Source organism: Falco peregrinus, chromosome 7 (genome assembly GCF_023634155.1).
Source record: "Falco peregrinus isolate bFalPer1 chromosome 7, bFalPer1.pri, whole genome shotgun sequence".
NCBI classification, from domain to species: Eukaryota; Metazoa; Chordata; class Aves; order Falconiformes; family Falconidae; genus Falco; species Falco peregrinus.
In genome coordinates this window covers 90,285,903-90,430,081 of record NC_073727.1, presented here as the reverse complement: position 1 = coordinate 90,430,081, position 144,179 = coordinate 90,285,903, and the positions used below count along the sequence as shown (strand labels likewise).

General features: G+C 37.8%; 1 protein-coding gene across 3 annotated transcripts; it reads left to right on the top strand.

The window, feature by feature from the left end:
- The first annotated feature begins 50,514 nt into the window (after nt 1–50,514).
- MMS22L (MMS22 like, DNA repair protein) lies at nt 50,515–143,822 on the top strand. Of its 3 annotated transcripts, XM_055810669.1 has the most exons (25): nt 50,515–50,587; nt 52,295–52,482; nt 54,660–54,785; nt 57,964–58,016; nt 60,986–61,073; nt 61,170–61,347; nt 62,394–62,487; nt 64,417–64,547; nt 67,821–67,934; nt 69,695–69,874; nt 74,697–74,759; nt 80,241–80,360; nt 80,788–81,011; nt 83,273–83,782; nt 115,681–115,871; nt 118,369–118,519; nt 124,124–124,266; nt 125,013–125,155; nt 125,320–125,479; nt 127,725–127,894; nt 135,460–135,671; nt 137,921–138,087; nt 139,522–139,618; nt 140,786–140,953; nt 143,140–143,822. In XM_055810669.1, exons 2-25 carry the CDS (start codon nt 52,304–52,306, stop codon nt 143,219–143,221), a joined length of 3,744 nt encoding a protein of 1,247 aa, XP_055666644.1. In that variant the 5' UTR covers nt 50,515–50,587; nt 52,295–52,303; the 3' UTR covers nt 143,222–143,822. The 3 variants fall into 3 exon arrangements, with proteins under 3 accessions (XP_055666644.1, XP_055666646.1, XP_055666645.1); XM_055810671.1 differs by lacking the exons at nt 135,460–135,671; nt 139,522–139,618; nt 140,786–140,953; nt 143,140–143,822 and having other exon boundaries at nt 137,921–138,091; XM_055810670.1 differs by lacking the exons at nt 135,460–135,671; nt 137,921–138,087; nt 139,522–139,618; nt 140,786–140,953; nt 143,140–143,822 and adding an exon at nt 131,990–132,221.
- Nucleotides 143,823–144,179: the final 357 nt, after the last annotated feature.

Sequence of the window (144,179 nt, the reverse complement as noted above, 5' to 3'; positions counted from 1 at the left end):
ATGAAAATTTCATCAAGTATTGTCCAGGACAATGCATCAGGCTATTTGGCTTGGTGTCGCTTCTGCTAATGCAGCTCTACTTTGTATGGGCTATTTACTTACTTGGTGATTTGAGTCAGAAAAAAAGTGATATCACAGCTCAGTCTACTCTAAACATGATTCAGAATGGATTTCAACCAACTCTTTTTATCAGTTCTAATGCAGTCTAGAGCCATTTTGATCTCCAGAGCCAGCTCAGGGCAATGTAGTTGGCCGATATAGAGAGTAAGTCGAAGGCTAAGGAGTGTACAGAGGAATTAGGGCTGCAGAGACAATTAAAGAAAAAAAAACCAACAAATTGATAATGTAGACCCACCCGGTATAATTAATGCAAAATAAAATATTTCCAGAACAAAAGATCAAAATCAGTCCCCCTAGAATGCCCTAAATCATAAAAGCACTATTTTAGGAAAAGAAAAATACAGAGAGAGATGTAAGGGTAGAGCACCATATTTTTCAGTAAGGGACTGATACCATTGCAGTACTGGTAAAAGTCTTACGGAGACACTCCCTCCCTCTGATACTGTTCTCCTTACCATTCACTTTACTGCTTTTCAAATCAAACTATTTTGATAGTTCTAAAGTAGAGATTTACCAAAGTTACTCATTTTTTTCAAGATGATAGGTTTAGCCAATTTGACCTGACCTGAATGGAGCCACTCTGCAGACTAATTTTTTGACTAGCAGTCAATTTTCCAGGGAAAAAAAGGAAATAAAATACAGAAAAAAAATCTACAGACAACACAATGCAAACATGTCCGAGAGGCATTTCTTATATACTAGTGGCTTATGCTGTTGCTAGAACTGGGAAACAGAATGCTGGGAGATTAAATGGGAAACAATATAAAAAGCAATAATCACCAAAAGCCTCTGCTATTCATATATACATTAGGAAGCTTCAACCACCAATATAAAATTAGCCATATGCAACATTAAGATGATACTTAGAAAAACACTTGATTGACAAACTGGAGAAGAAAGCCTCTAAATTCGTAAAATTTTAGATGTCTGTTTCTGAAAACAGACAGTAATCCTGCAAATGTATATTTTCACAGAAGAGTTATACATTTAATAAATTTCCATTCCACAAAAATACCAATTGACTGGATTCTTGCTCTCCCAGAAATGCAAACCCATCCTAGAAAGTGGACTTGGTAAACCCAAACACACCATCAAAACAAAGTCAACAATTTAAAGAATATTTCATAGGTACATTTCACAACCTTGATGCTGAAGCAAACCCAAACCAATGTAGTTTCATCTCAATTATTAGCTCCTGAAAATAAAGTGGCTGGGCAAAATACATCATTTTACCTCTACAAAAATTCCACTTCTTGGTGGAAACCTTTAGGTCTCACCCATAACATGGACTAGGGACTTAAATTCAGAAGAGATGAAAATTTACCTAAACTTGGACAAGGCTTTGAAAACTGCAGTCACAAGGTCAGGAGAGGCATGTAACAGTTAAAAATTGAAAGCATGACAGATTCCACCTGCACAAAGTTAATTCCCATCTCAAGACTGATCCTATATTTCTCCCATAATGCAGTTTTTCCCTATGTTCCAATCCATATATTGAGAGAACAGAGACTGTCTCGCCCGTACTCTCCAAATACAGTACTGATGGAGGGTAAATTGGACAGAGGAGGATCTGTGGCAGCTGGATGGGAGAACGGACAGCGAGGGTCTGCTGTTGGGCGTGAGTGAAACTGGTGATTTATGTTAGAGGCCTTTGACTGATTAAGGTGACCAGGACTGAGAACTGAGTGCCAGGGCAGTGGGACTATTGCTTGAAAGCAAAAGAAGGTACAAAAGAACCACAATACCTGGGACTGAGTGAGAGACTGAAATACATTATTTGCATACCTGGACTCCCTGGGACCTCAGCTGATAGGAACTTAGTTGCTTCAAGTGACTTAAGTACAATTGGTTAAACAGAACTAGAAAAAAAGAGTCAGGAACGACAGTAAGTCTGGAAAGGTCCAACATTAGATGAAGAGATCTGAGTGACTTAGGGAGGGACAGAATAGAGAAGGGGAGAACTGAAAGAAATACAGAGCGCTGAGGAACAGCTGACTGCAGAAAAACAAATGCAGCAAGGAATCACCAGTGTGCAACTGAGATCACCTGGGCAGAGAGACCTGGGGCAAGGGTATTAGCTCTGAAAGAGGAGAGGAGAAAGAACAAGTAATTAGGAAAAGGTAACCAGCCTGTAAAGAACAAACCAGAAGACTCTATAACATTCAGACTTGCTCTTCTCCACAGCCTGGAACCAAATCCTAACTTCCAAATCTTGCTGGTCCACTGAAACTGGAAAACACAAAGGATCCAAGTATCTCAAGCCCACTTACTGAGCCACAGGAATAGTCAGAGCTTGGTACTTCAAAGAGTGTGTGTTCCTTCAAACAGCAACATTCTCTGCTGTGGGTGTAAGGATTCCAACCCCATTTATGCCTCCATGAGGATATTAGCAAGTTGCCAAAGGATGACATTTCTACTATAATCACCCTGCTAAGAAAACCCCAAGCATGAGCTCATCATACACACAACATATTACATTAGTAAAATTTTGTTAAATCCGAAATTAAAAATATCAAATTAAGACTACTGGTGTAAATAGAGGGTGAAAGGTATTTTCAGAGGCTAGGAAGAAGGGCAGTTAAAGGCCCAAAAGCAGTCAGGACTCACAACATAATAATAAACTCATATATGGTTCACTGCATACAACACATCTTCAGTATCTGCCTTTACTCAATTTTCAGAGTAAATATGATAGATCCTAAAGCAGGCTCTTGAGATCTAGTGACTAGTGACATCCATGATTAATGTTATATGAGGGGACAGATCCTGTACAGGTCAGTGCTTCAACATGTCCTAATCTTCTGTTTCTTCAACAATGAGTTTAGAAGAAAATGCTTTGAATTCAACAGGTGAGTAAAGATTAAACTTCACTTACATACACTGGAAAGCAATTTAATTTCAGAACACAGGGTTTCACCTAACCTACCAGGAAAAAACATTCACAATTTTATTAAATTCTACCTGGGGGAGGGAAAGGATGGATTTAAGTTTTTCCTTTTGATGTGACAAATACAGCAGCATTGTGCAACTGAAATTCCACAAAATTAATGAAAACCTTAAAATTTTCTAAACTACGCATATGCAAAACCAGAATAGTCTTATTTTTAATAACACATGATATAATTAAGATAAAAATATAAATTAAATACACAATATAAATTAAATGCACAATTTATTGTAGCCACCACTTGCTAGGTAGTCAGTAGCTACTACAAAACAAAATGTTGTCAGGTTTTGTTTCTTTCTAAAATACAGCTAAAGTTATCCCACAGTGTACGGCAAACTGCGTACTTGTTCCACTAACTGAATCTAATCATAAAAACAAACAAACAACCCAAAAAAACCTCTACCATTATTTTGGTTTCAGGTTAGCAGTGTGAGATACTATCATGTAAGAAAAAAAATGTACACAGTTTCTGTATTAATCAAAAGGGTGGAGGAATGATACTGGATTTGTAACAGGACTTTACTCAGTAGACTAGCTAGGACCAATGCCATGGCAGTTGTGTTTCTATCATTAAGTGGTTGTCACAACAAAAAGTATTTTGAAATAACGCTGTATTTTTCTACAGGGTCAGTAGCAGATGAACATCATGTTCTACAATTACTAGTCCTGAGAGAATGTTCTGGGTTTGTTACATGAGAGATTTCAACTTAAATTCTAAATTAGTAGCTTCCTGAAGTCATTACACAACACACGCTTATGTTTCTGAATTGTAATTTTGCTAGGGAGGCCTGTACAGACCAAAAATCAGACCGTATTGATGTTAACAGTCACACACAGAAAAATAGCCAGATGTGAACCTAAATTTCTTAAGGTTATTGAAGCCAAATATGGTTCAATCATATTTAATGGTAAAAAACAGTGATTAGCACCAGAAATATTTGCAAAAATGCTAAAAACCCCACAGTTACATGTGAAGCAATGGTAAATAGCCATTTTTCATCAGATGTGTCTGTTGTTTTATAAAATAATAAAATCGATTTAGAAAATAAAAAAAAAAAAAGAGAAGAAATACTGAGGGTGTTTTTTGTTGGCTTTTTTTTTTTAATGAAAAGAATTTGCTTTCTTCTTGTATCATCTTCCAGTGAGAAAAAATGATCCATACATACAATTGTAGTAAGACATTCTTTAATTTTTGAGGCAATGCTGCAAACCAGCTGAACTACATGCGCTGCTTTCTGAATTATGAACACTTTTATTACAGGCTTTGTATCATATACTGACCAAGCCCAGTTTTGCTCCGGTTTATGAAATGTGACAAGACCACAGTTAAAGCTGATCTATGCTGCAGGCATAGTTGTTGTCTACTCAGATGGTATGTCATAATGCCACAAGTCCGGATACCATACCTTCTTTGTTTTCTTTCATTTATTATACTGAAGTTTTATAAAATCAGAGACAAACGCAAGATCTGAATTTATGGCATTGTTTCTCCCAGCTAAAGAGAACCACCAAAACATGAGGTTGTATTCAGAGCATCTTCTGTGATGTCTTAGACCTGCAGAGACGGCGTGTGCTGTTGATCTTGGGGTTTTTTTTACTGAAGAATCAATAAAGTGAAGAGTATGTAATAATGCACACAACATTTTATTACATTTTTTCTGAGCAATATGTTTTTGGTTTTAAAATGCATTGGTACTGGCAATCGCTGTTTATAAGATTATCTTAGAAACTGTCAGCATTTCAGCATTTTCCAGCTTTACCAAAGCACTGTACTAGAAACTGAATAGAGTTCAGTTACTGATAAAGCTTGGGGTTTACAACATTTTCAGAGGACATCAGTGAGTGCCAAGAAACTTCAAAACTTAGCACCTTCTTTAGATAATGTCTAATCTTGAAAACAGGCACATTTATGTTTGAGTGTGTTTTGTTCCTTTAGGTGCTACCATTTTTGTTGGAAAATAAGAAACAGCACAACTACACGCCACTCCTCAGCCAGACTGATCTCAAAATGTTTGTTACAAACCACATGCATAACAATATGAGAATAATAAATAGGAAATACTAAAAATACAAACCCACACCTAGCTAGGAGTTTGGACTTGCCAAACTGTTTATTAAAAGACTGAACTGCTATAAAACTTCTGGAACCAGAAGGGAAGAATTGGTTGTGTCTAACCATCATGTCACCATGAATTCAGCGGTACTAGTCTAGCCATGTGTCTAAGAGTTTAAATGTGTACAGTTTATAGTAAGTGTTACTAGCTTCTATTAGGCTGAATTAAATATTTGAGAGGAAAATGACAAGCAAGACTTTCCTCCAGCTTGAAGCAGAAATAGCAATCTTCCAAACTAAATAAAAGTTCATAACAATTGCCCTGATTTTAATTTAATCAAACTTGCCAATTCAATTAACTGAAAGATAAGATGGTTCATAAACATGGGGTGAAGAAATATTTGAAAGGGAAAGACAATATATTTGTTTGCTCCTGTGGGATGGGGGTAGGGGGTTGAGGAAAGAGAGAGAAAGAAGTAATTTATTGTCTGTGCAGCGTGGGAAGGTTATCCCGGGCTGGCAAAAAATATAACGTGCCATAAAACCAATGTCTCTGTTGAGTCCATGGGTTTTAGTGCCCAGTAGAGTTATGAATTTTAGTTCCAGGATTATCTTTTGGAGGTATTTGGTATGTTCCCCTTGAGTAGCAGGGCTGAGAGGTCAGAGATGAACTGACTGTTCTGAATTAAGGCAAATGTGACATAGATATACAAGCTGGAATTCAAAATTCAATAAGGCTCATATAGCTATCCTACTTCAAGGTTCTCTTTAATTTCCAAGAGTGTTCACTCTCAGAAACAAAACTAATGCAAAGCCCTCACTTAAGTGATTTTCAGCTGTTAGAATAGTGTGAAATAACCTTAAACCAGTCTTAAATGATAGCTGACAATTATTTAACTATGATAGTAATAGGACCATTATAGAAAATGGAAAACTTACACCTGGTATTAAGCACTTGCTTCTTTCTGCTCTGACAAAATTGAGAAAATCCAGAAAAAGTCTTGAGGCAATATTTTACCCAGCATAACTTCAATGAACCCCTGAGCTCGTTCTAAAGGACTTCCAGAATCCATATTAACCGCAAGGTCAGGAAAGATAAGGAGAGAACAGCTTCTCCCCTGACTACGCTCCTTCAAGGAATGAGAAGAAGAAACAAAACTGAAAAATAGGGGGTCCAGACAAATTAATATTACACATTTAATATATATAAAATATATCTGAAAGTTTACATATGTATGAAAGAAGAAATAAAATAAACAGGAGACATAGTGGAACTGTACAAAAAGGATTATATTAACAATGAGAAAACAAGCACTTAAATAACTGAGTCATGGTTTAAGTCTTTTAGGGGACTAGAATGAAACTTCACAAGACTTAATGATCATATCCAAAAAGTATATTTTTATGAATCCCAGCAGTCCTAATACCCAGTCTAATATGAACAACTTAAGCACTCAGAGCAAAATCCTTTTGCTATTAGATCAATAAACTCCTACCCAGCCCTCTAAACCGTGTGAACTGTTCCAAACTTCTTTCAAGGTTTTGGCTTAAATTTCAAATGTCTTCCTAGACTATCTTTCCCTTACCTTAGAGTCAAAAGAGTTTTGGTCTTCTCTGTAGCAAGACTCAATCAGCTCAGAGCCAGCTTAACTAATTACAGTTGCAAATGACTACTTTTGGGTTTTTTTTACAGTAACTCAGAAATACTTCTTTCATGTTAATGCTCATGGTATTACAATACATAAGAGCAACAAATTATTTCTTCATTTGATCTTTAGGCATTCATTGCCATTAAGTTTTATTAAAAGATAGTCCATCTACAAATTCTCTTCCCTTCTGTGAAAAACAACAGATACTTCAATTAACACCAAAACAGAACTTCAAGAAGACTAACACAACAAAATATTCCTTCCCCCCCATCTAGTTACCAAACAGCAAAAAAAAAACTGTAGCAGCTCTTAACACACTTGTTTCTCTTACTTTATTCTACCACAAAGTTGACAAGAATCAATCATTCCATACCGTTCTGTGTAGATGTCCCACCCCTGGAAACACTCAAGGTGAGGTTGGATGGAGCTCTGAGGAGCCTGTTCTAGTTGAAGGTGTCCCTGCTCATTGCAGAGCAGGTTGGATGAGACAATCTTTACAGGTCCCTTTAACCCAAACTATTCTACAATTCTACAGCTTCCAGAAAACAGAGGCTGTCTGATATTGTAAAAACTGTTTTAAGCTTCTCAATCTGTTAGAAGCCTCTGCAGCATACAAAAAGAATCAGTTGTCATTTTGAGAACTTCTGAATTTATATAAACCAGAAAGCATTAATTGTTACTTCAAAAAAGGAAAGAAAAAAAGAGCAAATTTATGTTACCATCAGTATGAGGAATGCCATCTCATTGGACATTCAATGGAAGACCCTTTTTTACATCTAATGAGCAAGGCAATTATGTCATATCTTAAAGCCAATAAAGAACTTGTTCTAACTAGTTTCTCAAAACCAAAGACATTTAAACATGTTGCACTAGAAGCATAACTTGCATCTGATCTGATCAATAAACAAGGACTCCACATACAGAATACTTGAAAATGTGATTGTAAAAAATCAGAAAGGTGAGGATCACCCTGAAACTTCTGCAGGATATTAGGTGATTACTTAATGCATGAACTATATAATCTGTCTATAACTTAGAAAATGAACTATATAATATATTTTTTAAAAAAGCCAACATAATGTGAATAATAAAACATGGATGTAAACTCATTCTTTCTATACAAAATGCAAAGGAAAGAAGCGTGTTAAAACTGCTTCTTTTTTGGAAAATATTGTGAAACAGAAATTTTAGCTCAGAGTGTTAGGCTGTCTGATACTCAATAGCAACTTGTTTGCCAAGCCCTTCTTTCCCTAATAGCTTTACCATTATTATGAAGATAAGGGCCTAAGATTGCCAAAAATGAAAACTACCTGATATGTAACTTTAGAACACCTATTCAATTTATTGGAACAAAGAATTTTTTTCTACAAACTTTACTATCATTAGTAATAAAAATCCAACCAGAGAAGTACTGCTCTTTTGCAATAATAAAAACAAAGGAGAAATATTTTCATTTTATTTAATAGATTTAATACCTACAGATCATTCCTCTGAGAAGTATTTTATACAATCACAAAGGATACCAAAATCTGAATCTTGCCTAAGAGTCAAGAAGAGTTGGCAGTAATTCAGAATCACCTTTAGCTCAACAGTGATTTCTACAGCCAATTAAACAGTGGAATTGATAGACTCTGAGAATGCCATATGCTGCCCTCTGCTGAAAAGATGATCATTATGACTTGAGGTCTTAAGGCTAGAAGGTCTGACAGAAGGGGAAAATAAGTGGAGGATCCTCTGATTTCAGGGATGTGGATAATTCCTTTAGGGAGAAAGGAAGATTAAATGCTCACCTGGGCAAAGAAAAAATTCACAGAACATATGGTGTATATGTATAAATTATCTTGACAAGAACATGAAGTCAGCAAATTGGGTATTAGAAATATCACTATTGAGAATTACATTGATTATATTCATAAATGTCTTTAAAATGGCTTCCTGTCAAGTAGTTTAGATCTAACATGTGACATACTTTAAAGACATCATAATATAATGAGGAGAGTCTTTCGGAGTGAAAATATATATTTTTTTACTGTGTCCATATTGTGTTTATTGATTGATGCTTATAAATCTAGATGTATATATTTCAAAGGCATTATGAGAAGGTAGCAATAATGCTGCTGTTAAATAAATAATAAAATGTTTACACTCTCTTTGGAATAGTTTTCACTTTCACAGACTCATATATTAAAAAAGAAAAGAAACAAAAAGAACAGCAACCAAGAAAAGGAGATATACTGGCCATTTTTCTAATGCTTACTGTATCGTAGCCCAAACAACAGATGCACAAAAAAGGAACAAGCATTTAAGAAACAGACAGACTGTACATTACATCAAATAAAACTATGTTTCATGGAGCAGCAGTCTGAGGATGGTATCATTGACCTTGTCAACTAATAGTCTAAGTGTAGGATTTTAACTGAAAAGAAAGGTGCTTAAATATAATTACTTTAGCAATATTTTCTTCTAAGAAGTAACATAGTCACCCTTCCTTCGATGGTAACACAGTATGCCTGTACTACAGTACCACATAGCAATAGAAAAAAAAAAAAAAAGATATCTCAGTGATAGTACAATCATATTTCTCCTTTCAGCTACAAAACAACATGTACCACTTAGAATAATGTATAAAATGAAGACTGAAGTACTGTCACAGACCATGTTTCACAGGAATTTATAAGAACAGTTGCCCATTCAGCCTAGATTTCCCCTACTAGACCGCTTTGTTATTATGACTGCATACATGAACTTCTCTTCTGAATATTGTCATCTTGCTGGCACCACACATACTCCATTATATGGCACTGGAGAAGTAACATACACCAGAAATTCACATGCCTGTTGTTGTTCCCTGGGATGATTGCCATAGAAGAATCAGTGCAGTGCATTTTGAAGTAAAGTAATAGAGCGTACAATGGCAAAATTTCCTTTTAAGTTATACACTTGATGCCTATTTCCCATAGATGACAGGTATTAACTGGTGTTCACTATCAGCATCATATTATGTGATTTATCTTCACCCTATTCCTACCTTCATATATCTAACAGTATAGAAAGTGTTAGATTTCTATGAATGCTTTTTGTTAAAATGTCATTTTCTGTAATTTTTACACAATTGTGAGTATTGTTTAATTTTCATGCATAATACTTTAAGAGGATTCTACTAACATGATAATCAAGGGAAGAAATGCTGATGGATTACCAGCAGCCATGTTTGGAATACTGTCATTTTTGATCATCCTCAGTGATACAGATCTGGTCAGACAAAATGTTAATACGTATAATTAGGAGCTTTTACTTACAGTATCAAGGGGTGATACTTTCATATTAACCTAGAAACCAGGCTGTTGTTGTTAAACAAGTTAATTGTAAAGAACAGTGCATATAAATGTGAGCTTGATGGGGATGGATGTAATCGTAAATCACGCAACAGCAGGAACTGCATAAAATATTCTGGATATTGCTGTGTTACATATTACTATAAATATTTCAGTAGAGAGACAGAAATTAAAATAGGAGAAAGAAGATGGGTTTAAACCATTTTTGTGTCCTACATCTGATGGCTCCTACAAAATTTCCAGTATTCATTAGAATAGCTGCATGACTGCCTTCATTTATATACTGCTTCTCAGAAGCTAGGTGAAGCAGAGAATAACGATGGAGCCCAAATCTGTTTCAGCTTTGCAAAGGTATAGGAACCTGAGGAATGGGTACTCTTTGATTCCAGAAAACTATATACTAGGTGAGATTTTTTTTTTAATCAAAGAATTAGAATGGGATTATCTATCCAAGATTTTATATAGTTAAATTCATCACAGTTTGGGAACTTAATTGGAACAGCATTTGCTAAAAAAACAATTTTTACCATAGTTCAAATAACAACACTTATTGACAATCATCTACATTTTTGTACACATACATATATATAGATAACTGACCTCTCCATCTTGAAAATATGCTGTCATATAACTAGTGAGGTGCAGAAATAAAGACTGTAAGGTAAAAAGCAGGCTTCCCAAACTGAAATCTGAAGGCAGATTTTTTTGTTTGTTTGTTTGTTTGTTTGTTTGATTAGGGTTTTTTTAGTGGAAGGAATGGCATGTTACAGTCAGGTTAAAACCAGCATGCGGTTTCCTAATAAGCCTGTGACATTCAAAGGCGCCACTTGATGGCCTGGCTCTCAGGGGCAGGGGGCTGACTGGTGAGGGGCAAGGCTAGGAAGGAGTCTGTGCTGGCAGGCTAAGAGACCCTCAGAGACTCAAAGAAGAGCAGAACAGTCCTAAAGAGAAAAAGCCTGCAGCTCTGGGGGAAACACCACCAGAAGCTTCACGGCAGCATTCTCTGAGATGTTCTCAGTACCAGCTATTGGCTCACAGTGGAAATCTCCACACATGTCTGAATAAATGACATCAGGAAGAAGGATGTATTAAGAACGGATGGCAGACAGAACCTGTACAAGAGAACTTTTTCTAAAGTCAAAACAGAATGAGGCTGCTTGTATTTTAAAAACCTACTAACTCCAGGAAAGTCAACAAGGGTTGCATCCCTTGCAAGGGAAACATCCAGGATAACAGATCTTTTTAAGAGTTTTTTTCATAAAAATTCTGCGTAAACCCCTGCTTCTTCATAAAACCTCAAAATCTGAGATAGAAGAGTAAAATTCAAATTTAAAAGTAAAGAACAATCACAATAGGGTACAGAAGAACATAAAAATGAAACAATGTCTATGTTTCCATAGAAATGCTAGAAAAGAAAGACTAAGGGATTTTAAATACTTTGATTCAAATAAGAAATTGAGTTTAGCGCTATATCAGAAACTTGATGGAAGATGATAAATCAGTGAACACTGCTGCTAAAGTACATAGGAAAGACTGGTTGTGTTGGTGGAGTTTCATTGTTAGAAGTTACAGAGGTTTTAGAGCTAAATCAGATAAACGGGTTATGTCAATCTGGAATCCACACAAGAACTGTGAATGCAAAAGCAGAAAATAATAATGGGAACACCTCATCTAATCTCCAGCAGATAACTGGCTGTCACATTAGTGCATGATCATAACAACTTTTAGTTCCTCTTAATGATTAGAGCATCTAGTGGCAAAACCTCCAAAAGGAGGAGTAATTCTTGTCCTGAGTGTGAAATCACAAAGGATGTAGTTCACAGCATTACTTTCCAGGAGCTATGCTATGACAGCAACCATCATAAATTTAGTTTCAACAGCTCTGCAGAAATAAGCAAACAAAAAGTTACTAATTTCAAAATGGGAAATTATATCAAAAATGAGGTTTATGGAAAACAAACAAAAGGAGACATCAAAAAGGGTAGAATACTTGCAGTCATTAAGGAAACCAAAGAGCTTGTATTAATGTGTCAGAGCAAATGAATACCAGTAGCAAAAGGACCAAGAAAAAGTTATGACTACTACAGCATAGACAGGAAGACCAACTGAACAATACAGGAAGTTATCTTTCAGAAAAGGAAGATGTATTCAAATGAGTAAAATAGAAAAAAAATCATAAACTCTGATTGTTTCTACAAAAATATAGTGAGGAAGACCAAATGTTTGAAGAATAGCATGCAAAAGGCAGAATATCCAACAACAAATGCCTTTTTGACTAGGTGAGGAGCAGGGAGCATGACATGCAGCTTGTAGGAATTAAGGAACGTGCAAAGAAGACAGAAAAAAACCCTAAATTACTTTTTAGATCTACAATCACTGTTGAAGAGCTTGAAGAGGTTTCCAGAATTTTTCTTTACATTCAACATTTTAAAGGGTCAATCTCAACCTCAAAATTGCTAAAACTCTTCAAAGTTCTGGAAGAGGTTCTAGAGCAAAAAAAACCACAAACAATGAAGCCAAAAACTAACAAACTACTTTTCTACTAATTTATTTTTGCCAAAAGTTTCCAAATTTTTCAAGAATAACACAACTAAGCATGTTATGAAACCTCACTCAGAATTGCTTTGGCACTCAAGAACTGAAAAACAGCTAACACGACACAGATTTTTGAAAGGGGATTCCACAGCAGTCCAGCAAGAGAAGCAGATAAGTAAGAACAATCCCCACACTAAATAAAGTGCTAATATTTTAAAAAATTGAACCAGTGGACAAATTAATAACTATGACATAATAAAGAAAAACTTTTTTTTTTTTTTAACAGAAACTTCCGTCCCACAAATCTATCAACTTTTACTAAAGGAGTAAATGTGTATATAGACCAAATAGTTGGTTGGGCTTTTTTAATTTTATTTTCCAGTCTGCATTCAACAAGGTTGCTCATCAGAACTGCTTTTCAGAAAAAGAATTAATTTGCCTGGCAATTCCATTCAGAAAAATGCCTGTATATATTAATAATGAGTAATAAGCAGAAAGCAAAGGTAGTAAGGTAGCTTAACCTTGGCTATCAGCTGAAATCCCATGCAGGCAGTCGCTCCCTCTCCTCCGCAGGACTGGGGTGCAAAGAGCAAGATAACTCAGGAATGATAAAGCATGTGGGTTGAGATCAAGACAGACAGACTGATTACTAATGAATGTCGCAGACAAAACAGACTCAACTTGGGGGGAAATTAATTTAATTTATTGTGCATTGAAATAAAAATATAATTACTATTTTGGGTAGCGGGAAATAAAAGACAACCATTAAAAAACCCCATCTTTCCTCCCCACATTCTCAGACTCAACTTCGCTCCTGCCCTCCAGACTTCTCTTCACCCCTGAGCAGTGAAGAGGGGGATGGCAGGTTACAGTCAGTACACAGCAGTTCCTCTGTAACACCACTTGTTACACTTTTTCTCTGCTCCGATGTGGGCTCTCCACAAGCTGCAGTTCCTGTCAGGAAAATAATCTCTGCTGTAGGTCCTCCATGGGCTGCAGGGAGTATCTGCTCCAGCACCTGGAACACCTCCTCCTCCTCTGACCTTGATGTTTCCTCTGCTGTTTCTCTCATGCTTTTTGCTCCCTCTTCCTCTCTGTGTCTAATATTTTCTGCCCTTTCTTAAAGACATTATCACAGAGGTGCTGCCAGCTTGTCTGAGGAACTCAGCTATGGCCGGCTGTGGGTCCATTGCAGAGCCCACTGGAACCAGCTGTGTAGGTATACATTGTCAGTTTTCACCGTGAAAACTGCAGTCACAGTGGGATCTGTATTGTGACCTGTGCTGTTCAATGGATTAAAGAATGACCTGAAAGGAGGATGAAAGATTACAAAGTTTGCTCACTTCAGTAGCAAAAGTAATGGTTGTTTCAGATATCATAATACTGTCTAACTAGGCAATTAAGAGGCAGACAAAAATTCAGCATAGACAGATATAAACTGATAGACCAAAGAATAATTCTGGCTTTACATACACAGTGATAGGCTCTGAAATATTATAACTCAGTAGTAAGACCCTGGAGTTATAACAGATCACTTTTTGGAAATATCAGGAATATGTTTAATAACCGTCAAAAAAAGCAAAGACAAAAATGCAAATTACTATGAAAGAATACAAAAACATAATGTCACAGAATAAATTAATAGCACAGCTCCAGTCTGAATGCTGTGTATAATTCTGGTGGTCCTTCTTACCTCAAAAAGAATACAATACGATTGGAAAAGGTGCAGAAAAGGAATGGATCAAATTTAGCACTATCCGTGTACAAAGAATGACCAGGATTCGTTCGTCTAGAAAAGAGATGGGGACATACCAAAGTTGATACATTAGAAGTGGCATTAAGAAGGTGAACAAGAAAGTATTTTTTAGTGTCTCTTTTCATAGAAGCAATAGGAAAGAATAAAGGAAAATAGCTAACAGAAAATTTGAAACAAACAGAAAGCAGATAATCCATCAAATGTCATTAATTTATACGTCTGGCTACAGAATCATGGATGCTAAATTTCACTGAAAAAATGATCAAAATATTCATGGGTGAACAAAAATCTACCAGGAACTACTAAAAATAAAAATCACTAATAAAAAACTCTCCCTAATTCAGGAGATCTCTAAGCTCCAAATCATTTAAGCTTCGAAGTATATTCTGGGCAAGGATCACTCTCAGACCAATATCTGTACAAATCAGACCAAAAATGTATCTTGAATACAGAACTATGACTCACTCAGTGCTCAAAACTAGCCAGAGACATTTCAGACACCTAGGGTATCTGAGATCTGGGGCTAACAGACATGAGACTAGAGGAAATCTGAGTCCTTGGGAGCAACAGCTGGAGGCTAACTGTGGTAGGGCATTTCAAATAGCACCAGACACCTATATTTTGGTTATTAAATACTGTCTTTTATGTTGAAAGAGGTACCTTAGGTCTATAGAGGCCCAAATATCAGCTATACCCATTTCCCTTCATAAGAGTTTGGTAGCCTGTAAACACATTTACTTTGTATGTTGTAGCATGCTTCTTGGTGCATATTGCCAAAGAACCCCAAATAATTAATGTTTATTGTCAAAGTCCTGCAGCAAATTAGAGCAGCTGATTTTTTATAATGATTACATCCAAATTATATCCACAGTGAACCATCCACCTCTGCTGTGTACCACTTACTGTATTTATTTTCTTAAGTCCTCTTAGCTTCTAATACTTTCCCAAAGTTTATGTTTAAAACAGAGTAATAGTTATTTGCCACAGATGAATATTTCAACTTCAGATACCACAGTTACCTTGATAAATTAATAGAATGCTAGTGGGATTGCATATCAAACACTCAAAGACACTCAAAGTAGATTTATATCCACCAATCCAGAAGTAATTCTGCCTCCTTGTACCTTTGAATAACACCACTGTGGTACTTCCTGAACATCCAAATATTCTTTCTTAGGAAGCTCCAGATTCATTCAATGCTCAGGATGAATCTGCTCTGATAGGAAACCATGTGTAAGTAGATTTTTTTTTGTTTTTTCATTCACTGCAGCACCTGGAAATTGTGTAATAAACAACTACACAATTGAAAAGAAGGCATGATCAGAAAGTGATGGCTTCCCTGGAAAACTTGGATTGTGTCCTCCTGCTGCATACTTAATAACATTGATATGGCACTTAAACCAAGCTCTTCTGAGGCATCATTAATTGTGCCCCCACATATACTGTCCCAACTTAAATATCTTTTGCAGAAATGCTGATAACATAGCTGCAAATCTAATCCATATGAGTTCTGCTATCAACATTCAGAAGTTAATACACAGCATATAATGTTAAGTACTCTGAAAAGCTAGTAAGTTTTTTCCTGAATCATTTTATATGGATAACACCACTTTCTTTCCACCGCCATTTCTCTAGAATATTGTAAAAAATGAAATAATTAAGATTATTAAGACTCAGATAGCGAGTGGCATGAAAATTCAGTAATTCAGTCTTCAGAGCAACAACAAGCCACACAGAAAGCAGAAAGCTACATCATAAACAACAGGCCAACAAAACTGAAATACAATTGTAACTGAGACCTGTATTTAATATGTACCTTTTTAATCTGAATTGCACAGATTGCGGTCTGGGAATAAGCCCTGGAATTTGCTTAAATGTCACGGAGTGAAGACTTCAAGACTGCCTGATCAAGAAAAAATGTAGTGGATGAACAGGAAAGGAGTTTGGAAAGAGCATTCTGACAAAGAGGCAAAGGATGTGGAGAAACCTAAGACTAGCTGGGCAAACAGTGAAAAAAAGGAGGACTGAGATAAACACTCATCTTATTTTAGTACCCATACTAGTTGAGAAAACCTCTGCCACATGGAGGGCAGAAAGGGAAATTTGCTGAGAGGTCAGAAAAAGGTGAGACTGGACATGATTATTAATGAGACTGGGAACTGGGAGAGGTCTTTGGAGTAAGAACTGGAGTGGCTACACAGGAAATCTGGAACTGTGTATGCAGAACAAAAAGGAGATTTGACTGAGACAGGATGCTTTTAAGCATGAAGAGATCAGGTTTGTGGGTCATGACGAGAAATAGGCCATAATGGGAAGCCACAGGAGTGAGTGAGGGATATAAAAGGTTTGGACATCACTGGGACAAGGAACCATGGCCAAGGTCATATGGGTGGGACAAGAGATGCCAGGATAACTGAGACAGACTGGGCAGAAAAGTCCATGCCACACTGATAGACTTGCCTCTAAAACCTGGAAGTGAAAAAAGGTTCTAGATGTTTTGCCCTCTGCTGTCCATAACTATCTGTGAAACCGCGCTGGACAGCGTGTTCTTCTCCCACATTCATCTGCACAGTGGATGCATAGGCAAATGAAACTCTTACCCCCTCTCATCTCTCAGTCCCAGCTTCTCAACCTAAAACCAACTTCCATAAATAGTCTTTTCCCCAGTTACTTTCATGTTCATCCTCCAGTTTCCAGTCAGTTTCTCTCTCTCTCTCTCTCTCTCTTTTCTCAGTCTCAGCAGACGCTTTGTTTTCAACCACGGACCTACCCAAGCACCAGCAGCTGCTGGGGCTAGTGACGGCCCGACTGAAAGGAACTGCATTGCAACTCACAGTTCCGATGTCCATTGTTATTCTGGCTCTGAACTGCACTAAGAAGGAAATTTAATCTCAGTCTGGAGCATGTTCAGTAGCTCAGTAGGAATGGCACAGGTGCTAGCAGCGATGAGAGAACTCGCTGTCTAGGGCTGACGCACAAGCTTGTTACCTGTGGAGCATGCAGAGGGAGGAAGTATATTCAGTTGCCATCTGCTACAATTATGAACTATGAGAGGATCAAGCATGCTTAGTGATGACAGAGTATTAGAAATTAAGTTCCAGGAAGTCACTCCTGACTATACATACACTGAGCATGCAAACCACATTTTTTCAAACTATAATAAATGTCGAAGGAGGGGAATGGGGAAGGAAGAACCAAGTGTGAAAGCTTTCCGTAGAGACCTTTTCACCTGGGAAACCAAGTCATATTCCTGATGTAGAAGCTAGTCCCATGTCAAAGCACAAGGGCAACTAAGTATTTAAATGGATTTTTTTTTCTTACTTTTGAATTTATTTTCCTCCATTCTCTGAAATGGCTAGGCCTTTTTAGCTGTAACAAGCTACCTGAGACAGACACCAGCATGTAAAGTTTTGCTTCAAATTCTCAAACCTGATGAAGTTGTAACCACCTTAAAATAGACCCATAATCCTCCTAGTTCTATATCCATACCTGTCACATTTTTCCTTGGGAAATACTGTTCCTTTGGAAATACCAAACTATTTGTAATTGGCCTATGGCTCAGTCTTTTAGAAAGGTAACATTTTGCCACAACATACATAACAACTTTATCTTAAACACCATCCGTTTTCTAACTTCACTTCAATGTCTGTCTGTTCTATTGGCATACGTTACAAGGGAAGTTCTCAGAGACAGCATGTTTGTACTTTAAAATATATTTAAAAGTCACTAAATCATATTCTAAAAATTATTTAAGGTCTGCCTTTTAAAAAATGTTTACATATTCACTACTGACCAAGAGGAGGAACACAAATGTGAGAATATTTTTTCAAGTAGGAAATTCTAATTTTTTAACTAGTAACCGGGAAAAGAAAAAAAACCACATTGCATCATAACTGTCTCAGTGGCCAAGATACTCCAAAGAGAGGTTAGACCTCCAAGGTCAAAGTGATTCTTTGCCCTAGTTAAGATAAGGAATAAAAGGAGATCATAGAATCATAGAATCACTTAAGTCAGAAAAGATAAGATCATCAAGTCCAACCTGCTAAGCCAAGACTGCTAAGTTCACCACTAAACCATGTCCCTAAGCACTACATCTACACTTTTTTAAACACCTCCAGGGATGGTGACTCCACCACTTCCCTGGGCAGCCTGTTCCAGTGCTCAACAACCCTTTTGGGGAAGAATATTTTTTTCTAACATCCAATCTAAACCTTCCCTGGCACAATTTGAGGCCATTTCCTCTGGTCCTGTCACTTGTTACTTGGGAGAAGAGACCAGCACCCACCTGCCTACAGCCTCCTTTCAGTAGCTGTAGAGAGCAGTAAGGTCTCCCCTCAGCCTCCTTTCCTACAGACTAAACAACCCCAGTTCCCTCAGCTGCTCCTCATAACACTTGTGCTCCAGACCCTCCACCAGCTCCGTTGCCCTTCTCTGGACACGCTCCAGCACCTCAATGTCTGTCCGGTAGTGAGGGGGCCAAACCTGCACCCAGGCTTCAAGGTGCAGCCTCACCAGTGCCATGCACAGGGGACAATCACTGCCCTGGTCCTGCTGGCCACAGGCCAGGATGCTGTCGGCCCCCTTGGCCACCTGGGCACGCTGCTGGCTCGTGTTCAGCTGGGTGTCAATCAGCACCCCCAGGTCCTTCTCTGCCAGGCAACTTTCCAGCCACCCTTCCCCAAGCCTGTAGTGTTACATGGGGTTGTTGTGACCCAAGGGCAGGACCCGGTGCTTCTCCTTGTTGAATTTCATACAACTGGCCTTGGCCCATCGGTCCAGCCTGTCCAGATCCCCCTGCAGAGCCTTCCTGCCCTCCAGCAGATCAGCACTCCCCCCGCAGCTTGGTGTCGTCTGCAAACTCACTGAGGATGATCCCCTCATCCAGATCATTGACAAGGACATTAAACCGAAGTGGCCCCCAAGGGAACACCCCTTGTAGCTGGCTGCCAACTGGATGTATTTCCATTCCCCACTACTCTTCGGGCTCAGCCATCCCGCCAACTTTCTACCCAGCAACAGTCTGAGGCACACTGCTGAACTCATGCATCAACTCAGTTTTACATGAAACACTTAAAATATTAATGCTGGCAGATAACAAAATCACCTTCTGTCCATGTGGTAAAACTATTAGCATGGAGAGTAGGAAATATAAGTTTGTCTTTCCTGAGACAAATTAAGAAAGTGAGCCAATATCTCTCATATCTGGGCTGAATGCTCTAACCACTGAGCTCTCACACTGAACGGATATAGCAACACAACTATTGTTTACATCGGACTAGTCCTTCCCCTTCTTCCTCATTTCTTCTATTTTTCCTGCAGGCTGCTGTTTGGATAAGCCAATCCAAAACTGTGATTTGCTTTAAGTAAAGCAAAAGCAAAGACCCAAGACTGCATTTAAGTAAACCCAAAATGCAGTCTTAGCTCTCTGCTTTTTAAAAACTTCTCCCAGAATTAGTGGCCTAAAAAGGACTTGGCATCAAGGAAGAATACGACGTCTGATTTAGTGCCACCACAGTGACAATAGAGCTGTAAACTACAAACACCTAAAAGCTTACAATACAAGCTGTCAGGCAGAGAACTCCCTGCAGTTTCAGGTCATCTGGATAGCTCCAAACTTTTATTAATCTTAGTCAAAAAAGAACATGAACCTGGATGTATGAACAGTGGAATCTCAAGCAAGAACAGAGACACTACTTAGCATCAGCTGCTTCTGTATTCAAATAATGCATCCAATTTCTGCATTCACAAGTCAAAAATAACGTTGGTAAGTAGCTAAGTATACACAATATAACCATCAAAGTACTCAAAACCATGACCTAAAGTGAGAGAATCAAGAAATTTCACCTCCTTAGTATAATGGATAACTAGATTAAAGTCTATAAATATATACATAGGAAGATAAATTTCATTTTAGTCTCGCAGACAGAGGCGTAACAAGACCCAGGGGCTAGACACTGAAGACGGACAAACTTAGAATTAACAGCGTAATTAATAATGAGGAGTACCTCATTGAAAAATGTGGTAGATACTCTCATTCTTGAAGTATGCTTTTTAAAAAGCAAGGTAGAGGATTTTTTTTATCTTTAGAAAGACATGACCTAGTTCAAATGGGAAGAAACTAAGACAGCCATGAGGTCTCTGTTGTACAGTATGCCAGGCTAGATGATCACAGTACTCCCTTCTGGCTTTTTAATCCATGAAACTGTGTACATTTCCATTTCAATGAAACTGAATCTTTCAATGAGCGTTTTTTAAAGGAACAGCTTTCCAGTGAGCTGTAGTTATGCCTTGCAGGCATAGCACTGGTTTTGGGGAGGCTTGTGAAAAACTTCTGGATAGCACAATACAGTGTTATTCTGAATGGGGAAAGCACTCAGTCCTTTCTGAGCCAAAGCTGGGACCAAGTACAGTATACAGTAGAATCTGCTTTGTTTAACATATTAATTTGAAAATTAACTCTTTGGAGCATCACACTGAATCAGTTTATGTACTCAGTTCCATCATCAGTTCATGAATTTGACACTGGCTTAGCATAACATAGTTTTAACTTGGTTTTACCAGATACCTTCTCTTAAGTCACCACAGGAAAGGGAGTTTAATGGAAAAGTGTTAGCACTGGAACACATCTGGATCAGAATTTATGATTTACTTTCCTCAAAAAATAATTTTATTTTTGTGCATCAAACTACTTGGAGACCTGAACAACCATAAGACAAATGGATACCATTGGGCAATTCACATAAAATACTTTTTATTGCACCAAGACAAATCACTAGGGTAGACACAGCCTTCAGAGACCTTCTGGCTATGGCAGTCTAACCACTCCACTATTTTCCATGTGTTAAACCATCACTCCATAATATCAGCGAGATAATAAAATATTTTTTCAAAAATTCCACCTTTCTATAGGATTTTGAAGTTTTGAAGTCACTGCTTTTGACAGTTACCAGTAAATTCAAACTAATGTGTTTTCAGTATGGAGCACAGAATGCTACTTATGCATATCTATTTAATTTTCTTACAGGAGTTTCCATTTCATTAATATCTTCCTGTGATTGGTTTATTTCTTTTCAGACATATAAAAAGTCAGTAAAAAAAAAAAAAAGAAGATAATTCTGACTGCTGACACACAGAAGTATAACTATAGATACTTTACATGAAATTAATTTTTCTGCAGGCAATACAATAAAATGGACAGACCTTCAGGTTCAATGACATAATATCAGCTCAAATGCAGTTTCACAATAAACATAGTGTATAAAGACTTAAAACACAAGCATACCTTAAAGGTAGAGAGGATAATCAGAGTAGCATAGTACCTTTTGAAAAGATCTCATTATTCTGTGATTTAATCTCTGTCTGCAATTTGTATGTCTGTGTGTGCTATAATCACATTTAACCTTGAGAAAATCCTGCATCTGGTACATGCTTTCAGCAGGGAGTCCTTATACTAGTAAATTTGAAAAACAGATCTGACTTTATACTTGCTGTGATGCCAACAACGGCTTATGCAATTGTTTTTCTGCTTTTAGTTTCGTGTTTTGTGAATAACTTCTTATACCACCTATCATTTGTTATCTTTTTGTTAGTATTTTTCGTCATCATGTCTGTAGAGGTCACTGTGATAGAAAGGGCAAATCATATAGAAAATATCTGTAGTCATGAATAAAGAGTTGGAAAATAATGCTATTTCTTTTTCATTGTTTCATCCACAATGTTACCTTTCACAGTCTGACCTCAAATGTGTAACAATACCTGATGAGAGCATAAGAATAGCAACAACCACATGTTTCTCCATAATTGCTGTTTGTCAGTCATTTCTTCAGCATTAACAACATTCCAGGCAACTCAAGGTCAACTATGTCTTATGCTAAGGGACAAAGCGCTTCTTATCAAAAGAAACGGGTAAGCCAAAAAAATCTATTGCCAGCTTCCAGATGAGTGCTTGATTCTGGCTCAGTTTTGTGCCCATGACCAAGGAAAGCAAAGCCACTGAGAATATTCTGGCAGTATAAACTGGCAACCAAAGCAACTGAAAATATTGCTAGTAGTATTTTCCCCTTTGTACACGCACAATCAACTCCGTGTCTTTGCACAGAATGTTAATACAGAGAGTTAAACGACTGCCCTGAGATGACCTTCCCTATAAACCTGACCTTAATAGTGTTCTAGAGGATGTTTGTATGAAGACAATTCTCTACCAGTTTTTAGAGTGTATTAGAATGTATAAAATTACATTTGTATATAATCAGTTTTCCACCTTTAATCTTAAGAAATTCACCATTGAAACTAGTAAGAAATACTATGCTAAAAATAGATTATATAAGGTGGTATTACAGATTTGGTTAAAACCCTTACTAGGCACACAAAGACTGAAGAATTTAGGTAGGTATTGTCTTAGTAGAGGGGCATGTGAAAGAAACAGAATCATGAGGAAACCCATTTAGAGACAGTTTCGCAATGAAAGTAACCAGATATTACCAACCACAAAGAGAGCAATAACATTTTTTAGGGATGTAAACAGGAATCACAGTTTGCCATTTTCACTAAGTGCTATATAAAACTGTGGGAAAGAAAGCATTCTACAGTTTGTTTCCTGTTATACTAAAGGCAATGGGGTTTTAGTTTTCTTCATAATTAGGTGTGTTCTAACAGAAAATAACTAATTCTCTATTTTTTATGGGGAAAATTAAAACAAACCCGTGAAATAACTATCAGCTCAGGTTAGAAGGGCATAAAAGTAGAATAAAGCTTTGTCCAAAGGCAAAAATGCCATTTTCTCATTTTCATGAGAAAAATAGTTTCAAATTTAATATTGATCTACTTATCTTTTCTGTTGAGTAGTAAAGGACAAGATTAATATATTCCAATCTTTTGATGGAAGATTTTTCAAGAAAGATTTAGAAGGCTCTAATGCCATGAAGCAATTGGCAAGAACATCAATTGACCTTATGCACCAATTGTTTCATCTCTTTTGGCACCAAAATTGTTTTTCTTCAGATCCACAATATGACCCCTGTCTTTCTGCCAAAGTAGTCTCTGACATTAAGAAAAAAAATTCTGGTGGCAGCAGATTTTAGGGCACCAAAATGGCAGTTTCAATGCCATCAGTCTCATGAGAACAGTGGATTATGCTGATGAAATTTTCCCCAAAAAATTGTTCAATGTCAACCTACTGTTACTCATAAAAATTGAGCAATATCTCTTTTCTGCTGCTAAATGCCATGCAAACTGATTAATTCTAAAACTTGTAAAAATATATCTGGTTTTGGTGGTACTGATGGTAACAAAGATGCATTTCTCAACAGGAAGATATCAACTAAGGAACCTGACACCATGCTAAACACACTTATGAATATCCTATGAAGCTTTACAGAGATTGTTTAAGTGTTAAGAAATACAAGCTCTGCTCAGTCCAGTTTTCAGGTTCAGAACTATGATGTGCATGAACCAATATTGTTTGGACTCCATACAATAGGTATTAAGTCTTGTCATGATAATAATTCAGTCTGCAATTAACAGCTGGATTAACTCGTAGCTCCCAGTCTCTTCCATGTATATTTTAAAAAAGACATTCTGATGGGGGAACACCTTGATGTCAAGGTATGATTATAACTTAATAACCATAGAATCATAGAATGGTTTGGGTTGGAAAGAACCTTAGAGATCATCTAGTTCCAACCCCCTGCCACGGGCAGGGACACCTCCCACTAGACCAGGTTGCTCAAAGCCCCATCCAGCCTGGCCTTGAACATTCCAGGGATGGGGCATCCACAGCTTCTCTGGGCAACCTGTGCCTGTGCCTCACCACCCTCACAGTAAAGAATTTCTTCCTAATATCTAATCTAAACCTATCCTTTTTCAGCTTAAAGCCATTCCCCCTTGTCCTCTCACTCCATGCCCTTGTAAAAAGTCCCTCTCCAGCTTTCTTGTAGCCCCCCTTTAGGTATTGGAAGGCAGTGACTATGAATAATGTATCACAATAAAAGTGTAACATATAAAATATGTTTCTTATACCTACATACTGCTTCATTTATTTTGAAGTGACAGTCTGCCTAACCGAATCCCATTGTCCAGAGATATTTGACCACTTACTCACTAAAGGTCTTAGTGCTGCGTCTTTTATTGCGTTGTGATTTAGGTAATCACAAAATAGAAAGGATCAAAAGGATGACAAGACAAACAAGAGAGATAAAAGATTTAGACAGAACAAAGACTGAAACAACGTTATCTCTAAAATGTCTTACTTGTATTAAATTGAATTCTTGGAAGTTTTGCTTATACATAGTACTCAAGGATATACATGCCCATAACACTACATAGTTCGACTGTATCTCATCTTTCTGTTACTTTTCTGCTTGAGTCCCCAGTTCACTGCAAACACATGCTTAATTTTAATTGTGTATGCAGTTCCAATGAAGTCGTAATGAGGTGTCTGGTATATAGATGTTTTTATATTTAGTCTCTCTGAAGAAATCATTTCATATCTTTACACAAATACCTCCTACAGTAAAATAGTGATTTAGTGTTGGACATTCAGGCATTTATATGCACATAATCAATAACTGAATAAATTAAACAACATGAGTAATATGTTCATATTGCACTGTTAATCAGGTATAAAAGTAGAAAGTTTTCTCTAAAGGATAATTATTATGGTTTTTAACACTTTCTTTCTATAGTGGAAATAAAAAGATTTTCCAAGAGACTTGTTGGTTATATTTCTGTTGAAACTTCTATTAGAAAATTCCTTCAGAAATGGTTAATGTAATGCTGCTGTCCTAGAGTAAGAGATACTTGCTCAGCAGGGTGCCACTACTGCAAAGGGACTATAGATTCTCTACACTGCTTTTTTCACCATTCTTCAGAAGTACGTAATACAACTACCTGGAAGCATACACAGTCCATTCAATATTTTGAATGGGAGGAACAGAAAGGCTATGTGGCCCCAAAAGTGTGACTGAGTCATGTGATGCAGGGGGGTGTATTGCACTGGTAAGTGCTAATAAGAAAGTTTAAAAGTCCTCTCTAGTCTCCCTTGTAATTTGTTAGACACAGTAAGGATGCACCAGAGTTCTTTCCTTAACTGTTCATTCACAGTTAGAGCATTAATCACAGTGCACCTAAAACTATAGGATTAGATCTTTCATCTCCAAATGTTTTGCATTTACAATTTTATTCTACAGCTAGGCTAAGAGGGCATGTGAAAGATGTGTAAATCATCACTAAAAACATCTTAGTGCTCTTATTATCTTGTATATCAGTTGGGCACTGACAAAGAAGCCAACAATGAATTAAGTACTCATGCTTTTATTCATGATAGAATATCTGATTATGGTGTGCTTAAATATGTAGAGCTGTATACCTCATTATTTAAATAGATTGCTTTTTCATATGTGTCAGTGGTTTATTTAAACACTGAATATAAAGAAAACAATACAAAATTTGGGGTTCCCAAGTATGTATTCTTTTTATCACATTAAAACATTAGAGAATTGTTAATCTGTTTTTAAGATGTGTGAATGCTACAGAGATAACAATGAATTTAACCCAATCATGTGATGACATCATAAATAAAGCTACACTGACTTATAGCAGTGATTAAATATTCTTCATTTTATGGAAAAAATGCATGGAAAAAAACCTGCACACTAATTTTTTTCTAAAATAAATCTGACCAGAAGTATGAAGCAGATTTACTGTGCCTACAAGAGTCTTTTCAAAGTGGATGTGAAGAACTCAATTCTCCTCTCAGCAATGCTCAGCTAAGATGGTAGGCAGAGAACAAACATATCTTGGAATACATTGCATCAAACTTCTGGTATGCATGACACTTGAGCTAATTTTCCTCTGCTTATTTACTCCAAAGGAAACTGTTAAAAGATATTTCTTCTATAACCTAAATAACATTACTTCACTAGAAAAAACAAGTTACAATGCCCTTTATTACCTTGCTTCTTGTTCAAAATTATTTAGAAATATATGATCATAAATAGTGAGTTTAATGGAACATGTACTGATTTCAGCTAAATTTACAGTATTACAGAATGCTTGAGGTTGGAAGGGACTTCTGGCGGTCATCTGGTCCAACCTCGCTACTCAAGTAGGACCACATAAAGCCAGTTGCCCAGGACCATGTTCAGACAGCTTTTGAGTGTCTCCAAGGATGGAGACTCCACAACCTCTCTGTGTGACCTGTACCAGTGCTCAGTCACCCCCACAGTGAAGAGAGTGTTTCCTGATGTTCAGAGGGACCCTCCTGTGTTTCAGTTTGTGCCCATCACCTCTGGTCCTGTCACCAGGTACCCCTGGGAAGAGCCTGTCTCCCTCTTTTTCATTCCCTCACTTTAGATAATTGTACACATTGATAAGATTCTCCCCTGAGCCTTCTCCAGGCTAAACAGTTCCAGCGCTCTCAGCCTTTCCTCATGGGAGAAATGCTCCAGTCCCTTCATCATTAGTGGCCCTTCACTGGACTTTCTCCAGTGGCTCCACATCTCTTGTACTGGGGAGTCCAGACCTGGACACATCAATCTAGGTGTGGCCTCACCAGTGCTGAGTAGAGGGGAAAGATCACCTCATTTCACCTGCTGGCAACACTCTCCTAATCCAGTCCGGGATACCACTAGATCTCTTTGTGGCAAGGCACATTGCTAGCTCACATTTAACTTGACTGCAGCCAGGATCCCCAGTTAACTTTCTGCAGTCCTACTTTCAAGCCAGTTGGCCCCCAGTATGTATTGGTGCATAGGGTTATTCATCCCCAGATGCAGGACACTTGTCCTTGTTGAACTGCATGAGGTTGTCAGCCCACTGTTGAAGTCCCTCAGGATGGCAGCACAACCCCGTGACTTTATCAGCTGCTCCTCCCATTGTTGTACCACCAGTAAACTTGCTAAGGCTACCTCTGCCCCATCATCCAGATCATTAATGAAGATGTTAAACAGGACTGGATCCAGCATTGACCCATGGGTACACCAATAGTTACTTTCCTCCAGCTAGACTTCATACTACTTCAACGGCTTCTCTATGAGGATCTTACAGGAGACAGTGTCAAAAGCCTTACTGAAGTCGACTGAAGGTAGACAAATGTCCACTGCTCTCTCCTCATCTACCAAGCCAGTAATTTCATCATAGATATTTATCAAGTTGGTCAAGTATGCCTTCCCCTTGGTGAAGCCATGCTGACTACTCCTGATCACCTTGTCCTTCATGTGCCTGGAAATGATTTCCAGGATAAGCTATTCCATCAGTTTCCCAGGGACTGAGGTGAGCCTGACTGGTCTGTAGTCCCCTTGGCCCTCCTTCTTGCTCTTCCTGAAGACAGAAGTGGTGTTTCCTTTCCTCCAGTCTTTGGATAATTCTCCCAGTCACCATGATTGTTCAAAGACCATTGAGACTTCATAATGACATCTGCCAGCTCCCTCAGTACTTGTGAATGCATCCCATCAGGGTCCACGGACTTCTGTATGTCCAGTTTGCTTACATATTCCCTGACCTGACCCTCTTCCACCAAGGACATGTCTTCCTTGCTCCAGACATTCCCCCTGTTCTCCAGGGTCTGTCATTTCTGAAGGCCAGCCTTGCTAGTAAAAGACTGAGGTAAAGATGGCATTGAGTACCTGCGCCTTTTCCATGTCCTGGGTCACCAGGGCCCCTGCCCCATTCAGCAGCAGGTCCACGTTTTCCCTAGTCTTCCTTTTGCCACTTAAGTACTTAGAGAATCCCTTCTTGCTCCCTTTGGTATCCCTTGTCAGCTTCCGTTCCACGTGGGATTTGGCTTTCCTAACGGTGTCTCTGCATGATCAGTGCCTCTCTGTTCCCCCCAGGTTACCTGTCCCTGCTTTCACCTTCTGCATGCTTCCTTTATAAGTCTGAGTTTTGCCAGGAGCTTTTTGCTGATGCATGCAGGCCTCCTGGAATTTTTGCCCAACTTCCTGCTCATTAGGATGGTCTGCTCTTGAGCTTGGAGGATGTGGTCCTTGAATATTAACTAGTTTTCTTGGGCTCCTCTTCCCTTCAGAGCCTTATTCCACAGGCCTCTTCCAAGCAGATCCATAAGGAAGCTAGAGTCAGCTCTCCTTAAGTGCAAGGCTGTGACCTAGCTTTCTGCCCTGCTTCCTCCTGTCAGGATCCTGAACTCCATCTCATGGTCACTGCAGCCAAGGCTGCCCTCAGCCTTCACATCCCCAGTAAGCCCTTCCTTTCCTGTAAGTATGAGGGTCAGCACAGCACCTCTCCTCACTGGTTCCTCTATCACTTCGGTGAGGAAGTTGTCACTGACGCTCTTCAGGAACTTCCTGGAGGGTAGTTGAAGTACCCCATGAGGACCAGGGCATGCAAATGTGAGGCTATTTCTAGCCATCTGTAGAAGGCCTCATCCACTTGTTCTTTCTGGTCAGGCAGCCTATAGCAGACACCCACTACAGTGTCACCCATACTGGTCTGCTCTTCAATGCTTACTGCTAAGCTCTCAGTTGGCTCATCATTCAACTCTAGAAGAGCTTCATGCACTCCAGCTTTTTTCTCACATAAAAGTGCAAGTCCACCTCCTTTTCTTTCCAGCCTGTCTTTCCTAAAAAGCCTGTATCTTTCCACTGCAGTCATGCAAGCCATCTCATCACATCTCAGTGATCCCAACAAGATCATAGCCCTGCAACTGCACAGAGATCTCTTAACTTATGCTTACTCTCCACAACAGTGTACAGGCACATCAGAGAGGCATCCCAGCACGATGATTTCTCAGAAAGGGTCTGGGTTTGGGTTTTTTTTTCCATAATGGTGCCTTGTAAGCACTTCCTCACACACAAATATTTGAGATGTCTGCACTTAACCCTTGTTTTGTTGATTTTGTGCTCCCTTTCATTCACATCACCCCAGGCTTTTTGCTGTCAGCCCTGACCATCACTCTCTTAGTGGGCTGCCAGTAACTCTCAACCTCCCCAGCATGGCTAGTTGAAAGTCCTCCTTAACAGTTCTAGACAACCTGCTGGCAAAGATACTGTTGCCCTCTTTATGGGGAGTGGATCCCTCTCTCTTCCAAGCAGATGTTGGTCCTCAAGCAGGATCCCATGGTCACAGAAACCAAATCCCTGTTGCCACCAACAGCTCCGCAACCAGGTGTTAATATGCAATATCTTCAGACCCCTTCCTGTTCCCCACAAGACTGACACCTGGGCCCCCATATCCCTAACTTTCGCTTCCAGAGCTCTGTAGTCAGTTTTGATACTCTCCAGGTTGCCCCTGGCAGTATCAGTGGTGCCCACATGGAAGAACAGCAGGAGGTCCAGAGAAGCTTTGGCGGTCTCTCCACGACCCATATCCAGATCCCAGGCAAGCAGAAAACTTCTCCAGAGGACAGGTCAGGTTGGCAGATGGTTGCCTCCAACCCCTGCTGCATGGAGTCACCTGCTACCATCACTCACCTTTTCCTCCTGGTGGTCTTGCATAACTTGGGGTCAGTTGGCCCAGGTGCTTTGCTTGAAAGCACATCTGGCTCCTCCTCAGCTTTGAGGAATTTCTTTTTTTCTCCTGCCAGCATCTGAGTGTTTTCTATTGCTGGGTATTCAGTGTGCATCCACATCCTTAACTTAAGAATTAATACATTTAACTTTCCAGATGTTGATTAGTTAATCTATAGCAGGTACAAAACTCAGCATTTCTCTTTCACAGAAACTACATCACAGATTATGCACATGGACTATATCTAATTTTTGAACATTATTGATGAACAAGGAGATATTAGGATACTTCCTGTATTATACTGACACTTTGAGTTACATTCATTATAATTTATGATTTTTATGAAAGAGCTCAATTACCAGACAGGCATTCATTATAAGGGTGTGAAAGTAACAGAAATAAACAAAATACTTTTTGTATATTCAATATCACAAACTTTGTTGTGTATATTGAGTATTCTAAAGAATTAATGCTTGATATATGACCCAATTAGACAAAAAGAACCATCCAATTCACTTTTTAATAAATATATTTTACTCAAAGTGCCCCTGAAAGCAACTATACACATCCTGAGTGTTCCTTCCTATGTACTCTCTAATCCTTGCCAATGAAATTAGTCTTTATTGATTTTCTAGCTCACTAACAAAAATGTCAAAATAGAAGAGATAAATGAAAATACTACTGACCTCAGTTTTGTACTTTCTGTTCTTCTTTACATATATGACAATTTTATTCATAAGGTAGTTTTTGTGCTTGCCTTTTTTTTTTTTTTTTTCCCTTTTAGATGTTCCAGTCTGTCTAACACAGTATTTAGAGCACATCAGGATCTCACTACAGTCTCTCACTAAAGTCTTTACTTTACCTGCTGATGTTTGTGTTTTGTTAGTTTAAAGCAAAGATAGGTCACACAAAACTTTATTATACCCCACAGACCAGTATGGAACCATCCTCCAAATGTTAGGTTTCTTCATCACATGTGCATTCCACATCTCAGCAGGCAATAGCAAGTGTAATCTGTATGGCAGTGATCTTCCCTAAAGCCATACAGAAAAATGAGTAACAGTTTCTAGAAGTAGTATTGTTATAGGAATATTGAACTTTTTCTGACTTCCCTAGATGTGGGATATCAAAGACAGTTTTAACTATAGGAATTTCTAATATTGATTAAAATAATAAAGCTATAAGCAATAGAATCAGACTGAATTCATTGCTCTTATGTGCAAAAAGCTCTGTATTTTGTGATCGCCCAGTTTTGGGACTTGAATTCTTTCACTCGGTGCCAACTCCATTTTTTAATTTCACAGTTGAAGGAAAAAAAACCCAACAAACAAAAATGAACAAACTCATCTTCGTATTCTTACTTAGCTTAAGTTCTAAGAAAATATGTCCTTTGGTCCAATTGCAGTGTTTTGTTTACAAACAATATCGTGAATTTTAGAGATATACTTATAAATAAAATAGCGAAGGAACTCTTGCAAATGTTTCAATATAGCCCCTTTGTAATACTCTTTTTTTTTTTTTGTAACTTTTTAGCAAAAAGTAACAGAATTTGTTCTACACTTGTAGATTGGCTCTCTGATTTTTCTTTAAAAAAATCTGCATTAGTCAAGAGTTATTGAAATTATTTTAGATTTTATTTGTAGGGGTCATATGTGCTATTAAATATATGAAAAGAGGAATATCTACAAAAAAATTATTGAATTACTTCTTTTTTATTAGAATTAATTCATGCTACAATTAGCTTAGAACACCTAACTTAAAACTTCCAAGCATTTGAGAATGTAGAAAGATGTGCAGATAACAATATGAAAAATAAGTGCCATTATAATATGAATTATAATCCTATCTTTGAAAATTCTTCTGATTTTTGGTCACCTGAACTCAAAAATAACAGAGTAAAGGTAGAAGCATAGCAATTAACTGACTGGACATATGTGAAAAAAGTTCTAGCTATTCATCTATTGTGAAACTGAAAACAACAGCATTACTTAGAATGAAATACCAGACACAAAAATAGGTAAAACAGTTACATGCAATAATAGAATGAAAATTTAAATACTAAAAGGGACCTCGAAAGATCTAGTTAAAAAAAAAAACAAAAAACAAAAACCAAAAACCCCTGTATTTTTCCCAGATTAAACCAAGGCAAACTTTTAAGAAGTAAATCCAGACTACAAACCATCACACTTAATTATTCACTGTTAACTGGATTCATATATTTATTATGATACCATTCTATTAAATATCTCCCTATGATTTAAAGAAGAATTATAAATAAACTTTTATAAATGTACATGGAAACTGTACTTCAGATCACATTGAGACACCTGTTGCATTATTCCCAAGGATACAGGATGAAATCTACCATTGCACAGGGAGATAGTACTCTTCTGTAAATACATTTTTTGGTTACTAAAAGAAGTAAGCCTGACTGGTTAGTTGCAACAATGGACATACAAGGAGGGAATTTCTAGCAGAACAAACTAATTAAAAACAAACAAACAAAAACTTTGGAAAAGTATGGAGCTATGCCAGCCACTCAGTGTGTGTATATATATATATATATATACACACCAACAACTTCCAGTCTAAATTTAAAAATAAACTGTTTGCCAAAGAAAGTTTTCAGTTCTCATCTTTCAATTCCAGAACACCTATGGCACAGAGTACTCAGGAAAGATGATGCAATGTCACCGGCACCAAACCTGAAACTTAAAGACACTATTGTAACAGATGTGAAAAAATGTGCAAAGACACAGAGTATGAACACCTACAAAACAGCTTCTGGTGGGGGTGAAACCCTCCTGTATATGTAAAGCCAGTCAGTGTATTTAAAATGGAAAGACAAAAATGATCAAACATCTTGCAAATATTAAAATAAATGACAGTACCAAAACCTCCTAATGATATGCTAAAGAAAGGCACCTAATGGATAAGGAAAAACCAGCCAAACTCCTCAGCCTGCTGGGAATTTTGACAAACCATTTAATATCAGAAAATGGCATATCAGATATGATATATTTCTCAGCCCCTTAGAATATCTGATCTGGAAAAGGAAAGCCCAAAAACAACGACCAATGCAGTTAATAAAAAAATCTGCAATACTCAGATTTAATACAGTAATTGCCTTGGGCACTACCCATCTTCCCTCCATGGATATGCATAGCATTTTTACTTCTTAGTATTTGCACAGAATACTGCATTTCTCATTCATGATCAGATAACAGACTACTACATTTTACATACACAGCAAGCAATATACCTGAGAAATATTAGTATCTAACTCATTTCTCCTAAAAGCTGAGGGGTTGAGAATGAACAGCAACATACAATCAACAAGTTCTTCCTGGCTCACAAGATCATAATCTGAGAATTTTATACAGCATTAAAAACAATATAATCAAAAGGAAAAAACACAAACTTAAGGGAAGCACATACACAAAAAAAAATCAAGTAAAGCACAGAAAAAACATAAAGTGTATAAAAACCCTCTGCCTTTCCCTTTTGAAATAAAGAACTGAAGACTATCTTACTCATGGAATAACGTTATCATTCAGCCAAATGAATCAAGCAGAGGATGATATGGAAAGCAGTCAGAGAAAACAACAATGTAACCAACTGTACACAAATATATACACACACCTACAAATATGTACAATTACCATATACTCCCGCATATATATACACTTGTAAAAACTGAGCTCTTGGTACTGGTTTTCCAAGAACGTAACAGTGAGTCTGGGTCAGTCCCCAGAACTGCTACAACAAGCAACTTGCAAGTTACTCTTGAAACAGTTTCTTCTCTGTGCTCCAGTACAGACTTTCTGCCAACTCTCTATGAAATACAGAAACTTCGATCTTAAGGTACCCATGTAAATTTCCCAGAAAATAGCAAAGCACCATAAAGAAGCAGTCCCAGGAAACTCCTACATCAGGTCTCAAGTCTGTTCCAGCTGTTACAGTATTAAGGCAACTAGGAATGTAATAAGCTATACTTCAATCGGAACTGTTTTCTATTCTGCAAAAGATTTCATCGCCTACGTTTACAGAAACATGTCACACATATGGGCTACTGACATTCAAGAATGAAAGCTCAAACTGGATTTAAATATTTCCTGTTAGAACAAACTTTGCAAACTTTCCCCCCCCACACACTGTTCCTTTGCATTGAAAAAAATACAGACTTCAACAGACTGAAGTGGCTTTTTGTTCCTAAGTGTTGAAGCATCTGAAACAGGTGCAAAACCCCAATACAGACTAAAAGATTTATGGCTATCATCTACCAATATATCTGATCTTCAAGCCCACAGCAAGAAGCCAGGCTGGGAAAGCTAGGGGGAAAAAAAAAAAAAATTCCAAGAGCAAGAAAAGTAGAACCTTAAGATTTCTTCAGTCTTAAGGTCAAAAATTTTTCTAATAAATAACTAGAAAAGTTAAAAGGCATAATACGAAAAATAACAGAAAATTTAATTTCATTAAGTAAAACAGAATCTCCAATAAAGTCTAAATTACACTTAGTTTTAAAAAAGCAGTGAAAACTGTAAGTCCATTCAATGATTTCCAAAGAAAACATTTATTAGTCAATCACTTTCACCAAGAGAAGAGATAAGAAAACTACCATTTTTCAAATGCACATTGGCCAGGAGCTTAAACTTAAATTATTTTGTTCTTTAACTAGAAATATGATAGCCTTTTCTTTCTAGAATAAACCAAATTAGGGTAAAGGCTTCAGTCAAACACAACTGACAACAATAAGAAGAAAAGATATGGCAAGAATAATCACAGAAAATGCACAAGTATGTGATACTGCTATTTGTTGCTTGAAAAATTAATCTCAGCATACAGCATATAAAACACTTCCCCAAAACAACTTGTAACTGCCTGTGATACTGTAAAAGGAACATTTGTTTAAGTGTTTAGGTGAAGAATACTAGAAAATGTGAAGAAACTGAAATATGAACAGGTCTTCCCTGTAGTTTTATTACTCACTACAAAATCTACACATGCATGGATCAGTGAATCCAATTTTAAATAAAAAAAACCAAATCTGCCTGTTTTTCTAGGAATACATTGTAGGTAGTGCCTGCATATTTGCCTGTATAATGACAGCACTCTTTAACTCTGAACCATTAACTTCTTTGTAAAACATAACAACACAAAATAACTCATAATATTATACACTTAAAAATAACACTTAAAATTTGGTTCTGCCTTTGGATCTACTGACATGTATTTCCAGATGTCTGGAGTCTTATTCTTTTTGATGGATCCAGACTGGTACATGAATTTCAATTCTAGGTGACTGGCACATTTCTCTACAAGGTTATCAGATTGGGGTATTTAAATTCAGCCAAAGCAGCAGATGTTTTGTGTTAATACAGTGGCTACCCATGGCCACATATAACACGTACCAGAGGAGTTCTTATGAAAGGCGATTCTAATAGAATACTACTACCAACTGTCAACTTTCTACTATTTATCACTTCATATTCCTAGGAATATTCCGGTTTCTTTTCTCTTCCTAGATTAAGAAAACTGGTGACACAGTGATAACGTGAAATTACAAAATTTTAACTGAAAATTCTAAAGATTTCTAAAGCAATAAGAAAAAAGAGGATGCTTTTGAAAAGCACACAAAACATCTACCTGGCAATAATTTCTGGGATTTTTGGCCATTGATTATGAAGTATTGAGGGGAAGGAATGCATTATTTGGAGCTAGGAAAGCGAACAATCCAATGTAAAATAATTGTTGGAGAAAAGGATAAAACAGTGAATACTATAAACCATAAAATGATAGACATATGAAGAGCAAAGAAGAGTAAGAAAATAGGCATACTGGGTGAGTGGTGCGGTTTTCTAGGGTAAGAGTAGGGAGAAGCAGCAGTAATAGCCTTCCATCAGAAACTGTTAACTCCTAGAAGCCTGGCACCTGACCTGATTTTTCAGGATATGGATCACATTTCTGTGAATAAGAAATAACAAGTATATTTAAATGAAAGAAACATCACATCTTTACTAAGACACCAAGCTTAGCAGCATTTTTTGTAGACTTTGAAAGAACAAAAAGCTCCTTGGACCAAAGACTATTGTTCCTTTTTACATGGTTTCCTGAAAAATCAGTAATGTTGCTTTGCTCACCTCCCCTTGATCACTTCCAGTAACCAATTCCCCCTAAGTCAAATACATGTTAAAAGGTCTCAAAGACTTAACATTCCTACAAACTTTGTGAAAGCAGGCAGCTGGAGAGGGAGTCTGCTAGCTAAAAGAAATTAAGTGAATGCAGCTTTTTACTTCTCAGGCAAGTCCTCTCTTCCAAACTGATTCTCTTTTGTCTAATAGCAGGCGGGTTTATACCACAGCCTGAGTATTACTCAATTTAAATAGCAATTCACAAATACAAACCTATAGGAAATAAGGATGGATTTAGTCTTTCAGAACTATTTCTCAAAGCAAACCCCTCTAATTCAAAGTATACAGAGCAGTATACTGCTCCTTCCCCTCCCTCTGTCTCTCCCGCATGCAGCCTGCAACTTTTTCTTATTCTCCCTTCCCTATGAATCTGGCATTCCTGTCTACATAATGGCTCGGTACCAAAAAGCCCAATACCCACCGGCTCCCCTTTGCCAATCATCTCTTTCAGACTGCTGAACAACCTGGTAATTAAAACCAGATACAGGAAAACAGAGAAGTGACCACACTTAGGGATTTAAGTAGAACCTTAGTGCTGCCCATCTGCACTGGGAACATACTGAGTACCTCTCCCAAAATATATCAGGCACCTCCAAAAATGAAGGCATTTCAGTGCCACCCTTTTTTATCTGTAGATTTTAACAGATATTAAGGAGAAGCAAGGAAGCAGTGGTCACACTGGGTAACTACATGCAGGAACCCAACTTTAAGCATCTATGGAAATTCAGATCAGTGTAACATACATGTGCTGAGTTCTAGGCACATGCAGATTGAGGCAGCTGTGAGAGCATTGATATCTTGGGTTATTTTCTAGGATTTAGGCACCAAACTTCCATAAGTCTCATTTTGATCACCAAGACAAACTATACAGTTCTCACTGCTCTTGATCATCAGGAATCATGCACATAATGTCCAAAAGATGGTGTGGAATTGAAGTATTTTATCCACCTTCCAATCTTGATAAGATTCTGCACAGAAGAGCTGCAAATAGCTGCAGAAATGTACAATGTGGAAGAAAATGTGCACTTTGCTACTATTCCACACTGTTTCCTTTGTATTAGGAAGTTAATTAGCTATCCTTTGGATCAGATTTTAGGTATAACAGACAGTTGCTTTAAGAACAATTGAACAGAATCAGATCAGAAGTTCAACTCTTCAATATCCTGCCTGTGACCAGCACCTCTTGACAACAGTCCAAGAGAAGGAAGAGAAGAACATAACAAACACCTAATTCTTTCCCTGGCATATTCTCCCAGGAGTCAGTATTTGTGTTTGTGCAAGACTGAGACTGTGTTCATCTCCTGAAGTTGTCTTCATATTTTTCATAAAAGGATTACGGTGCTGGTGACTCATAGTGCCCAGAAAGCTAGTAACCCTACACTTCTCCTTAAGTGACACTTCTGTGCTACCTAAAGGAAAGAACAGATCAGTAGATGCACCAAAATGTGTTCATGAACAAAGCTTTAAGACGCTAAATACCACAGCCTTAAAAGATGACACACAGAAGTCCAAGCTCAACTATTAGAAAAGAAGTCAGACATTTTTCAATTGATTTCCCACTGTTATTTCCATGAGGAAAAAAAAAAAGAAAGAAAAAAATCCTAAAATGTAGACTTATTGCTGGATCTCTCTGGAAGACATTACATAGGCCTGTATATAGGTTAAAAGCAGCAGCTGGAGAACACTGTTATTAACAAGAGATGGATTATATCACTTCTGTTATTACTGCAACTTAATGATGCAGAATTTAAATGGAAAAAAATATCCAATCAGACTATTGCATGATACTAAACCTTGCATGACATTTTACCTAACTTTATTAACAGTTGTTACATTTGAGCTGGAATAAGAGCAAGTTCATAAACAGCGTTAACACCAGTGAAATAGAAGACTACTTTTCCTTCCCAACTAGTAGTAGTTTGAAAAGTATTAACATTTTGAACTGTGAGTTTCAAAAATTCACTATTCAAAACTAATACGGTGAGAGTGTTTTCAGATCAAGGTGGTTCCTGAAGCACAAGTAGACAGCAGTATTGTGTCAGCACAAAGCTGTGCCCAATTTAACTGGTGTGTTAAGATGTACAGTATATCAGCTTGGAAAAAACAATTTATTAATTCAGTGATATAATTTTTTGAGACCCTAGTCAGTGTCTTTGCACTTCAAATATGACATAATCAGCTTGATTAACCCTCGTTTTAGGGTCAGGAAAAATCTTATGGGTTAATTATCAAACTGTTTACTTCTAATGAATAGGTGGCTTTTGTATAGCTATGGCTATCTGGTATATCTAGCTGATTGCATTGCTAATAATACCTTGCTTTAAGAAGTCAAAAAGACTGCAGCATCGTATAATGATATTGTGCTAATATACAAGACATTCAATTAGTAAAGATGACTTGGCAACAGTTACATAAAAATGCTCCCTGCTTTCCTGTGAGTACCTAAAGTATGACTTAAATACTAAAAAACAAGATAAAAATATTCAAAAAAAGACACATGAATTCTAAAACTTTATCAACAAGAAAATTTCCAGAGAACAAATGTTCAGAAAACTTGATCACTTTAAGTATCTCAAACTGCATATTCATAACTTGAAGACATTTAAAAAAATAATCAGCTGTTATTTTTTATAAACCCTAACATAAAGCCTTTTTAAAATAATTCACCAGATTTTCACTGGAAGTTCTCCTACCCATTCCATTTCACTCCACTAATCTGGCAAAATTCTGTAGTCCACCTGCTTTACTGAGCAGTATAGAGGTGTTCTCTCAATAAGTTTCCTGCTGGCTTATTTTTTTTAAATTGTTTCTACATGTTTTATGATATCATACCTTCCATTTAAAAAATCAAAATTCTACTTAAATAGGCTAATACCTCCTTCAGGTAAAGTAAAAACAATTTTCATAATTTCAACCAACAATACTGCCTTTGTTTTTCATTATGCTCAAATCAAAAGGCAACCTCTTTTCTATTAGTGTAGGAAGAATCTACTCTCAAACATCTGATTATTCAAATGTCTGCTCCAGTAAGCAGCTCTCCAGCACACTGGAATAAAATTGTAAATTTTTGTCACAAATGTAAATGATCAGATCTTGGGGTTTGTTTTGGGGGGGGGGGGGGGGGGGGTGTTTGGGGTTTTTTTTTGCTGAGAACCATACTTGTTTATGCACCAGGACAAGGGACTATGCAAGAGCTTTTCCTATAAACGGGCTAGAGTGAGCCCTATAACACTCTAAGTTGCAAGGGCTACTTACAGTTCATCCCTTGGTGAAACACAAGTAACATTCATTCAATGCCCCTTTGAAAATACATTATTTCCAAAAGGAATAGGGGTAAGAAAGGACCATTGCCACAGTCTTATCTCTAAGACGGGCTGATGCAATCTCCTGGAACATTCAGCTTGTATTCACACCTCAGTGCTGAACTGGAAGAGGTTATTTTTCTAATTTAGTCTACAAAGGTTAGCCATATACTGAAAACCACATGAATCTGAGCAGGAGATAAATTAGAATACCTTTGGAATATTGTTTAACTGGATAAGGTTGACTTAAAGTGTCTATCTCTAAACATAATTATAGCACAATTTTACAGCTTTTATCAACCTACTTGAAATTATTAGATCTAATCTGTTCTATAATACCAGTGTAAAATTCTCATTTTTCAAAGATCACAGTTTCTGTATTTTGGTAAGTACTGTTAAATCTATTAGAAAATACTACATATAATTAGATATGATTTGCTACATATGCCCACTAGTTAATTTGAAACAGATATTCCAATATAGTTTTAATGATAATGTATTTTAATTTCTGTAGTTTAAGCTTGATGTGACACAGCTGTCAATTTATTCTCACTGCACTCTACTTCCATTGTTCCAAGCTTAAACTTCACGTCAGACTGACTACAAGAAAAATTTAATGTACTTCCATGTCATATAAGCACACCTGGCAAATTACAGTACAACACTCTCATCAAGAAACCTGAGAAATCTAAAGAAATTATAATTCTTTGCAGCATCTCTGTGTGTGTGTGTGTGTGTGTGCATGTGTGTTTACTAATAATAACGTAGGCAGAATGAAATATAAGGCATTTTAAGAAGTGGAAATTATTCCAGTGGCAGACAAACTTCCTCTCCTCTCTTGCCAGAAAGAAATTTGCCTCTGGAGATTTCAGATTTAGTCATCAGACACCACCATTGCCCTCCGATCTTCTAAAACCTTTCTCTGCAAAAAGGATAGTTCAACCATATTCAGATCATACTACGGACATCTAGAGATACGATCATAACAGTAGCATAACTTTCAGTTTTCATAGACACCTAGCCCTTTGAAGGCTAGATACCAGATACTAGGAACAAAACTCCTTTTTCCTCCACGATAGACACTTCAGAACAGTTCCTTTGCACAGTCATGTCAAAGTTTATTATGAACTCTACAGCCAGAATATCTGTTTCAGCCATATTTATTTAAGTGGCTGTTGTCAAAACAAAGATTACATCATTTACACCCATGTTTTACAAATTAAGTAGCCAGGGCATCTGCAAAATGAAGGTTAAGCTCATTTACTTTGGCAAAGGCTTTAAGATCAACTGATGAAAATTATCTGTACACAGTTGTCGGCTAGCAGCCCATCTTCAGACAACCTGTACTGATTTCTATATGTATATTTTTAAAGCATTTGGTTTTACTGGTTCCTATTGGGTTTTGGAATCCTTTTAAAGAGAAGGGTCTTCCTTTTCTCATTATTCATTTTTCCCTAAAGGGAAAAAACAGAACAAACCAAAACAAAACCAAAAAAACTAATAGGAAACAGTTTTATAAATATGTTTTTAGTATAGTTAGCTAAAAAGTACCTCTGACATACAGTTCAGACAACTTCATCCAACACACTGAAGTAAGTATCATGGTTGATGAAATCTAAATGGATGAAGAAAAGCTTCAGGGCTGTATGATTTTGGTGTTACCAATTTCTAAGAAACAAAGCAATGGGAAATCTTAATAAAGGTGTGCAAAAGATGAACAGAGCAGTGATGACCTAAAATACATAATAAATAAAAGGAAACTAAAGAACTCAATGCAAATTTTAAGACCTTGATGTAGAACTCTTTGAAGAGTGGCTATTTTGACAAATTTCCCTTGCAAATCTAGAAATACACTACAGTTATAAAAAGACAGATATTGTAAAAGATGTTTCTTAGGCAGCATACGAAATGACCTCTTCCACAGACGACTACTGTTAATTTTAAAAATCAGCTCTTCCCTGACTCCTTTCAGGAATCTCATTAGACCAATGCTCAACAGAACTTCTTTTCATTGACCGCTGCAGATGTTTGTTAATCTCCACACTTGTTCACACCCACTTGTTTTTATACATTTGCTCAAGTCCTAGAGTATCTAGGAGCCTCCTGGAGACTTTAAATGAGAGTAAGATGTCACTGGTGGGCTTTAATGACATACTAAGACAGAAAACCTGCATTAAAATTCATACAATCCAAAGAGATTTGAACTTTAGATTCTGCAAAAAGTAGAAAGATTTCCTTTTCTATTACATAGTTAAGGAATGGAGATACAAGGATGAGCTGAGCTCCTGAAATCATACAGATAAGCTGTGTAGAATGAGAAACCGAATTTGAGCCATTGCCTTTGTGTCCTTTTTGCTAATGACATCTCTGTTTTCGAAGTTGTTAAATGAGGACCTGAGATCTACAGGACACATTTCTTCCATTATATATATATATATATATATATATATATATAAAACTATAAAATTCAGGGGGAAAAAAAAATCAGATTTTTTAATTCAAAATCTTTGCAGTCATGCCAAGTATTCAACACTCACACAAAATTTTCTTTTTGGCAGGTTACATTGAGGCAAAAAGCACAAAGTACTAAGAAAATGAAAAGGGAGTATTACTGAAATGACAGAAAACCAGACAAAATACATTTTTGGAAACCACGGATGAAGTTTGTTGGAGAACCATTTTCTTGAATGATTACTGTAATTCTCAGATTACACCAGTTAAAGGTAGCTATTTTGTTTTTTAGACACCTGTTTGAAAATGTGGTTTACATTCAGAGTGCCTCTGTGTGGTACCTACATTCATAATTGATATGCTTTCTAAATTTACAGCCTCTGGACAAGCCAGGAGAAAAGGGCTTTGCTGATAAGTAAAGCAGGAGTCCAGCCTTGATTCCCAGCATTAGATAGTGTGATAGATAGATAGATAGAGTGGAAGGTGATAGCTGGCCTCACAGAATTATACTCTTTTCAAATTAACTGCCTTCATTCAGATACTGTCAACTACAAACCCATGCAGTGGTAGTAAAGCAAATATTCAGTTTTTAAACATTCTACACCAAAAAGTTCATGATATAGTTTAGCCAGAGGTTCCTTGTAAGCTTCCAATTGGATTGCAGAGATACGCCTTCTACTTCCCCAAGCATCCCTTCACGTTTGATACTACCAACACACAGTACACCAAAATGCTGACAGCCAGAAACTCATCCTCCAACACGTAGGATATGTTTATTGAAACATCTTAAAAGCACTGGTTCTTTCCAGATTGTGCTATACAACCTTCTCCACTCACTCTTTGATCAAACGCCTCCTTGTTGTTAGCTAGTCTCTATGTTTTCTCCCAGCCTGATCTTGATTTGCAGTCCTGTACACATGCTCAAGAGGTCACAGCTCTTAGAGTCCTATTTCTTTCAGTCGCATTTCTCCTTGTCCGGCAACCCTTCATGGAACTCCCTGCCAACCCTTTACCAGGAAGCTGCATTGCCTCTCAACATATTGACACTCTTTGCAGCGTGGTGCCCCCACCACAGCTTTATAATGTCTGTTTTCCACAGATTTTTTTTGCTCCACCACAGCCACTCTCAGCTAAAGCTGCTCCTTCTGGCAAAAAACCCTCAGTCTACAGCTGGGCTGATATAATCCTTCAGTCATACCTACAGTCTGTGTTACCACTGTGTGCCACACATCAGAAACAATTTATGTACCAAAAAGCTTTCAGAACAATTCTTATTGGACCTAGAATCTTTTTGATAAAGTATTACATAGGAGAAGCAAAGATAATAAATAGACAGCACTGAACAGAAATATTTTGAGGTTAAGTTCTGCTTTGCTTGTATTTGGCCCCTTTCTTCCAGTTTCCTACTGCCCTAACTTGTCAGCTTCCTGGGATCCAGATGGAATTCTACTGCAAAGAAGTTGTTAGGAGTTGAAAAGTCTGTCTGTGTCACTAGGAGGTAAAAGAGTAGCAGTTAAAATTATTAACTGCACCCATTATTTGTATTAGTACTGTTATGATTATTCTTTGTATTAAGATACAGCCCAAATCCCTCTGTTTCACCCTCTCTACAAGCACAGAAAAAGCCCCCAGTGTTTTCACCTGAGATCTTGCTATCTAAGCAATGCAAGGGACAAAAAATGGGATACTGCAAGAAAACAATAAAAAAAGTTTGTGCGATAGGAAGAGATCTCAAGGACATCAGCAATCTAAACTGTTGTCAACTCATGTAGCAACCTAAAAAGAGTTTTAAGGAGGGATGCTTTGGGAATAGCAAAAGCCTCCTGAGTTTCCAACAAAACATGGGGAAAAGTTAAAAAAAAATGGCTGAAAAATCAGCAAGTGAGCAAAGCAAGCTGGAGTTTTATGAGGATATGAAGTAGCTCCTAGGATGAGAGTCAGTATAGAAAGTATGTGTAAGTGGCAAGAGAGAAGAAAAGCCAGTTAGAAGCAGCAAGATGGTTTTGTGTGGTATTAAGTATTCTTACTGCTATTTTTTCTGCCTACTATGGATGCAGAGAAGAACTGCAAAGTTTTATGGATTTACATTTTACAGAAGATTGAGTATGTGAACTCGTACAGTACATTATGCTACTTCTAGTATGACTTTGCAAAAAAGCCCAAACTGAGTTTTATAGTATGTATATTTATCATTATTTACTTTATATAATATATACAAAGGTTTATATATAGGTTGGAATTCTTAATATTGAGTTAATAATATGGAATTTTACTGACTAGAATGCATATGATCTACTTGTAAAATATTTCCTGGAAAGCATTAGTAAATGCGAATTCATTTGCGATTTCTACCAGGTATTTGATTACTGTCATTCCATTGGCATATATCTTTCAATGGAGAAACAGGTAAATTTAAAATTTAAAATATTATCAATAACACTCTTTCCACTCTCAATATTTATTTCTTTGTCAATCAAGTTAAAACAATGACTCAAAAGGGAGACACCTGGGCACATATATCTATTATTCCTTCTACAGTGTAGTACTCGCACTGGTTTTCATGGGAATTATGCATGTGAATGGACTGCATTATTATGCTAGATTAAGAGAAAATTTTAGAAATACTTAACTCATCATACCACTTCAGAACCTAGTATTTATACTGGTACTTAAGCCTGCAGCAATACAAATAAAGCACATAAAGCACAAAATACAACCCCTGGAAATATATTACTGATAGCGGTTTTTTAAACTTTTTATTACAGCTATCACTGTAATTTGCACTGAGTTTAAACTGTTTTCTTGGCTTTTTGATAAAAGAACAAACACAGAAATATGAATCAGATCACTCCAAAATATGTGCAACACTCCCAAACACGGGAAGTTACAAGCCAGTAAGAGGACAATAAAAGGGTTACATTCCAAATATGTTAATTAGATGCCTGTGTAGTCACAGAAAGGTCCTTAAAATTTTCTTTGGTATTCACTATGTCTTCATGACCAGATTATATTAATCCTGATCCCCTGGAAACATTGCAAATCATCTTTAATTCTTCAGACACATGACTCTTCCATCTCATCTTTGGCAGTGGTGTTCTCCTCCCACACCATGACAACTCAAGGATAGTATGAACTGCCTTCCTCTGACCTAGGAATGATATTGGGTCCTTCCTCCCTCAGAGCTAAAAATTAATTGACCTAAGTTTAACAGACTAGGTAGAAAATAATTTGCTCTTTCCCAGATAGGTAGCTTCTGTAATCTGCTAGGCTAGTTAGAATGGGATAACTTTCTAATCTTTTTTTTTTTTTTTTTTAACCTTAAACATATTGTTCATCTTTGCTGCACAGTTAACCCTGGACCTTAACTTCTGGTTGCCACTAACACCCTTGCCACTTTCATAAAAAAGTTTTCTCGCCTGACTGTTGTAGTGGCTCAAACTTCAATTGTCCAATCTGGCTGGAGTTACGTGGAAAACTTCAGATTTTAACTTCCTCTGGCCACCCAAGCTACTTTACAAGAGGGGCACAGGCTAAAATTCTGACTTTCCGATAGTGCTCCTATACCTTGAAACAATCCTGAGGACTGAACACTTCAGATATTCTTTTCAGTATGATGGTTCACATCTGGACATCTCTAACCAGGTCAGTCACAGTTACCATGAGAGTTAAGGCTATTGGACACTATATCCATGAATACCCCTGCTAGGAGCAGAAACCTTTGAATTAAAAACCTATTCAAACACATGTTGCATCTTTTCTTACTGTACTAGATTGTATCCTGGATTAACAGAGATTATTGCACCCACAATATGCAAGTTATATTAAGAATTTCTTTAGAAAACAACAGAATTGACAAATTATCTCTCATTAAATGAAAATACAGAATTTATATCGCAGTTGGAGTATCATGCCTAAATCCAAAGCAGTGCATTTCAAGAAAGAAAAAATAGAGAGGCCAGAGGACAGCAAGAAGAATTAATGAAGTACAATGAAAACAATTAACCTTTTTTTTTCTATAAAGAAGAAAACAACAAATAGGGATTGATTAAGAGAAGAACACAGTGAAAACATTACTAAGAATCCCAAATATGTAAACAGTCTGCTGCAAAGAGGAAAGTAAATTTATTATAACCACTACGCAAGAAGTAATAGCTTCAAGTAATTTACTTTCAGCAAGTTTAAGATCAGAAAGCAGGAAACATTTTCTAATGGGAAGACTAGAGGAATGCTGGAATAGATAACTTGGGTAAGTAATCATAACAAATCTTTATGAAGACAGCCAAGTGTTCATTAAAAGAGACAGATTATATAGATCCTGGCTTTGAAGGAAGAATGAGGAGGTAGACATGATGCTTTCTTGGAGTCCTTTTCAACTGTATGATTCTATGCAGAAGTGACCAAAGAAATGCAGCCATACATTGTCAGTGATACCATATTACAGTACCACTTGCTGTGAGATCTTGGAATGAAAAAGCCTCAATCAATGTAAAAGACTCAATCAATTTCATCATTTAGACAATCACTTGGATTGTGATACAATCTCCTAGCTATGGACCACCTAGCTCCATTGACGTAACCCACAGCTTTTTTTATCCAACATTTTAACAACAATTACTTTCAGGATTGGACTATACATGAACATAATGTCTAATACAGTCACCGTATATAGCACTTTGTTTTTTAAGAGGAATGACTTAGTAACTTGTCCCATGGCCTTAAGGCTAGCCAACACTAGCAACAGCTACTAATAACACCAAATTCCAGATGTAGTCTTCAGTGAATTTTTTTAAATGGAATTAGATTTAAATATTTTGCTTCAAAAATCTAGATGTAGTCAAATTTCTTAATCCCTTATCTGTCCTTGATTATTAAGTTGGGATGGTTAGTGGGTTTTTTTAAACTTAAGCCTAAAACTTTTCTTGGTAGATCATCTTTAATAATTAGAAGTGCACAAGGATATGTTTATTTCGGCATAGTGTCTGCAGAGTTAACACAAAATAGTAAATAACCTTTTTAGTCAGGTAATTAGTTTTCAATAAAAAATTATGATCATTCTAATGTGAGAACACACGACAAATATAGAGTTGCCAGTCTTACTTGTGACTAAGTGTGGAAAAGTAACATTTTCCAACTTCATTTCAATATTCTGGGCTTTTATTCTATGATAAGCAGCATACAGAATTAGGAAAGTTACATAACCATGCATATTCACTACATTTAAATCACTTGACATAACACTAGGTAAATGATCCAAGGAAAAAAAGAACAAACATGCATTATGATTCACGTTTTGGATGGTGAAAACTAAACTGTTACAAACCCCCCATGTTTTCTAAAATGTGTATACAGTAAAAACCATGACAGCTGAAGTAGGTACAACAGCAGTATAGCCAGCATCAGGTGTTCTCAAAGTTTCTACACATAACGAAGTAGCCCCCATTCAAAACACGATTATTTGACAAAGTTATAAATGCCTGTGCCTCACATAAAATTTTTTAAAATACACTTAATCTCTCCTACAGATGATTGCTCTTTGACAGTGTGTACGTTATTGCCCTTTTCACAACCTTTAAAAAGAGGCCCAAAACAGAACTCCATCTCCACCCTCCTATCAGTAAGTTGCCAAAACCAGGGTCCTGAAGTAAAATGAGCCCAGGGTTTGCTCCCCTCCCTTGGGCTGTCCGCAACATACTCACCATGGTGGGCTAGTTTTGAAGACTTTCTTCCCCTCCCCCTGCACCTATGCACAATGAGGGAGAATGGAGAGCAGTTTCAGCATTAAATTTGAACTTTCCGGCTTTTGTTAGCTTCAGTCACCACCTTAACATTATCTCAACTGTAGACTTTTATCTGTGAATATCTAAGCCCTGTCTTGTGGAAAACTAATTACTGAGCCACTGAGAGGCTTCATAATGTCCTGCATTTAAGTCCTGAACATCATACATAATGCATAGGAAGCAGTCTCTGCACTCTGATTACAGAACACTGTCATTAAGAGAGCAAATTAAAGATGTGAATAATTCACTGGCTGAGCTTATTGTCAGTGCTGCATTGTGAAATTAGAATTTCTAATAAGTACTGCAATTTTTTTAACCCAATTAACACAGAGAACATCTTGAGTCTGATTAGTACAATAAAAATTATTACCTTATTCTTTTGCTTCACAACAGCCAAATTAAATACTGTACTTAATTATGCAGCATTCATCGTTTCTGTGCTAGAAATAATAATAATAATAATAAAAAATCTCACTATCGCTTTAATAAGACTTCCAATATTTAGAGTGCAACCCAAAAATAGAGCATATGAATTTCATGCACAATTTCTTATCGCAAAGTTACTGGCTTCCCCCCCCCCCCCCGCCTTAGACTTTGAAAATCGGTTTTAATATCAGCAGTCGACCATGATGTCACTACTGAAGCCTTCTCTGGAAACAAAAACGTATTCAAAAAAAACCCCCAAAACAACCCTTCTGAACAAGCTCTGAATATATATTGTGAATTAACTTTCTCTGGGTTGATGTGAAGACAGAAAAAAGACCATTATCACTTACTGACTTGAAACCAAATACACAAATATACAAACAGAGAAATACATAAATATATGCATATATACATATATAAGTCATTTCAGAAAAGATGCTTAGGAAATATACTGTGAAAAAGCAGGAGCTGGATCAGCTCTCTTACCTCAGTTCCTTCTTGGCATGGGATAGATAACATCCTTTCATCCTAGAATGGAGAAAAGTCCAATTCAACATCCAGCGTGTTGATTTTCTCCCACACGGTGCCTGCTGCCATGTTAAATAAAGAAAATGATCACTGAGGATGCAGCTTTTGTCTCCAAATATTTTAATACTGCCTTTTAGTGTCAAGGACCCCAGGAACCTTAGCACATCTGGCAGCAGACACCACTGGCTGCAGCTGCTGCAATGGGATTTTGCCTCAACCCTATTTCATTCCCAGCTCCTTTTTCTTCGCCATCCTGGGGAAGTTTAATCACAGAGCATGGGTGGGGAGAAAAAAAAAAAAAAAGAAGAAAAAAAAAGAAAAGGTGGCATTGCAATCCCAAGCTTTCTTGATTTTGTCCTAGAGACAGGGACTGCAGCAACCACCTTGCATCTTTGTCTAGTTATTTTAGCATGTGTATGCAAGGGGGGAGGAAAAAAAGCCTGAAAATTATTCAGGCATAATGCAATAGACATAAAGAGACACAAAACGACAGAGGAAGAGAAAGAGAGGGGAAGAAAGAGGGAGGGAGAGAGGAAAGAGAAAGACTAAGAGAAGGAGAGGGGGCTGTCAAGTGCAGCTAAATCTGCATATGGAAATCAGGGTTATCCTGGGTACAGTTTTATTTAACCATGATGTACTGTTTTTTTAATTAGACAGGAATTTAAAGAAGGAAACGAAGGATTCTTACAGACATAGGAGCAAAGGAAGCATTTTTAATCACAGGAGCCTTCTCACAGCAAGCTGCAGAAGTAACAGCAAAACTTTTTACAGCAACTTCCTTGTTAGAAACAAAAGTTTCATGTACTGCTGCTGTTTTACACCCAGAAACCAGGCAAAACTGGAAGAGCATTGATTCTGAAGTGAATCAAACCAAAGCAATCCACAATGATACAGTAATTTTTAAAAAGACCCAAAAGCTGCTAGGTACATAGCATGAATTTTAAGTGGACTTATGCCACATGCAGGTTTTAGGACTTCCTCCCTGGCCCCTATTTGATGGTGACTGTCATACCCAATGAAGGCACTTCTATAAATGAAAAGAGGGACACTCAGTTTGAATTTCAAATGTACTAAACACCGCTTCCCATGCTTGCTGAGAACTGCTGCTGTCTCCAGATGGGAGCAGTACCTGACAGACATGGGAAGGTTGGATCACAGTCTGTTAAGCATCAGAAAAGGCCAGGACCTCTTGCCCATGGCTGTGAGGGAGCATGGGGATGAGTGAACTGAGGAGGCCAAGAAGGAAAATGAGGTTCAGGTACAAGCTAGAAAAGGAAGCCAAAGAGAAGTAGAGGTCAGTTGAAGCACAGGATTAGGAAGCAGCAGTCTGATCTGGGGTATTCAGTAGCAGTGCCAAGGTGCTGCTGTTCAGGTCAGAGGTGGCCAGGCACCACTCGCGGCTGGCCAGGCAAGGGGCAGCTGGCCAGGCAGTTGCAGTGGGGGGCTTGGGGGCACTGGAGGGGCTGCCAGCGCCCAGTGCTGGGGGGGCGAGCGGCTGCCACAAACCCCACCTACACGTAAAGCTGCAGGCGAGTAACAAACACATTGGGAACCAAGCGGCTGGGAGACGCGGCCACCGCCCGGGTGTGAGGAGGGAGGCGGTGGGGAGCGAGGGGCAGAAGCCGGAGGCGGGCAGCGGGGGCCGGGGACAGGCACAGGCGGGCCGGGGACAGGGCCGGCAGCCGCCCCGCAGCGGAGAGGCCGCCCGGCCGCCGCGGGGAGCCACCTGCGGGCGGCGGCCGAGGGCGCCAGCGCCGCTGCGGCCTGAGGCGGGCGGGCAGGGGAGGGAGGGGCGGGCTCGGGGCGGGGCGGTGCCGCGGGGCGGTGCCGCGGGAGGGAGCGAGGAAGGGAGCGGGCGGGAGCACCCCCAGGGGCGGAGGCGGGCCGGACCCGGGCCGGGCGGCGGGGAAGGGCGGGGCGGGGCGCGGCGGGGCGGGGCTGCCGGCGGCCAATCGGCGCCGCGGCGCTTGCGCAGTGCGGCAGTGACGGTGGCGCGCGGGACGTACGGAAAGTGTCCGGGCGCGGAAGGGGAGCGGCGTCTCCGCCGGCGCGCAGGTACCTCGCTGCCCCGCCGCCACCCCGCCCCATCGCGGGCCTACCGCGGTCTAGCGGGGCTGACGCATCCCGTATGCGCGGCCTGGTCTGGCCTGGCCCGGCCCGGCCCGGCCCCGCCCGGCCCGTCGGGGAGGCGCCTCTGGGGAGCGGGGAGCGGCGCTAGGCCGCAGGCCTTGCGGGCCGGGGGTCGCGTGTGTGGCAGATCCCTGGCAGGTGTGCTGTCCGGTGGCCGCCGCCCGGCAGGCGGCTGGGGTGTTGTTACCGACGGCTTTATTGTCGGTGTGCGGCTCCTACCCGCCGACTGTAACCTCCTGGGAAAGTGCTCCCGCGTGGCTGCCGGGAGGGATGCTGTGCTTACAGCCCGCTGGATCAGGGATGGAATAGACAAGTGGAGAACTGACGGGAGTGCCGGCTGCGAAGAGCTGCCCTTTTTATACTTACACCACCCCCCCCCCCCCCCCCGCCCCCCAACGTTTTCTATCGTGTGGGGCGATTTTGATACCCTGAATAGAACCGACTTACCTTGGAAACCTTTCTTCTAGTGATTAGGGAATTCCCGTTAGCAGCTCGTTTTTGCCTTGCCTGCTGTGCTAACACATCTATACATAAGGTCCTGGTGTAAACTGAAGCACTTAAGTCGTTCTTTTACTTAAGAGTTGTTCTGCTGCTGCTGTACAGCCCACTGCGCTGCAGCAATGTGAATGAATGGGGGAAAGTAGGACAGAAACCTCTTTTTAATTTAGCTCATTTTTCAGTCAGGCCTCTGTACTGCCAGCCTGTAGCCACGGTGTAAACTGATTTCTATAAGAACAGTATTCAAAACTGTTAGCAATTAAATTGAAAACTTAATTCAGAGTTTTGTTTATGTGTTTGCATGTTATTGTAGAACTCTGTGACACCTATTGCCTAGTTCTGCTCTTTCAGAATGTTATATAAAATATTAATTCACTGATGTTAAGCTTACATGAACTTCTTTTGGGCATATATTAATTCACTGATGTTAAGCTTACATGAACTTCTTTTGGGCATGATCTTCCTTCTGCTTTGCTTTTTTTTTTTCTTTTCTTAGGTTCCTGGGAAGTCAGACTTTTAAAATGAAACCTCCAACTTTAGCTATGTCAGAATTAGCCATACAGTCATTTTCTGAGCTTTAAAACTTCAGCATTTCAGGGTTCCATAATTGTCATGTGGGGTGTATTTACTGCTTCTTAGAAGGAACTTGAGCTGTAATGTACCTTAAAGTCGTGGGCAACTGGGAGCCTGTAATGCATGATGTATTTTAGTAGCATAGCTACTCTGGTCGGAAAATGCAGTGTTGCTGAAAGTAGCTTACCCCTGTCTTGTAATGTATTCCTGCCTCTTATTTTACCCTAATGCTGGTTTAACCTCATGACTAGTCAATTTAGAGAGCTAAACCAAAAGAAAATGAACCTGTTTTGTTTTTTTGTAGTCACTGATGTGACTCCTTGGACAGGTTGTGGTGGAGGAAGATGAAGTTGCACAGAGAGGCAGAATTGTGTGGCAGGGCACAAGATGGTGATTGCTTTTCTTGGAGGTATCTCCCTATTTGTTAGTTTGATGTTACAGTTGGCGAGATGTGTCCTTACTTGGACTGAAGGATTATTGGCAGTTGTAACAATGAGAAATTTATGTGAAGAAACGCTATGAGGTAGTTTTTTTAATTTGTCTGTTTGTTTTCTGGTTCAGGTGGAAACAATGGATGATGACTTGGTGGCTTCTCCCACGCCCCCGTTTCTCACTGAAAGCTTGGAGATGGCAATGGAAATGGAGAATGAGAATTCAAAGATGCCTTGTTTCTCCTGTGCTTTTGACAACCAAAATGGAGGGAGAAGCTTCTCTGCAGAGTCTTATTTAGCAAGTGGGTCTCTTAAGAGGTATGGGGTGTTTTTTGAGTTACAAATATAATACCCTTCTAAGATGTTCTTTCCTCTGGTGTTTGGTGTCTCTAAATTCTGATAGGGTTTCCAAGTCAGTTTGTTCCTCAGCTTTTATGGTCCTGAGGTCAGCTTGGTGGTATACCAAAGTGGGAAGGGCAATTGTGTTGATTCACTGCTTTGAATAGTGTTCCAGGTCTGGTTCCTAGCTTTGTGAACTTTAATATTTTAAAGGACCTGTTACGGGCCTGTTAGGAGACTTCAAAACTGGCCTGTTGGGCAACAGCGTCTGAGACTCCTTGAAGTTCTGAGGAGGCTGCAGCACTGCTTTTTCCAGTCATATGCTCTATTCAGTACTGGCCCTTACTCTCGTTTCCATGTAATAGAAACAAACCTGAGCTGCCCAGCTTCCCCAGATCACTGGGTCTGTCAAGTCCATCTTTCTCAAAGATGCATGCATTCTGGGTTTCAGGTTCAGAAGTCGGATGGATAACAAGTAAGTATTTTCTGTGAAATTCCAGAATGTTACTTTGGTTTAGTTACTGTCTTCTTTACTGTCTGTGATCCAGCTTAGTTGTCTGTGTCATTTGCTGATCCTGCAGGGGTTGTCTTGTTTTTCCTACAAAAGCATAATCTTTCTGTCTGTCTGCCTGCCTGCCAGGCCTCATATTTTGTGTTGTTATTTGGAGTGGTTTTTTACCCTTCATTTCCACAGCCTTTTCTGTAAAGCCTTAAAGGGGTTTCCCCTGTACCTCCGCCATTCCCTGCCTTATTTATCATATTGGGGTTTTTTGTTGGATCAGAGCACATTCATTCAGGCTGATGTCAAGTAAAGTACTGAGAGAGCCTGTGTCTGCATGAAGATATCACTAGTGGATTCCACACTGACAAAGAAGCGTTTCATGACAATTTCATGTGAAAACTGACTCAGGAGTCTGCATGTAGACAGGTTTCCCAGATCACTACAGTCATGATAATACTGTTCACCTGCCACTTATGCACGTTGTCTACTTGGATTGTAAATTCTTGGAAAAGTGTGTGTGCGAGGGACGACTTTGTCTTAATTATCTAGAACAGGAGTAACTGGATTTAATTGCTAAAGGCTTTAATTGCTAAAGGCTTTAAAATAGACCAGTGTTTAGGCAGTTACCAAGTGAACTACAGATGTTATGGGAGATTGAGCTGATTATTCAGCAAATGCTCTTTTTGCCTCTGAGAACTGAACTTTTAATAGTGCATAGTTCAAGAAGAATATGAATTTGGTGTGTAATATAATGAAACTAAGTGCTTGCCCAGTATGTTTTTTTTATTTTTGAAAACCGAAATACTTCTTGAATATTAGTGAATTCAGTTTCACCTATACTGAAGTATTTTATGAAAGGCAGTGGGGAAAATTCTGAAATAATTTCCTCTGATGTCTTTGTTGTTGTTATACAGCTTGCTGTGATTTATTTTTTTGAAACCACATTAATAAATATTTTTATATTTGCACAATTATTAATGTTTTAACAATCTACACAGAGGGCTGATTTTCTTGACTTAGAGTGAAATGGTAATTCTGATTTTATTTATTTTTCCTTTAGCCAGAACAAAGGGTAGTCATGGCCTAGCGTTAAAGTTATATTAAGTCAGATTTTGTGACCTTCATCAGTTTACCTGCATAAAAGTGTGTTTTTATTAATGCGTTCTAAATAAATATTATTAAATGTATATAAAAGAGCAAACGCATGTTCTAGCATTAGTTATTAGGTATGTAGTGTACATTGAGACTGATTCCAAATATACACTTCCAGTGGAGTATGTTACCTCATGTAGCAGCCTCTTCTGGTAAGTACAGTCTGTATGTTATGTCTTAGCCCCTTTTAAGGATGAAGGTGCTTCAAGGTGGTAGGTTGTTAATTTTTATTTGATTCTAAAATATACTGTGTCCTATGACTATATAATGTTTTTATGCTCTTGAAGCTAGAAGTTGTCATATTTTATGTACTATATATCGTATTGCTATAAAAGATATAACAGTCTTGTCTTTTGAGAGCACTGCTGCTCCTTCCTATCTATAGTATGCATGTTGCTGATAAATTGATAAAATATCAGTGGTACGTAAGCCAGCTGTAGATACTGTATTCTATAGCTTTATTACTGGGGAATGTTTGAGTATTCTTGGCTCTATTTTACAGGGTTTTGCTGAGACTAGATCCTTCTCCAAATGACTATGAAGAAGATGTAGTGGAAATGTTTGGCTTTCAGTGGGTTACTGAAATGGCATTAGTTGAATCCTGTGGACTTCTCTTTGGCTTACTTAGGTATGGTAACATTAGTGTATTTTAGAATTAATCTGCTTCTGTAATAATATAAACCTTAAGAATGTAAAACTTTTCAAGTTTTTGATAATTCAATTATAAAAGACTGTCGGCTATGCAGTGTATCCAGAAAGATTATACTGTCTATCTAATGCTCTAGTAAGTGAAGGGTAAGACGCAGATGGAGTTACAGGAAGAAGTAAATTTTGTGTCACAGATTTTTAATAATAAGTTTCTAAGCAGTGTGGTGCATATCTTAGCCATCACCAGATAAAAATTGGTAGAGTATAATTATTACAACAACATTGTGATTAATGTAGAAGTCTCTAACTTCAGAATATATGAATAAACTATATAAGATTTCCTTGAATGAGATTGTGCTACCCATATAACTGAAGTTGTCTTTTGAAGGTTTTAAGTCCTTTTTTGTGCATAAAGAAAAGTGGAGGTTAAAAATCAAATACTGTAAATGCTGGATGCAGCACTTTCTTCAATTCTTTGGATTAGGATAGCTTCAGCAATCTTTTCAGATACAGTTACTCAGTGTTTGACTAATTCAATGTAGATGTTTAATCTGGTCAATGCAAATACACAGATCACCGATAATCCTCTTTGCTACTGATAATCCTCAGGATGTACAGCACATACAGAGAGTGGATAGGAGAGGAGCTTTTGTATGATTCCACAATATATTCCATCATTCCTTTTGATTACAGTGGATTCTTCCATCCCTTTAGGGTATGACCAAGGGCATGATGTGAAACTTCACTAATAGGGTCTGGCTTACTGAAACCTGATGGCATAGATGGCAGGAAGTATATTAAAACCAGTATTATTTAGCTTTGCTTGTCTGATGCAAGCTTTGACTTCACTGTGATTTAAAAAAAAAAAATTATAAATATCTGATAATGAAGGAGACAGGAGGATAACTTAGTTAAAATAAATACTGTATCCCTTTCAGCATTTAGTCTTATCTGTTTATTAACATAAAATCATTGGGCAGTGACAGTGATATAGTTGATCTGTTGAATTAAATTGATTTTTTTTTTTCCCTGTGATATAAACTGCTCTGTAATTGTAATAGAGATGAATGTAAGGCATAATATATTTTGTTGTGTTTTTTAAGTTATTCAGTGTTTTAAAACCTACTGAACTGGTAGGAGTAATGGTTTTCAGCTGACCCTTGGCTATGAGGGTTTGGTTGCTAAGCTGTCTTTTGGTGTGACAAGTCCCTCATCAAGGATATTATCTCAGTTCATTTGTTCAGTCATAAAATGGAGCACTTTCATTTATAGACCAGTTGACAACTGGAAGTAGGAAAAATTCTTTTTACATTGTAGAAAACGTGTGCTTTGAGTACAAGTTACAATGATTCTTGAGGACAGGGTGGCTGTAAATAGTTTGGTTTATGAAGTACAGGTAATATCTATGTTGAAATACATGCTTACAGTAATCTAGTCTTTTTAATGTGTGTGTGTAAATATTAAAGACTGTTATTTCACATTTTTAAATATTGTAGTAAATAATGATATTATGCAGCAGAACTGCAAGTTAAAAACTTTAATTGCACAATAAAAAGAATTCTTACCTGTGGTTTTTTTGTGTGATTGAGGATGTGTAAGTCAAAGTGAGTAACAGCTACATAACCACTTAAATGGGTATATTAAGAAAATATATCTTTGATTAATGAACAGCAGTACCAGTTTAACTGTCAGAATATTTATTTGCAAATCGAGTGATTTAATGATTAACAACCATGAGGATCAATCTTTGAGGTAAAAATGCAAATGGAAAATTGAAATTAAAATTACTTATTTAACTGATGATATCTTTGTTATGCTTCTCATGCCCGGTTTGTGCTTTTTTCTTTTTTTTTTAATCAGCCCACTGTATTCTGTCTTGTCAATTCAGTGGAGAGTTTTTTGTTTTTTTTTTTTTAAACTTGTGTGGCTCCTTTCTGACATTCTCTCTCTAACCTTCAGCCTTTTTCATAAAGTCTTCCTGCTTTAGTCTTACCTCCTTTCTACATGGTTGAAATACTTGGAAAAAATCATGCACAAATTCAGCATTGATTTCAAAACAAAATGAACAGCAAAACCCCACAACCCACATAAGTGACTGAAGGTAATCTCGGGTAGCTGACATGATTTTATCCAAGGAAGGAAGAGTTAGGGGAGATACTTTTAAAGTGTGCCTGCCCTTTAATATGCAGGTTACAACCTGGGGTATTGGGTCCTTGTGGGCACTTCCTAGTTTTCAGATTTTTTTTTTCCATAAGAACAATTGATCTGTGTTGTATCCAAGTATCCTGTTTTTGAATCCTTCAGTAGTTGCTGCTTTGACTGTATACGAAACAAAGCAGAGAGCTCCTTCCTCAATTTATGCAGCATTTTCTTTCAAAAATCTGTCTTACACAGTTGTGCTTTTCATGTATTCAGTTTACTACCACATTATCTCTGCGGAGACTATACTTGACGACCACTTGAAAATAACAGTTGTTGCAGAATATGGCTGAGTGCTTACCTATGTTACAGCTTTCTTAAATTTTCATTTGCAGTGGTAATTAGCAGCTTCTTTAAAAATGCTCTCTCCCCTCCAAAACTGAACTGAGTTTTAACTTTTCTAGAGACACTTCCTCCTTTTATTCTACTATATTTGTTGCTTTTTATCTTTTGTGCTCAAGTTAAGCAGCAGACCACCCTAAAGAGGAAGTGGGAAAAGCTGTGGAAACAATTTACTAAGTTCATACACAGGTGAATTAATTCAGTGTATACTGAGCATATGCCATGAGGGCTAACTTTTGAGTTTTATTCTGTGGTCAAATACGAAGTTGATTAATGCTTGTGGAAAGATCACTTACAAGGAATTGCTTTTGGGGTTTTTGTGCGTGTGGTTGCTTTTTCCTTCCCTCATATTTAGTTAATTTTGTATTTGTTACTGTGTTTAATGTTGTAAAAACAAGCAAAAACTCTGTCCATTTTAATCCTTTCACAATTGGATGTGTCTGTTGCTTTCCACTATTATTATTTCGTAAGTTACATTTCTGTAAGCTTTTTCAGAAATACAAAGGAAGAAATACCTCTCACCTCTGTTCTATTTGGATCTTACTGAAATGTAGTTTTTACTTTTAAACAGCTTTAACCTATATAAATACCATAAACCTTTGTATTCTTTTAATTAGGCAACAGATAGACAGACTGGAAAACCTAGTAAAAATGAGTTCATCTGATTTTGGTAAGTTTAACACATTTAATTTGACATGGGGACAGGTATCTGACTACTTTTTTATTATAAAGTATATTGTCACAGATCACACTTGTGCTTTGACTCTTGACCGAGGGCTTATGGCATGGAGTGTGCCACAGAACAGTGTATAACCAGTGTAAACCTGCAGTAAGGGTCCAAGTACAGGCAACCAAGAGATGGATATAAAGTAGTGTGGAAAGATAGTGGAAACGTTGTGAGTCAATTTGGAACCAGATCTGCCTGTATAGTAGGTGCACTGGGCAATCCAGACCTTACTGACCTGAGTGGGCAGTTTTAATTTGACTTGAGCTATGATGTCACCCCTAAGGCAAAACTGTGAACTCATTTAATTGAAAAGGCAAAGTTGCATCAAAACTCCCAATAACTATTGTAGTTACAAAGGTAGTGGGTTGGGGCTTTTTTCAGAGTTCTCTTGGCTTACGTATAACCAAGTTAGTTATTTGCTTAATTTAGTGTTATTTACAAACAATTTATCTTTGCAGCAGGATCAATATAATGGGATTACTACAGAACACTTTGTTTCAATTAAATACTAAGACATGAGAAGCAGTATGTTTCTGAAGGATTATTGCAGCCTTGGGCTGCTTGTAAGTTTGAAGGCTGAATTACTTAGCAAGTTGAGAAGTTCAGTAATTACTCAGAAATAAACTGTCCTTAGTATCTTCTCATTACAGATACATTGCTAGTGTTCTAAGAGTACAAGTGAATATTTTTACACATTATTTTGGTTTGGTAATGTCATGCTCTCCCATTTAAATCGTTGGTATGAATTTATCAAGTTTTTTTCATACATTGTTGTTGATTGTATCTTTAAAGTCTGATTTTGCTGACATTTAATACACAAATGGAAATAGCCTTTATTCAACTTTATTCGATTACATTTGAACTTTTATTTATATGGTAGCTGGACACCACAAAACTTTTCTGTAGTTCTTTTTCCCTTAAATTTAAGCATCTGTTTGATTCTGTTCTCTGAATCCTGTTCTTCCTCTTGTCAAATAAGTTAGTAAAATAACTGTTGGATTTTATGCTTTCCATCAGGCTTTCTTTGTGATTTAGAGCAAGTCACTGACATGTAGGGGACTGAAGTCGCCCTTTATACAACCAGGCTAGTAGCAGAGGACTGTCATGAGTATTAGAATACTCAAAATGATCAGGCAGTGTGATGTTAGGTATTATGATGTCTTAGATAAATGAGCTATTGCCACTGTTCGGAGTTTTAGCTCAGTAAATCTTTGTTGTGGATATATGTTCATACAGTTATAAATTTTGTACATTTAATTCAATTTCCTATCAGTTTTAATGAGCTTTGGAACCTTGGTACCGAGACTGTAATGTGGAAGCTGTATAAAATCTTGTCTTATGCTCTGTGTTATTTTGTCTTTTTTGAAAATGCCTGATCTGTTCTTAACACTCTGCTGTTCCTGTTTTGTTCCACTTACTTTATTGCTCAATGATTTATGACATTATGCAAAAGATTTTGTAGTGAAACACTGTAATTAAAATTTTGCTTAAACAGAACTTCTGAGAACTTAGGATAAAATATTTGTTGTTGCTACAAAGCAGCTGTAATATGTATAAAGAATTCCTTTTCAGCAGAGTGATCTGAGCCTCTGAAACTTATGATTCATTAGCATGGCAGAACCCATGGCTGCTTCTGTCGTGGGGGTAGGCTGTACGCTAGAATATTATGGTAGTTGTACCAGTTGATTTGCTTCACTCAGTGAGTGGTGGTGTTCAGAAGATATTGAGGTAGGCTTATACGCACAAATTTATTTGTGGCATCCATAACAAGTGGTATATATGAACCTCAAGATTACTTGGAGGGGATGGGGGGAAGCAAAGAGGGAGGGGAGAGCAAGAAAAAGGAAAGGGAAGAATCCCCGGTGGTCAGCTGGGGAGAGGAGCAAAGGTGATTGCCTTTCCCTGGACGAGCAGTAGTAGGTGACAAAGAGTTTTTGCCACAGATCGGCTCTAGCGCAATACGCTTTCACTGGGGCTTGCTCAAAATTCTCATTTGCTGTTCCCATTTATGATGCTCTTAATGATTAGCATGTGCTTAATCAGGTACAAGTGTTGCAGGCTGACTGGTTGCTATGCTTTTCTGTATATATATTGTTGGGCAGTAGTTACTGGGTATTTAAATGACTGTATCTGCTTGGTTATGCACAAAGTTTCATCTTTCTGTAATATAAACTGAAAGCTACAAGGCAAGGTGCAGGAATAAATAAAGAGTGATTCTCACACCAATGGCAAACGATTCCAATGAATCTGCTGTAACGATGGTGTTTGAGCTTGCAGGTGCAAGACAAGGAGGATAACACCATGAGAACAACAGCTTCAGAGGGCAAAGGAAAGGAGACGTAGCCACAATAACTGGCTGAAAGGGTACAGAGCTGCAAGGGAAAGGCAGGCTACAGGATTGTACATGGATGGCTCTTAGCATTACACATCTTAAGGCACTGTGCAACAATGTGATGCTTCCTAGGAAGAGAAGTTACAAAGCATGTTTCCAAATAAGTCCACCTGCTTAAGTCCCCCAATAAAAAGGATGCTGAGAATTTTTCAGACATACCTTTTTTGAAGGTGTCTTGGAAGCAGACAGGAAGCAGGGCAGTAGGGCTGAATGAATTCTTCTAGCACTGCTTGCTTGCCTCTGCCACCTTTCTTGAGGGGCTGGAATCCTTCTTTTCCCTCTGTATCTGGGTATGAGCCTGAGAGGATAAGATGAAGAATGGATCCCTCTGGCATTTACATTGCATGCAAATGCAATGACATTTACAAGTGCATGTTTACCACCAGCTGCCTCCCAAGCTGTCCTCAGAAAAGAGAGTGGCTTTCCAGTGGTCTGGTTTAATTTCTGTGGAGAATGCATGTCTTAAATGAGTCACAGTGTGGGCACATCTGCTTTAAGCTATTTATCTCTTTTACTCCAGGTCAAGCTGCAAATTTGCACTCTGAAGCAGAGAGCATCAGGCACCAATGTGTTGAGTTTTTGCATTATGTGAAAGTTTTCATCTTCAGGTGAGATTTGCACACAGTTTACTAACTGATGTACTGAGCTTTGTGCAGCTGCTTCTTATATGTTTTCTGATTATGTGTCTTTGTATGTGTGTTCAGGTATCTGGAACCCCCTAAATTGGAAAACAATGGAATGCTCCATCCATATGAAGAACTAGAAGCACAGTTACCATCAGTGTTGGTGGAGGAGCTTCATGCTTTAACCATGCACATTGGTCACCTTTGTGAACTCCCTAGTATTGTCCTGGCAGCATTTACTATTCAACATCAGGCAAAGGTTGATGTCTTTGATAATTTTAATAATTTTTTTTGTGTACGTATTCAACTTGATAAATTTTGGCTGAATAAGAATTAATCTTTCTTCAGGCTGGAATTGAATTTACACTTTATATTCTGCTTTTTTTCCCCTTTATAAGTGCCATCCCATACTTGGCAAATACAACAAATGAGACCTGGATTTTCTGTTGTTGTTTTTATTTATCTATTAATTTTTATGTTTTATAGCTTTTAGAATTCTCCCTACACTATACAAATGATAATAACAATTTCAGGTAGATAAGTAGGCTTACTAATGGTTAACATTTCTGACCTTTCCCAGTAGGAGGGGCACTTTATAAAAATACATTCTGAAATCTGATTCAACATAGGAAAACATCATGCATATAAAGAAGAAAAGGGCAGACATGGAAGTAGGCGTGGCAACATTAAACTCCAGTGAAGTATACACCATTAAGATTTGTGCATACATATAATAACTAATGCTTTCAAATAGTTAAGAAAGAAAGAAGGAATTTCAGTCTTGGATCGCATAAACTAGTATCTGGAGAGGAATGATCCACTGAGAAGCAGCATTTTGATTTTTTCTGATTGCTTGGGTTGTCAGTAAGGGCCACTGTTGAAATTACGATTTCTTTCATCAGCTCAAGTAAACTTCAAGGAAGAGAATTTTGAAATGCTGGAATTACTTTGAGTGCATTTTAGTAGTTTGTGTGCGACCTAATACTTCTCTGGAAAGGATAACTAAGGGTGCTGTTGTCTGTCAAGTTTAATCAATGCATTGTGTTTAAATTGTAGTTTAAATCAGATTAAAGACTTCACGAACATCTTCTACAGACAGAATTAATTGTCATGAAGGTTTTTTGTTTCTTTTTTTCTTCTTTAAATGAATGGAATGTTGGTATGTTACAGTGCATTTGATCATAGATGTCCATAATGCTCACTGTTGGGCAAAATGTACGCCCATCTTCATGTGTCTTAGTACAGTATCCAGGATTTGCTGAAGAAATGTTAAATATAAATAAGTGTGTGCATTTCTAATCGCAGGTCTTTCCCCCATCATGGCATTTTCTACACCTCCACTTGGATATTAAGTGGCTAGTACTGGAAGTTCTTCATGTACTAGGTGAAAAAATGATGAGTAAGTGTGCAAAGTTTTTTTTTTTTTCCCTTGGAACTTATTCTTGTATATATGACTTGCCTAGACTTCTCATCTTAATTTGTCCAGAATCATTTACTACTTTTAGTAGCTTTTAAGCATGGCTATATTTAATGGGGTAAAGTGAAATGTGGTGGCTGGTTCTTTGAATCTTTGTGTGGCTCAAATTAAATGAAATAGTATTAGGAATTTGTTCTATCAAAACCTGACCAGGATTACAAAGTTTGTTCTCAATTGATGTTTACAGCATATTACATGTTTAAAAACAATGCACTTTTTGACATTGCAAATGAAAATGCATTTGCAGAGATCCAGGATACATAATAGTGAACAGCAGTTTGATGAATACAATGTAGGAAAAGTATCCAAGGATGGACCAGGATTAAGAATCTTAGAGTGGAGAATTTGTATGGTTACCCATGTGCAATACTGGGCAAAAGAAGCCTCAGTCAGAGGAGCTTGTAAAAGTACAGCAAGAAAAGGGCAAGGCAATACCTTTTTTCTCTCTCTCTCTTTTTTTTTTTTTAAAGACTTTGAAAGGGCAAAAAGTAGATTGATAAGACTAAGATAAAAAAGGTCATAGAAGGCAGCTGAAGAACCCAACTTCTAAGTAGATCAGTTTGCTGAGGAAGAATTGTTAGAATACAGAAAAGAACTTAATTTGCTTTGTGAGAATTGTATCTGTTGTTCATGTCCACACTAGCAAAATAAATCACAAAAATGTATTTTCTTCTATAATAATGGTGTCTCCACAACCAAACATTCACCATCCCCACCCTGTTATTATAAATTATCAATATAAGTTCCATGTAGGAATTGCAACAGTTGGAATAACATAGAGGTCTAGAAAGAATGCACTGCATATTTAGCCTGGGTAACTGGTACTGTGTCTAAACTCTTGGATTAACTTTCACCTGCTCCAAGTGCTGTCACAACACCGATTCCCTCAGGTTAATGCATCTTCACTGTTTCTGTATATCAGTGCTACTGGATAATGTGTGGGTTGGCTGTTCTATAATTCTAAGTTTCTTCTATGATCCATTGTGGGATAACCTGTTTTCCTTTTTGGAGCCTTTTGAAGAAAGGATGAGAAAACTGTTGGAGGCAATTTATTGTCCAGAATTCTATATTTATTTTAGGTAAAGTTCTGAGTAATAATGCAGTAATCCATTTTTATAGGAGGAAAGCTCTTGCTTTGTATCTCTGTGTATATTATTTTGTCTTGTATTCTTATGTGCCTTGTAGAATTTCTTAGGATCTCGTGTCGTTCTGTAAAGTATGCCGAGTAGAAACTTCACACTGGTGAGACCAGTGGCAGGATAAATGGGTTCAGGGCTTCACCCTGCATTTCCAAGAATAAAATACAGGCTCGTTCTACATATCTTCTGTTCCACTGATGTCAAGGGAGTTGTACTGTTGAAAAGCTTGTAGGATAAGATCTTACAGCCTCTTAACTTCACCATTTTATCTGTCTTAATGTCTACAAATGCTCAAGTTGGAATATGATCATGCCAGCTTTTTACATCAACACATACAAAGGAAAGTGTTAGACCTCTCCAGAATTGTTTGTCATCAAGTTGCCTATCTGCAAAACGTGTCATGATTTCAGAACATGCGCACTGGCATGTGATAAAGAGGAACTTGCAGATAAATAAATCTTTATTCCACTGCAAAAACTGTGCCAATAAAAGGCTGTGAAGTGCCAAACTATTTTACTGTCAACCAGAATAATACCAGACTTCAGTATAATAATAAAGGGTGCATGAACTTTCCCAAATGAGTCTGTAAATTACAATTGCATACAGCTCAACAAACAGTTCTAAAATACATAGAATAGAATAGAAATTACTGTCTTGTATTCCTACAGACAAATCCAGGACTAAATAGGTCTAATTTTCTTTTCTTTTTTAGGACAAGTTGTATATGCTAACCATTTCATAAATCTAACTGGAGAGAATTTAACAAGTGTCAGTTTATTTGAAGCACACTGTGGAAATCTCATATCTGATTTAATAAGCTTATCCATCAACAAGTTTATAAAGGTAACTTTTTTCTTTATATAGGACACAGGCAGTTAGGTGCTGTGTATTGGGAACCATATGAATTAGATACTGCACCAGTGCATAGATGACTTCTTACTACGAAGTTTTAAATGTTATGTGTGGTTTGTATCTCCATGTTTTAAAAAGTGTTATTTGTTAGGAGCTAAAATTGTGTTATATTTATTCATGACCATCTGGCAGTTGAATGAGAGAGTAATATTGAAATGCACTGTGTACAGAGCAGAAGTGAATGCCACATTTCCTAAGTTCAGTGTTCCAGGTTTAATGCCAAACATGGCACGGTCTAAAAGGTTTAGAACTATAGATACAAAAAAAATCTTTTCATACTCTCTTCAACAGGAACAAAAAGAGAGTAACTGTAATCCTGGCAGTAAGCTAACTGGACATTTACAGAATGTCATATTCAGTTGATTGTTGCACTGTTCCTATTTCCACAACCTCATATTTCTGGTACAGCAGTTCTACATTTGTCAAGGGAAAACTTGTCCTCTTTTCTTTTTTCTTTTCTTCTACAGCTGCAGTGTTTTTCTCACTTTGTTTTGAGCCCTCCAAAGCTAGAAAGTCATAACAGCATCATATAGCAGCTAGTAAAAGAGCTGTGTAATCTTCTTTGGCTGTGTCATTGTGAAACCTGCTTTAGATCGGCATGTGTGATCCACGAGTGCAGGACTGAATTCTCAGAAAAAGTAGCAGTGACCACTGTATAATATGTGTTTTCCTAGTACAGAGACATGAAAAATGGAGTCCCCCTTCTTTCATATCTCTATTGCTGGGGCCAGGGGGAATGACTGTACTAGCATTTGATAACTTCTTTTAAATGATCCTTCCATACAGTCCTCTGTTACCTTTTAAAAGTCAGTTTTGATCTATTAAATTATCAGATAATACTGCAGCCTCCTCCCCCATCAAAAGGCAAATAGATGAGAGTTAAAGGGATTTTGTTAAAGGAAGATTCACATAGTATCTGTTGACCATTGTGCTTGATAATAGGCTTTGAACTGTCAGATGTTAAAATGACAGATTCACCCTACTTCCACAGAGACATATTACAAAGAGAAGATTGTTTTACCACCACTTTTTCTTCAGCTTTCCCTAGGCTTGGGCCGCACAGCTTGAACTAGTTCTATTTGAGATTCATTTCTGAAGTGGAGCTTGCACTTCAGCTGGATAACGTCTCTTCAGATGGTGCCTCCTCTAGTGTATATTCATTGCTATAATCCAGTAGTGGAAGTAGCATCCCTCAAAACTGTTGAAAACACAACTGATACACATAATAGATGACACTGCCAGCTCATCACTAAAGCATGTTATTAAGATTTTGGCTGTGATTATTGAGAAGTGCAACTCTTAACATTTGTGGCTATCCTTGGAAGAAGAGACATAAACTTTAATCCTCCAGACTCATATTTTCAGATCTGTTTCTTGGGCAGCTCTGGTATGAAGACACTTGACTTGGATCGTGTACTGAGTGGATTGTGTAGTGAGCCCATTGTGCTCTGAGATACGTTTGGTGGAGAAATATATATCCTTGGATATCTTCTTCCTATTTTCAGAAGCCACATCTCTGACACCAGAGCTCTGTTGTCTAAACAGTAGCCACAATTTGAAGTTACAACCACTCTTACCAAGAGACTGAACTCAGGATGTTGCAGTGTTCTTATACAGAGAGAAAAAAAAAATTGTGTGTCACACTTACAAATACATATAAGTTAGTACTTCTAAGTAAGTGGTTGGTATTTAAACCTGATTAGGAGCGGTATGAAAACAGCAGTTGTATTATTCTAAAGGTAAAGTCTGTATCCTTACAGAATGTTACACAGATTTGAAACTATTGGTGATACACTTCTTCTTCTAATTGTTACTGTGTTTTTTAGTCATTCACTCCTATTTCTGTAATGTCTCTTCAATACTACTACTGCTGTCACTGGCATTGCGTATTTTGATTTAATTTTTAATTTACACCATTAGGTTTCCAAATTCAGAAGTGATTTGAAGTACCAGTGTGATTTGAGAATATTTGTGCATGAATGGAGCAGGAAGAGCATGAGGATATAAAAGTACAGGATTCATCTCATCAGATCTAGGTGTCTAGGAGTCAGTTGGCTAAACTAGTCATCCCAGTTCTTTTTCTTGTCAGGGAAGGATAGCAACTGTTCTCTTTCCTGCAGTGAGTAAGATGAATTAGTCTCTCTGGGTGCCTGTTCCCCTCTGTTTGCTTTAGAGGGGTGTAAGCTGATTTATTCAAACTTGTGCTACTAATTCTTTAGGAATAAATTGAGTATGAGCCGCTTTATCTTGCTGCTTCTCTTTCTACATTTCTACCATTGTGTCCTTCTGATATAAATGTGCTGAATTATGCTAGTTAAGCAAAGCTTTTCTCACCATTTTTACCACCTCTGAGTACAGTTCAGTGCATTCATAGGTCCTAAGAGTAAATTAAGTTTTGTCTATACTATGATTATTTCAAGTACAGTACTAATAGGTCTTAAACATTAAAGCTTACAGAGAATGTTTATGTATTTAGCACTTCCTTTTGCTGTTTTGCTTATTTTGTTTCACAATTCAGGAAATGTAAAACTGAAAGATGAATCACAAGAAAACTATTTGAAATGCATCAGTCTGAGTGAATTTTGTTAAATATGGAATAGTAATCAAATAACGTATGTGACTTGAAAGATGCTGTTTTCTGCATATTAAAAGAATGCCTTGCAGTAAATTTACCGAAAAGCAGATTTTGTGAAATGTTGTGGGAACATTAACATCCTCATGCCAACAAAAACATATTCTCCTAGCATTATGCCTAGTCATTAAGGATTTTTCAGTTAAAAATAACAACAATAATAGCTATTAAATCATTTGAAATCTTTTTCTTGTCTTCCCAAGAACATCAAGAAAATGTAATCAGTCATTTTCTCTTTTCCTTACTGTCAGACAGTGAATCAGTATTTATTGCAATTCCTTTTCATTTAGGCCTCAGAATCCCATTTTCATTTGATTAAATAATGTTTGAAAGTGGCTCAGAAGAAACTAAGAAATAACACAACTTGTAACTTATGCAGAATTAGGAAACAGTCTTTATAGTATGAGAGAGATATTTTGGATGTTAATGAAATAATGCACTTTCAGCATGTAATTGTAGCTATATTTAACTGCAAAAAAACCCGAACAGCCAAAACCAGAGGAAATACTTGTACATAAAATGCAATTTAAAAAATAACACTTTGAATAATTGTATTGCATATTCTCTTTCAGGTGAGACCTTCTGAGGCTCTTACTAGTCACCATTATCCCTGTACCTGCGTTAAAGAATTATGGATTCTACTTATTCAGCTGCTGGACCACAGAAATAAGGGCCCTCACACAGAGGTAGTGGAAGAATACTGTTATATATGCATGCATGTTACATATGCAGTATAGTTGCCAAATGTTCCTAGATCGCCATGAATGCACTACTTCACATCTCTGATGATAGAACTGAACTTCATATTTGCTTTATGCTGCTAACTGTGATGCTTTAGGCTGCGTCTTGAATGTGCATCAGGTCCTGACTCTTTGCAGTGTACTGTTTGGTTATGACCTAGGGCACTGATAAGTAGCGCTCCTTGTGCTAAGAAAAGCAAAGGAAAGGAACAGGCTGTGAAAGTTTTCTGGTAGAACAAAAGAAACCATCTTTATCCATTTAAAAAAAAAATATATTATTTGCAATTTTTGTGTGATGTCATGCAACGATTCATCTCCAGGCATTAGAAACACAGGTACAGTCAGACCAGTGATCCATCTAGCCCATGTTTCTGTCTTTGATACCCATACTTAAACTACCTGTACAAGAACAACCTGTTTTTTGTTTTTGAATCTTGTAGTTGCTGACTTCTTTTGATGCCCTCTTATACTTTTATTGGAAGAGCCAATCACTAGTTGATCTTCTTCCTTAGACCAGTATGACTTTATATGTATCTTCAGGTTTTTTCTGCCTTTTCTAGGCTGAAGAGTCTTACTATATTCAGTCATTCTTTTTACAGGTGCATTCTCTACCTGTGGTCATCTTTGTCACCCTTCTTTGAACCTTTTTCCATACTACTACATCCTATTTTGAATGGTAGAGTACCAGGATTGCATTAAGTATTCCAAGTATAGATTAGGTGGCCACATGATTTTGTACATTGCATAATGATGTTTTTTCTACGTAGTTCTTTTCCTTTGCTAATGTTTTCTGGTGTTTTGCTTTTTTTTCTTGACTTGTGGTTGGAATTGAGCTGATGTTTCTCTGAATTAATATGAAGAAGCGTCAACATCCTTTGAAAGTTTTCTGAAATAATTTTTATAAAAAATGAAGTTGCCATTTGCACAATGAGTACTGTTCACTTTTTATAGAATCAAGTACTTCACAGTAGAGTGTTTGTATTGATAGCTATTTACTCATTAATGATATGAGATGTAAAGGTGGGCAACCCAAGTGAAAATTTATTATTGTTAAGTATTTGCACTAGCATTTTGAAGCATAAATTAGGATCAGAGCTCAGCTAAGGTGAGTTGAGATAGAAGTGCAAAGAAGTCCCAGAGAGTTTCTGTATAGTTAGGGAGGATAGGCACAGGCTGTAAGAAGTAGTGTTATGGTATAGACAGGGATCTGAGCCAAAGAGAATTAATCAGTTTGTCAGTGCTGGAACAGATTTGGAACAAAACAGGGAATTTCAGCCTCAGTTTGCTGTCTTTCAGACTGATTCTCTACCATCTACTACTACTTTTTTTTGTTGAGGCTAGTCTGGCACTAAAAGTTTTTCAAAAATGTGTTATAAAAAGTCTTTATTAAAGAACTTGAAACTCTCTCATGTGAGTGCACCATCCCATCTGCATATCATCATTCCATCAGCTTGTAATTTTGCCTGTGAAATGTCACACCATGTTCTTCCTCGTAAGCAAAGCTTGTCCTTTCATATTACTTTCTACTGGTGTTTGAGAAAGGACATAAAGTAGCTCCAGGTTTTCTCTGGTAATATGGAGATGACTGTCAGTTTTCTTGTTCTATGTAAAAGCAAATTAACTAACAGGACAGTATCGTAGAGAAAATTGTTAACATAGGCTTTGTTATTCAACACAGTTCAAATTTACTTTTGCATTTTCTACAGTGTTTCTGGAGCTTGGTGAACAAAACTCTAAAGAATACCTTTGAAAGGCCAAGTAGTTCTAAAAGGATGTCTGTTTTTGAAACAATTCAGTGTAAAGATCCATTGAGTTTTAGCTGGTGGATTATTAGTCATCTGGCATCACTCTACCAGTTTGATCGTAATGGAAATCTAGATGAAAAGGTGGGTATGCTTTTTTTCTAAGTACCTAAAAGTTATAATTTATTTAGATTTCTAACTTTGCTGTGTTGTTTTTGTTGACAGAAAACAATTAATATTATAATACAGGAGTTTTCACACTCCTTAAAAAAAGGTCCTTTAAGGTTGGTGGTGTTAAGGTGTGCTTTGTACAGGTCAGTAAACATTCCAGGAGCCCCTGATGTATGCATGTTTTATACCTGTTGTATTAAGTAGATTTGTGTATTAAGGAAATTTGAAATATCCCAACTAGATAGTAGCACATATATTTAATGATGTAGCATATGTTTTAAGACTGTCTGCCTGCAGCAAAAATGCTTCACTGGGTTTGTTGTTTTAGGAACTGAACACATTAAATTGTACCGTATGAAATATAAACCTCAAACATTGACTGTGTAATTGTTAATGTCACTTTTTTTTTTTTCTAAAAGTGGTAGCTCTGCTGTGGCTATATTTCAATCTCATTGCATTCCCTTTGCATCACAGCAATGGCATGATGAGGTACATAAGTATTTGTTTATACAGCTTCATTTTCTTGAATACCATTTCATCGGTGTGGTACCAATGCCTGTCTGTCTAATAATGGTTGAATTTGAGCTTTAGTTTTGGAAGTTCTGGCAATAGGTAACAAGGCATTGACATTTAGAAGATGGCCTTAGATTTTCCTACTGGCTAGAGTAGGCTAGTTCTTAATTAATCAGGTTCTTGTCTGAATCTCCTTGTGAGGGACTTGAAGTTACTGTGCATTCTGTAAGGGACCTAGATGAGACCTGCACATGTCATTCCTACACCTGTAAGATGTATGTAGGGCCATACTTGGTACTGATACATCAAGTTACTTCATGGACCTCACTGTGGTTTTCTGCAGTTCTGGGGTCTTGGAAACCCTGACCTTTCTTTCAGTTTCTTACTCTGAAATTCATCCTGTCTAGTTTTAAGTTCCTAGTCATTGATTGGAAAGGAAATAGGCACTTGCTGAGGCAAATCATCCATTTTCAGAGCTATGAAAGCTGCCAATTTTTCTGAAGTGACTATAGAGGGAGCTGACTAGAAGCCAAAGAGATAGCTGAAGACCCAGAAATCTAGGTTTGGGTTTGTGGTTTTTTGGGTTTTTTTTAGTTTGATAATGTTATTGGCACTAGGGAGAACTTGGTCATGCCATCTTCTGTTGTCTGGCCTCTGTTCTTTTATCTTTTGCCTCATTATAGTTGTATTTGGTGATTGTATTTTTGTTTGGGGTTTTTCTTGGCTTGGTGGGTTTTATTGTATTTCTTGGTTTTGTTTTGTGGGTTTTTTTTAACCTTTCAGATGGATTGCTTATATTCCCTAAAACTGGAAAGGTCATATCCTTTTTCTGTTAACATCTTTACCATGATCTTTACCATGATTTCCCATCCTGCCTTAGGATGAAATGTTAAAACCTTGAAACTGTTTGTGAACTGCAGATCTGTAAAGAGAGAAGAGTGTGATCACATCAGTTGATCAATTTGTTTTGATAACTTAAAATCCCCTCACCTTCATCTTTAGATCTTTAAAAGCATTAGTATATAAAGAGAAAAGGAATGAAAAATGCTTAAGTTCTGTGAAGGCTTTTAATCCTAAGTGAAGTTAGACTTTCTAATAAAAGAATTGCTTTCATTGATTTTTATCTTGCAAATCCCCTGATCTGTTAAAAAAAAAAAAATAGGGAAGGCGTGGTAACTCAGTAACTATATACTTAATTGAAAAACTCACGATCATTTCTGGTGACTGGAGGACTTGATGAATGTAGGATGCTTATGCTGCTTGTGGGTTGACAGATCCTTTAGGATCCCATGGCAGGCTGCTCATTTTCATGTGTTTCAGTCTTTTCTAATAATACCATGGCAAAATGAAGCAACTTCTTACACGTTCATACAGTGTAGAATTACAGACCACATCTGATTGTAGCACTGAAGGTTGTCTCAAGCTTCCCTTCCTTTTGCACTAGTACTATGGTAGTGGGAGAGGACCGCAGTCCACAGTGTATTTGAGGGACGTTGGGAAGACAGAATTACTATGCTCTCTGCTTATTAGAGGGAATTAGATGGAGAGAAAAGGTTATTTCCAGGTTGAATATAGAAACCAGTGTGAAGCAGATGTTTATCCAGGGCTTTTTGTATTTTATGCCCAAATCAAAATGCAGTGATACTCTATACTTCAGCCACTGGATTTTTTTGATGTCTCTCATATATACTATGCATTTAGCATCATGAGAGATTATTTTTTTGCCACAAGCACTATATAATTTAAATAAGCCAAACAGATGTAGAATGGAAAAAAATAATTCCTGTTGTTCTTATTTTAAAGTAGGAATCTGAGACACAGTGACAGAAATTAACTTGCCCAACATTAAATAATATTTTTTCCTTAGGGGCCCGTGTGGGAGAAAAGAATTTCCAAGTCTCAATTTGTATTTTTTTTTTCACGTGAGACTATCCTGTGCATGTTCCTCTTGTTGTTTCCAGTAGTCTCTGTGTTTGAACTGTTAGCTGTGCTTCGCACTTGTCTGAGTGTGGCTGTGAGTTTGTCCAGGGATCCCTGTTCACTTAAGTGCTGTGGGTGCTTACAGAAAACCCATCCATAACAGTGTCTTTTCACACACCACAAGAATGTAATCTGTCATAGGTAGTTGTTGGTAACCATTCCTTTAGGTTCTCCCCCTAGCCCCAAAGTACAGCATCAAACATTCTTTGACCACTGTAAGACAAAATAGTCTGTGATACAAATTTGTGAAGTCAGTGGAATTACATCAGGCCTCAGTGTAGTCTTGTTTTGTTGTTAAACATCTGATGCGATAGCTTCATGACACATGCTTTCTTTTAATTAACTGTGATCAGAGGTGGGAGGGTGATGTGTCATCATGATGGTTATTCATGTGCTCTGTAGCAAAAATTGCCTCTAAGCCTATGTCATCTGTGGAAGATTTTCAATTTTTTAATGTGGTCTGCATGGCCTTGAGGTTATTATGAAAGCTTTCAAAATTCTAAATTAGGTTTCAGACTTGCTTCTTTTTATTTTTTCCCCTTTAGCTCATATAACGTAATTTCAAATATGCAATGAGTCAGGTGTGTTGAATATATATTTCATACACATGGAACCATTTTTTTAAACTAGAAAATTTTGACCAGGTTTCTTAGTCACTGGGATGTACAGTGCATGTCTCCTTTCCATAACCTTCCACTCGGGTCCCACTTCACTCTTCTGAAAAGCAGGATTTGTACATTTAAAAACCAAATAGGACCTGATGAGAAAATTTGCTACTTCTGAACATTGCAGGGGTCAATTTCAATATACTTTGGGCTAGGGAAATATAGGCAGAGTTACTTGGGGCTAAGAATTCTTGCCTTTTAATAGAATAAGCTGAAATGACTATGTGGCGAGATATGCAAATGTGGACTTCCAGCTGAGAAGCCTCATATGGCTCTTCCGGGTAGTCAGCTGTTAGTCCTTGTAAAAGATTCTTCCTGTGAACCCAGAGGGTCTCAGCTTAAGTTTTTGGTTTTAGCAGCACTTGCATGTAAGGTGCACTATGCACTGTAACGTGTCCAGGTTCTGTTGATTTTAGACTCTCTGGGGGTGGAGGGATGTTGTTGTAAGCCAGCAGGTTTGGAGTAAGAGCTGTAGATTCTACATATTCTCTGACGACAATGGGTTGCAAACAGTTGCCATGACATATTGCCAGGGTAGCAGGGAATGCAGTTAGGATGTAAATTTAGCGGGATATGAATGAAAAAAATCTGTTAAAAGATAGAAAAAATTGAGGCTTCAAAAAAAAAAAAATAATGTGCAGCAAGTGGTTGTTGTCATTCTTGCCTGAGTTTGGCCTGAACCTGGATGTGCTCTTGTAGTCCAGTTCTACTTGATATTAGAAGTTTGTTCCAGATTACTCCAGGATCTTATAAGGTGATCTGTATACTGCAGACGAGCTGGAACTTTGGCTATAAACAACTTCTGTATAAATCGTGTGTCCTTGGACTATGGGAGTGCTAAAAGCATGTTCCAAGCAGACTGATTCAGACATTCAGAGGTCTCATAGCCATTTAGCATGACTCTGGAATACCTACTCATCTGATAAATCTGGCTTTTGAGCAGTTGATTAGCTTTACTTGGAGTCTGCAGTAGGAACATGTCAATGTGTAGGTCTTCACATAACATTAATAAAATAAGATACAGCAGTCAAAAATCTGACGTAAATGCTAGCTAGAACTGTCTGGGAATGCTGATTATGTACTTCCTGGGTTTTACTCATTATTGACATATCCTGTGTTTTTTCCTAGCTATACAGGCCATTAATATCTGGCCAGCTCCTTACTGAATTGGCCAAAACAAGCCTTAATGTTTGGCCTGGGAAAAATGAGTTAGAAGTGTATTTTTGATTTAAAATGAAAAAACAAAGAAAAGGTGAGATTGTACCTTTTCCTTCTTCTTACCCCTTGTATCTTCCTTTTACAGAATGTTAAAGAAAAATTGTAAGACATACTGCAAAAATGCCTGAATATTTTGCTGCTTTACTAAAATTGAAGGTTGGGAGTGCAAATAAGCCAAAGCAGTTTAAATGGCATACTCTTTATTTTCAGCTCTTTATTTGTATTGGAGGCCTAAGTTTTAGGACAGATAGCAATTACATTCATAAAACAAAAAAGCTGTTTTCAGTGATGACTACAGTATACCGTCATGAAATGCCGTATATCTGGAAATTGCTTGTCTGCTTATTTTCATGTTATTACGTAATGATTCCTGTGAGGAATACAAATGCTATTTCATGCTGATAATCATTGTTTTTCAGAAACAGAAGGAATCCAATTGGAAATTTGTGGAAGAACTCCTTAAAAAATCCATTGATGCTCAAGTAAGTGTGTAAAAGGAAGAAATAATGAACAAGGAAAGTGTCAGGGATGCTTTCAGGAAAAGACAGTGCATGAAACAAAGTCCATCTAAATGTTTTTGGAATTCTAGTGTTTTTATCACAAGTAAATGAACATCCTTGATGTAGCTGAACTACGGCAGTATACGTTCTCTCCTTGTTAGCAGTTACTCTTGCTTTAAAGTGGTTGTGCTTTATGCTAAATTGTCAGATAAAGGAGAAAGATAATTATCCTGGAAGGGTGGGTATATGGCTACTCAGACAAGATGTATTCAGAATAAGAACTGGATGCTTAGAAAATGTAAACCAGATACTGAATTTGAGGATATCAAGTTGAGGAGACATGATGAGGGGGAGATAGTCAGTTACATTGAAAATCCAGCTATATCCTCATCACAGCGGGAAGGTGACTTGCCTTGCTGAGCAATTTGTCTTACAGGCTTGAATCAAACTCTTACTGATAAGGTTCTAGTTTCTGAGCATTCATTTCATACCTTATCATTTTTTCTTTCTGCAGAACTGTTAATGCAGTGCTTCATGGCCCAGAGGTCAGAATTGCTCTCCTTTTAAAATGATTTTAAATATGCTGTTCATCATGTTTTTAAATATGTTACGTTGCAGCTCTATAATTTTTTTCTCAAGTTGCATGGTACAAATTGCAAATGCTGTATTAGCAACACCTATAAAAATTTCTGTAATTTGTGTATGCTTAAGACAAGAATAAACATATTTTTTATTTGGTCTTGGATGAAATAAAAAAAAAAAAGTCCTGCAAAGTTCTGTTGTTGAAAGCAGAAGAGGAATCAGGTTTTTTTTTATTATTATTGCTGCCTTGCTCATGCAGTAGCCAACAGCTGTGGTTGAAGCTGGAGTATGGAACAATGATTGTTACAACTACAGCTTTTACAAAAAGATATTGTAGTTGATAGGGTAGTTGAAACAACAGGGTATTAAAAAGTTGAAACATCATGCTATACATAAACTAACATTTGCTTATATAGTTTTTCAGCTTAAAAGGTCAGCTCCTTGAATTAATTCAGAATGTATAACTGAATACACACACTGTGCATGTACATTAAAACTACAGTGATGACATCACTTATTGAGTACTTACTATTTTGTGAGATAAACAAGAGATTTAGATAAGAAGCATAAAAACTGTATTATTATTAGCCACCTTCTTATGTTGCATCTTCTGTATGTCAGCAACCTTAGAAACAGTAAGAGGACACTTGTGGTTAACATTTTTCTTCAAAATATTGGTCTTTTCTTGTGACTGTTTATTGTTTTGAAGAAGGATTACTCTGAATATACATGAAATACACAGCTTTTTGATGCTTCTGTTAACCAAGTGTTGAGCTGTAGACAGTTTAGAAAGGCAGCTAGATGGCCAGGTTCAGAAGATTTGAATGAGTCAATTATGATGCAGTAACATGAGGCACGTTACCTGTTTTAATTTCCAAAGGTCACCACTGTTGAAATTGAAATAAAACCTCATTTGCCAAGGGTATGTTTGCAACTATTTCCAACTGTCTAAAACCAATCTAGTTTATTTCCTTTTTATTTTTAATTTGTTCATTATTTTTTCTTGCATTATGGATTTACCTGCTAGTAGGAAATGCTCCTTGGAGAGCTTATGTGCATGCATGAGTGGATATAGGTACTTCTATTAGAAAATGCATCCCACTTCTATCCCTGCCCACTGGCCATCTTGACAGTGTCTAGGAAGGAGATTCTTTTACCAGTAGGTATGTCCATCTCATCATACAGATGTCCATCAGATCATACATTTATAAGGTAAATTGATAGTCTCTCTCCTACCAGTAACTGTTAACTTTTCTTCATGTGAGCTTCAATTTCTGTGTTGTGAAAAGATGATTAAATAGGCACTGTGCAGACACGGATTTTGAGGGTAGGGGAGGATCATGAAAGCAGAGAAAAGAATGGTCACCTTTGATGAATCAGCAGAAGCTGGAGTTAACTTAAACATCCTTAGGATGGCTAAGTATTGGGATGCAAAAATGACTAACCAGTGTTAAACTTGCAGCATTTTGGTGGTTTCGGTAAAACTGTTGAGTTTAGTGACCCTCAGCACACAGAGGGCAGCCCTTGTGGGGGGCGGAGAGCCTGATCCACCTTCATCTAGCGTATGCCTAATTTTGGGGGTGATAAAGACTTCTGAGGAAGGTGTCCCATGTCCAAGTGAAAGTGGCAGAGGGGTGCTGCAGTGCCCAGTCTCCAGGTAGGAACTCCTTCTTTATAAGGTTACAGTCAGCCTGCTTCTGAGCAAGGAATAAATGTGAACATGCTGTTAGGTTAGGGAGCCAATGGAGATAGGAATCAAAAATACTCTTTATTTGTGAGCTGTAAATAAAGACAGGAGGGCATGTGTAGAGTGCTGCTTCCTTGGATATATCCTTTCAGCTTCAGTTGACAGACTGGTAAGTTTCTCAGCCAGAACTGCTCTCTTTTTTTATAATTCTTGATGGATAGAGTTGAAGACAATTGCTTGTGTGAAAGATATCCCGTCTGTGTCACAAAAAAGGGCATTTTGGGGGAAACTAGTTACATGAGGTATTCCCCACTTCTGTTGTAATTTGGGATTTCTGTTACTGGGTTAATGACAAAAGTAGAGCTGGTTTACAATTCTAGTTGTATTGCAAAATGAAAATTGTTGTGCTAGGAATAAAATATTTGTATATTAGGCAACACCAAACTGACTAAATTTATGGATTGTCAGTGTAAGATGTGTTTGTGTTTACAAAGTTTTATTGTAAGTGAGCATCAAAAGCATTTTTGTTTATAAGAACTAATAGCAGTCTGTCTTATTAGCTCCTACTCTCATTTTAGAAAATAAATGTTTCACGTTGTTTAATGACTGCCACAATTTTATACTTTCACTATATTTTTTGTTTAATTCTACTCTAAAAGAGATACAGAAGTATTGTTGGAGTTCTAGGAAACCAATTTTGTTACTGCAGTAGGAGGTCATAAGAGAAAAATGTTGTGTTTAGATAGTACTATAATTTTGATAGTATCTGGTGTTCCTCCCTTCTGCGATAAATTAAAAGCTGACTACCTCAAGAGTTCTGATAGTATTTCCAGCAGTGCAAGAGACCATTGCAGAGCAATGAGAGAATCCATTAATCCCAGGGTATTTGAAGTCTGGAGAACTCTTTCATATTAAATTTGAGATAAAGCCTTCAGTACTATCTGGGTTTCGGAAACTGTTCTAAAACTATTGTTGGATAGATACTGGTTGAAATTTGAAGCTGCTCGCAGTACCGTGTTTATTGGTGAATTAATTTAACTGGAGCATTGTTTTTGAATTAGGCCCTTAAGCATGCTTTGGGTTTGGCTTTTTTTTTTTTTACATCTTTCATCACTGCATAGATCTCTCTAGACAAATAGATATATTCAGCTGCAGTTTTTTGTTTTGTATCAACACTCTTGCTCATATTCATAAAAAATAGTAGTTGTTGAAAATGGCTGCGGTTCTGTCCCTTGTGTTGTTTTTTTTTTATAAGTTTATTTTGGGAAGACTACTGATTTAATAGTTATGTCATATATAAAACCAATATTTGAGGAGCACCTTTCATTTATAGGCATTTTTATTGTGTTTGAACTATTGTTCTGTACATTTTTTAATGAGTCTCTCTTGAAGAGTTTCTATTTCAGTGGGTTTTGCATGTTGTTATACATAATGTCTTGAATATATAATTTTCTAGGACGACTGAAAATGCCTTTTTAATTTTCAAGTTGTTCTAGAAATGCACCACTTTAGAAGCCATATGCTGTACATTAACTGTTCATGAGAAGAGAAAGCAGACATGATTAGAAGTTATTGTAGATGATTGGTATAATTGTTTACAATTTTCTGATAAAGTGTAGCAAATAATGTTTTCCACATGAATGTAGAGCCAGGTAGAGATAAGTTAATGAGTTATGCAACTCCTTTGTGTAGTACTGAAAACAGGAAAAATAATCAACTCTAAAGCATAATAAGCCGTCCGAAGCAGCGTTGTGGGTAAGAGCAGTAGTCCTGTTCTTGCAGTAGCAGCAGCAACAAACAAACTAACCCCCAAACAAACAAAACAAACCCAATAAAACCTAATGCTATCTTTTCCCATCAGCTGGTATCGGTGATTTTTTTTTTTTTTTTTTTTTAATTTAAGCATTTTCTGAGCTGGTTGAGCTTGGGACATAATTCAGAACCTAGCACTGTAATTGGAACTGGAAGGGATAATATTTATCTTCCCAGTATTTATCTGAGGCATAGTTTCCTTTTTTTTCTCTTCCTGGGGCTATGATTTTGCGTCATAAAACTCACCCTGTATCTTCTTTATTTTTCTTACCCTTATTATTCCTTTTTAGCTTATTTTATGCTGTTAGAAATTCCAGGCCTGTATAATGTTTAAATGTATTTGAAAGCTAGGTCAGGGGTTTCTCTTGTCACAGAACAAGTTCACTAGTATCCCAGAGATGTTACTTACATGTATAAAAGTCTTTCTTTAAGACAACTACACACAAGCTGGTCCACTAAACCACTTTTATAGTCAGTGGAGACAACAAAGACCTTCCAGGGTCTATCGTCCTATACTTCTCATCCTAAAGTAGATGTCTAAAATAGACTGGATTAAACACATTGATTTCAGTCTGAGCATGGAGCTCATAATATCCTAGCTCTGACGCAAGTCCAGTTTTGCTGACATCAAATGCTGGATGAGGGGAATGCCACTCTCAGTATCCCACAATTACAGCCTGGATGCATCACTGTGTTCACATTTGGCATTTCCTATTTTTGTTCCTATGAGGCGCCTTCTTTTTGTGTGCAAAATTTGGAACTGGTGAATATGAAAATTGTGTGGGACATTTTTTGTCTTTTTTTTATTATTATTATTACTCCACTGTTCAGAGACTTATTTGCCCTTGATATAGAGTTGTCTGGGAAGTTAGCAGTATAGCCATGCTGCACAAGTTTGAGAAGGAACATGATCAGAAAGAAAAAATCTTCCTGTTTGGAATATTAGAAAGATGAGGTCTCAGAAAGTTGCACCTTCCCTCTGTCTCGGTGGTGAATGAGCTTTCCTTTGAACCTGCATGACAGGAGGGCTGAGGTGTGCAGCTGACTCATGCATTCAGTATACCTGCTGTCCCGTTTACTGTTTTGTGAGGTTCTGTACCAAGCAGTCATGGTTCAAGTTAGGCTCACAGTATTGAGTTGGCAGTTTTCTTAAGGTGAGCGCCTGAAATGGCACATGATGAACTATAATATTGGCTGGGTTGCAGGATGCAGTTGTCAGCTTTTATCTTCTAGTTCATTGCTCATATTAGCAGATGCATTTACCCAACATTGTATCATTAAAAAAATTAGGAAATTATTCTTAATATTCTGGTAGTATTGAGTTTATGTGTAAACAAGGTGATGCTCCCCTCCTACAATAAACTACTTATTCCCTTTTCAAGACTGGTGTGTTAGAGGAACATTTACGAATGCATCTTCAGTGCTGTTTGACTTTGTGTAGTTTCTGGGACTTGAACCTATCTATTGTCACCATACTCTGGGATTATTACAGCAAGAACCTGGTAAGTAGATGAATATATAAAAATGTAGAATTACTTGTGGACGGTCCTTGAATTTTAGCAATTAATTCTGATTCTTCTCTAGCCAGGCTTCATTGCTAAAATTTTGTAAAACTGACTAGTCAATGGCAGTATCCCTAAATTAGCTGTATTTATATTTAAGAAATCACGTTTAAATATATGTTATGGTCTGTTATATTATGTCACAATAGAATTAATTATAACATATTTTTAGTCTTATTTTTCATCAGGACTATGGATTTTAAGATCTTGTAAAAACACTTTGCACATTTGCACTCCTCATTATTGTTTTTTCAGTGGTGGTGGGAGCATACCCTTTTGTTTGTGTGAAGGATTGTATCTTACTGCCTTTGGAATATTAGGATTTATTGTTACTTATAATCTTCTCTGGTTTTATTTATTCTTTTAGAACAGTTGCTTTACTGTTCCTTGGCTTGGTCTGAAGGATCTGGCAAATATTAGTAAAACGTCTTTGTCAATGCTTGAGTTGGTGAAAAGGTGCTGTTGTGAACAGCAGATCCCTGCCCTGTACAAGTCCAGCAACAGTTACTTCATTTTTCTCAGCATTTTGGCACAGATGATGAAGGAAGCAGAGAACAGTGGCATGCATCCTTGGAAACAAATTAAAGGACGGTATGGCTGCTATTTAGTTTGTCTCATGTTGTAAGAGGTCCGGTCAGTCAGATAGCATGGCCCTTCTAGCCACATACCAAAGCAGGGTGGGGAAAGGGGTACTGTGCTCATGAGAAAGTAAATGGGATGAGGGATCCAGGGTGATTCATAATTTAAAGAAAGCAGTTGTTGCCTGAAGTTTCTGTTGCCAGCTGAGACAGGGTCCAAGAGCTGGGTCCAAGAATCACCTTGGCATCCATAGCCCCTGTGATGATTTACTTCATCCCACATGCCAGGAATTTGGTATACTGGCAACCTATGCAGTGATACAACCCTATTGCCAGACAGGTAACGTAATTAAAGCACAGAAATTCTGTTTGAGCTGCATGTAATCTGTGTTGTCCAAAAACATGCAGACTGGCTCTTGCTAGGCCTGCAATTTCATTTATATTTACATTTTTCTTTTTTATGGTTTCCAAAATTTCTCACAATATTTTTTTTTGTGAGGGTTTTAATTTTTCATGTAATTTGGAAACATACTAATTAAGACATATGGTCAGTCATTATATAAAAACCATAAAATATATATGCTCTAAAGCAAAATCCTGATGTTTTAGATGCTTACTGAATTCTTAAAACTTTTATTATAGTAATGAGATTGTACTGAGCCTTAAAAGTGCTAACTTTTAAAAATTTATTGGATATAGAAGACTTAGAATTAGTTTTGTTTTGGGGTTTTTATTTGATTTAAAAAAAATTTTATTAAGTACTAATAAAATTAATTAAAAATGTATTAAGTAATTTTAATTAGGCTGCTCTGTTTTTACTGAAAACAAATTATACTTACATTTTTGTGCTATTATAGCTTGTTACTTTCCCTAATTTAAGAGGGGGAGCAATAATACACAACACACACTGTGTCACTCTGCTCAACAGTATTCATCATTTCTACCTTGAATAAATCAATTACACAAGTAGCAAAATTTAACAGCCTACAGCTATGATTTTGGGATGAACTCTGTGTTCAGCAGCTAACCAAGCATTAATTGATGCATGAAGAACGTAAATGCCTGTCAGTAGTAATTTACTACTAAACAACATTAATTGGATTTGCTGTAATTTTTGGTGGCTAGATTTGATAACCTCAGCACCATTTCCAACTATTTTTCCAGGTGACAGAATAGGAAAGCAGCATTTATGGATGTTTAACTACTGTATGTTGAACCTACTTTAAATTAAAGGTGAAGGATATACCCAAGGTTTTAAACATACAAATCAAAAAGTTCAGCAAGCCATTTTCATCTTACTCCTGTGTTATAGGAATGGTGACATTTATCTAAAACTCCAGATCTGAGCAAAGGTCACAGAAAAGACACCTATGTAAAGCCTTCTGCTTTTTGTCAACGACTATAAAGTAGCAAAGTAGCAACGCTTCTCGCCATCAGCTACATATGACTTGAGCACTGTCATACAAGCAATGCGGCTTAAAGTTTCTTAACATCTTCCTGCTGCAGAGAGGTTTCTCTCCCAAATGCCTCGGCTTTCCTGTTTTCTTCCAAACTTGCAGTCTGCAGTCCATACAGTAGGTGTGCGATACAGGTTGGTGCAGATTTTAGCAAAGCACTATGGAGAAAAGGAGTTTGCCATCAGAAATCTTCCCCTCTCTTTTACTACTGTGGTGGTTAGGTAGGTGAGCCTTTGATCACAGCACCTGTGGCAGATAATGTGAAGAACAGAAATCAATAGCTAAAGGAAGGAGGGTCACTTGGTCCTTTTTTCTTTTTTTAGAATCTTATTTGTGCCACATGTAAATATGGGAGATTGTAGGGAAGAAGTTGGGGTACAGGAATTGTTTGCTGTTGCAAAGAGGTGCCATTGGCAACTTCCTTTCCTGGCACCCCTCATGGGCTAAATTTGATTGATGCGAAGGCATGGTATGGAGGACACCTATCACAGACAAAGTAGAGAGTCTGCTCATAACACTTTCCTCAACTTTGTACTAGCTTTTGGATAAGGGAGAAAGGTTAGGCTGTACCGGTGGTTGAAAACTCTTAATGGGTACCTTGTATTAAGAGCAGAAAGTGAAATAGCACGTTTGTTCCAGTAGCCAAAAGAGTAGAAGAGGGGAGGGAAAAGAAAGTATTTTACATTTAAGGGTTATTGGAAGAGAATAACTGTAAACCAAAGGCATGAAAATACAACTTTGGTCTATCAAGCAGATAGAAAATTCCATACTTTAAGTACCTTAACTGGGGTGTTTTGTTTGTTTTTTTTTAATGTAGAATTTATTCCAAGTTCCATCGGAGAAGAATGCAGGAGCTGACAGAGGTAGGGCTGCAGAACTTCTTTAACCTGTTCCTCATGCTGGCAATTGTTGCAGAGACAGAAGATATAGTGAGTCGAGTGTTGGATCTTTTGGATTTCATGACTCCGTCCTCCATCACTGTGTCTCAGAGAGCTCTCATCTGGAGAGGTCATTTTGCTTTCCTTTTAATTTATGTGGAGAAGAACATGGACATTAGTGTTCTAGCTGAGAAACTCTCAAATGCTTTCCGTGAGAAGGCAAAGGCGTTTTTAGTAACCAAAAATGACTACGCACAGAAACAAAATCTCTGGACTCTGCTTTCAACCTACGTTGATGGTGTCCAAGAAGTGTTTGAGACCAGCTGCTACTTGAGCCTTTCTGAGGAAAAGTTGCTAAATGATGGCTTTACTATGCTACTGCCTGCTTGTCGAGGATCTGAACTGAGTATGGTCCTAAATTTTCTTCAGGTTGTTCTAGCCAGACTGCGGTAAGTTATTTAGTTAAATTGTGGATGTAGACTGGCATGTTGGTTTTGTGTTTTAGGGTTAAACTGTAGTTCATATTAATTTCTTACTGAAATAGAGTAAAAGGAAAGAGAAATCTCCAGAGGACTGTGAATATGTTGAATTTCAAAATCCACTAATATCTCACTGCATTTAGAATCTTGGAAATGTTTCCTTACCATTTTAGGATATTAAGTTTGACATCCCTGATATTTTGTTATGAATTAATGACTCTGTAGAAAGTCATCCAGTTGCCACCTTTCAGACAATACCATCTTTCTTTTGGCACAGGAAATTTCAAAATTTTTATCTGTACTGAATTACTTAAGTTAGGGGAGGGGAGTTTTATGTTTGGAGTTTTTGGCTTTTTTTGTTTTGTTCAGTGAATCCAATCTATTTTTCAGACTCTTCATTCTATTTTTTCCTCTTTCACCAAGGTTGCAATCAAATATAACAGTTATAGAGATTTAAATACTTGTCTGGGGTTCGATAGGAAAGAAGGAAATCATATTTTACCACTTTAAAGCAGTTTTGCTTTGATGTACTAGTTCAGTTTTCAACATCCACAGTGCCCTTCAATAAGCATATTTTTGTCTACTGATGCCTTTGAGAAGTAGTCCTCCAGTTTGAAGCCCGAACTGCTTTTTTTTTAATAAGATATTAAGAGGCGGCTATTGATCTGCCATTACTTCAAATGTGTACAAGGCTGATATATGTGGAAAGAACTGTGGAAGAGTGCATAATAGGAATAGTGAGGCTTATATGCAAGATCTCTCTTTAACTAGGTTCTTTGTTATTGTCTAGTAGTTTGACTGCAGCTGTCAATAGCTTATAGATCCAAAGACAACTGTTTTTCAGGCAGTCTTTTGAAAAAAGATGAAGCGTGAAACTAAGTTTAGTTGATTTATTATTTATTATTTCACTGCAACTGAATGTATTTACTGGAATAAATTGGAGACTTCAAAAATACTGATATTTTCTCCATTAGCTAATACACAGCATTTATTGTGTTATTTTTAAAGATGAAATGGGGAGAAATTTGAGACTGGTGAAAAAGTTGCCTATTTCATAAGTTGGCATTATTTTAAAGCTTTCCAGAACCTGGGGGTTATGTGATCATCTCATAACAAGGAGGACATAGAAGTTCATTACAGACTTCTCAGGTCATCACAGACAAGGTACAGGGCGATATTCATACCTCTTCTTACAAAAAGCAGGTCTGCTGACATATGTGAATTACCAACAGGCTCAAATACTAATTGGTATGAAAGAGATTATTACAGCCTTGTTTTTAACAGTTATATCAGCTTTTGTATTTATACATTTGGTTACTGTTACCTTCCTGTTTATTCCATCTGCAGAGAAGCTTAATTCCTTAACAGTTATAAAATGCTTTGATCATCAGCTTGCGTGGAACAGGAGAATGTTACTGGTTCTCTCTCCTCTGTAGCCATACAAGTAAAACAACGCTAAAACCACTTTCTGGGTGCAAAAAATCTGGATGGCTTTGGGCCAAGCAGATGTTAAATTATTATTGCCTTAACTAGACTGATTAAGCCTTGGTCTGTCTGCAAACTCAGAAAAGGATGAAATGGTTTAATGCCGATCTCTCTCCTGTTTTTAAAATCCATGCATATATAAGATAGCAGGCCTTTCATAAATGTAATTTTTCTGTACACTGCACTCTAATAATTTTATAACTGTATGACAGGGAATTTACAGGTAGGAAGGAAGTGAGATCACTGATTAAAGAGCGAAGCAGCTCCCTCTAGGCTGTTAGGAAATAATAACTTCTTATGCCACTTTCTGCTAACCCCAGATGATGGCTCACAGGAGCATTCTTTATTGCTGATTAAGTAGCATTATGAAAATACTGACTTGGTAACATTAACTAAATGCCTCAGTATTGAAAGCTTAAAATGTCAAATAGTTTTAGCAGTCCCCTTTAACATATCTTGGATTGCTAGAATTGCATTCCAGGTTTCCCAGTTGCTTTTCTTTGAGAACATTGTAGAAATGGCAATCTTTTTCGTTTGCAGTGAGGTGTAGCCAAAAGCTCTTCTTTAATTATAGCTATTCATGCTGCTATGGTTAAGGGTCTATCAGCATTTCCATTATAAACCTTTATTTTCAAGGGTTTGTAGCATAGCAGTGAAAGCTTGCTCTGGGCTAAAACTTGGCATACCAAGGTTTTGAAAGTGCGCTTGTTTTCTTCCTTTCTTTTTTCTTAAAAGGCATCTGAAAGGAGACCCCCACCTTCACCATTTTTACACTACTGTGTTTCAAAATAACTCTTTCCGATTTTTTCCTATGGTTTTCTTGTCTGCTAGAAAAAGTACTGGTAGCGTTTGATTGTTGTATTTACCTATGCTTAGACTGTTTTAAATAAGCTTTTTTAACCACCTTTTTTATTATTATTACCATTATGATTATTTTGGTGTCTGTATATTTTAAATAGAACTATGACTTGGCAGGAGAACTCATTTTTATCAGTTCTTGATATGTGGTGAATGGATAATTGGAAACAAGATGCTACTTGCTGGCACTTCCAAGTATTTGATCTTCATAATGAGATTCAGTATGAAGTGTAAGATTGTATTTTGATACAGTCCTTTTAAAAAACATATATAAAATAAACAGTATATAATCAAGAAAATTCCCAAAATAAAAAGGCAAAGTATTTCCTTCCTATGTTTACTTGTAGCATTCAGCTTCTAGCTCAGATACATATTTTTCCTTTTCATTCTGTTTTTAAGCAGTGTTTTAGAATTCTGATTTTTTTTTTCTTATTTAATGAAAGGGAAATGCAGGATGCTTGCCTGTGTGTGCTTTCATTTGTTCCGCATCTCTAGCACTACCTATCACATCTGAGTGCCTCATGACACAAAAAGAAATCCTAGGTTAATAAAAATACAGGCATTCAATGGATTTGACAGAACACGCTGTAAAAATGGACACACTCAGAAATCTGCTGAGTGCCTGGAAACAGTAGGTTCCAGCATTGCAATATGTTATTCTTAAAAGAAGAGCTTGAAACATGTTAAAATGTCTTTTATTGTAATCGGGTATTTCTCTGACATGAGCTTTCTCTCGTTATCACTATCCTGGCATTTTGGTTTTGTAGTGTATTAGCACTGAGTTACGCAGTTATAAAATGCAAGTACATGCCCGAGTGTAAAATCGCTGCTGTGCTCCAAACATCTTTGCTTAGTTTCAGGGAGACTTGCTACTGATTCCTATAGGAGAAATGAGAAGTACCACAAACCTAATAACATAATAGATGGTAATTTTATTTTGAAAACAGTTCTTGAGTATTTATGCCCATTTGTACTTTTCTGCCAGTATTGAACGACATTAAAAGTTATTGAGTATTTCAGCGCGTAAATTTCATAAACTCTACAAGAATACTAATCAGGTAAACCTGTCTCTAATTAAAAGTTACATTAATTGGGCCATGGATAACAGCAGAAATGGATGTTTCTGTCTGTTAAGAGTGTGTCTAGCCTTGAGGTTGTGAGAGAAATCATGATAGGAAAGGATTATCCAGTGTATCTTTGCTATGGAAATGTATAGTCATTTGTGGGTTTGGGGTTTTTTTTTGCCTTATACTTGCCATCAAAACAGCCTGTGGGAAGATTTCTGAGACCTACAGAAGCCTCTCTCCCCCTCTCTGTCACTGTGTAAGTCAGCAGATAAGCTCACAGGAGAATAGAAAGGTCCTCCCTCCTTCTTTCCATTCCCCTCAAGGGTTTTAGTGTTAGTCTTTGTAAAATGTGTTTTCTGACATGAACTTCTGAAAACTGTATCCAGAACAGTTTGGAAGAGCATGAGTCTTCTCTTACCTGTTCTGTGGGTATATCACCAGCTGTAACGCTCTCAGAAGCACGGCAACTCTGTGACTAAGCCACTGCAGAAGATCTTAATTTGGCTCTAAGATCTTTCAGGCTTAATGAATGACCATTAGAGAGTCATTAAAAGTTGCTATGAACTTTGTTTATGTGTGTGGAAAAAGGAAAGAAGTCCTTTCTTTTTGACTTCGCAACACAGATCTTATGCTTGCAGACCAAGTGTGCCTTGTTGTGCTAACTTAACCTATGGTTTAAAGTATTTTTAGTTTTGTTTTAAGTTCAGTTATTCCATTAATAAAACTGGTATAACGAGTGTAAAGAAAATCTAGTCTCCAAATGCTTTAGAGCGTGGAAAGCAAGCACTGCTTTAGAATATAGCAGCATTTTAAGAGGTTTGCTCTGACTAAATCCTTAAAAGTAATCTGTTACCATCTTCGGTGGAATACTGGACGTGTTCTTAGCTACAGTTGTTACCTTAAAGTGTGCTCTGGTAATTAAAACAAAAATTATTTTTCCTACTTTATGTGGGATTCGAGGTTTGTTTTCTTTTCAGGATTTTTTTTTTTTGTCTAAAATAATATTTTATACCTTCGGCCATCGTATTCTGATCTTCAAAGATGACTAGGTAAAACTGATGTGTTTTGATTGTGTCCTCTGCTCTGAGAGTATTACTGTCATCAAATCATAGAATCGTTTAGCTTGGAAAAAAACTTTGAGATCATCAAGTTCAACTGTTAAGGAATTCCTATACGAAGGAATGAAATGAGATAGTGTGCACTGGAACTGTGTATCTAATACTTTGCTTATAGAAAGTTCCTGTGTGTATTTAACATTGGTTCAGATTTGCAAGAATATTCACTTCCACTTGTCACTGTCTGTTTTCTTGAATTGGTAGGCAGCCATGTGAAAGCTGAATAATTGATTAAAAACAATTTCATATTGGTGTTTAAGATTTAATATAGACCATCTGCCTTAGAAGGAGGGCAACAAATCTGGTGTCAGGGCTGGAAGGAATGTCCCATGAGGAGCAGCTGAGGACTTTGGGCTTGTCTAGTTTGGGAAAAAGGAGGCTGAGGGGTGACCTCACGGCTCTACAGCTTCCTGAGGAAGGGGAAGTGTAGAGGGAGATGCTGAGCTCTTGTCCCTGATACCCAGTGGCAGGACCTGTGGGAATGGTTCAAAGCTGCACCAGGGAAGGTTTAGACTTGACATTAGGAAGCATTTCTTTACTGAGGGGGTGGTGTGACACTGGAACAGGCTTCCTAGGAGGTGCACTAAGCCTGTCAGTATTTGAGGCATTTGGACATTGTCTTTAAGAATTTGCTTTACCTTTTGGTCAGCCCTGAACTGCTCAGGCAGTTGGACTAGATGATCATTGTAGGTCCCTTCCAACTGAAAAATTCTGTTCTATTTTAGAATCACCTCAAAACCAAACTGAAATAACAGAAGCTGTCAAAGGACCTTCTGATTGTTGATGCCCATTGGTAGGCACCCAAAGCTAAAGAAACTCAAGTCTACTACTCGGACATCAATCATGAAGATGCACAGCTCTGTCCCCTGCACTACAGGTTAAAACACTTCTCTGTGTTTCATCCATTGTGTCCATTTTATCTACCAGAATTTAATCCACATAAGCTTTCTGTGGCCTACCTGACAGCAGTACAAGACTTACTGTTGTGAAGGAGTAAATCCACCCATAAAAGAGAGTCAAATCATCCAGGTGTCCTGAGAGCCTGCTGCTTGGGACCCTGCAGTTGTTTAGAGAAACACGTGCTCCCTGAAGGCTGTAAAGTGCACATTTGTTTTCTGATGGATGCAACTCACTTTTGAAACTGTTTTTCCCAAATTAACTTTCCTCTGTTTCCTTCTCTTTATTCTTCACACAAGGTATGAGACTAGCTTTTCATATGGAGTATTTTTTTGTTGTGGCTGTTAAACAAAGAAATACTTTTGCCAATAAAACCATTATATGCAAGTAGCCTTCTAATCTCTTAATTTTGATTGTTTCTTCGTTACCTTACAAGATATCCTAAAGAGAGAAGAAATATATATCTCTTGTCAGATTTAAGGCTTATTTAAAATGAACAGAAAGCTGAAGCAATTTTCTTTATTCCATTTCAGTCTCCTAAGGCCTATTTCCCCCTGGTGAGCTCATAGCAACAGGGGGGTTTAAGGGAATTCAGCTTTCTGCAAATTAATGTCTCACATCATGAAAATTCAGGACTTTTTTTTTCTATATCTTGAAAAAGTAATACAGTGAGTGCGAGTATTATTTCTTGCCAGCGGGTGGAAGATGAATGATTTTGTCACAGTTTTACTGCTTGATGAGCAGTGTCCTGAGGGTCAGGCTTAAGTCTGTGTCACTATGCTGCTCATTACTCTTGAGCTAAATAAGGGCTGATTGGATCTAAATTGCCTAGCACATGGGCTGCAGATGAGCTCAGTGAGTAGGGGATGACCTGCTATTCAGGCTGGGAGTAACCCCGGTGTGCAAATGCTGCATTAGAACACCGTGGGAGAATGAGAGGCTACCGACCGCTGCCAGCAAAAGAAATCGAAATGTAAAAACTCTTTGATGCTGCAATGTTAGAATTTGAAATGTAGGAAGTGACAGGTTGATGGTACTTATCAGCTTTGGCTGGATTAGAGAACAGTGTCATCTTGCTTATATAATGACAGAAGAATGAAGCTAGCTCCCAACCACTTTGCTGTGCAGAGCTGCTGCTGTCAGAGTCAATGCTGCCTCCTACTGACAGTCTGCGCAGAAGGATGGAGAAAGCAGATGGATTGCCGGCTCTGGACGACATACTCGGGCTCTCCAGCATGCCAGTGTACACTCTGTGCCTCTGCCCGCCTATTCCTGTATGTTTCTGGTCTCTTCTCGTGGCAGAGAATTGCAAACCTGGTTGATAAAATAGCACGTGTACATTCTGGGACAAGAGTGAGCCACTGCTGTCTTCAAGAACAGTTAGAAATCATCTACATGCAGCGAACTATACAAGTGTGTCTGCTTCACGCAAAGTATTTCTCATTGTAATCTGCTCTCCATCGCTAGCCCCTGTGAAAGGAGGTGATCTCTGGAGAGGGGAATTAATTTGTGCCTGTGTGTTTTAAAGAAAGTTAATCTTTAAAAAGGAGAAAAGAAATCTGAATGAACTCAGGGGAGAATCCTTCTGCTAACTGAACACATGAGTATACTTGTCTTAATAGAGGAAGATGAAAAGCAAGCAAATCGCCTGCCAGGTGCTGAACGCAGCACTGATTGTAGTAGTTTGTGCAGTTCTGAAAGATTCAGTTCATTGGTTCAGTAGAACAAGCTTTTGGGTTGTGTTCCCCCCCACCTCCATCACTGGTGCTTTGGAAACTGAGTAATGGCTGCAGTGATGATAAATAGCCACTTGCTTCGTTTTTTCCAAATTTGTTTCAGATTTTATTACTAACAGCTGTAACCTCCCAGTGTCAGTCAGCTTCTGTTACTACTAACTTATGGGAATACCTCACCAGCAAAAGCAGTTTGGTTCTCTCATGAAACCAGTGACTAAAGAGGAAGGGATGAATCCAAATACATTCTGTGTTTTCTGTTTATTGTTTTCTATTTTTCTGTTTTCTGGGTATATACTATTTGATTCTTCTTCCCCTGGGATGCTTTTGCTCATGATGAAATGTCTTCTGGGACATAAAATAACTTGTAGTTTACTTGTTTCTGGGTATCGTAATAAAAAAGGAAGAGAAAAGAAAACAGCAGGCTTACAAGTGCAGTTTGCTGTAAAATGGTGTGAGTCTATGGGAATGAGAGAGAAAATTTTCATAAAACCTGTAATTAGTGTAAGGCTTCAGTGTTGCTTGTATTATCTTTGTATGATGAGTGCTTAATGGTATCACTTGACTGAAAATAAGGAGCTGTTCAGCACAACTAGTTGTAGTAGATGAAAATGAGTTACAGGTTTGTATGTGAACAAAAATTACAGGGTGTTCCAATGGAAAGCAGAATGAGAATTTGAAATTACTTTGATATTTTGAAAAAAAAATCATCAGCAAGAGGAAAGAGGGAAGGCCAGGTACTGAAACTGAGAAAGAGCAATGCTAATACAACCTATGGAACGCTTGGTGTGGCAGCTGTATTGTCAGAGTATGGGGAGGTAGTATGCTCCGTGAGATGAGAGAAACAAAGGAGATATCCACATCTGGGGTTGGTTAGTGAGGTGGCTACCGTGGCTGCTGCTCTTGCTTGTAGACTTTGCTGCCTGCTCAGCACAAATGGCTGCAAGGTCCCATATTGTCCCTGCACTAGCAGTTTCTGCCTGGTGTAGGGCGGAAAACCAAAACTGATTGTGAATGGTAGTTCAGATGGATTCCCCTGTACCTTAAAAAGGGAGGGGCGGGGTAGGAATGGTACTTACGTTTTTACCTCTATTTACACAGATATTTATTGACATCAATAAGATCATAGTCTTATTTACATCAGTAAGACCATAGTGGCTGTAAGAAAATTTGAAATTTGATTGAAATCAGTCTATTGGATAATAGTACTTTTCGCTGATGCACACAGCCTTTATGAAATCAGGAAGCAGGACTTAATGTGACTCTGCTTAAGTGAAAATAAATACATTTAAGTATCATTGTGGGGTGTGTTAATAAAACGTCTGCTTATTCTGTCTTTAGCTGTAGTTCTGTATGGAGTCCTGGACATGTCGCTTTACAAAACGTTTATGAATAAATTAAAAATTTGAGAGAGTCACAGAAATGGATGATTAAAGTAGGAAGTTTGTAGAAATTTGATGGAGCTGAATTTAGCTAGGAAGGGTTGAGGGGAGACATGCTAGGAGTTATGCAGTATGTAAAAGGGCGTTGCAAAGATGACAGGTTGCCTGTGTTCTCTATGCCAGTGAAAAAGGAATTGGCTTAATTTGGGGCACAAGTTTAGTGTGGTTATTTAGAGTAGGCTGCAAATGTCAACACTGGCAGGCCGCAATACAGAGCTATGGAACTGAATTTAATTTTTTTACCTTTTTAGACAATGCATTGGACAAACATTTGCCAGAGGGTGGTCTTGGTAAGCTTGCTAGAACTGCTGAGGTGAACTCCCTGAATGACTCCTGAGATGCTGCCCAGCTCTTCTCATACGTTTCTGTAATTTAATATCAATGAGTGCTCGATATGACTGGTGATTAATTAGTAAGGATGCTTCCTAAACTGTATTCTGTGCTTTTCCTTACAGAACAAAACCTCAGTGAAATCAGAAGGTAAAGAAACCAACCCTGAAATTGTAATCTGCCATAAAATTTACCTTTGGAAATCTGTGTAATTAATTTTGATTTGTAGTATCCACATTCCTTTTAATTTCACCTTTCTATTGGGGGTATTGGGGGGGGGGGGAAGTTGAACATGTTTAGTGCTTCTGTATCCTACTAGTTCTTGGGATTTCTGAGGTGGACACATGAGGGTGGATCGTACTGTATGCATGGCACAACAGCCTTGCTGAAGAGGGTGCCGAGTTTTTGCTGGTTTTGTATTTAAGTCTTGAAATCTGTCTAGAAAACTACTTTGAAAATGCTTTTTTAGGCATTTTCTAAAGGAAGCTAATTGATACAGGGCATGTATGTGTGTGTTGTTTTATTTGGCTTGGAGCAAATCCAAGTGCCCTTAATTGCCAATGCCTAAATGCTCCAGCTTGCTTTCTAGTGGTACTAAACCAGGGACAGTGAAAATGTGCCTAATGTGAAATGAGCCTGAAATAGTATGCCACTATCCTCTCTAAAAACAAAATGAAAAGTGTCGAGCATGCTCTGCAACATGTACATCTTGTGGGTGTCCCTTCCTGAGGTTAACTGGGAGGAGCAGGTGGGGCAAGGTAAAAGCAGCTTGTGGTTTACTTAGTTCTCTGATAAGCTGAAGGTACTGTCAGTTCTCTCTTTTTCACAACTGGAAGGCCCTGTTTATCTCTAATAGGGGTTAATTAAAGCCTTAGGGCAATGCTGAGACCCTGCCAATGGCTGGAAGGTACAGACATAATCAAGGCTGCAGCCCCTCACTGTAGGGAAGGAAGAGGTAACTGTGGGCTTGTCGTGGGCTCTGATAACACAGCTGTGCTAATTCTTTCTGAAAATACATGAGTGAACTTTTTTTTTGTCAAATAGTTCTGTTCATTTATTAATTACTGGCTCATATCAAAGAGTTGTATGAAGTTGGTTTAATGTGTGTGGTTGCAAATCCACGTTAAGAAACAGAAGCCTTTTGGTTCTCTATATGGTAATGCAGGGACTACACAGGCAGGCACGGCAGCCATTATGCACGCAGCAGGAGTGTTGCTGCAGCAGGAGTGTTGCTGCAGCTGGGAATGTGTGGCATCTTTTATTGAGGGGTAGAAGAAGGAAGAAACAGGCAAGTACATATGTGTTTGCCAGGATAATGAAGTTTTCTTCTATAGCTTTTTGCAGTCTTGTTTTCTGTACAAAAAGTCAACCATGAGAGTAAAAGCAAATATTTTCATTGGCATTCTTTTGTTTTCCTGGACAGAAATAAGTTGATTCAAATGCACTGCTGATGTGCATTTGAAAATACTTCAGTAAGTGTTCCAGGTATCTGCCTAAAATATTTTAAAGCTGCTAAAGATTTGCGTCCAGGGAATTCCTCCAATTCACACCACACTTTTATTCAAGGCTATTACACAACGGCCTGATTTGGCGAGGAAATGCTGTGTGCATACTTGCTCAGTGTGCTACACTTACATGGAGTTGTGCATTAGGTGTAAGGATGACATAAGAAAGTAAAGCACTGTGATCATCTCTTAAATAATAATTAACTATAGCACGACCATGATTATCCTAATGTCATAGGGAGAGTGAATATATTCAGGCAATCAAGGGATTTTACAATGTAATTATTAGACATTGGGGAGATGTGACCCTGTTTAGGGTAACAGGGAGCTATGGTTAATTGATGTTAAGATAATCAAACTTACTGTTTTATTATTCTGGGACCCTAGGCTTTGTAACAAAATGTGTGTGTGTGCTTAGAAAAAAGAAACCTCAAACATATGAAAACAGAAGCCTAAATGTGAACCTTGAGGTTTTGCTTGCATTACCTTGCTGTACAGAATTATTGCTATGATTATAAATGTTGAGAAATCATTTATATTGTCTGTAAATCATACCCATTTTACACCACAGTGAAAATTCAATACGTTTCGATTCTGAGTATTTTGTAAAAGTATCTGTTTTCCTAGGACATCAAAAATGACTAGTTTTTTCGAAGTCAAACTCAAAAATTGAAGGTGTTTTTTCCTGCAGCCAAGAAATTTTTGTTGTTTTCTTTCTGGAAAGAAAACCTTTGATAGGTGTACAGTCTGAGCATTATGACAGAAAATACACTTGATGCAGTCCCCCTTGAGCTTCATTGTCTTGTCCAAGTTTAGAACATGAGGACATAAAACAGAATTTCATTTCATTAGAGTTCATTATGAAAGGGTTTCCACTGCACTGCTGTGATACTGAACCTCTGGAATTTCTAATAACTCAACTTGCCCTCTGGAAGATTTGAAGATTAAGTATAGCACTGGTACTGTCTCTTACTGAAAGTTTTGGTTTTTTTTCCTTGCTCTATTTTTCTTTCTTTCTCTGCTCCGCGCCTCCCCCCCCCCCCTTCTTTTCTTGAAACAGAGTAATTTCTGAAAACTCTTCAGCAATCCTATCTTCATGTAAATTAATACTGTAAATTGTGCTGCTAGTGAGGGTGGAGGGAGTAGTATGAGTGGGTGGGGGGAGAAAAGAATTAAAATCATTCCAATAAATGGTTTAATTTATGCCTCAGCAGTTAAGCATGCTCCTGGTTAACAGAAATACCCTTCAGCTACACAGGATTTGGGAGGGTTGGAGGGCATTCATTTGCACATAAATAGCCATTAACTGATAAATTCCCAGAGGTCTCCTGTTGCATGCTAGTGGTTCTGACCTACTTAGCTAGCTTAAATTTGTTTTACAGAATTATTATAATTCCATCCTTGGTACTTAAACTTTGTGATTAATGCATGCCTCACAATACAATTAAAGTATAATTACACAGTTTTACAGTTTGCTATCATGGTGTTATTATTATTACAAAGAGCTGGATTTTGCAAATATTAGAAGAATTAGGGTTCTGATACCCATCACTTTGCTGTTATTAAGTGATTATGTTAAATGGGACCCCTTTATGTCTGAAGAATGAAGTGGAGAGAGGGGAATCATTAACTAAAACATCAGATGGTTTCTAAGTGATTGAGGATGAGATGTATGGTGGGGTTTTTTTACACATCTGTAGAGAATAGGTGCAAATACTTTTTGTTCATCTTTGCCAGCTGGCTATGACATGCTCTAGCTCATCTATGCTTTAGGGCTTAAAAAAAGTTTCATACTAAATATCTTATCTCTGTAATCTGTTAAAAATCATTTCCATGTGTTAAACACCTGATTTTATTATACTTCACTGAAGCTTTTTATCACAGGGACAGCTTTTTTTCCTACTCTTATTAAAAACATTAATAGCCAGATACAGAGGTCATATACCTCTGTGTAGCATAGGTTAGGACGTGCGTGCAAAGGCGGTACAGATCTTTCTCTTGCACTCTGTAAACTCAGAGGAGTTCTCTGTGAGGGTTCCTCTGTCTTTTTTTCAGTTTGTGTGCATGAATGTATTGTATATTTATACTGGCTGGAAATAACAGTAAGTCACAAACACTGCTATTTTTACCTTATTTGTAAGGGTTACCTGGTCTCCTCTATTTTTCTGGCCAAGCTTAGCTCTGTGGCTACTGTTCATTCTTCGAGCAGTGATCCAAGAATCACTGACATCTCTTGTATGTGACCAAAAATAACTGCTATGCCACATAATTCTTCTTAAATCCTTTTTTTTTTTTTTTTTTCCGTCCCGCTTTGCACCTGCACTGGAAAACTTAGGTCTTTAAATGTACAATTAATACAATTAGTAAATCAAAGGACTGAAAAATATTTTTTAATACTATTTCCCTATTCCAATATAAGTTACATATTTTACTTTCTTTATCGGTGAATATGTTAGATTGCAGTTTTCACTGGTGTGAAATGGAGCGGTTGACACATTTTCTGAATTACACTTGCTATTCTTCTAAAGCTTTTAAGGTTACGCTATGACTTTTTTTTTGTAGTTACAGTTGCACGGTGGAAACTCCAAATGGCATACAGAAATCAAATGTTGCACCCTCAAGTCTTACTTGATCCACTCTCTTGGATTACATTTTTGCTTAGTTTAAGAAGACCTGTTGCTTTTGTGGTTTTACGTTTTTTTCTAAGCTGTGCTATTCATTTCTTTAACAATGAAAATATATCTTATTTTTAATTCCAAAGAACACAAAGAGTAAAAGGCAAATAGAAATCTTTTTCTTAGAATGACTCCTTTCACATCTGTAATTTTAGTCTGTATTTATGCTACTACAATGATATAATCTCTGTTTTCACTATTATCATTTGCTGTCATTGAGCTCAGAAAACATTGGTCATTATTACTGATGCATGGAAGCATGTGAGCAGGTAGCCAGTAATTATGCTTGGAAGAATTTACTTTATTTCAGGGCTTCCTACTTGAATATTCGTGAAATGACTTTATTTCCAGTCTTTAAAAAAAATACTGCGTTGAAGTGATTTAAATCATTTTCATGTGGCAAAGCAAAAATGCAGAGGCACATTACCAGAAAGAAATGGTCAGCAATAAGAGCTGTTTTGCAAAGTTGGCATGCAACAACTACCACACGATGTGGAGAAAACAGTTATCCTGTAATAATAAGACTAATGAATTCAGAAATCCATTGATTGAACTGGCTCTGGGTAGATTATGTGCAGGCTTGCTTCAAGGAGAGGAATTTATGAAATGTTTGCCGCATCCAGCAAGCACTACTGCTATAATACAGCTGCCTCCTCAGTGGTTTGCTTTGATCCTGTGGAATGAAAGGACAGGAGGATCAGCTCAGGTCTAAATGAGATTACAGCTGGTTCGGCAGCTTATCTGGTCTAATGCCAACTAGTGTGGCTTTGCACGTCCTAAGGGGTTTACAACAGAAACTGTTTATTGAGTATCATCGGTTTACTCAACACAAGCAGGCTAATCCTTCCCAGCCTCAGCATGTTGTAGGATTGTGCATGAGCCAACCCAAAAGCTGGTGTAGCCAGGGCCTCCAGAGCCCTTTGTCTCGCTTCATATTGATTTTTTTTACCTGTGTTAAAGACAGTAAAAAATAAAACCAATAACCAGCCCTATTGTGAGCAAAAGGTTAATCTGACCTAAAAATTTTACAAAAGCATCTTTTAACCCTAGAAGGGATGGAGGCCTTTTTCTGACTTTTCACTGAAGGGATTTTCTAGTTTAAGATTTTTGAAGAGCAAAATAGGAAAAACAGCTTAAACATTTAACTCTGTGTGTCTTGCAAGGTCTTTGAATTCTTTCAGCAGGTGCATAGAAATATTTAAACAGTTAATTCTGACATTATTGGCTATGTGTCACCTATCTGTGGTAGGTGTTACTGTGTAGCAAGGACATGACATGCTAAAGGTAGGCAGAGAAGTAGGAGCTGGTGGGTGTCCCAGGGGTCATGCTGATTTTTCACGATAGTGCTTTTTATGTAAAATCTTCAGCAAATGCCTTTATCAACTGATTTCTAGCCCCCCCCCCCCCAAAAAAAAAAAAACCAAACCAAAACAAACCCAAACACCAAAAAACCCCAAACCAACCAAAACCAAAAAAACCCCACCAAACAATGCCCCCCACCCAAAAAAACCCCCCAAAAACCAAAAAAACAACCCTCCCCACAAAACATCCAACCCAAAATTAAATAGGTGAGTGCATCTTAAGGAATTCAAAAGAAGTATCAAATAGAATGTTTTAAACAATTATGTGCTGCAAGTTTTTAAACAATATCCCTTTCTGGTTTGATACAAAATACAACAGAATATTAGATATCATAATATTGTTGAGCATGTTTCCTGTCTGAGGCAAGTCTTTTTTGGACGACATTGCAGTGTATGTCAGATTATTATAAATCGCATTTTTTTTTGTATAGTATAGAGAAAAAATATATTAAACTCTAGGAAGCCTTGCAGAGTAGTAGTAATACATTTGCACTGAAAAGAAACACAGTAAGTTATTGAATTTGCATTGTTGGAATTGTGAAGGAATTGATTAGGTACCTGTATTTATATACTGTGCATATTATTGGGAGTGGTTAAATCGGTTCTGCGGTGATGCAGGGCAGAGCATCTGGTGACACACCTATCTGTCCCTGCCTACATATGGCAGACTTAAACTGAACTGTTTTGAAGACTGTTGAACACTATCCAAAAGAAAACAGGGCAGTAACTTGAGAAATTACAAGTGGCTGTTTTGTTTACTTCACCTAATTGGAATGAATGTCTATTTCAAGCTACATGTAAAGCAAAGAGGTTACCATGGATACCATGGAGGTACTATGAGTGTTGTTTGGGGAAATTGCTAATAACGATGTTTAAGAGAAATAAGAACTTTACTAATACTTAAGCCTAATGAACAAGATGTGTACAAATTTAAAATACAGTATTTATCTAGTCACTTGTATTTGATCAAATCTGATCTTAAAAGCAGTAGGTTGCTCTCGTGTACTATTACACTTCTAGCACAATCGGAGATAAAAGCTATTGTTGCTGATTGCTTAAAGTCTCTTTGTTCAATCATCTGAACAGTGCAAATCAAAGCATTTTGTCAGACTGTGAGAAGTTTAGCCTGGATAATGCTTCCCACATACGCCGGTCACCAAATAAATTATGTGCACAGTTTTACAGCCTAGCTAGTGCTAGAAGTTAAATGGATGGCCAGTGGTAGAACTCATAAAACATTTTCCTGTTAACACAACCAGGCAGAATTGACATTGTTGATGGTAGCTTTCATCTAATAAACTATCAGTTCTAACAGTGATTTTTACTGTGTTTCAGAGGGGATGATGATAAAAGTTTAGCAAGCCTACCATTCTTCCTGGATGACAGAAAATTAGCTCTACTGTCTGTATTACCAAATGTTGGGAACATTGTTAGTAAGGGATGTTTCATACCCAAAGTAATCTCCTTCGCTAAAAAGATGTATTACACAAACAGTATCCTTTAACACAACAGATAACTCTGTAAAGAACAAAATTGATTTTTCAGGAAGGAAATAAAATACTTCGTTTTGGAATTTGGAAACAAGTTCTTTATATTGAGTACAAGTTTGCCTGCCTTCCAAAAGCTGTTTTCTCTCTTGGAGAGAAAGATTTTCCTAAACCACTTACAGTATATGACTCCCAGCAGGTTTCTAGAGGGTATCCATATGCATATAGGTTTTGATTTTCTGCAAGGGCAGGTAGAGGAGCTGAAGCAAGAGAGCGTAATATTTTAAAAAGGCTTTATTTGAATTACAGTTCCTCTCTCTGTTACAGTCTTGTTTTAAATTAAGAGAAAGCAGAAAACTTGAAAGTATTTTCTCAGGCTTCCTACCTGAAAATGGCATAATAATAACAACAAAGTCTTACACGTGTAATGGTAAGACAGGTCAGTTACTGGAAATTACATTCAGAATGTCTGAAGAGATAACTGCGGTTAGCAGTACTTCTCTTTTGTTTGTTTTCAGAACTTGCTGTTTATATTTTGATAATGTTCCTTTACTGCCCCTCAGGACTTTGTGTGGTTATCCTTTTAGAGTCCATTTCATCTCCTGATCAGATCAGGAAATTTCAGCTGAGATGACACCAACTCAACATTTGAATTTCTGCAGCCAGAATGACTATTTTACTGGTTTCTCTCTGTCTTCTTGGTCTGGATTAGAACATGCTCAATGAGAGGAACTCTATTTCTAAAGCTGTGCTAGATAAAGGAAAAATATTTGAGAGGTGTGGTGAAGTTGATCTCATTACATTTCTTTCAAGCAATTTGCCAAACTTTTTTTTTTAAATAACGTGGGTTTTTCAAAGTGATCTGTACACTTTTGATCTGTTTGAACAAAACACTATGAGATTAAACAGAGATCCACCTTAGTACAGTATGTGGGTGTCTGTTCCCCAGTGTGGGGAGTCCATCAGCACTGGGAGCCCATTAGGCTATGGGGCTCTGAAATCATCTGCTCCATCAGCACTGGGAGTCCATTAGACTGCTGGGCTCTGAATTGTAAGAATTCATCTATTTAAGGTCAACCTGATAAGCTTTAAATTTTTTTAGATATCCTCTGTGAAAAATTGCATTTTAGAAGTGTAAACAATAGCTTACAGAAGATACGAGCCTGTCCCATCATTATAATTCTCTGTCAACTGATGTTATTCTGATCTCAGACTCCCATGGAAGAGCTAAAGGCAGGATTTTGGAAATGATTGTATGTATAATGATTGTATGGGTTTCAGTATTGGCCTTTCAGAACCAGTTGATTTGCATTCCAGTCACACTGCATAGTTACCATTTCTCATTGAATTCTTTTACGAACAAAAGACAGTAAGGAATTGGTAAAAAAGGCTTAGCTTGTAAAAATTCAGAAAATTTGTTGTATCAGAGTCTGGGCCATTGTATAGCTGTAGTCAGCTACACTTCATTGCCCTCCTGGTACCCTAGAAGAATGTGTTTCAAGTAAATTATGGTGTATAAGTAAGCAGCATATTGGGTTCCTAGTACAAGAAAAACATTGAAATACTGATTTAAGTCCAGCAAAGGACCACCAAGATGATTAGGGGTCTGGAGCAAATGCCCTGTGATGGGATACAGAGAAAACTGAGTTTATGCACCCTTGAAAAGGCGGCTTGGATGGGAGGTGCCAGGGGGGAAGGTATTTTATCATTTTGTACAACAATCAAATGGGGTGGGGGCGTTTACAAATAAGATGGAATTGGACCCTGCACAGAGGCGTACAGTGGTAGGAAGCAATGGACTGAGATTGTGATGAGGGAAGTTTTTATTAGATACAAAGGATAACATTTTCACAGGATAGTCAAAACCATCAGAACAAGTTTCTAAGGTTGTAAAATTTCCCTTCTTAAGGTCATTCAAGATTATCATTGCTGTGAGCAGGGGTTGGACCAGATGACCTGTAGAGGTCCCTTCCAATTTAGATTTTTCGGTGACTGTAGCTCTATAATAAAAACAACAACAACACCCCCCCCCCCCCCAAAAAAAACCCAAAAAACCACCCCTATGCACACCAAACAAAAAAACCAAACCACAACAAAACCAACAAACAAAAAACAATCAAAAGGAAATCCTATTTAACACACTGTTTCTGGAAGGTGACAAGTTTTAGAAGTTTTGCTCTAAGAGGAGAGTTCTTTGGAAGATACCCATTTGCAATCTGCAGTGTATGTATTAGTAACATGGTTGAAATCAGAAGTACTCGTTCTTTCACTTTAGCATTTCTACTTTATTTCAAGTTCTCGGGTTGAATACCGGAACTGGCATGCTGATTCTCACTATAAGTTATGGTCATGTGTGATTAATTTTATAATGCTTTGCAAGGTTCCCTATACCTTCATCAGGAATCTGAATCAGCAATGTGCCCTTTGCCACAAAGAAGGCTGATGGCATCCTGCGCTGCTGTAGGCAGAGCTTCACCTGCAGGTGGAGGGAGGTCATCCTTCCCCTCTGCTTATCACTGGTGAGCCCACACCTGAAGTACTGTGTCCAGTTATGGGCTGCCCAGTGCAAGAGTGACACAGACATACTGGACAGAGTCCAGTAAAGGGCTACAAAGATGATGAAGGGACTGGAGCATCCCTCTGATGAAGGAAGGCTGGGACTGTTTAGGCTGGAGCACAGAAGGCTCAGGGGGATCTTATCAATGTCTAGAAATACCTGAAGGGAGGGATGCAGAGGACAGAGCCAGGCTCTTTTCAGTGGTGCCCAGTGATAGGACTGAGAGTGATGGGCACAAAATGAAACACAGGAGGGTCCCTCTGAACATCAGGAAACACTTTTTTCACTGAGGGTGACCAAGCATTGGCACAGGTTGCCCAGAGACATTGTGGAGTCTCCATCCTTGGAGATACTCAAAAGCTGTCTGAACATAGTCCTGGGTGACTGGCTGTAGGTGGTCCTGCTTGAGCAGTGGAGTTGGACCAGATGACCTCCAGAAGTCTCTTCCAACCTCAAGCATTCTGTGATTCTCCAGTTTCCCAGTAAGAATGGAGAACGTGGATTTTGTATTCAACAGTATGTATTCAAGGCAGGACCTTTGCATGTAATACCAGGATATTGTTTAATGTATGGCATCTTCTAAGAACTTTGTGGGCAAAGAGCTCACTCAGAAGGCCTTGATGGGGTTGAGTAGATCTTCTGAATATTTTGGGGAAAGGTGGTATTTAACAGGGAGCAAATAGTGCTAAGTCGCCTTATTTGCTGTGATCCTTGAGTCTGTAGTTGTAACTCCATCCTGCTCTGATGGCAAGAAGGAAGAGTGTCATGGAAGGTTGTTAACAATGCTCTTGTGTACCAGCAGTGATTTACTGCTTCCAGCTAATCCTGTCTCTTCCCTATATGACAGGCATTAGCATTTGTGTTCCTAATAGGCTATGAACGTGAATAAAGATCATCTGAAGTGATCCAGACTTCCTGTTCTTTCAAATATAAAATACTTTGAAAATGAAATGATGTTACAGAAATGTAATTATGATTTCTCAGTAGTTTTCTAAGAAATCTTTTGTATAAAAGATGACCTCTGTTTAAAACAAATGAAGAAACCCCTCAGAACTGAAGTGTTGAAGTGTCTTGTGGTCAGGGCTGATCACAGAGTCTCCAGTGTCTCCTGCAAGGCTCCCCTTGCACCACCCCCATCAGTGGTGGTAAAGTGTGTTTTGTGTTTTTCTTTCAAACTCTCATCACGTGAGGTGATGTGCCTGCAGCACAGTAGAGGCTGAGGCACATTTGCTATTCTGAGGTTTTGCATGTGGTATGGGGATTTATTGGGGAATTTTGTCTTGTTTTGATCAAAATGAATTGTAATGTTAGTCTGTTACAAAGATTGCTATCCAAAATAAGGCTTTTGAGGTTTGAAGTGGAACTATTCTGTGAAATGGCAGTGACTTAGAAATACTAAGTTGGGTTTAGGTGGGGTTTTTTTTGTATGTGTGTGAACTAAAAAAAAGGGGGAATACAACAGTTTAGCGTAGTATCAATTTCAGTGCTGCCTGTTCCTTTTTTTTCTTTTATTTTTCTTTATTTGTTCTGTCAGAGGATTAAAAAATTCTGAATCTGACCTATGCTGAAAGCCCGTTTAGGCATATTAAGTGTCTTTTTAACTGTTTGCTTTTTCTGTGTTGTTTATTCAAAGAACCGAGCATGGACTTACCTGTTCAAAGCAACAAGATGACTCCAGTGCCTTGAACAGCGCAGAATCTAGTATAGAGTGCTTGGCTGAGATCTGTGAATGTCTGAGCCCTGCTGCTGACATGAGGACCTGGACTGACTCTCCCGGGACTTGAGATTTTGGGACAGCAGAGGGTCACTTTATGTGTTTGTGTGTTCCAGTTTATGCTTAGCATTAAAGACACGAAGAAAACTGGGATCCTAGCGTATGCCTGTGTAGTACAGGGGAGATGCTAACTTGGCTGAGTACCAGTGAAGGTAATGAAGTAAAATTGCAGTTGGGCTTAAATTACCTATCTGTTTTTCCCCAAGACTATTCCATGAGCTGAAATGTGAACTAGTTGCACTGAATTAACGCAGGTTGTGTTGTCTTTGCTGCTCTTGCAACCTTATCTTAGTTAAAGGTGGTTAGGAAAAGACTAACAGCTCTCTGGCACAAATATGCTAGGGTGGCTGAAGCAGATGTAGTATTCCCTCCCAGCAGACCTAGCCAAAGCAGGCTAGAGCTTTGTTGCTTGCATTTAAATTATGGTCATAACAACTTGTCTTTTCGGTGATGTAGTTAAACCCTTTGAGAAAGGTTAAGGAGAAAGTGCTAACTAATATTCTGCAGCTCTGAATGTTTGGCTTTTCTGTACTTTTGTGTTTTAGGGTTGTGTGTCCATTCTTGTTAATATCTTTACTTTGTCTTTGGGCACAGTAAAGATGTTGGGGATTTCTTGTTCTCCCTGTGTATCATAAAAGTATTACTGAGCACACGCAACATGCTGCCACAGTGAACACAGGGTTCTCTATTACTGTGCTTAGCTATAGAGAGGATTATATTAAACTCAGTAACCTTGCTGAAGCCCCTTTGTACATTGCTGCTATATTGATAATCTTCACATGATTCAACTGCAGTTGAAAACCTTTTATTCACAGCATTAACACTTTCCATCCCAGTGCAGATGAGCACCTTTACTATCAGGTGATGAGCTCTTTGTGCAAATAATAATATTTTTTTATTAGTGTGGTCCTGCAGGTGGTGCCTTGGACATTTCTTCACCTGGGGCATATACAGGGAAAACTCATCAAGCCTAATATTTAAAAATGGGTAAAACAATTTCTTGATGAATGAAATAGTGGTTAACTAAGGGACTATTATGCTGTTTGATTGCTTACAAAATAGCGAATGCTTTAGGAGACTACTTGTGGAATTTTTTTTTAGAACACAATAACAGTTTAGAGTAAGTAAGAAAAACATTTCCTAGTGTGCTGCATCTGAAAATAAACAGTATAATCTGTGAATCAGTAGATTGAAGGAGCAATATAACATATGTTGACATTTTGTATCCATGATGAATTCAGACCTATTGATGAACAGCTTTTCTCTGAAATGTAAAGTTAAATGCACGGATAGTCATTGGAACTTATTGCCCCATCTTCAATACTGCACATTGTAGAATCACAATTTTGGTGACACTTGCTTTGCCTCCCTTTAAAGTAAAAGGAATCCAGCCACTAAAAAAGAATTCCATGCTTGGTTTCCTTTTCTTTGTCCATGATTTTATTTTATACTTGTTCTTTTCCAAATACTTGCTGTTTCTTGTAATTTAGTGTTTCAGGTACACTGCTGGCCCATTTCTCCACATATTTAAGACCTTCATTAAGCAACCAGTGGGAAATCCTTGCCAGTGTTTGTAAGACGGCTTTCTCTTGCATCTCACAATTATGGCATCTCTTTGGCCTGGATCATTGTAAGTCTCACTGCATCCACAGTTGTCTGGGAGTCAGAAGGACAGGACAGGCTGGTCACAACACGTTCCAGGTCTCTCTTCTGCCATATAGCGCATGGGGAAAAGGTCGCTGCAGGAAGAATGTGATGAAAGAAGAACTGGTATAATAGAGGAAGGAGAGCTGGCTGTGCTTGGAGGTCACTTCATTTGTGGTTTTTTTTATGTCGGGGTTTTTTTTTCTTTCTGAGTTAAACTTTTTAGCAGTTGCTGTCTGTCCACATTCCTTTTTGAAGGATTTCCGCATTTCTTCCTGCAACTTCATCCATGAGTTTTAAAATAGCTTTTTTTATCCTCTTTGTCTATGCCAGGTCTGTTCGTGGTATCCTGGGAATGTTCACTGTTCTCCAGTAAAGGGTGGGAATGTTCAGGCTTTGGCCTTTGTGCAACTTTTGCCTTCCAGTAAAAAAAAGTAAAGGAGTATATGCAAATTACACCTAGGTTTTAAGTCATTATCACTCCTATGTGCTGCTTCCTTCTAAAAGCCTAGAAAATGATCTCCCAAAGAATGAATATATTTAAAGTTTAACAGGATGGCCACGTTTAGAGTTGCTGCAGCCTGACAAACTAGCATCTTTTACTTTGAATACTGGGTTTGAAAACTTTGAAGTGGATTAGGTCATGGTTGCTTTTGCGGTTTTAGTGATTCCTTGATTGGGAAAATGGATTAAGCAATGAGAGGTAACTTCGCTGATTATTTATCCTAACATAACATATTATTGTTTCCATATTATGTGGAAAAGATGACAGTCTTAAAACCTCAGACTTTCAAGTCACTTTTTTGTGCTACATGCTTTTGGTAGTGTTGCGTTTAAATCTAAAGAATTTAGTGAAGAACATAGATCTACTAAATTCCTCTGTATTAGTGACAAAGAGCCACAGTTGTTGAACCGTATTTCTCTAATGAAATAGCTGCCAAGCTATGTATTACAGCATCTGTTGTTTAAAAAAAAAAAAAGTTAGGAACATTCACTTAAAATTTGAATAGTGTATGGTTTTCATTCTTGATTATTATGGGTTCAGTTGCAATGGTTATGTTTTGGGGTTATTTTATATTTTTTTTAATGTAACCTTAAACTTGGAAGTTTTATAAAGAATGCTTCTTTTGATTTACTTTTTCTTTTATGTCAAGATGTAATATAATCAAATGCTTTTAACTGTGCAGTTGATAGACTTCCTTGTAGAAGATGCATGAAACAAAAAAATGCAAACAGAAATCATAAAAAAATAAAATTGCTTGTGAGAATATTAAAAAATCATGAGCTACATTCCTAGCTGTTGATAGTATAATTATTTAATTACTGACAACTTGCATCATCCGTACTAATGCAATCTCAGATAATGTGAAAAAATATTGCTGCTGCTTTATTTGTAATATAACATTTAAAAGGATCTGGCACATTTTCCCCGCTCTTTCCTATGTTTTAGGGAACATCCCAAGTAATGTTTGAGAAATGAAACTTGGCTTTAGTCTTCAAATCACTAAAAGAAAAAGAGCAGTTGTTTAAAGTCTTTAACTGTTCTTTAAATATTTGTTTGTTCAAGGAGATTTATTTAATTTCCTGAATAGGTTTAGTAGTGAGGAAGGTTCATTTAGTTTAAGGTATTTTTTGTTGATATTGTTTAACTTTGGAAGGTGACCCTGAGCTAAATTGCAGTGTGTGATTTGAATGCCCATGGGCTGCCCTTTATTGGTTTGATTGGGGGAGATTATCTGGATTTCTAATATACTTTAATTATGCTGCTTATATAAATTGTCACATTAGAAGCTGCTTAACTGTTGAGTCTGTTCTGTCAATGATCCACTAACAATAGGAATATACTAGGCTCTTCCACTGAGATTTGAAGATTTATACCATCAATGAATGAATTGGAATGGCTCCATTTAAACCTACTGTTTCAATAGGAAAGAGTATGTGATCTGCTTCTAGTCAGGCAGCGATTGATGTGTGGCAAATTGAAAAGATCTGTAGCCTTTTTTATTTTGTTAATAGGCATTTTTTCAATTACGGGACATAATGCAAAATATGTTTTGGGGTGTTTAGGGGCAATGTTTTCCTGATGTGCATGTGGAAAAAAACAGAGAACAGTATGATTAGGATTTCTGGGTGGAGGAAGGTGGAGTATCTCTTTTTTTAGCAATGATTAGCTAAGGTTTTACAGCGAAGCTGACATAATTGAAATGCTGCCCTGATGTCTGTCTCTCTTACAGCCTAAGCTAGATGCCCTGCTATTTTTATCCCTCTCTCCCTGCATCCCCCCCACCCCCCTATATAAACAAGTCCTCTAAATTATGGTCTGGAGCATCTCAGTCCTGGAGTGTTATGGTGATTTAGCCCTCTTTTAACCCTTTACTCCTGAGCACTAGGGCATCTGCCTGCCTGACAGCTCTGTTCAGATGAGCTAGGAGGATACTAGGGCTTGGAAGACTCCTGCTCTCAAATGTTGTAGGGGACTTCCAGGAAACAGTGGTCTGGTGGCCCACAGTGACGGGTCCAGCCGGGTGGTGACTTGTTTGGCATGTACAGCATGCATGTCTTGTGCAGCCAGCCACTCTTACCTCCTGTGTGGGACTTTGTCTACTGCTAACCTACAGAAAATGTGAAGGATTGAATCTAGTGTGTGTCTGGTGGGCCCAGAAACATCTGATTCAGTGTCATAAAGAACAGAAATCTGTGTGCTTGGAACCACTGTAGAGTCCTGCTGCTGAAGATGTGTACTTACATATGTTTGGGTTTTTTTGGTTTTGTTTTGTTGTTTGTTTGTTTGTTAGTTTTTTAAACAACAGACAACAGTCTGAAATGATGAAATATCTGTCACCTAGTGGTTAGGACATAATATGAGGACAGAGGAGTGTCATGGGCTCCATTCCTTGTTCTGGGATTTCATATTTTCCTCCAGTGATGGACTGAATATAAAACTCGCAATCAAGATCAGAACCTGATCCCAAAAACAGTCAGCCAAAACTGGACCCAGGTGCCCTCTATCTCAAGGCTCTGACTCATTGGTTGTTACATTAAAAAAAAACATGTGTTCCGAGTTTTAAAATGAAGATAGCTACTGCTGCACCTTGTGCAGCCTGCTTTTTTTATTTATTTTTTTTCTTTTGGTTTGGGTTAGTCATGATCAGATTTCTGGGCCCCAGTAGATAGAGATTGTGGGTTAGATGCTCAGCTCGGGGCTTTTGTGTAGCTGAATTGTGGGCACCTAGGGAACTTCTTGGTCAAAAGAGAGTGATCTGACTTAAGTGAGCAGTTTTGGCATCATGATTCAGGAGTCTGAGATCTGTTTGTGCCCTGCTTTTTAACCGTTAAATCCTTTTATTCCTTTGAATCTCATCCAACATCTAAGGATGTCGCTTTGTGTATGCTTCACGCTGTTGTGCCTGATGAAGTCATGTTGTAACACTGACATGTATGATGTGCAAGTCTATGCTATAAAAAACTTCAGCACAAGTGGATGAATTAAAGCAAATTTATAAAAGTCCTGAATGTTAGAGTTCTGAAAAGCATCCCTCTTCCCTTGTTAGCCTTCCCTGCCTCATCACACCAATCAGCGATCATCATACACATACCTAACCAAGCATATTATTCAGACATCCTTTTTGCAGTAAACATTTAAACATGCAGTTTATTGTGGATTATTGAAGCAAATTAAACTGAAGGAAAAACACTGAAACGTGATTTAATAAACACTGATCTGTTGAGGGCATGTTATATGTTTGATAATATTGTATCATGATTTTACAAGTTCTGTTTGTACAGTCAACAGTACGGCTCTGTGATGGTGGTGATGCTATCATTATGCCTTTCACGTGCTGACACTTTCATTATAAACAGTGGGATTTTTTTCAAATGTTTTTTTTAATACAAGGGAAAATTCATTTTTGGCCTTAAGTGTCTCATATTGCTTATATTTCTGAAATCTGTTTTTTTTTAATTCCATAAAGATGGGTGAAAATTTTGTGCTCTTTTGAGTTTTGTTTTATTTTGGTTTTGGGGTTATTTTTAATTATTAAAAGAGTGAAAAGGCTGTTGCTCAGATATGAAGAAGCTTTACAGATGCTTTGTATGTATATTGCAGCTATGGAAACAACTTAAGCTGAGAGATTCTGATTTGAGGTGGGATTGCTGCTTCTGTCTGGTTCTTACTGCAGTCATACCAGTCTCAATATACTGGGTGCTATATAAAGGGATATGAAAAAAAAAATTACATTCCAAAGAGCTTAGAAACGGATTTGAAAGATGACTTGGATGTTTGAATCAGACTTTGGTAGAATTTAGTCACGTTCTTTCAGGCATGTTTCACTGCAACAGCCTGAATGTGGAAGTGTCTGAAAGTAGGTGACTCAGTTGTAACCACTTAAGTTCCCTAGGTACCTAAACTTGCGTGCCCAGAGACACTAAGGCTGTTTTCACAGGCCTTAGCTGTTTAGCATCCAGCATAGGCACTTTCAGGCTATAAACTAGATGTTTTAGCACTTAAAATTCTTGTAAGCATGCTGTCAGTGCACTTACTAAACACACTGATAATCAAGAGTTCAGTGCAGAGCTCGGCAACCTGGTGTACCTTCATTTGTAACCATGGCCAAAGGAAAGAAGGTTCACCTTTTTACACGTTAGGTCAGTTGGTCACATTGTTCAGCAGTGATCAGGAAACAAAAAGCCTTTACCATGAGGTGTCTGAACCCACATCTATGGCTGGCCACCAGTCTCGAAGCATGGTTAGGTTGGAGGAGCTGGGCCATTGCAGAACCACTATGCAGCTGGTGTGCCACTTCTGTGAATCCTGATCCATTTCCTTTTCATGAATCTGTGTGTCTAAGAGATGCAAGATCATACAGCTCGTTACATGTACCTTGGCACAGCTCCATGATACTGCATGGAAAGCAGACTGGAACCCAGATGCAACCATTCTGTCCTTGCCTTTGTGAATGCCAGTATTACGGTCCATATTTAAACTAGATTTTCTTTTTCAAATGTTTTGAAAAATTCTGTATAAAAGTAATCAACTCACTCTAAAAATATATTCTCTTTCGCACTTTGTGTTGTATTTTATAGTAGTATAACAGGTTATGATTTCAGAAATGCACATGTATTTAGTGTAAACTCTGTATTTGAAGAACAGACATGAAAATAAGTAAATGCTTATGAACAAATTACTAACTACAAGTTGAATGGTGAGTTTGTTAACATGGGAGCTGGTATCCATATGGATCAATGAAGTGAGTGCTATAGCTGCACTTTTCTATAACAGTCGTGTAACTAAATGGCATAATAGCCAACTAGTTGAATGCCCATACTGGATTATTTCCAAAGGCATATAGAGGGTGTGCAAGGCCCTTTTTCAGCTTAATCTTAGATAGGACTAGTTACTGGAGGTGTGTGTGGCTCCTGCTGAAACACCACTTCTGGTTCTGGTCACCATAAGAAGCAACAGTTCTGGTGGAATGAAATTAAGAAATTAGTAGAGATGAGTAGTATTGGTTGTTTATTATGGCATTTGAAGAAAGTGGAATTGGAAGAGTGATTTTGAACTAAATTCTGAAATCCTGCTTGGTAAATATTGTTTGGTCACTGAAGCTGGGTGTGCTGCTGTCTAGCAGAGATCTCGGAGTTCTGCACAGGTAGCAGTAGCACATATTTTGCATGTATCACTGCAGTGAGATTTATACAGCCACAGAAAATACGACTGGATAGATTTCTACAGGAAAGCCCAATCTTTTGCCATACAATAGTGCTATATAATTTCTTCATACTGGCAAGTAAGAGGGGAAGGGAAGCAGAAACACCTTTCCATGTGAAATGGAGTAGTGTCAACACTGGCACTTCTATTTTGGATTTTGTTTTAATGCTGTTTTTATTGTGTAACTTGTTGCTAATCTTTTCAGCAGAAACGGATATACTTTTCCTTGAATTAACGTGGCTTTTGGTCTTCTGGGAGACCTTAAGCTGATAACTTTGTTTTTGCGCACATTTCAGAGTAGCTGGCATCACTTCTGTGACTGGGGTTTGCTAAGACACTGCAAACCTCTTCTGTCTTCGCTGAAATCAAACCTCTCACTTCACTGTTCTCTGCATCAGCTAATCTCCTTATCTCTTTAGTTCTTTACACTGAAATCTTTATAACTACCCCATAGCTGAGAAAGTCTCAACTACCCCCAATCATTTCTGTTGCTGCTGCCACCTCTATGGCAACATTAAAATAGGAGCAAGACACAATGCATTTGCTGCCTAAACATCAAAATTATAAACTGTGTTGATAATCTTACAGTGATACCATAAGAGGGAGAATATTTGGAAGGGAAATCTCCAAATTCAGGTATTATTCAAGTTCTATTGATCTGCAGAGAGCACAAAGCCCCTATTACCTTTCTTAGAAGCTGAGTGTGATGATGCTTCGTCTCATTTCACTTAGCCTGAGTTTTCCTTGAAAGAACTGGTGGATAGTTAGTTGAAATTCTAAGCATCAAAGCCATTTATCATTTTAGAAATACTCATATATTTCTAACCAATCTCCCCAGATTTATCCAAGGGTGTTGGTTCTGCAGGTGTTGTTTTTTTAATTATTTATTTGTTTCAACATCAAAAGGTCATTCGGGTCCTTTAAAAGGACTTTCCTGACCTTAATCCTGGCTGTACTGGGCAGCTGAGTTTCGTGGATGCTGCAGCGGGCCTGGCCAGTCTGGGTGCAGAGGAACTGCGAGTATCGTCTGTGAAGAAACCATTTATAGTTTTTTTATATATATACCATATATAGTATTTATAGCCTAGGAGCCCCTGAGGGTGGGAGTATGTGTCCCTGGCAGTGCTGGTAGGAAGAGAGCACCCTTCTCTCATGTTGGGGAGTTCTGAACCCTTGTAGATCAAGTTAAAGGACATCATATTAAGTGTGGATGCCAGCCAGTATGCAGATTATGGACTAGTAGTGACTTGAGTTTCCACTGTATAGGCAGGCTTGTGCATTTCGGTGTTTTACTTTTCCAGCTTGGCCTGAAGCGTCACTCAATTTTGGTAATTCAGGCTTGCAAAGGTATGGTTTATGATCGTAACGGCACGGTTTATGACTACAGTACCTGCATCCACATAAATGGCTGCAGTTCCTTACTTGCGTGTAGGATGTAGAAAATAATCCCACATGCTACTGCTATACCTGTACATCCAGGACAATCCTCATTCAGGTCGCACAAACATTCCCTCCTTTAATAAAGCCAGGGTTTATTTGATCTGATGGCAAAATGAAAAAACCCACCTCTTTTTACAGAAATAGGAAATCTGTGATTTACAACCATTAAAACCCACACCAAGTTATTACCGTTGTAATGAGGCAATAGTAATGAGGAACAGGTGGTTCCAGAGCTCTTAACACAACGGAAAACTAGATGTATATTGTTTCAGAAATGGCATGTTGTTTGATGGTATATAATTGTTCAGCGTTAGAAAAATGTGGAAGCCTGAAAAAAAAATAGAATTGTATTTATCCATATTTTTATGGAATTAAAAGATTTGCTTGTTGGTAGAAGTAGCTGGCTACATCAGGTGCAGTATATATTGATGCCCCATCGATTCTAAGCATTTATCTTATTGCAAGCATTTGTGTAGGTTACTATAAATAAACATAAATACTGATTTGTATGTGTTGCCCTTCCACTGACACAGAGATATATTGCCTTACTTTGGAAGTCTGTACACCCTTCTACTTTGCATAGATGGCTAAAGGAGATGCAAGGCACCCGTCTTTGGAGAGGCAATTTAGAGGAGAGAAAAAGGTCTTTGTGCAATTTTGCAGCATAGTCTGGATATAAGTAGGGCAGAATTTAGTCCCAGAAGTTTTATTCTCTGAAGTATAAGGCATCGTGCTTTCCTTTCTTAACAACAAAAAACCAGAAAAGCCCTTTGTTTTTACTGTTGATATTTTCTCTTTTTTTTTTTTTAATAGGAAAAAATACAGTTTTAACTTCTTTAACCCTGCTTTTACTTTTTCATTGTTTGTCCCCTAGACCTCACTGTTTCTACACTCTTTTCTTTTTCCTTTTTTTAATAAGGGGATACTCCCAAAGAAGTATCGCTTGACTTCTTATGCTAATCTTGCATCTATTTCAATTCATGTTGACTTGGAGAATATGCCTTGTAAATAGGAATACCAACTGACATACTGAATATAATCCTCAGGTTCTAAGCGTTGGTTGTTTTCACAGCATACTTAAAGGGTAAGCTGTCTTACTATCCAAATATCATGGCTGGGAAACTGAGGCTAACAAAGGTTGTATGATTTATGTGAAGCCACAGAGGGAATAAATGTTGGGTTTAGAATTCCTGGCTTCTGTTCCCATGTTTGGACTCACGCCGTCTCTCAAAGAAATACTTTATTCCTCCTAATACTACGTACCTTTCCATGTCTGTTAAATGTAGCCATTCAAAAAGTAGCTGGTACTCAATTCTCTCTGTCTGTCCTATTGAAACTAATGAATGCCTGCAGGCAGGCATAAGGTATTGTTACCTTTGACAGCCAGTATGTTTTATGTTTTAAATTATGTGTTAGGCAGAATTTTTGGATACTAATTTGATATAATGAGATGCACTTCTAATATCAACCCTAGTACGGGAAGGCCTTGCAGCCAGCCTACTCTTTATTTAAAATTATTCCATTTCAGATGTCCTAATGAGTGCTGTGAGTTGTGTAATTCTTTCATAATTTTCCCATGTTCCCAGAAGGGAACTAGGGCCTGGAGTTTTTTCTATTTTTGTTCTAGTTTATTTCAAATTAGGGTGAGCGCAGAATAAAGATCTAGTGGAGGACTTATGAAACAGTTTCTATTGTGAGAATGGCAATTAAGAAAAAAAAAATATAGTCTACAAATGTTAGTGTTATGGCAAGTCTCGATGCCTCCACTGTTTGCCATTATCTTATAAATATCTTGACTCTGACTTTACAATGCTGTTTATAGAATTTAATAAAGCAAATGTAATAATGCTGCCTGTGCTTTAATGCACAATCTCAATTGAGTTGACCAGAAGATAAATAGGAACAGGAATGATAGTGCGTTCTTACAGATTGTTTTTAATAAGCATGTTATTTAGTTGATCAGCCTGGTGCAGTAATGCCTCCTATCCTGCTCTACCAGACAAATTTATTAATGCTTCCTCCCCCACCCCGCCGCCCCATTTCTCTGAGAACATTGATTCCCTGCAGACATATCTCTATTAAACCTCTGGAAAGTCACAACTTCCAAATAAGATTAAGTAGCAGGAATGGTACTAGAAGAATCAAAGAAAATTGAGTGCGTTATTGAATTCATGCCACATTGTCTCAGGAAGAGATGGGAGTTATGTGTAGTGGTAACTTTTGTCCTTACTGTACTAACAAAGCTGTGGGCATTGCTGTCAAACCTAATTGTCTGCAGTGCATCAGGATAAAATGAATCTTTTCTCTTATCTAAACTCCTACCTGGTGAGATTTTACAAATGAGAAATAGATTTCAGAAGGAAGCTTTACAGTTGATCAAAATAATTTGCCATTATTTGCTGTACATAACCCTATCCTAGAATCCCTGTGGACAAAAAATTTTAAAAAGCATCTGGCTTTGGATTGTAAGCAGACTTGCTTGTCATGCTAGCTGTTGCAAAATGCAGATACTCATTTTAGAGCTGCCTATTTCTCATTTTGATCTGGCATATTAAAAAGCATATAATTAATGGTTGACATTAGTAATTAACATTAACTTTATGGTGCTTAATATGCCATCATTCATCCATCAAATAACTGGTATGCATAATGTCTTTGCATAAAGGTTTTAATTGCACAAAATGATCCTTCAGTTCTCAGGCTGAACCGTTTAAAATACTTGTAAATGCGTTTTTAAAAGATGTGAATTTTCCATTTATTGAACGTAAACATTGTTTTTGTTTCTCCCTAGGAGCGTGCATGAACGTGTAAGACAGGGACTTCAACTAGGGAGCCCGGCCCCAGACGCACAGCTTCCATTAGTGGCTAAAGAGCACCACCTCGCTGTCGCCAGTGCTCTCTGGAGAAATTTCTTTCCCTACTTGAAGAGTCAGAGAATGTCACAGATGCCACCTTCCCCACAGCTTGCTGATACAGCTGCAGGTTAGCATTGACGCTCCCTGCGACTGACTGAGTTTAGTGCTGTTTTCTGGGTCACAGACTTTCAAGGGTCTTGTACTTTGGGTATTTCTACTTCCATGTAGTAACTTAAATATACATAAATGCAAAAAGTAGATGCTATGCTAAATATTTTGACAAGAAGAAATACTGTAGTCTTGAATTACTTGATGGAATACAAACAGATTGAGAACTCCAGAAAGGTTTGAACCTATACCCGCCTGACTTCTTTTTCGCTACTAGTCACAGATTATAACCAACGTTGCAAATGTTACACGGTATAAATGAGAATAACATCTTTTACTATATCTAGTATTTACATCTTTTTGTAGAAGTTCATGATTTTATGTTGAACTACTCATTGCAGTTGCAATTCAAACTAAATTTTTCAAATGATACTTTAAGTTTGAAGACAATTTTTAAAAGGTTGAGTACATGACTGTTGGTTTTTGCTGAAACCTTATGGTCATGGTCATAAGACTTTCATAATTCATTTTAATTATTCATCTTGCTGTACACTGAAGGGTTTTAATCTTGAAGTACAGCATTCCATATGTACGTGAACTTCATGTGCAACAGAGTCAGCATGGCAGTGGATAGAAAGAAATTCCAGATTGGTCTTTAACAGCAGCAGCTAGCGTTGTATTCTGTAGTTCCAATGCAATCTTGTGTCTGTTTAACTAAAGTTTAAAGAAGTGAAATATAAAATATTTTCTTTTTCCCATCATGACATGAATTGGATAAAGTTACAAGCTCAGAAGTACCGAGTTAGTAACAGAAAAGCTGAACGACCCTTCATTTGAACCAGCTCGGCAGTAGTTAGTAGGTAACGTTAACGAAGGAGGCAGCGTGCAACGGCACTGATCTCACACTGCTGAAGCATGTATGGGAAACAGCAATACAAATCAAAGGAAGAGGTTGTTAATGTCAAAACTTTCATTCATTTCCTACAGTGTCATATCTTTTTATTTTATATTAACACAGTGAAATAGCAAGAAGAACAACCTATTATAAACTCCACTTAGAAGCAGGGGAGTGCAGTTGTGACCTGCTTTATAGAGACGTGTTAGGCCGTGCTACAGCGGAAGGCAAACCTTTCCCATGCTGTCTGAGCTTCTTGCCTTAGAGGTTGCAGCCCAGAGGAGAGCGCAGCTGTCCCAGCTTTCCTGCTCCCTCTGCCAGGCAAGCAGCCTAGGACTCACGTTATCATTTCTGTCTCCCATTTCTCCCCCAGCCCTGTTATGGCTGAATTTGCAGAAACAATGTGATAATCTGGAAGAAGGCTGGCACAAATTGCTTCCTCACCTAAGGCTGAGTGGGGGCTTTGTATGACCTTTTATTCTTCCAAGACACACAGGAAATGCGAAGTCCTTCATAGCTTAAGACACTCTGTCCCTATACCATTAATTAAAATGGCTTTGTTGTTCTTTCTGAAAATTAGCCTTTTCTGTCTAATCATCAGCTTCTCAGTGCATGCAGGTTTATAAATTATTATTTTAATAAATTATTATTTCGATAAATTATTGTTTAATGAATCATTATTTTAATAAATTAATATTGCATTTATATTTAATGTTGAATTGGAGAATTTTGGAACTAGTGAGCCCCTTTATTTCAATGCCCTCCAAAGTCAGTTTTCCTGACTAATTTGATGCCTCTCATTTCCTATAACCCAATAACCGCTCAGCATTTCAGATTACATTTTCTTCCTGAATTTAAATGCGTTTGCCATTTGCAGCATAAAGACTATGCTTTATTTATTTTTTTTACTGTGGTGGTGTTAGGTACGGATTCCAAGGTAGACCTAACATAAACGGCAAAAAGTTGTGCTTCAATAACAAAAACTGTGCAAAGTACTGTCCCAGTTTCTAGATCTGCAACTGTTATATGAAGATCCTTTTTTCAAGAATAAGCTTGTCCGTATTGCTTTGTTTACACAGTAACTTCTGATACATGGAAGGCTATTTTAAAAATAGAAAGGTACCGGCTTTTACTGAGCGAATTCTTTTCAGATACAGTTCTTCACTGCGAGAAGTGTATAAAAACAACAAAGCAAATAAGTAAAACTCAGCCCTGTAAAGCACAGTAATACCTGTGTGTACAGGGGAAAAGGTGGTGGGTGGAGGCATGAAAGGGAGGCCAAGAAGGCAAAACCCCAAGTTTTTAAGACACTGTTTCGATTGCATAGGTGGTAAACCTTCTGTGGTTTTGTGAATATATTTAACATTGCATATTTTTGGATCCATTTTCCCTCCTTTGCATTAAGAGTGTCATGTTGACTTACAGACTCCTTCAGACAGAGATTACATTTTAACATGTGTACAAACTCCTGCCTGTTAGAATCGTTGCCTAGTTTTAATTGAGATTTCTGGTACTCCCAAACTACACATAATTAATTGTAATTAATTTTCAGTGCTTTTTAGTGGAACAGGGATGTACAAAGAAACTATTAACATGGTGCTATGTTTTTCTGTCTTTACAGGTTTTACTCTCTTAGCTTTGGATATACCCGGCAAAGCCCTATCAGATCTCCAGCCACAGCCTGTTCTATCAATGATGCAGCTGTTTGGATGGGATGACATGGTGTGGCCTCAGCTGGTGTCAAGATACCTAAGTCACCTAATTCAAAACAGGTGAAAAATTGCAACTACTTTTCCTTCCAGTATCTTGCCATTCCTTCGTTAGACTTGTGGAAAATGTTGCTTCAAACAATGATGTTGCATTAAGATGGTCTAGGTTCTTTGCACCTGCTAAAGTTCTAGGTTTCTTGAAATTATCTGGGACATTTCATAGGGGATAGTGGGTGTTATTTGGGTTGGGTTGGTCGGTTGTTTTTATGTGTAAATAGCTTAAGGTACTAAAAATTTGTCAGCAAGACTGGTAAGTATTTTGAAAGTTCTCTGTCTTTTATATAGCAAACCACTTATTTTTTCCCAGTGGAAATGGTGTTGTTACTAACATTATGGAGATTGCAGACCTATACAACATCTTCAGAGAAGTACTTCTGTGAAAGGGCAATACTGTGAAATAAAGTGAAATGCCTGAACTCACAACCTGTTTTTTACTTTGCATAGTTATAGTTACCCACCCCCTTCTATTGTTACATCTGGGAAAAGTTGTTACAGATTGGCAAGGCAGTAGCCTCCTGCCCTAGCTGCACTTGAGGTTGAATAATGTACCTTGGTAAATTTAAAAATTTCTAGTTAAAAGTACTGGACTTTTTTCCTCTACCAGTTACACTTAACACAAAAAACTTACATCTTACAGAAAGTTGAGATAAACATTATCACAGAAATCTGAGGATGCTATATAGTAAATATTCAATTTTTAAATGTTTTGACTTCTTCAAAACGAAGAACTTCTTCAGGAAGCTGAGAAGGATCATAGAATCGTAGAATGGTTTGTGTTGGAAGGGACCTTAAAGATCATCTAGTTCCAACCCCCCTGCCACGGGCAGGGACACCTCCCACTAGACCAGGTTGCTCAAAGCCCCATCCAGCCTGGCCTTGAACATTCCTGGGATGGGGCATCCACAGCTTCTCTGGGCAACCTGTGCCTGTGCCTCACCACCCTCACAGTAAAGAATTTCTTCCTTATATCTGATCAAAATCTGCCCTCTTTCAGTTTAAAGCCATTCCCCCTTGTCCTTTCACTACATGCCCTTGTGAAATGTCCCTCTGCAGCTTTCTCAGATGCCCCCTTCAGGTACGGGAAGGCTGCTAGAAGGTCTTCTCAGAGCCTTCTCTTCTCCAGGCTGAACAACCCCAGCTCTCTCAGCCTGTCTTCATAGGAGAGGTGCTCCAGCCCTCTGATCATTTTCGTGGCCCTCCTCTGGACCCGCTCAAGCAGGTCCGTGTCCTTATGTTGGGGCCCCAGAGCTGAATGCAGTACTCCAGGTGGGGTCTTGTGAGAGCAGAATAGAAAGGATGGGTTGTGCAGTATTGAAAGTAAAAGGAAAATGGTGGTAAGGAATGACATGCATTAAAACTTCCTTTTTGACAAGCTTCTGGAGTGCATATTAATGTTCATGTAGCTCAGGTTTCTGAGACCTGCTACATGGATGCTTTAGATTAAATAATGGATTTAGAAAATATTACATTCCTATGTTTAACATGCCAACATTGAATTTTTACAGAATCACAGAATCGTTTAGGTTGGAAGGGACTCTTGAGATCAGAACTTGCCCAATGCTTCTGCTCAAGCAGGGTCAGCTAGAGCAGGTTGTCCAGTTAGATTTTTATATACATGAGAAATTTTATTTGCTTTGAAGTAGGCCTCTATAAACTTTAAGATAGATTAGTGGTGGGGGTCGTTATTGTGGTGTATTCCCCCCTTCCTGCTTCTGAATCAGGCTTTGGAAGCAGGGGAGGTGAGAGATGAGAGAGAAGGAGGGAATGTTTCTATGTCAGGCTGTGTTTGAAAGTGAAAAATGTTGCACATTTTTAGGGTACATGTTGTACTAAGGAGCATAGCTGTAAATCAAGATACGGTAAAGATTATTTTAGTGTGATCAGCAAAGATGAGGCTATGGCTGACGTGCGGAATTAGACTCTATAACTCGAAAGTTATAAAGTAGGTATGTTTATTGCGCGCAGATGCACGGGGGATCGCTCCTCCACAAGCGTGCATACCCGAAGTGACGAACCATCTCACATTTATACAATGAAACAAATGAATATTCAATTAACGCCTATACATATTCGTTACCTAAACCCCGCTTCGTATGTTAATTAGCTTATCAGTCCATTTCCTGGAATGTGGTGGTCTTGCAGGTTTGTAGGTGATTCATGTCCTTGTGACCACCCGATCTTCTTCAGGTGATTGTGACCACCCAATCTTTTCCAGCAAGGAGACTTAGCACTCCCTCCCTCTAGACAGCATTTGAATGTCCCTCATCTTTTCTCATTCTCTTTTAAATAGCCCCTTTGTTAGAGGAAGAAGGGCAGGCGTCTCCCCTTTGTTAGAGGAAGAGGGGCAGGCGTCTCCCCAAAACTGTAGTTGTCACCGCACCCATGACTAGTCACCATACCCACATTCCTTAAGCAGACACATACAATCACAATCCATGTCCATTATCCCTATTTCACATTATTTCTCCATATCATGGCCTTCTTGCAGGGAGATATCAAAAGAGGTTGAATTTAGTTCCTTGTGTGTTAGTTTGCAACTTGGGAGAGGAGCGTTCAGTCCTCTCTTTGCTGTATATCTCTTGCATGATCTCTACAGGGTGTGTGTCATGCAAGGTTGCAGATACCTAGCACATCCTGCATGAAATAAGAGTTAAGCACATAAATAGCCAGTTATAATTTGAATTTTGTTGCTTTTCAGGTGAGAGCAAGAAAAACATTTTGATGTCTAGATGGGATTTTTGGTATAATTTAGGTGTTTAAGGCTAATTACTGGTTCCCCCAGTAAACACTCAAGTAAGTGACTGAGAGCAGTTACTAAAGTATTGATTAATAATATTTATTAAGCACCTGATATGTTTTTATAAATATATATCTCTACAGATGCATTACTGTGCTGGCTGAGATAACATTTACTGTATTTGGAACCATGGCCAAAGCATTCCTGGGCACGATTGCATTAGCGAGTGCAGAGCACACACATACAGCCCTGCTGCCATAATTCCATCTAAAAATGCAGTTGGTATTGATGATAATAGTCTGGTGTACATTAGATGAAAGGTTAGAGCACTTGCACAAGAATTTGGAAAACCCAGGTTACGTGGATCTTGCACCCTGAGGGAATTCAAGCCTATTTTTCCAAATACCGCCATAGAAAGGAATGAGAGGACCTTGCCCTCCTCTGGCAGGTTGTGCCACGGAGGAAATTAAAATGTCAGGCTGATGGATCCATATTGAGAGAACTAACAGGAGAAAGTGACGCCAGAGTCAAGTGATGCTGTGTGTGTATGTTCTCACTCTGTCTTGTTCTCTCATACATTTTCACTCTGCTTTTCTGAATCTCCCCGCTGCTGGAAGCATGGGACAGAAACAGTCACACAGAGACAAGTATTTTTGCCCTTAAGCTGTTGGTGTTGGTATAGCCCAGCCTCAAGGACAGTTTCCCCTGTCAGTTGCCTCAAGGCCAACAAGGTAAAAACTGAAGTGCCTGAGCCTAGGGGGAAGGTATGTGCCTACCTCATCAAGAGCTGTAAAGTGTTCAGATTTCCTTGTGGAAGGACAATGAGTACCTCAGATAAGACTTTTTTAGTAGAATTATACAGAGGTATGCTACTCTAAACATTGCCATTTTATTATATGTTAATAAGATGGCCGTTTTTTGTAGTATAATTCATGTACTTATTTACTTTAGGCAGTTGTAGAGTAAAAGTTATGGAAACATCCACGTGCTGGGATCTTAAGACTTCATGGTTACTGCAGTCTGTTAATTTTCACATCAAACGTTATCAGTTAAAAAGTAAAAAAGATTTTTTTTCTTTTTTTTTTTTTTTTTTCCCTGATGCTGTTATAGACCTTATAAGCTCTGGGAACACGCGCAGAAGCTCTTACATTTCTTTTGCAGTAGTGCCTAAAAGTTCCTCTCCAGATCAGTGTTGTGTAGTACATGGCAGTATTATAACCTGTTTAAACTAACTTTGAGCATGTGTATAAGCTCACTGGTTTGAAAGGACCACTTGCCATGCTTCTAGCAGGTAGTTGCTATTCCTTCCTTTCTTAAGGATTAGGAGCATATTCCACTCCAGTTTTAGGAAGATGTCCAAGTGGCCTACCTACCTACCAGCAAGCAAGAGAAGCACAAGTGAGACTACAGCAGAAAGTGTTGTGAGCCTTTGGGGCCAAGTAGTCTCACTGTGAACATCAAGATTACATCAGGCTGGAATTCTTTATACGCTACCGCAAAGAGCATTAAGATAAAACATCCTGGTTTTTTCCTCTTTTGGTACTGGGATTTAATTTTCATTTTCTATATTTTATTTGCTTGCATTTGGTCTCCTTATTTATTATGTCAGTAGTGCTTCAGCAGGGATGTTCAGACAAAATACACAGTTGACATTGGTTTTAACTAAATGAAACAGAAAAAAAGCTTTATACATGTTGTTCAGTGAGAAACAGAATCCAGTTTGGTTTCCATCTAGACCTGTGTTGACTTTCTGTTGCAAGCAGGAGTAAAAATTCAGCAGAAAATAAGTAGATTTATATGTACATATATAAAGAAATGAGTACAAGCATTTTTCATTAAAGTTGAAGCTCTAGGACTGACCAGGGAGAAAATCTCTCAAATAAAAAGGTGTAACTATTTTCAAGAAATTTCACTGACCTGAAGGACACACAGAGCTCATCCGATAGGAATTGGAAACAGGGTGCAGAACAGACCCACTGCCTGTTAATAAGGAGTTTCTGCAGAATTAATGTTGTGGGGCTGATACGCTTGGGAAAAAGTGAATGTGGCGGTGGTAAAGCAAGTAAAACTGAACAGTGGGGTACAGGAATTGTGCATTGAGTGTTGATGGTGCCGTTGACTCTGACCTGACAACTGGCTGGTAGAAGAGTAGTGAGTGTTTGAAAGTACATGCAGCAAGTTTGCTGTGTGTGAAAGTATGTATAATTCTGTGTATATACATACATACATAAATGCATGCTTCTCTAAGTATACATCAAGTGTAGGGTTTCCTTTCTCATCTGCAAGGTGCCTTTTCATGCTTCCTGTTTTGCTCTGTTTCTAGCATGACATATCTTTATTTGCTAATGCAGACCTTCTCTTCTCCATCTTTGTGTAGATAGAGCTAAGCAGACTTCAGAGTAGCATGGGGCACCTGAGATGGCTTTATATGAGAGGCAAGAGTAGCTAAAGCAGCATCAGTATGAAGTTCCAGGTTGATTCAGATAAACTGTTTCCAGCACTGTACGTCATCAATTTAGATAATACTGTCAAATTATCCATTTTTAGAAAAAGGCATTTCTCACTGTGTGTATTTTGCCCCTCTGTTTTGTTTTATGTAGCAAAAATGTGTACATGTGTATATATGCTTTTATATTACAATGTGTGGCTTTACCAGATTTACTGTTTTCTCTGTCTTTAGCCATCGGGATATTGTGAGCAAAGTCTGTAGAGTACACAAAAGGAATGCCAGTTAGCCTTCCTGTTACTTTATTTCTAATTGTTTCTGTCCACTGTTTCTATATGTCTACAGCCAAATGAGACACTCTACCACCTTTTCGCATATTTTCATTAGGTCTCTTTACCTTTTTCCTCCTCTTCTATATCTGCAGTGCGCTGTGTGAAGCTTTTTCTAGCATGGGATATACATCCTATGAAGCTTTGACAGTACGTTCTTGGTTTCGATGCATTTTGCAAATGTTCGTAGATCAACCAAGTGGTGTGCTGGCTGAGGCAGATGCTGGGCGAACAGTTGGTAAGTGTTCACATTTCCGTGATTTTGGGGTAACGATTCTATATTGTGAAACCGGCAAACGTTTTCAGCTAATTACAAAATGTATTTTTGTTTGTATTCCTTTACTTTTGCCTAATTATAAAATGTGTTTCTTTACACTGCTTGTGCTATTTTTTGATAGTTTGCCTGCTCTGCATATAACAAATTTATCACAAACAAAGATAAAAGAGCTTGTTTCCTTGGAAGCAAAGAACAAAAACTTTGCTCCCAAGGAGACAAGCTATTTTTCCCCCATGGAAAAACGTCTCTGGAAAAACCTGAAAATCTGAAGTACATCGTAAAAAATCATGTTGTGAATGCCCTAAAAGAAGAAAAAAGAAAAAAATAATCCAGCTGCAATTAATTCTTTCCTTTTTTATATAGGATATTTTGCTTTCTTAGAGCAACACTTCATCACTTCTATAAAATACTGCAGTTCTAAGTATCTGTAGAACACATCTTCTAGTGGCTATTTTTCATACACATTTTGTACATTTTCAAGAAAACCATCAGTAAAATGAAATAATTCATTATCCATACTTAATACTCTTCATTCTTTTATAACTGTTAGAAAAAGAACTAGTTTGGACACAGGTTGTCTAGGTTGCAGAATCCTTGTATTTTAGAAATTTTAAAATCATGTTTCGTTTTATCATTCTAGGACTAAAGTAAATGGAAAAGCGTAACTGTATACTGTATTTACTGCTGTGCTCTCTTGTAACAATCAGGGAAAGCCTATATGGAGCAGCTGACTGAAATGACAAGACTGATTTTTAAACTCTCAGAAGTAGAAAACATTCTTTCGAAGGCTCATGTTGAAGAGTCAGTTTTCAAGCAAGATCCTAAAAATGCTCTTGTCCAATTCATTAAGGTACTGTACATCTCTGTGTTCATAGGACAGTTTTAGTGAAACGCAACTATATATGAGATTTTGTGTGTATGAAAAGAAATAATTCGCACAAACCTTATGAGAGACTCGGTAAAGTTATGAGACTTAGTAAGTTTACATTTATTTCAATGGTTTTGTTTCCTCAGGCTGTTGGTAGAACTTACAGTGGCCTTCAGACACTCCCTGAGAAATCTATCATGGTAGCAAAGGCTCTGGAGTATTTAGGTGATGTATTAAAGTATGTAAAACCTTATTTGAAGGTAAAAGGACCCCCAGAAGGTCTGCAACTTACATACTGGATCATAGGTAATTATTTTGCAACCTCTTTTCTTTCAGGAAGTAGTTTTTAAAAAATCAGTAAAATGTGTCTTTTAATCTTTTCTTTTTTTTTTTTCCTCTATACCATCTATCTTAATGGTTTTAAAAAGCAAAGTCACCAAGATGTTACAGTTAGGTATTTAATTTTCTTCCACTTATTTTTTGTGTTTTATCCTGATGTCTAACCTCCTCATGAGATTGTTGGGTTTTGGGCTTTTTTTAAATAAATTACCCCTGCAAATCATTTTCAAAAGTAAGATGTTTTCTTGTCTGTTACTTCTGAAAGCCACGTGGTCTACCTAAACAAAACCAGAAACAATGACAAGGCAGTGAAGCAGTGTTACGGCCAGCTACATCATATTTATTGGAGTTACAGTAGTGGACAGGTTGGCTTAGGAATGTAATTTGCTTCCTTTTAGGACTGCTTCTCTTACATACACTTTGTGCATTTATTAAGGTTCAGATTCCAGTATTTGTTCATTAAAGTGTGGAACCACTGATAGGATGGAAAGAGTGCTGTTTATTATGTGCCAGTCTGATGTATTTACCTTTAAAAATAGGGGAAAGTTTATGTATCTTAAAGATAGAGGTAATGATTTGCATGTACACCCAGCGTGCGTCATGATTATAAGGAGCAGAGTGAAAAGCATGACCAAGATGCAAAAGGTGTAATGGAATTTGAGTTTTGTAAAACTTTCCTTTTCTATTGCAAGATCTGTATGATTTGATTTACAAGACATATGTCGATTGGTTTTAGATATCCAAATGTTGGGTCAGAGCCTTGTAAAGTAATTCTAGACTGGTATTCTCCTTTTTGTTCTTTGCAGTAGGGAACAATTAATCTTCAGTCATGCTGTTGCGTGCAAGAAGTTGTCCTTTCTTTTTAGTTAAGACAATATAAGAAAGGCTTAAAAGGGCTTCTTGAAATTATAAAGACAAAGCAAGAAACTTAATAAATCTGAACACCTTCCATCTGTGGTCAGATTTTGTCTTCTACCGTCCCATACATCACAGCAGTGATAATGAAAGTACTTTTAGCTGGAATGAGCATGCTTCTTTCAAAGCAGAAAGCTTAGACAACATTATTAGAAGTATTGTTAAGCGATCGTTCTCTTTCTCTGTGATCAATCATTGTGTTTTCTTTCACTCCACAAGATTAATGTTGTTTTGCGCTGTTTTTAGAGATGGTAATGAATGACTTTTATAGATTAATAGTATCTTGTAACAGTCTATTTTTGATCTTTCATTATTTTCAAAATCTTATTTTCTTGGGGTATTCCTGTATTTTCACTCCAGCAAACAACTTTTTGCTTCTAGTTAATTAAAAGTTAAGAATGTCTGTGGGAACTACTACATAGGAATCTTGTTTTGTTTAATCTATATTTTGAATATTAACACTCATAAGTATAAAGTTATTTTCTCAAGAAAAATTACACCTCACTGCAAGAAAGATGTTTCTCAAAGTTAGGGTATTTACACACCAACACCTTTTTACTTCTTTTTTTTTTTTTTTTTTTTTTTTTTTTTTAACTCAAAAGGAAGATCTTAAAACTGGCTCAAAGCTACGGAAGTGATACATTAATGTGTTGAAAAGTTGAAAACAAGAAGGATGCTCTCTGAGGCTGTCATTTTGTGAACTCAGAGCCCATAAAGATTGGAGAGACCATGTTGATTTAATGGAGTTGGCTGCCCCTCGTTCTTTTTAATCTGCTGAATTAAATGCATTAAATACAATTTGAAAGATATTTAATGTTTTCCTAACATTGAATTGCTGTATCAATAGCTGCTGATGTGGCCACAGTGGTATTAGATAAATGTGAAGGGAAGGCAAAGGCAGTGTCTCTCTGTAAAATGTGAAGAATACATGCTGTAAGGTGAATGTTTCAGTGTGTGTGTGTTGATTGCAATAGTGTTACGTACCAGTTCTAGTTAATTTTCCTGCAGGGATGTGAGAGACTATCTTTTCTTTAGCATTACTGTACTTCTAAAGCAGCTTCACGTGCTGAAAAACTTGTAATATATTGAATCAATGTAGTACTTTCATTTTGCTGAACTGTAAATGGATTTAAGTCTTGACTGGGCTTTTGGAACGAGTACCTGGGAGTGAGACATTTCAGTTGCTGTTGCTACTCTTGGATTATCTAATCTAACATAATTGCCTCTTTAGCTTTTCAGAATTTTTTTATTCTGACTGTAAATTGCTTTGGGATTTTTTGATGCTTTTTTTCAATAGGATGTCTGGTAAAGTTCTGGGCACCAATAATGGCTACTTCGAAAGCGCAGCCACTCTTATTCCGCATCGTGGATTGTTTACTGCTGCCGCACTCTGTGCTCCAGCAGGACAAAGAGCTACCCGTGGCTTTGCTGTCTGCCATTCAGGAAAGCCTGCCTCTTTATCTTCAGGTAAATATCTGAACCCTATTACCAGCACACAAACGTATCTTCAGGAAAAGATTCATGTTGCAGAGGATGTTTTCTTTTTCCCTAATCAAAACAAGCGTTGACTGAATTTAAAGACGCAGAAAGAGGAGGTTTTCTCTTGTAGAAGTGGAAGGAAAAATGCCACCCCATTGGCTTTCTTCTCATTGCATGCAGCTCTGTTGTAGTATGCTCCAGAGCTGCTATTCTAATCACTGTATATAGGCTGCTTTTAGCCAGCCTGTTGTTTACACTGGGCTCTGACACGTGAGATTTCTGAAGCAGTGGGTCAAATAATCATACTGCGTAGCAAGACGCTAGTTGAGATGACAGAGCAAACAAATGTTTTAAATCATCCTTGACTTGGCTAACTGTAGATAATTAAATATGAGCTACTCTTTATTTTGTTGTTGTTATCCTTAGGAACAGAAGACAATCCTCTGCATATCATGGCACTGTTTTATCCTAATAGTTTGAGAATATGTTTTGCTCAATCAAGTTCCTGCTGCTTACGCTTACATGGCTAAAGCCTTCTTTCCTGTTACGCCTCCTATTCTTCCCTCAGCTTATCTATCACTCTTGAAACTCTGTAAGGCTTGTTGATACTGTAGAAAGAAACTAATTTCTGCTGTGAGGAAGATAAAAGCATGGGTTTTTTAACTAAATAAGCTGACATGGTTTTCCCTTGTAAATCCTTGGATCTGTTTTGCTTGCTATTTTCGCTTCCCTCTTAGTCTTCATTTTGATTGCAGTCTTAAATGATTACTTTACAGGATTGTATTGTGAAACAATGCAGTGTTGACATTGTAAACATCCCTCAGATTTATTCCTTTCAAAAGTTGCATTGTGATCGATTACGTCATATGGAAGTGAATATGGTTATATAGTGAGGTGCAGAATATGACTTGCTTTGCTGCTTTGTAGGTATTTTCAGTAGCTATATGCGTGTAGGACCATCTGGACACTGATATTACCACAGAGTGTGACTGTCTGCTTGCTAATTCAGTATTTTAGTTGGAGAGCACCGTTTCCTTGTAATGTGCATGTATGGATGTAGATTGAAGATGAAGCCACTCAAGCTGGTTTTGAAATCCAAGCGTTGTGGACCTTTGTTTCCTCTTTTCTTTGTCAGTATCTGACTTTGTGACCTTAGTGTCACACTCTTCAGCAGTCTGCTGCATAGTCCACGTGCTTTCCAGCTAAGCTAGATGGTCTTATTGATCAAATAGTTCATTTTAGACAAATGCTGCTTCTAGAAAACAAGTAGCCCTTTAATTTGACAAACACTATTGGGGAGAGAAGACTTGTTTTTCCTGCTTCAATATGGAACTTCTACATTTTATTAATTGTTTGTATTTTTAAAGGTCCAGTATTTGTAAGTGCTTCTTACTTGTAAATGCTTTATTCATTCCAGAATACTTCCTTCTCCTTTATTGTGGAAAGTGGAAAAATTCTGAGTTAGAATCAACTCAAAATGAAATATTTCAGCATGAGATTAAAAAAAAAAAATATTCTCTTAGGACTGCTTCTGAGCTTTGAGTTTGAATGTATTCTAAACATTCTCTGACTTCTCAGATTATCATTTTACAGTTGGATTCAGTCAAGTTGGTTTAGGGCTAAATTCATTCCCTTTCACCTCCATGTACATTCCCATTTAACTTGCTTTAATGATTTTGTGACTAGCAGTTTGTGAGCTGATTCAACTAGGAACTAGCTCCACAAAACAAACAAAAAAACCTTCAAACCTGAATAGGCGTATCAGAAAAATGATAAAACGGTGTATGTGGGAGGGAACACGTAAATATGGTGGGAGGAAAGATGGAGAAACAGAACCCTCTGGGAATAACCCCACCTTGACTAATTTAAACTGCTGGTGAAATGTGTGGTCAGACTCTCCTTGGGTGGCTGCCCTGTGTCTGGGGTCCATTCGTGGAGGTGGAGCAGCGGTACTGTAGTGCAGGAGCCTTGACTCACCCTACTGTTAGACAAACATTGTTCTGTAGATCTGTAGATCATAGTCCCCGTTAATACTCTCTAGTTTACAACTTAATCCTTTGGCTGTTATATGAAAGTAAAGAAACAGGAGTTTGGAGACCATGCAAAATATCTTCTTATACATGCAAATTCTTTATTCATAGCCAAAGCATAAAAGCCTTTGACTAGCATTTCTACTCATAGGTCTCTTAAATTCTTTTTTTTTTTTCTTTTTTTTTTTCTTTCCAGTGTTCTGAAAAGTTCCAGGCTCCATCTCCATCTTTTTTTATTGTCCTGAACTCCTTCAGTTCCTTTGGTGTGGGCAGCTCCTCCTTTGTCTCAAAGACCTCCTTAGATCTCAGAAAAAGTCTTAGTTTTGCGAGCAATGGTTTGCAAAACTTCCCTCTTTCCAGAGCTTTTAATAACTAATTTTAATGTGGTTTATTTGATCCTTTTATGTGGGCTTTGAAAGCATTTGAAATCAGTCTTAGTAGCAGGCAATTAATTTCACACACTCAATGATGCAGCAATCTTAGGAAATCTGGTAGAATTCCTGAACCGTATAGAAAACAATTCCCCAAATGGCCACATGCCCTGTGTAATGGTAATGCAGCGGCCACGCAGCTGGGCAGCAGGCTTAAAGGCAAGGACAGCGTTGCTGCCGCTGTGCTGTGCTGTGCGGGCATTGCCTTCCTTTGCCACCCTGTGATGGCAGAGGCCAGTTCTTCATCTTTTGGGACAACACAGGAGGCTCCTTCTCTCCCTGCAGCGTAGTTTGTTACTACGCTCAGGATTCATCAGAACTGATGCCTGTATCTCACCCTCCTTCACCACCCCAAACCGAGGGGTTTATTTTTAATTCAATTTTAATTCAGTCATCATCAAAGATCAAAATTACAGGCTTTGTTTAATTTTACACAAGCACAGATAACTGTCAAATGTTCTAATTAAAACTAGATGTTGCATTTCTCTCTCCTCGATTCAGACTGACTGTATTTACTTCTTCTGTTTGTGTTTAATGTATTAAAACATGTGGGCTATACAGCTGTGCCTTCTGACAGTTGTTGGGCAACTGGTCTGTTCTCCACTGTACACTGAGCTTATCTAGAAGTTTCCTTCAAACTCAGTCACTGATGCTGCCTTGTCAAAATAGTTTAGCTCTAGAAACTTTTAAACTAGTATTTATTTATTTTTTCTTGCCTAAAGAGTTACTATCTGGATATTATTTCTTTCGCTGTGCGTCATCTGTTTTGATAATATTTGATGACCTAAAAAAGATTTTGTTGTGAAACAATACCAAAATTGTCCTCAGAGTTGTTTGAATGGTGGATTAAAGTAAAGCATGAAAAACATGAGTGAACAGTCATTTTATAACTTTATGGGACTGCTCTTAATTAAGAGACAGTGAGGCATGTAAAAGCTAACGTGAGGTATTTTGCCACTGTAAAAAGAAGTTGAGCTGATTTGTGAGATAGTGGATTGCTGAAGCCTACCATGGGAAATTTCAGATTGAGATTGCTCTTGGAGGGATTTCTTGGAGGATGATTTGGAGGATTTTTTTTTTAGTACACATTTACCAGTAATATGGGAAAGAACAGAAGTGGAGTAGAGAACTTATTTTAGAGAATAAATAGTAGTTTAAATGTATCTTGCAGAATAGAGTGTGGGTGCATGGAATAAGCATAATATACCTAATAATGGTAAAGGTAAGATACCCTGCTTGATTTATTAGTGTTAATCCTGTCCAAATACAGAAGATTTCTATCTAAATACAGGAGAGTGGTGAAAGAGCTTAATTCTAAGTAGTGCTTGGCACATACATTTTCCAGTGATTTTAATGGGTCTGTGCAGGCTCAGCATTTGTCAGAGATCAGACCTTAAAAGCCCTCCTGTGAGCCACATCTGTGGTCTGATATTTGAGCAAGCTTATTAATACATTTTGTGAATTATAGTATGTGTTTAATAGGAATTGTACAACATTAATTGGTGACCAGCAGATTTATTCCAACAGCAGGACTGATATTATAAGTCATCATTAGATAGCTTGGCACTTCTGCAGTGAATAGTTCCAGTAATCCATACTAATCGGTTCTTGGCTCTCCACAGGTGATTTACAGATATATGGATAAATCAGAAGAAAGAGGCAGCTCTGGCCACAAAAGGTTCCTGCAGTGAACACGCACGGGAATCAGCTGCCTTTCTAATAAAATGAGGAGCAGATGTTGTCATGCTTCTCTACTCCCGTTAAAGTGTCTTTTGGTTTTTTGTTTAACCTCAGAAGATGGCTAAAGAACATAGTTAGGAAAAAGAGAGCGGCTCTATCAACCCTTTAAAGTCCATCTGCTTTGTAGAGATCATCCTAGGGGTCTGAGACTGGTTTCAGATTCCTGGTCCAGAATTGCAGTCCAGTAGCATGTGTTTCTTTTCTATCTCACCAACAGTAGCTTCCTTCATCTCTGTTAATTACTGGTGGGATTTAAAAGAAGAAAGTTCCATGTGATTTCCTCATAATCACATCCTTGGTCAGTGCTGCCTAGGATGTTTTGCCATTGTACTCAGAGTTTTGCAGCTGCTGTGCAGTGTTGGTAATTTATCCCGTCTGCCACTTGGGATGCGGTGGTGTCAGACTTTGTGCAGGTCTGTTGCTCTCTGCACTTCCTAAGACAAAGAACACAGTGTTGAGATAAAGGCAATGGGCCTTCATGTCCAAAATAGAAATCCAGGTTCTTCTGCAGAAACTTTTAGGAACGGTAGAAGTGTCAAGGTCAAAGGTACGATGATTCTTCCCTGAAAAGCTTTGATGCTGTACACATGCCTTTCATGTGTAAGGACTGATGAATGGATTTTTCTACTACACAGAAGGATTTTTTGTTTAAGGGTGGGTTTTTTTGCTCCCAACAAAATAAAAGGTGATTTTTCTCACTGTTGTCTCATTGGAAAAAAGAATTTCTATCTTGGAAGACATTGGTGCTAATCTGGTAACTTTCATTAGGAAAAATGATGAGGGTCCTCCTTATTGAAGGGAGAATTTAGGTATCACCACATGGTTTGAAAAATTACACCTTTTTTTGAGAGTCAGCATCTCTTCCTGACCCACCAATAATGAACCTAGAATCCTTTATAAAGAAAGCATTAGGTTACAGAAAAAAGGCATTTTCTGTGTTTTAAAATGTTTCTTAAGTTAACAGCTCTCCTTACAGGGTTTCAAGAGTGCTCTCTGTCCTTTCTTCCCTCCGTAGTTGAGAAGAATATCTTTCAGTAATGCTCTTGGCAGGGTGGTTTGGTGGGTTTTTTTTATTATTTAATCCTTTCCTTCTTTTTCAGATTACATCTTGCCCCATCCCACACCCCAGAAAGTTAGAATCAGTGTACTTCAACTGAAAAAATAAAGATGCTTTTATGAAGCATCAGGCTAGGTTTGTTGATCCTTCTTCAAATGTAACTATTAGAAGATCTGCAAAAATTAGTCAGTGTTCCTTCAAACATCTAAATTTTTATTATTTTTTTTGCTTTTTAAAGTATCTTTAGGATCATTTCTTAAAAACAGTAACTAATTATTTAATAACAACTGATGTCTTCCTTTTCTTGATACTATGTAGCATTTGGTGATCCTCAATTTGAAGAACTGTCTCATTTTAGTAATTATCATTGTTAGTTCTTGACAGGTGTTACATTCTTCATGTATTCTTGCAGAAGTCCTCTGTAAGGTTGTGATGTTCTTTGTGTCGCTTTTATCAGGTAGATTAATACACTTTCTCACAGATATGTTTGTTGGGTTTTTTTCTACTGTTAAAACAGTCTAGAGTCATAAGAGTGCCAGTTCTGATTATGGAATATTTTCTTTCTTTTTGTAAGAGCCGTACTACAGAAAGCACAAGCAAGTCTCCTTTATGCCTGCTGTAATATCTTGCTGAAGACATCAAACACTCAAGCTTACATTACTAGATAATCTGTCATCTCTAACAATCTCAGCTGCTTGCCAAGCAGTGCTTTTAAGAATTCTGATAAAGCAGCAGCTGCTTTTTCCTACAAAATTTTGCTGTATGTACACGAAAAGAGGAGACAATCTTAATTGTTTATCAAAGCCCCAGTTCAGGCAGAGTCGTTTATGTTATTGGGACTTACCAAAATTTCCAAGGAGCTCTAAAAGAATGTGTAGTTAATCCCTAACTGAACAGGTCTGCATTCAAGAGGACCACCTACAGCAAGTCTTCAGGCAAGTCCTGAAGCACCTCGTTTCTTAAAATCTCATGTTTCTTATATATGTTTACTGTGGAACCAAAAGTAGGAACTCCCTGTTTCAAGAAAGTGCCAAGACGACCCTCAGCTCTGTCTCAGTCTGCTTTTTTTTTTTTTTTTTTGCCTGAAATAATTGTTCTGTCATGTTCACACAAACAGTTATAGATTAAAATCTTTTTTGGGGAGAGACTCCTATGTGAAAAGCAACAGAGATACTCTTTGTCAGTAGTTGGGGGACAAAAGCAGCTTGCCATGAGTTATTCATTCACACATCAGGGGCATTCGCTTACCTCAGCAGCCACCCCTGTTCAGGCAGGTACTCCTCCTACCAAAACGGGTCTGGATTGCAGTGCTAGTGGAAGTTTGAAGTGCTGTTGCAGTCGCTGTCTAGGGAACTCTGTGCTTGAACTTTTTTTATGCCATTATTCTTGTTGCACAACACTTGTGAAAACTGAATTCTCAAGAGGCTTCTGTTTGTGGTGCTGGCTGTGACCCTTGTGATAGGGGACGACTGGACTTGTTTATTTGGTGTTTTAGTGATTTGTTCTTCGTCCTTTCAGTAATCAAAGGAAGGCGAAGGAAGCTCTTAACTTTCTCTCACAGCAACTCGTACCACTAAGAAGAATACTCTTTTCAGAGATGTACCATGTGTATGTTGTGCAGCTATGGGTAGTGTTTAGGTAGGCACTTTCTGGGCAAGATTATAGATTTTTCTTTGGATCAATATAGCTTATATTGGATAAATCGCAGCAGGTTTAGCCTTACCTTACACAGATTTTTTTAAAAAAACACTCTAAATCCTTTATAAATGATGCCTAATTTACCCTGATTTGTTCACACTATGAGCAAAAGGTTTCTTGTCAGGCCACGATTCAAAGTGCTCATTTTTCTGCTATATTGTTTGTACAAAACTTTCACATCGTGCTTTACAAACAGATGAGGTATTCTTTCTCTCCCTTCATAAATCTTACCTGACAAATATACTATGTTAGAGCACGTACAGAGTTGAAAAAGAAATGAGGAGCTCTTGGGCACAGAAACACTTCTCAGGTCTGAAATGCCAAGGTTTTATTTCAAATTTGAAGGGGAGCTTGTGTGTCCCAACGCTTATCTTCCAATATATCAATTAGTGTAGTAAAGATTTTTCTCTCCTTTGCAAGCCTTGCTCTGATTCTGTCTTCATTTATTACTGTTGCTTATTTGTCATGCAGTAGTTACTCTGTGCAGCGGTTTACACAGCGTGTAGTGAGTATGTAGCCTATGGATGTGAAAGATTTATTAAAAAATATTGTTAAGGATTTATTTGATTTCTCACTTTCTAAAATTTTCTGCTACAGGGCCTGTCCTTTATATGTTGTCAGTCCCAGACACAGGGTGCCTATTTAAATCAACTGCTTGGGAGCATTATTCAGCAGTATTTTGGACGATTTCTCCCTTCTTCTCCCTCTGCACTTGGAGCTGGACAGCATCCTATGCTGACTGCTTTATGCAGTTCCATTACAGTCCCCCAGATGCTCCGTCTGCGGAAGACCACTCTGCATGTCATAAAGTAAGGACCAGCAAAGTAACAAACCCATCACTTATTCAGATTTCACAAAGGGCTAATGGGGAAGGGAATGCCACTGCTTTCTTCTCAGTTAACTGATGGTTTGGCTATGGGAAGAGCCTGCGAGTTGCTGCCCAGGGAGCAAAGGAATGACAACATGTATGCATTAGGAGAGTAAAATTGGGAAGATTGGGAGCCTAGTGAGATGGTCATTGAGGATAAAGGTCCTAAACTATGAGAAAAAATGCCACATGGGGCCATGTGAAAAGCAAGTATTTTTCTTGACAAATTACCCTCCAATATACATCATCAAATGCTTGTGTCTCAGGCAATATTTAGGGCTACAGAGTTGTAGTACTTATGGTTGGCACGTACCTGTGCACGGGAGGGCTCATCGCTCTGTGTGTGTCAGGGTACACCTAGGTGTGCCAGCTGCCCAGGGGAAACAGAAAGTTTGGAGGGTGGGAAGAGGGAGGCGTAGAGGCAGGGAGACAGTACTTGTTCACTGTGCTGTCACTACTTGCACAATATCAACAGCAGCTATAAATGCTGGACCTGCTGCAGAAAGGCTGAAGCTTTGTTTTGTATACCACAGGAGAGGGAACAATTTGTTGGGAGAGGAATTAAAACCCCCCAAATATAAGGTGATTTCTTATATCCAAGGTAATTGCATTTTTCTTTGTTAAAGAGTGTGAATACATGTTGATTAAAAGAATTTCAGTGTTGATCTCAGGTAAATATGATAGGCAGTCCTGTAAGTAAAGCCTGTATTGTCACATATTAAGGCAGTGAATTAAGATTTCACAGTCTTAGTTCTGACATGTTTTTAATTTTTGAATACTCAAACTTTGTCATCTTAATAAAGTTATGCTTGAATGTGTGCATGCATTTTTAAAATTTTAAATTTGATAGTGGAAAGAAAGTTCTGAAAGTGTAAGGGCACTTGGCGATTTGTAAGACATGAAATGTTCCTTGGTGATCTGGGAAGGATGTCGTATAACTGAGCAGCAGCACTCTGATTTGCAGACTGTTGGGTGGTCAGGAGGCAGTCACTAGGTCTGTGTCGATTTGTGCAGAGTTCACTAGCCATTTTGCTGTATGAAAGCTCGTGAATGTCTTGCTGCTGCACAGAGGAAGTCAAACCACGGGATGAGGGGTGTATTATCCAAGTCAGAGAACTGTTTTAGTCAAAAAGCACTCCCCAAAAAATTAGTGTTAAAGTTTCGTAGTAAACTAAAGGGAGAGAAGATTTCAGAGTTGCTAATATTAAAGTGAGTAAGACTGCGTAATACAAAGACGTGTTACAGCTTTCATTTGCCAAGTTATACCAGTGCTCTAAAGCTGTGCAATGAAATACTCGGCTCTGTGAAAGTTGTAGAAGCACTCCTTACTTTTAACGGGGATGGTGGTTTTTATTGACGCATTGCTCAGTAAACATGCATGTGGTACCTAATATTAAATATCTGAAGTTTTTTTGAAGGTTCTGGAATGCTGTTGCTAATTGACGAATAAGTGCTGTGGGTTTTTCACCTGCAATCTTCTCTCCTGAATGCTTCAATTTAAACTTCAGATTTCAGTAATTTGTAATGTCAAACCAACAGTAATTCCGATTCTTGTATCCTTTTGCAGAAAAACAACAAATCAAGCTGTTCAAATTGGAACACTCAATGTGCAGGATGTCAAAATTTGCTTTTGTTGCAGATTGGCAGGTCACCTTTTATCTTTGTGACCAATTTTATGCTGGAGAGGTCTGTGTTAATTCTGACAGAGCAAAAGCAGACATCGACTGTCCCATTACAACATACTGTTGACAAAAATAAAATAACAGTACTAGCATAACAGCAGAGCTGTTACCACGAGTTTGATTGTGAGTTTACAAAAGCTCATAAAGCTAAATAAAGTAATTCAACAACAGTTGTATTTTAGATGTTGTCTTAGGGTCTTAGAATCTTGGCTCCTCCCTTTATTCGGTTATTTTATGAAGCTGCCTTTGTATTTTAACTTTTATAATCATACTTGGCTTTTTAACCGTAATTATGGTAACTGTTATTTCTCACTTCTCTCTCAGCAGAAGAGTCGGAAGGCATCACTGTCCTCTGATAAATTGGGAGTCCTTGCTAAGACTAAGACAAATAGAAGCCATTAGTTGAGCCTAGATAAAGATAGAAATCTATGTTTGAAGTATGTGGTGCTTGCTTTGAATGGAAAAACCAAATTACAGACTTTTTTTCTGGTTTGCTTTGTCTTCCCAGTGAAAAGTGCATGCAGTTCAAAGGTAACGCTCCACCTCCTCGCCTGGCCTCCGTTCTTGCTTTCATTCTTGAAGTACTTCAGAGAACCCAGAGCACTGAACTGTGTGACGCTGACTTAGTTCTCCCAGCTGTGTTGAAATGCATGGTGTTGGTTAATGAGCTACAAGGTAAGCTGCTTGTTTGCTTTGAATATGTCTCTGCACACATGTAAGAGTTTTGTATTCCTGAGCATCTTTCATCCCAATATTTAAGACTTTTAGATGAGGTGAATGAGATACTTTGGCTGGATAAACTGGACAAGCTTTCTTTTTTCTTTAACTGGTCTGGGACTTCTGTTTTCAAGAAGCAGAGAACTGTCTTGCTTTCTTTTGTCCTCTTATGAACTAGTGATAGCCTTCTTGGGAATCTGAAGAGTATTTTCTTTCCCCCCCTCCTTCCCACCTCATTTCTCCCAGACTTGGTAACTGTGGAAGTGGTCTCAAACCCCTTTAGGTGCAAGCAAAAATAAGACTAGCATACATTCTTGCCATAGAGGCTTTATAAATGGATTAAAAGTAGTGTGTTGCTGTCTGAAGGTATCTTTGAGTCTTCTTTCTTCTCTTAGCATGCTTTGTTTGGCAGTGAGAATGTCTTTCTTTTTAGTTTCTTAAAAAATGAAGCACTGTGTTTACCCCACTGTGGTATAATGAATGCGCATGTGTGCATAAGCTCAACATTTCCACTTCTTGCTGCCAGGAGAAGCATTAAGCAAAATGGGGATCCACCTCTGACAACTTCTGGGGATTTTGTCTAATAAAATACTTTTTGATTCTGGTCTATAAAAGATATATATTGAAGGACAAGATATATGCTTAGGAAAACAGCTGAATCATCACACAACTTTCTTCCCCCTTTTGCCACCATGGCCATATGTGCTGAAACGAGCGTGCCTACTCTGCAATATGCTGCGGAGTGAGTGAGCTGGATGTCTTGTGCTGCTGTGGCCACCAGCTCACTGCTTGCCCAGACAGGGCTCCAGCACGCCTGTGTAGAAAAGCCTTCGCAGCCCAGTTCCACCTTTATAATGGGACAATTCAAGTTACAATATCTTGTAACTTGAATATTTGTTTGGAAAAAATGAAGGGGAAGAAAATAGTGGGGTGGTTTTCCCCTTAAAAAAAAGAGGTAGGGTGGATTTCAGAACAATATCCACTATTGAAAGGAGTAGATCTATATAGCTTTGGGCAGGATATGGTGCTATAGCTGCTGTTCTTTATTTCAAATAGGAGTGATTAAAGAATACAGATAGAACTTAAATTTAAATAAAATATCTGTTTCCACTAAGTGTGTGTCTCTTTGCTTTGACTCAAAGAGATCATAGTGTACTTAAAAATCTGTATCTTTAAGGGATGATGGTGGTGAAAATAAGACTTTTGCATAAATTTGTGATTCATTCTGTTCTTCTGTAGCCAATCTAGCTGCTCTCACAGTAATTTCCCTTGCATCAAAGTAAGATAAAACATTTTTTTTTCTCATGTAAAAAATTTTAGTCTTCATGAAAGACATTCTCCAGATGGTCAGTTCAAGAGCTCTGTGTGAATCTTGTGATTTTGCTTTTACAGTTAAAAAAATATCTACAGACATTGTACAGTACATGGTAGAAGGCTGCCAAGCAGGGTCAAGAGGAGAACGTGCCACCCAGCTGACTTCTGTATTTAGGTAACTGGAAAATATGCCAGTTGGCAGTGAAGTTACTGCAAGCCAATTGACAGCAAACATGTTTTTTCAAAATAACTAATTATCCTTAACATACTGCATTGTCACTTGTTTATGGTATTTAAATAACACTACTCTTGACACTGGTTTTAAACATAGCTTGGCCAAAAGTAGAAGAGAAATATACCTGCTTTCTCATGGATTAGGGACTGTTTTGAAAGGTATATGACAGAGGGGTATGTCACTGCTGCAATGGGAAAAACTCCATATAAACGTTGATGGCCAGTGTTAGGTGCAATGAAAGATGTGTGGGCTTAAGGTGAAGTGCATATAATGGACATCAAATCCTCATACAACAAGCTTAGCTGCTTTTTTTTCTTTTAATTGAGTAGATTTTGTGAAAAATAAATAATAGAGTATTATAATGTAAACTGTACTTATTCCATACCTCTGCAAAATGAATTCTGTTTCTCACATGGACAGCGTAGAAGAGCTGCATGAGGTGAGACCCAAAGACATTTTGCAGACCTAAGCACTGGTGTTGTATGGGGTCATATCTAGATGAAAGCTTCAGAGAGACTCACTGGAATAAGAATGGGTGTTTGTGGGCATGCCAGTCTGCACATGATACATCACTTTCATGGGATGTGTCATCCCTGGAGTGTTACTTCTGATTTGAATGTAATCTGTGATCTTTAAAGACCTCAAACCCTCGGGAAGACAAATGGATGTACTTCCACCCCATGGTCTGTCCTGCTTAAGATCCAGTGCAGCCTTATAAGAAACGCCAACATTATTTCTGCAGACTTTAATCTAGAGCTCTTGTTTTGCTGGTCTTTTTTTAATCATTATTTTTTATTAAATAATAAATACATGTTTTAGTTTTGCATTCAGACATGTTAAAAAGTGCTCCGGAACAAGTCAGCCCTGGTGAAACAGCAGCAGAATCTGCCAATTTGCTCGAAAAGAAATGTGTCGGATTTTTAGCATTAGTCTTCAAAAGCACGCCTTCGTTTAAAGAAAGTATTCCATGTAGAGTATTTCAGTGTAACAATATGAAAATTGCCATGCAGCCAGATTGCTTGTTCTGATTACACTCTTCAGTTGTTCTTGGCATGTTCTCTGCATCTGGTTTTGACCTTGCATTAAATGCCTCTGTGTCCCCCTCAGGCAGTTTATCCAGGACTATACCACCGTGTATGATCACCGGGTTTTTAGCATCCTAGAAACTGTGGCAGTCTTGGATCAGACGTTAGTTACCAGCCTGATTCCCACAATCACACAGTCTCTGAAGGATGTGGAGCACAAACAAGGTCTTGGAAGAAATGCTGCACTGAGGTTTGAATTTTATTTTAATATTGTTTTTTGACAATAAGCAGTAGAGGTTTAGTCTCTTGAAAGAAAGCAGCGTTAGATAGCAGCACAGATACTAAAAATTGAAGTGATTTTTTTTAAAGTGTGTTATAGTGTGAAAAGGTCCTCAGACCTTTCATGGTTTTAATCCATCTATAATTGCTAAATATTTCCAGAGATGTTTTCACACTAGGGTATACAGACCCCAGTGGAATTCATGTGGAGCCAGGTTGCCTCTGCTCACTATACTGTACGTTGCAAAACAGAATAAAGAAGTACCCATAGCTTAATTTCAAGAGTTCTCTCCTAATACAAACGTCCGAGAGCTGTGGACATCCAGAAGAGGCTAGCTTCCTCTCCCCAGCAGGCTTAGCAGACTCACCCCTCAACTGCTTGCTCCCCAGGAACTTAAGACAGAAATATTTGACTTGTGCATCCATCTCGCGTGAGGAGGAGATGGCGCGTGAGGTGGCAGCCCCACACAGGTGGTGGTGTCTCTGGCTGCGGATGCAGCACTGAACTTCCAGCACCTATATAAATGCTGTTACGAAATGCCAGGGAGCTCTGCCCAGGGTGGCACCCGAGCCAGAAGGGCTCCTGCTTTAGTTCTGCTCACTGGGAGGCTGGCCCTCCACTCGCCTGTACTCTGGGCAAGGAACTGGCCTCAGTGTTTGCGTTAGAGCGTATACTGGGACTGCTCGGATGGTGGGATCCTAGTCATGCCTCAGGCTGGAGAAGTTGTGAGGTGTGTGTTGGCAAGCCCTGGGCTATAAAAAAACCCAAAGAAAAGACTTGTGCGAGAATGTAAGTCATGAGACAGCAAAGGGTAGTCACAGGGTATTAATTTAATATATTTAATAATATAAATATAATATTTCATTTAATGAAAAATATATTTAACTGATTTGTAATTATATTATTCACTTTTTATCATCCTCTATCAACAAATACGTTTGCTTTTATTTAAGGGAATTCACCCAAGGTCAGTCTGAAGTACCATTATATGCAGGATTTTCATACTACCTTGTTTTGATTTTTTGACAGCTATTTCATAGGAAATTTCTCTTTTTTTATATTGTTAATAAGGTAAAATTCATCCCTTTATCTACAAAGTATGAAAAAGCAGGTGGTCTGAGCTTCCTGAAATAGGTGCTTGGAGATTACTGAAGAGCTACATTTCTTTTAGCCTCATCACTTAATGTACATATTATCTAATCGGTTGTTGATGATTTGCGTTAATAATTTGGTTTTAGAATATGATCCATGAACATCTTTATTGTAAGAACACTAATACCCAATTTTTTTCTCTTCCATCCGGGCCACTGAGTAAAATTGTATTAAAATATTCTGTGCAATTACTGTAGACCTTAAAGTGCAAACCCATATATATATATAAAAGAAACAAAATTCAGAGGTTGCATTAGATGCTTACAGTCATGATGTCTAGTGTTGTTATTGCAAGGGACTAGTATGAAAACTGCAGTTTTGTTTGCTCAAGTTGATATTTCATGACAAAGATAGATAATTAGAATAGACCTAAATGTCAGAGGAAGTACTTCAACAATAATTATATTGTCTAGGTTGGAGAGTATTAAAATGAACTTAAGGTGAAAAGTCTTATCAACACATATGCACTCTTCTGGAAAATTCACTTGAGTGACAGCCCCCTTCTGAATTCCAGGTTTATTTTAAAACAGTCATTGCCCTTTGTAGAGGATGGTGGTCTAAATCTGTGTCAGTGCCAGTCTGCACCCTAGTGCCAGTGGCTCGCATCGCTGTTCTGTAGCATGAGTCACAGAGAGATTTCTTAGGCAGAAATCAGATAGCAAACATGATGAAGCCTGCATGCCATTCTCATCTAAGCCTTGGAAACTCCATGTTTTTTTTAAAAAAAAAAATCTATTTTACAGCAGTTTACTAAGAAGTAGACTTCTAAGCATCTTCACTACAGTTCTAGCTGTAAACAGTGCAATCCTTACTCTTCTTCCGATCTGGCCATGCTAAAAATTCACAGCAAAGCAAGCAGTTGAATAGATGGGAGGGGGGAAGTTACTGTGTTTTAATAATCCCAATATGTAAACAATGTGTTTGGGAATTGTGTGCTTTTACTCCTAGGATGTGTGAGATTAAGTAACACGTTACATTCTTTTGTTGTGTTTTTTTTTTAACAGAGAAGCCTATAAAAGACTCTTATCTTACCTCTCAGAGGCTGGGCGAAATGAGATACAAAAACTGGAAAGTGAGACAGGTTAGCAGTGTGCTGGTGATTAATCCTTTCCTCTTGAATGTTCTGACACTGTCGATACCTAAAACTAAAGTCAACAACACACTAACCAAATTCTTTATCTTTACAATGACATTACATTTATCAGTTTTGTGGGTTTTTTCCCCAAAGGTATGTATTGATTTTAGTAATTTCTGTGGTATTTGAGTATTGTTGTGCATATGAAGAGTAACTCTGAATATACTGTTGAATGGCAATTGAAAGATACAGCAAATTTATTACACGTTAAAATGTCGATATGAGCAGAGTCCGTATGGCAATAGGATTTCAAAGAATCAAAGTAATTTCACAACTCACATTGAGTGACACCTGACCCTCTAAAAATTTTATTCAGTATGTTCTTAAGAAAACCGTATCTTTGTAATTTCTCATTTATTTCAGTAGAACGAGAAAAAACCTGTGATCTCTAGTACTGAACCTGAGTGTAGTGCATTCACCGGGAGTTGTGCCAGTATGACAGAACTATCACTTGTTAAGAGAGGGCTTGTGTGTATGTTGCACAAAATGTATATAGCTATCTTAACCTTCCACGTGTATTAAATAAAGTCTTTCAGAATCCAGTGTAAAATCTTTTCTGTTGTCTTTGTGGGTAAAATAAGGAAAAATAGGTTCAGATTTTCTGTTCTTTTCAATACTATGTTCTATAAATTAACCCATAATTTCCAGTGATCCCGTGTTCTTTTTATTAGTTATGACACTGTTAATTATCCATTTAACTTAGACTAGGTGTAAATGGTGTGAGAAAAGAGAGGACAGGCTTCTAAAGAAAATACTCATTTGGGGAATTTATTCCATTTGATCATAAGCTAGTAATTATTCTGGTTTGCCGGGAAAGTTGGATCTTCCAAATATTTTGTTGTTATGGATTATTTTATGGGCTTTCCCAGGACAGGTCTAGCTCTGTAAGTTTTTCTATGTATTTTTTTT

Coding starts and splice junctions, on each gene's coding strand:
- MMS22L (XM_055810669.1), top strand. CDS start 52,304: ATGGATGATGACTTGGTGGCTTCTCCCACGCCCCCGTTTCTCACTGAA. Junction 69,875..74,696: donor ATGGAAATCTAGATGAAAAG/GTGGGTATGCTT, acceptor ATTGTTTTTCAG/AAACAGAAGGAATCCAATTG. Junction 135,672..137,920: donor ACCACTCTGCATGTCATAAA/GTAAGGACCAGC, acceptor TTGTCTTCCCAG/TGAAAAGTGCATGCAGTTCA.